At 35.7% G+C, this 144,179-nt stretch overlaps 3 protein-coding genes across 3 annotated transcripts; 1 reads left to right on the forward strand and 2 right to left on the reverse strand.

Annotated features, from left to right (window-relative positions):
* Positions 1–250: 250 nt before the first annotated feature.
* On the reverse strand, positions 251–17,221 carry CYP19A1 (cytochrome P450 family 19 subfamily A member 1; the record flags this gene model as incomplete). The annotated part of the gene is made up of 9 exons (XM_084293154.1): positions 251–502; positions 3,465–3,706; positions 6,451–6,613; positions 7,187–7,301; positions 9,102–9,216; positions 9,923–10,099; positions 11,912–12,066; positions 15,407–15,557; positions 17,080–17,221. 9 exons carry the CDS (start codon positions 17,219–17,221, stop codon positions 251–253), a joined length of 1,512 nt encoding a protein of 503 aa, XP_084149280.1.
* Positions 17,222–43,810: 26,589 nt separating this feature from the next.
* Positions 43,811–61,707, forward strand: GLDN (gliomedin; the record flags this gene model as incomplete). The annotated part of the gene is made up of 10 exons (XM_084293227.1): positions 43,811–44,140; positions 46,008–46,059; positions 48,144–48,161; positions 49,164–49,271; positions 51,322–51,468; positions 52,199–52,318; positions 56,803–56,883; positions 56,974–57,099; positions 57,780–57,930; positions 61,248–61,707. The coding sequence occupies 10 exons, from the start codon at positions 43,811–43,813 to the stop codon at positions 61,705–61,707; spliced, it is 1,593 nt and encodes a 530-aa protein (XP_084149353.1).
* A 2,355-nt stretch (positions 61,708–64,062) lies between these two features.
* Positions 64,063–121,207, reverse strand: DMXL2 (Dmx like 2; the record flags this gene model as incomplete). The annotated part of the gene is given in 44 exon segments (XM_084293366.1): positions 64,063–65,410; positions 66,535–66,752; positions 67,840–67,892; positions 68,485–68,576; positions 69,185–69,262; positions 71,166–71,293; positions 71,376–71,436; positions 71,968–72,106; positions 72,945–73,066; positions 73,144–73,230; positions 73,628–73,690; positions 74,487–74,604; positions 75,408–75,609; positions 75,862–75,947; positions 76,957–77,087; positions 77,841–78,022; positions 80,890–81,138; positions 81,863–81,993; positions 82,558–82,634; positions 84,203–84,394; positions 85,446–86,545; positions 87,270–87,534; positions 88,484–88,649; positions 88,803–88,900; positions 90,246–90,415; positions 91,180–91,285; positions 91,576–93,257; positions 94,022–94,255; positions 94,657–94,776; positions 95,509–95,626; positions 97,670–97,759; positions 98,815–98,936; positions 100,160–100,853; positions 101,037–101,314; positions 102,536–102,772; positions 103,616–103,790; positions 104,400–104,583; positions 105,268–105,443; positions 107,251–107,317; positions 108,347–108,500; positions 109,132–109,210; positions 109,879–109,950; positions 111,732–111,857; positions 121,121–121,207. Coding segments are annotated over 44 exon segments (9,219 nt in total). The 3' UTR covers positions 64,063–65,200.
* Positions 121,208–144,179: the final 22,972 nt, after the last annotated feature.

Consider the following 144,179-nt stretch of genomic DNA (forward strand, 5'->3'; position numbering starts at 1 on the left):
AGTCAGGAGTCCTGTGTATAGTGCGGTGTCACCCAACAACAGGACTATTTTGCAAATTTGATCTTATTTTATTACATTGAAGTTATGGCCAGAACTTTAGTTCTATTATATGGGCTGAACAGGTGGTCACTTGGAGCTGTAGTGATTTAGGAGCAACAAAACATTTTATGTTATATCTTTACCTAGGAATGAGGAACATTTCTTAAAGTGACTGGCTGAGAACGCCCTCTAACTTTAATGCTGATCCATTTTAGTCACTCTGCTTCTTATTTGTATTTCTTCTTGGTGTAAAAACCATTTCCAGCAGAGGCTGCCTTTCTATTGGGTGCATGGATAAGTCATTGTTTTTCTGGATGTTGTTAAGTCCTCTTCCTTTCATTGTCTGTACTCTGCACCGTCTCAGAAGAGTCACCAGAATTGCTTTCATCATTACCATGGCAATAAACTTTCCTACACAGCCCCGAGGGCCAAATCCAAACGGTTGAAAATAGCGTGAAGGAACCTGCACAGAATAACACGAGGAATAAACTTTAAGGCATTTTTTTCTTCACAAAAGTAGCTAAAAAGATTATGGAAATCTATAGGAAATATATTCTTTGGGAAAAAAAAAAAAAGTGTGAATCTCTTAGGAAAATTTACTTATTTCCTTGTACCCAAGCTATGTCTTTACCTCATGTATTCTTTCTTTTTCTGTTACTCTTTACGCTGAACAGTCCTCCTGCTCAAGTCAGACCAAAATACAGAAATGACTACAGAAATACAGGAGGTATGCCAATTCAAATACTAAAGTAGTAGCAAATGTAAAATTTAAGCATTTGAATTCTGCCATTTATTTCAGTCTGTTCATCCTGTGAACTATAGGGATTTTACCATAGGCTGTGAAGTAGTGAAGGTTTCACTCTAATGTACGTTAAAGTTCATTAAAAACTTTTTCAGAAAAAGTTAATTATAATGTTCATAAATGTCTAAGCTAAATACTGATGCCTTAACTAACATTAATCACAGCACTATACACCTACTACAATTATGATAAAGCTAGTGTTTCTGAAAATCAATGTTTCATAAAATGTACTGTCATTTTTATTTGGCATTTAACATAGAACATTTTATAAATGATTGTCTCCTGTCCTATCAAATAAAATGTAAAATGTGGGATTCCCACAACTGTTGAAGAATTCACAGCCAGTTTCTGTTGTCTTTATCAACGTTGAATAGATCAATTATCCAAAAAGACCCCCTAAAACATGAAGATTACTGATTATGACATACCAAGACACCAAGGAAATAAATAAATTATTTTTCATCATTTGTGCAGTTTAAAAAAAGAACACACTAGCTGTGTTCTGATTTCCTATTTAATCCAAGAATAGAAAAGGCTGCTTTATATTGAATTTTCTAGAAAAGTGTCTTTTTTCCTCATTTCCAGACTAAAAAATGTTTACTATTTAAATTATTTCAAAGAAACAACCGTACTTTTTGAAGAATGATAGGTAAATAGAAATGTTTATAATACAAAGCAAATGCAGCAGCTGGCAGCATAGCACAATGGCAAATGCACAGCTGAGGAAAATGGAAAAATATTTAGATTCTAACAATGTCATCCTATAAATAATGGTGTTGGTTGCTATTCACTTAGAGAACTGTGTGAAAATTGTACTTGCTAGAATAATTATGTGGCAAATATAATGCATCAAGTCAGTTAGAAAATGTATGGTTAAATATTTGGTCAAGGGGAAATATTTTTAGAAGCAAAGTGTGCTTGTTAAATAAGCAAGAAATGCATTTTGATAGAAATATCTAGAATGAAGACAATGGGTGGCAACATGAAATCTATTCACAGTGAATAGTTATTTCAATAAACTTAATCACTTATCATTTTCTTGAATTTTCTAGTGCCTTTTTCCCTGATCTGTTGTTTTTAGTACTGTGTGCAGAGTTTGCTGTGAGTAATCAGCTAGCAGTTTAGAAATGTTATCCTGCATGGTTAGTTCTTGTTGTGTATATGGCATAAGTAGTACTCCTGGATTTTTGATAGGGAGAATGTAAAGCTTGGAGACATATTTCTAGCTTGAACATACATATCTTTTGTGTCTTTATTTTCTTAATTATTTATTTGTATGCCCATTTTGGAAGAACTGAAGTGGATCTTCTACTTATTCCTTTAAAACTGAAATCATTCTCTATAGATGCTCATGGGTGTAGCTTCTAATATCTTAGGAAAAAAAGTTTTGCCAGGTAATAAAACTTACTTCCATTTGTTTTTCGGTTAGTCAAAATGAGAGTTATGACAGCTGCAGTGATCATTAACCCTTTAGCTTTAGCCCTATGCAACCTTAGTATTTGACAGGCCACTAGACAATATAGTTTGTATACAATGAAAGCCTGTGCACCTGTGATAATAGGCTAATGTTCTGTAGTTGAGATTCCCTTCACAGGGCTAAGTTGACTATGCCTTTCACTCTTACATGGCTATTTGTTCCAGAGATCTAGCTAATTGCTCCACAGGAGTGCTAACCAAGCATCAATATTTAATATTTTGTGCCATTTCTTGGACAGCAATATCTTTTATTTCCATCTGCACTGGTTAACAGTCAAAAACAAGGAATCAGTCTTGCCATAGAATTGGTCTATCTTCTTTCACTGTGTTTTTAATTTCTCCATGTGATTATTGCTGAACGAATAAGTTTTTGGGAAATGATTTATTTCATCAGTAATCAGAAGAGCAAAGTTCTGAATGAAAACAAATAATCTGAAGGATGTTTCCCAATAGTAGGAGTCTACATGTAGAAAACAAAAAAAACCAAAAGTTCAAATAACACTGTTGATACAGGACTTAATGTACGCTGAAGAAAATTCTAATTCTTTTGGGAGTAAGACTAAAACCTAAATGCTGTGCTGAACTTGAAGAGAATTACCTAGCATTTTCAGTACTGAGCTGGTTAAAGCTTAGGATTGCCACTTCAGCCTAAAAAAGATGTTTATTTTTACTTAGATTTTTTTTTTTTTTTTTTAATGAATAAAATGGGAGCTAGATTCTCTGTCTCAGAAATTGCCATACTGCTCCACCTCTCCAGAGATTTCTTGATTCCTTACGCTGTCTCAGCTCTGCGTACTTGTGGCATGGCTCTAGCTCCCCAAAGCCTCTTTATTTTGTCCAGTATCAGGGGAGATAACTGTGTGTGCGCCTTGGACATACTTCAGAATTTTTAAATTGAGATTAAGATGTCTGAGAAACTTTTTGTTTTCAATAACATCATTATTTCTGAATTAAAAGGAACTTTTGATAGGGAAATGCCCACCGAGCTCTAATAATAACAGGAATAAGCAGGATGTATCACTAGCTTATGCACTTAGACAAAGAGAAAATGGACTTAAGGTCACAAAGGTCTTGATTGAAATAAGAGGAATATACATTGTCAATAAAAATACCCAATCTCCTGTGAGAAATAAGATGGCAAACTTACATTCTTCTCAAAATTTTCAAGAGAAAACTCATTTGGTTTTGGGAAGAATTCAAGCTTATGCATACGTCCAATGTTGAGAATAATGTTTGTTCCCTTTTTCACAGGATAGCCATCAATCACATCATCTTGTAAAGCTTTTCTCATGATCAAGTCCACAACAGGCTGGTATCTCATGCTCTCATAAATAAAATTCTCCACAATTTTCAGGTTTGGTATGTCATCACTCTGTACATCTCTGTCACCTTCAGGAATAAAACAAATGGTGCAAAAGTTGGTTATGAATTTAATAAGTTCACCATACAAATGCCAAAATATTTTGAAAGATTCTCAACTCCTGAAAAGGTGGGAAGGATCCAACATCATCTAAGTAGTTTTATGCATTCTTACATATTTGGGAAACATGGTATATCAGCATAAGCCCCGATTGTTTTTTTTTTTTTTTTTTTTTTTTTCCCCTGAAAACTGACAGCAAGTAGAATCTGGGAATAGTTTATGGATGGGAGATGATAATTTTGTAGAGACCTTACATTTTCATTGTGTTGTTGGGTTTGGATAGATGTACAGGTAGGTCCTAGAGTGAAATTAATAATTTCAATTACCATGAATAACATCTTCCTAGTTGTTTTTTAGCAGCAGTTTCAGTACCACAATGTAGTCCCAGTGGGAGCCTTGAACTTTCAAGCCACAAGCAGCTGAAGACCTAAAGCTTGACCACTGCAATGGTAGGTTTCCCACATAAAAAGGACCTTTGCTACTCCAGTTAGTCATTTGCTTGAGGAAAAGTCAGCAACATACTACTGCCTTCCTAAAATCAAGGCTTTCAGAAAGAAATTGTGAGGGTGAATATTGGAGTACACAAGTCTTCCAAACACAGTAAAATATGATTTATTGCTCTGAAGGGAAGTAGCAATAATGTTCTGCTATGCCAGCTCTTCAGAATCACCCACTTATAGATCACTCTTAAGCCTACACATTGATGTGCTTCACATCAATATGCATTACATAAATCTGGCCATTAATATGCTTTACATGCATGTCTCCCTGTAAGATTTGTAATCCTTCCAGAAATTTTTAGTCTCTTTCCTAGTGAAGGCTGAAAAACAATCAGCCAAACACCTTGCTGCTAAGTTTGCTTCTGAAAATTTCTCAATGCCTGCCTTGTCCACATTTGCATTTCTAGTGGTTCTATCTTATGTTTTTATGGGTTCTGATTTCCAAATACCAAACAGTAATTCCTTTGTATTGGTTACTGAAAATACCTTTTGTTCTGAATCAGAATTAAATTAAAACTTGAAGCATCTAATTAATTCTTTAAAGTCCCACAAATGTAGATAATGCTCTCCAGACATCGCTGCTGTTTTAAATTCAAGGAACTGCAATCTTAGCTATTTTATAGACAAAATATATAGAATTGTGGATGTTTTGTAGCTAGTTGATGAATTTGTGACATCTTGTACTTTTCCACTGCTGTGTTACCTTTCATCGGGTTGTGAAGTAATAATTTTCAAATACAAAGAAAGAGTAGAATGTATCTTGGTATTTTATGGAATGTTTTGAAATCTCAACTTGAAAAAAACAACCAGAAAAAACCTTCTGTCTGTTACACAGTGATAGAAGCATTACTTGGTAAAAATAATTTAATGTAATCTGGAATCAATTGTATGTTCTCTCAAATAATATTTGTAAAATCAGAAATATTTTTTCATCAAAGCAACAGTACACTAAAGGCCAGATATTACTGTGGGAAGTTAAATGTTGAAGACTTGTAACTTAGTAAGTTAGTGCTTGTCTCTTCAAACTACACAATACTTGATGAAGAAAACACTCATTTGTAAGGGTAAATGGCTGTTTATTTTAGCAGACTTCAAGATTGATAAACTCTGGCACGTAATGATTTTATGGAGGTTTTCTTTAGTGACAGATCAGAGGCTAACCTCTTGCATTATATTCTATCTAGGTGCCACTGAGAAGCCAAGTATAGTTGTGGGAAAAAACCCTTTGAGTTATATATTAGTGGAAGATTTTGCTATTTTTATGGCTTATAGGATTCAAATTTTTTGTTAGTCAGTAAACTGATACCAAAGCTCACTGTTTGCTCAATTTATTTAAGTTGCAGTGTTTCAGACAGTCAAAAAAATGGCCATGAAGAAGACAAAGAGAAATGCTGTCTCCTAGCTTGAGGCGGAAAGATGCCAAAACATTTTTTAAAAAGTTTTGAAGCATTTTTTAAAAAGTTTTGAGATAACATCACAGCTCTTGCATTGTATTTAAAACTTGAATTAAAAGTACCTTAGAAAAAGAGCAAAGGATTTGTTATATGCTTGCCAGTGTTTAACTGTTCAAAGTAAATGTTGAATAGGAGTGGTTGAAATTAGTTTCTATATAGTTTAGTAGGATTGAGACTTTGAAAGCTAGAGAAAGGGATGAATATAGATTTGGAATATTTTGATTGTTTTTGAGTGGCTCATCATTAATACTAAAATATTATACTTAATATAGTTTGAAATCAAAATGGATGACAGCAGAATAATAAAACAATTTTAATTTTCTTTAATATTTTCTTTCTGCAGTCGTAGTCAAACTTAGTTAAGTTCTATACACGTGTAGAGAACTGTCGATGATTAGAAGTATTTGAAATGAGTGTCCCCACTTGCTACTGAAAGGGAAATAGAAAATAATTTCACTGGAGCTTATGAGGTGAGTGATGATTTGCACGGCTCTTGTTGAGGGGTGAATAAGTGCTTTTTTTTTTCCTAATAGCTTGTACATTCTTATAAATCCTGTTTGAATTTGTCTTAAAAATATTTAATCTTTCACTTGACCTTGAATAAAATTGCTTACATACAGTAATAGTTCATATACTTTACAACAAATACTTGTGTTGGAAAATAATCCTTAGAATTTTTAGACTTTGAGTAATGGAAATTAGATCACTGCCCAAGCAAAATTATATTCCTACATTAGTGACTTTGCAGGTCCTGCTTACCCATAACAGTTTCAATTTCCCTCATCATCTTCTCTTCCACTGTGGGGTGCTCCGCAATCAGTATTAGCATAAAGAAGAGAGTCACAGACAGAGTATCAGGAGCAGCAATCATCATCTCCAGCACACACTGGTTCACATTCTCAGCAGTCAGGTCTCCTCTGTTCTGGAAAAATTTGAAATGTTGGGGAAAATGTTGATTGCTGAACTGTGATGCCAACAGAATACTGCTTAAACAGAATTCAAGATCCTGACAGTCCCATATGCATTTATTTTTTTTTTTCAGAGAAAAACCAGGAAATCCGTGTTTTAGGGGATGTGTATGATCTTCCAGAAAAGCATGGGTTTTTTCTTATCTCAGATTCTTGTTGACTTATTACCTTTCCCCACGGAGTCTGTGAGCTGTCAGAGATTATGCAAGATACAATTTACACAGCTTTTGAAGCTTTTGCATACAAAAGGTAATATATACAGATAAAATTTAAGAGTTAGGGAAAGACTGAAGAATGTTCAGGGGTAGAGTCAAGAGTTTTGAGGATGTTGTTTAAGCCATGAAAAACAAAATCATACAAGCACCTGGGGGATTCTCCCAAGCCAAATAATTTGTTTCTGTTCATAAGACTTTGATAGTTACGTGAAGTCTGAGTTGTAAAGTCTGTATTGTTAGTGAATGGAGACATGCAGAAAAAAAAAAAAAAAAAAAAAAAAACTTAGCAATAATTTGGTACATTGTCAATACCTGTGCAAAAATCAGCTGGGATGCAAAATCCATGTGCTCATCTAACTTTTCAACGGTGGAAAGCTGTTGTCGCTTCTGTTCTATTAAGATTTCCATTGCGCCTTTCAAATCCTTGCTGAAAGTGGATAAAATCCAATATATTGATAAATATCTGCAGCCTTTTAGTATATGACTAGATATAGGTAGATAGGATATGTTTAGAAACATGAAGATTATACTAATGAAAAAGCCTAACAAAGGCAGAAATTTAGTCTTCGTATAAATGGCTATATGGTTCTATACAAAAGCAGCAATACTTTTCTTATAAAAATATTTTCTTCTTTGTTTGGCCTGAAATCTTATTCTCTTCTTGTAGAACTGAAAGGAATGAAACCCGTCTATCTTACAGTGAATAGAGTTTTTAAAGATTTATTAATATTTCCAAAGATTTCTGTTCCCTTGCATATTTACACTGCAAATGAACTTAGCAAGAGGAATAATTGTTTAAAAAAATGCAAGAAAAATTGTACTTTCTTGATGGTATAGTTGATCTCACTGTTTTGTAAAGCTGTAATCAGACATACTGTGTCAACAGTATGTATTTCTGTTGGAAAAATAGTGAAGTTCAGTGGTGTTTAATACTTTATTTGGCATTTTAAATTAGCTACAGATTTGAAGGTAATGTTCTTTTTAAAAGGCTGGTTTTATAGGGGGAATAAACCTAAAATTAAAACTTGGTAAGGTTTTCATATATAACATTTTTATGTATTAGAAAGAGCAACCCAACTTTATCAGAAGTGGTGATAACCTGTGGTTTTCCTCCTCGTTGCTTTAAATTCAGAGATCTTTATCTTTTTTTTTTTTTTTTTCTTTTTTCTTTTTTTCCCAGTATAGATTTATTAATATGGTTATTTTAATGAGATTGTTTATGTCCACTAATATTTGCCCACAAGGACTTTCTGGTAATAATTGGGCCACTGCATTTAGCTATTATTAGAATCACAGAATAAAGCACTAAGCACTGCCATAATAACACTGGTATGTATCTAGTTTGTAAGAGAGCTGTTGGTTATGAACCTCCATCTTTCCCTTAAAGTCTTTATACTACATATAGTATAAAGCATTATCAGTATAGTATTTAGTATACTATATACATTATATAGTATATAGCATTATCAAAACTAATTATTACATATGCTTGATAAAAAGTATTTTTCTCTCCTTAAATGGACTCCAAATCCAAAATGAACAAACTCATTGCCAGTTCTTTTTATAGCTGGTCTTCCTTTGACAGAAGACAGAAAATGAGAGCATCAAAATAGAAGAGGGATCATGTGCTTTTACAAATAGGAAGACAGCAAAAAACATTTATTCTTGTATAAAGGAAGAAATAATCTTGAAATAGATTATCACGCAAAACACAATTTTTAGCTCAAAAAAAAAAAAAAAAAAAAGGTTGTTGACACAAAAATGCGCATTATGGACACCAATAAGTAGAATTATACTGAGGGGTTAACTCTCTTTTGGGATAGTTCTACGGATGTAGATGTGATTTCTTATGTCCAGGAACTGACAGTCTGTGGCCTAATATTTGACTGTCCTTAAACAGATAAAGTAATTTCTCCCCATAAGACGGCTTTTTCTTTCCTCTTTGAACTGAACCAATGATTTCAACTCAGTGTCATATCTGAGATGGCATTAACTAATAATTTGGCGAGTGAATATGGGCCTTAAATATTCCCCTGAGTTTAGCCACTTGTAGCATCACTGACAGATCTCATTCTGCTATCTTGGGTCTGCAGATAGTGGACTTCAACCAGTCACCTTTGAAATTCTCACATTTTATTCTCTAAAAGGAAGAGAAAAATGAAAGGAACGTTCTTCCTAGAAAGAAATAATCTTATGCAAAAGATTTGTAAAAACTATGGATACTTACACTGCCTCTTCGTATTTCTTGCACAGCCAAGAAATCTTAAAAAAGATGTCAGGCTTTAATAAAAGTGCTTGCCAAGCATCAAAGTAGTTCTGAATCTTAAGTACAATGGCACTTTCTGAAAATAGATGTTAACAAACAGCTGTATAAAAACTAATCTTCAATAGTCAAATAACACAAACGTTTCAGGAAAATTAATAATGAGGCCCCACTCCCTACTCCCACTGAGTTGACAGGAATTTGATTACCATTTTTTTTCTAATGTGTAGTAGATAACATTAGGAAACAGTTGTGGCACACTGCAGACAAGATACATTTCTTTGTAAAAACTCTTGATAGCTAGCTAAAAGGAGATCATGTGTCAACCAGAGCCAGTTTCCCACAGGAGAGAAGGAGCAGAACTCTATTGCACTGTATTGATATGGGATAATTTGTACATCAGGATGTTATTTCTGTCAAATGGTTTTGAAGGTGAAGAAGTCATCAAAGTTCACCTGAAAAGTTGTCAGGTGAACTTTTCAATGCAATCATTTAGTTTGGTGGAAAGATTTCTGTTTCTTACATGTATGTAATGTTGAGGCTGTAGCAGCCTAGTACATAAAAATGTTTTTACGTATTATTTGCTTGATTGTGACAAGTTAAACATATGTATTTGATCTTATAAAATTCTCATAACTAGACTCAATTTCAGTTAATTATTTAGTAATATAACAATATGTTCTTGTTCCATTTTCTGAAACAATATTTCTGAGTGATATAACTAAGTTTTTCTTGTTTATGCACTTAAGGTTCATCATAAGTTATAAAAATAAGGCTGTTAGTACCATCCAAAGGGATCCCTAGAAAGAGTTTGTTAGATGTGTCAAGCATGATCCGTCTCATAAGATTCAACACATTGATGTTTCCTACTTCAGTGGTCACTTCTTCTAGTTTATCCAGGTGATCAATTGTTGATTCAACACAAATGGCTATCATACGCACAAGACCAGGACCAGACAGGGCTGTAAATAGGTATATGCAAAATGATAAAAAGATTAGCTTTCATGCCTTATTAATAACTTATTGGCAATAATAGCATCAATAAAAATCTGTATAACTTAAGTGACTGGAACAAAATTGTTTTGAGAGAAAAACGTAAGCATTTTGACTTAGAATGGCAATGAACCCAAGACCCAAACTTCCCTTGCACTCAGTCACTCTGTATTTCAGGCACACATTTCATGATAGGTTCACACAGTGTTAGCACAGATGAAGCCAAATACATTTCACTATCTTTCAGTGTTGGAGGTGTATATCCTCCATATCTTCATCTGCAATATAGGCACTGTGGATGTCCTGCCTTGCTTGCAAGGATGGTGAGCAGGGAAGTTAGACTGGGGATTCACAGGAAGGAGGATAGGAATTTTTGGAATCATAATCCCTGGGTGTTCTTAAACAGCATGACAGCTTTCCAATAAGCTCCCCACAGCCTATAGTGTCACTGCGGACATCCTGAGGCTTAATCTAGTAGTAGTCTAGATGTGTTAGCCAATCTTAGTCTGTCCGCCTGTGGACATTGGGAAATAGTGTCATTATGCATTTTTAACATTATAAGAAATTGAAAGCAAGCAAAAGCAGTGGTCAGTTCTGTTGCTGCATAATTTTTATGATAGGATCTGTCTGGAACGAATTCAGATAATTTTGAGTGACTTTGGAAATCTTGCCTTCTATTTAAATTTATTCTATGTAAATTACTTTTCCATATAAGAATTCCTCTAATTGCCTAAAGGACAATATTTTATCAAATATATGTTGAGAGTAATTGTACATTTATAAATGAGAAGAGAGGTTGTCTGTGTTGTAAATACAGAGAACTAGTAGTTCTAGGAATAAATAGAAAAAAATTATTTATTTCCTGTTATTTTTAACCAGTACAAAGTTGCTGGTACTTTTCAATGGCAAGATCAATTAGGAAAGTCCTAAGTGTCATACAGAAGTACAGATATCAACAAAATGGTAAGGAAGACTTAACAGATGATTTCTTAACTGTAATGCTTGCAGAACAACAAGGCAACAAAGTGTGGTAGTTTTGTTAGGAAGGCTGTAAGATCATAACTAGTTATAATGATATACAAACAGTGAAAATTTCGTATTTGGAAGGAAGGTGAGTCCAAAATTTACAGACTCTTAAAACAGTAAAATTTGAATTTTCTTATTTTTATTGTATTTTATTATTATTGTATTTATTATATAACTTATTTTATTGTATTTATTTTATTTTATTGTATTTTCTTATTTGATTTCAAGCTAATGATACTAATTACAACAACCTTTTTCTCATTACTACAAGAGGAAAAGATTTTTCTCTTTCTACATTGATTCCTAGCATATTAAATGGATTAATATATAGTCCTGCTTTGCAGATCTTCTAAATTAATTTTGAAACTATACACACATTATTTTCTTTTAATTAGAATGAGAAAAGTTTGAACCCAATTAAAGCTGAGGTTGGAACTTCCAAATACATTAATAGAAATGCCAGTTGAGCTAGCGTGATTGTTGGTCTTGAAATTTAAAAATAATTTTAAGTATGGTTTGTGGGTATTTTTTTTTTTAAGCAGAAGAGATTAAGCATCTGTAAAAAGATGTGAAGACTGTTTCAAATACCATACCAAGCAGAATAAGTGTGAAGGAGCATGTGTAAGAAAATATATTGAGACATAAAGAGAGAACTGATTTTTCTAATTTAATTATACAAAGGACAAACAACATTTCAGAAAAAAATACTGTGTGATAGAGTGAGGCAGTGTGTTAATGCACACTGATTTATTTACCTTTGGTGAAAAAGGGTCGAATTTCTTTCCAATGTGCTGGGTTGTTATTAAATATGATCCCATTTTCATACATGCCAATGCACTGTAATCCAAGCTTGCTCCCAAATCGAGAAACATAGTTCCAATGTTTCATTACATGGAATACACTTGAAGATCTGGGAAGGAAATGGGGGGAGAAAAAAATCTAACTAAAATACAGTTTCAAAGATTATACACAAAACTTTTTTTTCTGACATTCTCTGAAGTGCTGCCTTTCATTCTCAGATTAGCAAAAGGTACTGTGCTTGACACTAAATGTTGCACCTATTACATAATTAAAAACAAGATGATAAAATGGCTTCAGAATTTGTACTAGAGCAATAATTCTGTCTGGATTTAAACCTATTTTTCAATTAAAATGCAAATGGTGACCAAAAGTCTTTAATCTGAATAGTGTATATATATATATAGGGACACACACATATACTCTCAGGCAATGACCAATGTCAGATGTTTCAGAAGATGGGGTAAAATAATGAGTTACATACATTCTTGTATAATATTTTTTTTTCTAACTTTAGATCAATTATATAAATTGATTTATTATTTTGATATTTGATTTTTGTTTCCTTTAAAAATTTCTGACATACCATGTAATACAATCCTACTGAGAGTCGGTGTGTGCTTTTTAAAATCACTACAGGAGTATTCCTCAGACTCTCAAGTTCATACCAGATGCAGGAAAACACTGCCCTACAAAAATTTCAGATTGTATTTTGAGCAAAACTATGAGGGCTAAGGTACATATCGTAAAGAATGAAGTGGTAAAACTGAAGACAATGTGTTTAACATCCATGTACATTTCTAATCTGTCTATGATAGCACTCATTGACTATTTTTGCCTATTTTTTCAGAAGTATTAATCATTGTATCCTACCAATTTCCACAATCCTTGGCAAATATTTTGGGAAGAGATGTATATCTCTGTCTGCTTGTCTATCCCTCCCTCCCTCCCTTCCTCCAATCATCATTCCATATAATTCATACACTTGGATTTTCTGTAAACAGTTCAACACATCCACCCCAAATATGATACCTCTTACTTCATTATGTAAGAAAAAATATTTTTCTTAACTTGAAGAAGTTAACTTTTTAACTTAACTTGGCAGATTTTAGGAAATATAATTAATTCAAGTATGTTAAGGAGGGAAGACAAATTCTGCTTATTTCAATGTATTTAATATTTTTTTATGGAAGACTTCAGTTTTCCTTTGACGCCTTAAAAATAACCAGACAGTTGACAACTTCATTATGATGTGTGTTAAATTTCACCTATACTTTGGTCGTTCCTAAACACACCTGCAAAGTATTAATATACTAAGTACTTTTGGTTATGCAGCATCATAATTTTATCAAGGATAATTACTGATAGATTAATCTATTAAACTGAAAAAGAAATTTTATAAAATCAGATGTGTGGGATGAGTATTCCTAAATCGAAATATAATGAAATCCAGCATATACATACTTATCTTTTACAGTTTACAAGATTTATTTACACACATTCTGGTGAACAGGTTGTGATCAGCTTTATTGCTTTAAGATATTTCCTTTAGAGGGAGCTAGCATTTTAGAAATGGTAGTGTGATGAAAACCTGATTAAATATAAGCTAACAAAAAAGAAGGAAAATCAGAGCACAGACTGAAATGAAACAATAAGCTATTTTCTATACAGTCGTACATTCTTTGTGGACCAAATTGCAGATTTCTTACATGGGCTAATTATTATTATTTTTTTTTTCAGTTGAGTAAAATAAATGGGAATTATTTCTTCACAACTTCATCAGTGCTAGATTTTCACCAGCATTTTGCATGAGCAGTGGTAAATATAAGATGTTATCTTGTGCAAGCAAACAAGCATGGATTATGCAGCGTGCATGCAGCTCCAGCCCCTCCAAAGAACTGAGCATACCCTTTCCTATGTCCCCCCCCAGTTGCTCTCTTTGCTAGTTTCCCTAAATGTTTTTCATGCATCAAGGAACATCATCTATGTTTCATGAACATGAAAAGATGGTGTCGAATTAAGATAGTTGTGCCCAGAAATAGAAAGGTGCAGGAAGCTCCTTTTGCTCGTTCCATTTCATGCATCTACTCAAGAGACATAGAATAATATTTTAAGGATAGGTTTTGACATATGACCTTGTATAAGCAGATTTTCTTTATAAAACTATTTACTCCAAAAAACAAAATCTCTTGTAACCAAGATTGCAACATCTCAATATAATTAGATTTGACAGTAAAAATTCAGATGACAACAGTGGAAACACTATACTTTTTCAGTACTTGGGATACATCTAGTTTTGGAGTGAATTTATGAAGCACTCTGAAAAAAAAAAAGTATATATATATATATTAAAAAAGTTAAATTCTAGTTTTCCATACGATATCTATGATTTTAAGTAAATATCTTCAGCAAAACTGAAGAAAAGTGATTTATAGACTGTAAAGTGTAAAGTCTGATGCTATGGTATGCTAAAGTCTATCGCTTTGCTTCTTACCAGCACTACTGATTTGTTTGTGAAGAACTGGTAATACATACAGTGAAAGACAGCAGTAAGAGTTCACAGCATGTTATGTGATCAAAACATTATATACAATGTTACGTGAATTAATATTTACAATATCTACATAGGGTAGGAATGTAAATAGTTTTCCTGTAATGATTACCTCTTTTTACATACATAGAGATGAAGCTGACTTGCTCAAATGGAAAATCCTGTAATAGTCCTCCTTACTGCATTATCTTTCATAAACTTTTACATAATGAGAGGTGAATATTCATTGATTGATATTGCTAATAATATTGTCATTTATTATCCATTTTGCATGGTAATTTTTTTTTTTCTTATTTTCTCATGATCATCCAGAAGATCGAATGTAAGCAATTGGCTACTGGAACTAATAAAATGATAGACTGCATTTTAGTATTATGCTTAGTACTGTGTGTAATTGAACTCTCTGAGTAACCCCAGTAACTGGAGTGGAATTACTCATGATCCTGTAATGCTGCATTTGCTTAATTACCCTGCTGAACTGGAGCCATAATCTTCAAGCATTACTCTCATTTTAAGGAAAATCTTAATAAGAACACAGGAACTAAAATTTGATTTAATCCTGCACTGCAGTCAGGGTACTATGTAATACTAGTGTTAAATGGAATAAGAAGAAACTGTAAACTTTTTTTTAGGATTGAGCCATAATTCTTGATCTTTCTTTCAACTAAGAAAATGAGATATTCTATTCAGTAGTTGTCTCTAGTAGATACCTCAATAGTAGAGTCCTTAAAGAAACAAAAGATTAAAAAAGGATTTGTGAACATTAGGAATTAATACTGTTATGTTAGGATAAATTTGTAAAATAATAACTTAAATTCTACTTTTGAAAAAAATAGCAAAAAAGGTTGTAAAAATATGAAAAAGCTCTTCATATTATTAAAGATAGAAAATAAAGATTTACTTGCTGATTATAAATGTTTCTTCACCGCTGATCCAAACTCTCACAAATTCTCCATATGTCTTATTGTAGTAGTTGCAGGCATTACCGACTCCCATCCAGAGAAATCTCCCATGTGAAATGAGGGGGCCAATTCCCATACAGTATCCTGGCCCTAAGGAAAAAAAAGACGAGTTTTGTCATCAGTGCTCTCTGACAAGAATATATCACTCTTTTGGAAAGGACATTTTTTTACATTACATCAACATCTGCAATGGGCACCACATAAAATCCCATTATGAAATTCTGTCTTACAGAAACTTGCATCTACATCATTGAAACCTCATTTATTATCCATGAAAGCCTGCGATTCGTTCAATATGGGTACAATAAATGAAATTCATTACTTTATACAGCTTCAAACTACTGCTTTGAGATTGTTTATATTTGAAAGAACGGTGGCTAAATAATAGAAGGAAGAAGCAATCTAGAAAAAATGCATGTGGTTTATTCATGCATGCTTTTAATAAAACCTTTGAGTGATCTTGGCTAAATTTGTGCCAGAGTGTCATAGTAACACCTACAAAAGTCAACACCTTTTTGATATAATTAAATATAATTAATCTCTCGTAATGTAATCTAGTTACATTTCTCTTAGTCATTAACACCAGAGTAAGAAAATAGATATTTAAAGGAAAAATTATTTTTTAGTGCTGTGAATTTACAGAAACAGCATGCTGCAGTAGGAACTAAGACTGGATTAATAAGCATTTAATCAAAGCTCTCAACTAAAACCTTTTGCTATAACTCATCATCAAATGTCCCTCTTACAAGAAAAAGGAGAAAGTGGAGAGAACAGGAGAGAATTTGCATAGTCACTGCATTATTTTTAAAAGGAGGTTTTCCTTCTTCACTGAAACCTTAACTTGCCCTTACAAAGTCTGTAAAAACATAAATCGGATTCCATTAAATGAAACAAGTTAAGTGTTTATAAAATCTTTTGTATTTTATACTGTTTAAAAGATTTACAAGTTGCTTATGACTCCACTGTTTACTAATAGAAATCACAAGAACACAGATTATTTAAATACCTGTAATCTTAAAGCAAATTAATTTGTATCTTTTTGTCAATCTCATCAAGAATTCAAATAGAAAGCACTACCTTTTGTGTATACTTTTGCCTGTTCTCTAACTTTTGGAGAGATTTAGCACACGGAAGGAAATTTGGCAAATATTTTTTCTCTGATGTTGCTCTGTTTTGGAGGGTCTCCAGTGGCAAACATGGTGAGGAAAATTAATAATTTACTAAAATGTAAATAATTTCTGAATTGATACTGTTTGCCTCTACTAAAGACAATTCAGGAAGCTTTAAACTTACAACATATAAAATGTAGAAGTTTATAATGCACATGAATATATGAACATCTAGACTTCATAAAATAGTATTATATCTTTCTAGCATATACACAATAAAAGGAAAACTGAATATCATATATTTATATAGCTAAGCCAGGTTTATTATGGAAGTACTGAGGTTAAATAGAGCCTGATTTATTTTATCAATTATTTTAAAAACTTGTATTATTAATAATAATACAGTATTCATTTAGTATTACCCTCTCATTTAAATCTGAGAAACACACACACACACAAATATACTTTGACAGCTTTTATGTGATACTGCAGAGTTAGTTTACCTGGTATTGATGATGTTTCTTCATGATTCCATATTAGAAATAGAAAGCACATAAGAATGACTATGGGCACTGTGGCCATTGGCATCACATCTGGTACTAGGCTGGTGATGTAGTGCATTGGATTGAGAGTTTCCAATATCATCTTTTCCAAGAGATTCTGCTTTGCTTTAGATAAAGAGAGAATGGGGAAAGAGGCAGAGGTTTACAAAGCTTAAAAATATATACTTTAGTTGGTACCTCTCAACCCTCTAGAGGTCCTGTAAATGAGCAAATTACTTCTTGAGGTAGCTTTATTTTATAATGAGACTGACTGCTGGGACTGCTTGCCAGGACAAGCTACATCAGAAGTTGAAACAGACGTGCAGCAGACACTCTTTTGGCTTGGAAATAAGTAAGCTTTTCTGACCTTGATATTGAAGCATAGTTTTAGATGCTTTGGCTGACAGACCTCTTATCTTTGATATTGTCTTGGCTGGCCAATGCTGAGGTTTACTCCTTGCAAATTTCTAACCAAAACACAAGAAATTAAACTCTCAGCACATGTAGAAGCATTGAATGAATTCACTTGTAAGCTTTTATCTCTGTTACTTAGCCTTTTTCCTTCCTGCATGCCTTTAGTGTTAGTCCTCGAATTTCCAGAATACCTGCATTAGTTTTGCAGATACTGTGTACCTTGGGATTTTGTTTGACGCAATGTACATTTTTATAGTCAACCTTTGAGTCTAAATTCAAAGGTTGACTATAAAAATAGTGGTGCTTCTGCTGATGAACACTTTGAAAAAATTAGTGTCTGCTATAACAAACATGATCATGAATTGTCTGGTACTTCAGGTAGTAACCAGGGCTTGAAACAGGACAGAAAAAACAAACAAAGAGAAAGGTCTCTTGTGCATAGGGGGATCAGAAGGATTCCTCTGAAGTTGTTTTGCATGCTTTTGTAAATTCAAAAATTAAAAATCTGTAAAATATGGGAAGTGATTGTACCTGAGAAGGAAGATGTTATGTGAGTGAGAAAACCCACTTAACCACAGAAAGATACTGCCTGCATCTGCTCAGCAGTAAAGTAATAAAACATGGTCTTAATTCTGCTCTGACATTAAGCAGAAATAGATTTTCTTTTTTCCTTCCCGCAGCATTTTTTCAAAACTGAATGAAGTAGTTACTTAATGGTACACTTTTTATTGCAGCTTACTTTCAGCAAATGTTTTCTCTTTTATCTTGTGATTTGGTCTCGCAGAAGAAAGTACAGTTTAATTTGTAGTAACTCTCGGTGCTGTAACTGTATTAAACTATGTTAAGAATGTAACAGATGCTTTCTAGATAGTGAGAAATTGGTGTTTTCAGTCACAATAGAAAACGTATAGGCTACAGACAAAACCACAGGGAAGGGAGCAAGCAGTGGCTCAAAATCCTGTAAGTGTTTGTAATGCTCCAGTGTTTTGGACCATTGCTGTGAAAGCACTCTGGTATTTTTGTGATCCAAAATGACTGAAACACAATATGCTAGGTTATGTACATGGATACTCTTGTACATGTTCAGCTGTTGTACCATTTAGCATGTTTTGAAAAATGATTTTGTAATCATCAACTTTTTTATCAATAACAGTGTTTATTAGTGAAATTAACATACTGTTAAACACTAATGGTAATGTTTCTGTAAAGATAAATATGAAAGTGCTAGCTTTAAATTGCCTTGAGTCATTGCCACAATGTGCCTGTATGTATATGTAAATATTTTTATTAGATTCAATCCCTTGCACTGTACGAGCTTACAGTATACAGAAATGACTACACTTAGGGAATGTTATTTTAACTTCTTATACTCTGAAGCAGTCGCTTTTTTAGTAAATGTGGTTCCTATAGCTCTTAAAACAAAACAGACATTTCTTGTTTTGAAAAGTTCTTTTTCCTATGTTAATAAATACGATCCAAGCAGACAGGTTTGGCTTTTCTAATACACTGTTGCTGTTGGAAAAGCCACCTTGAAAATATAAGTTCAGTTCAGCTGAACTACTCATCCTGCTTGTACCCATTTTATTTTTTAAAGAATTTTCACTCAATAATAAAATAAAAAAATGGCATGTAAACATTGATAATAAGTAGTTACTGAATAGACTGAAGATGTTTAGAAATGGAACAAAGCTGTGTTGCATGGAAGAAACATTCCCTATTCTTGCTTATTTCATCTTGAAATCTTCTACAAGTTGTTTTCCTTGCAGCTGGTTGAAGTGTGTGATGAGTGATCTGTTGGTTCTGATTGTTACTTATATGGTGGGGTGCGGGTGGGGAAGGTTTTTAAATTAAAATAGGAGGAGGAAAGAGGCTTATAAGGAAGCGTTTTTTTAGCATAAATTAAATGGATACACACAGGCCTCTTGATCACGGATAATTGTAGTAGATCTTAACAGCTGGGAAAGCATCTGCCAGCAGAGGGCACTGTAGGTCACAGATCTTTGAGACCTGACCGAAGTGTGAGAAAGTTCTAGGTTCTGTTAAATGCTTTATTGCAGAAGATGTTATGATGAATGATGACAGGGTCCCACAATAAAGAAGAAGTCCATATATCCAAGTGACAACTGTGTTGAACCCAGTCCTTTCAGCTAGAGCTTTGTACTTAATGGCTGTGTCACCAGAAGTGCCAACTACATATATAGTTTACAGAATATAGAATGTTATATATCCAAATAGCTGAAATTTACTGATAATTTTGAGCAGGAGCTAATAAGACAGCATGAAAACTCTCAAAAAAACTCCCATTCCTGATTCCTGTTTTTTTTTTTTTCTCAGCAGCATTTCATTTGTCAGGAAGGGCATGGGGAAAAATCTGCTGCTTCCTATAAATCTCTAAATATTACTGCCCAAATAATAGCATCTGAATCAGCTGACCTAGGTTAAACTAAGCAGTTTGGAAAAATGAAATTTTAAATAGACTGATTTCACACAAAAATAGCTATTAGATTATACAGTTCGAGGAAGTACTCATTTTTCCATATAAAACATTGTAGCCTTCCTCTCTTTTACTAGACGCTGATTCTAGTTGGTTTTCACTCAGTTAAGATTGACAATTTCATACAGACTGTAAACCTTCAGCCTTCTACATATAAGTACATACTTAGCTTTTGTAGTGCATTTCACAACTAGAAGGCTAATGTCTAGCTAGCTGAGTAGTGTTTGTCTTTTTTTCTGTGGATGCTCCCGGACTGTGCGATAGTCAGGAGGATGATGGCTCAAGGTATGTCTCCATTGGCGTTTCAGCACTTTCAGGGGTTTGCTTTGATAACGAAACTGCAGATCATTCCCATTTTCCATACTTGTGTTTGTATCTCAGAGCATGCAAACTTTTTGGATGCCATTTGGGATGAAAATAAATCAGAGCATCCCTAAGAGCATATCAGACTTCTTTACTAGAGCACATGATGAAGGAGTTCATGTAACTATTTTAACACTGCCTTTAAATTGTGGGTTTTATTGCAAAATAGTAAATTACTAGCTGTTGAATAAAAAGTCATTTGTGGAACTATTGTAAAATGAGCTGCATTTGCAGGGAAACTATTGTAAGAACCACTAAAAATAATCCCCCTTTTTGTTGCATGGCTGTGTTACTTCTGAAGAATTAGTCTGAAGTAGGTAATTATCATCAGATGTGTAACATATATAACATACATAAACCTTGGTACAGGGATTGTCTTGTTCTCTTGAAAGGCCATGGAGTTTAAAGTTGAGAACACATTAAAAGATGTTTTTAAACTTGATAGTGCTTACTCTTCCTTGTAAGCTGAGTTGTAAAATTATTCTGTAAGCTTCTGACTGCATATGTTTATTTAGTGCCACACTAGAAATTTTTCCCCGATATTCTGCACTTTCCTAATTCTGTAATTCTCTCCAGATGCAGTGGGGATGTCACTGACAGATTTTCATCACAATTCATTGGATGTCTGATGCTGTTACTCTTGTCCTGACATTCTTTATCTTCGATTATAATATTTTTCCTTATTCATTTTCACTTGCTTTGAATCTGTGCTTCAGTAATCCTCTGCATAAGAGATACTCCAGATGTCATCTGTCCTATTACAGTTGACTTTATTTCTGATTAGAATGCGTAAAGCAGATCTTTTAAAGTTAGATGTGCTTTTGAAAGCACTCTGGCTCATTTAGGTATGTCTCCTACTTTTTATTCAATCCTTTTGAACTACAAGAGAAAGATAATTATAGTAAAATGTGCATATCAAGAAATGAATACATAGCCTACAGTTACCTTTTTCAGCCATTTCTAGAGTTTGAATCAGCAGGCTAGAATTTGTGCAGTCATAGGGGTCTGTCACATCTAATTGCTATGGAAATGTATTCTAGCAATGTTGAATGATTATTGCAGTCTTATAGACTAATCCTGTGCCACTTGATTACTACATAACCTAATCTAAATGGCACTACTGAACTAATCTGTTGTTAAGGTTAGAGAAGGAGGAAGAGGTTACACTTTCAGCAGAAGCTTGGAAGTGGAAATTTAATAACAGTCATCCTAGCTATCTAAAGCGGCTCTTGACTACTAAGGGAGCCTAATGTTGTTGTGTCTGAGGATGAGAGAAACAGGAATGCAGAATGTGTCCATGATCTAGTGGTGTTGAAAGAAAATACCTGTGTACCAAGGGGGGAGAAAGATCATTATATTTGATGCCTCTGCTATTATTTGGAATTGTGGTTTTCTTAATCTCAGTAAAACTTTTTATGACAATGTTACCTTGTTTCACAGCTGAATAGAACTAGATTCCTAGAGCATATTTCTCTGATATTTTAAGGTTCTGTCAGCTGCCTTCAATATCCTTTCTAAAATGTTACTGTATGTTGGTTATGTTAGTGGATGCCACCAAAGACTTGTATATGACCATAAATGATACTTGGCTTTTCTTACCTACCTTAGTGAGCACAGAACTCCTTTCTTGTCACCCCTCCTACTCAGTGTACTGTAAGTTTGTGAAGTGCAGAGAAGGTATTAATTGAAGTACTATTGTAAATACCGACATTCCTGTTATTTTAGGTCTGTTTGATCAATTACTTTTCTGAACACTGGGACTGGGTCTTAATTGGTAAATGCAGATTGGGCAAACATTGATAGGGAAAGAAGTAAGTTAGAAATAACATGTAGCATTTTTATTTTAATATTACTATGTGTTTGGATAACTATGTGAAAGACAACGCTTCTTTTATGAGCCTTGATATTGTAATTGTATGCCTTCATTTTGTGAGCTTACTATCTTTGTGTTAAATCAGAATTTGTCTTGTATCAAATGGTGTCACTGATGTTTAGGTATCATGGAGGAGATGTTTGAAGCCACTGTATTGAGCTTGGTATTGTGATTTCTGCAAAGTGATTGTCAAATAGTATCCTATAGGCTGCTCTTCTCTTTGTGATTTATGTAAATGACACTTCTGGTACAACAGAGCTGTAAGTCCTGCCTTTAAACATCCCAAAGAATCCTTTTAGTAGTTTTAAATGCTGGACATCTGATGTTGCTGTTATATCACTAAGTACTGACCAAGTTGATAAGTTATTGATGAAGTAGCTATCTGAGCTCTTTGAATTGCTATTGATCACAGAGCTTAGTGAACTTTCCAAATAAAGTCTTTATGATATACTGTCAAATTAGTTTGGATATTACCTTTGGGGCAAGCCAGGGAATGTCCTAATAATCTGAAAATCTTGAATCAAATGCATCCTTCTAGAAACAGCTAGTTACTTTGGATGTCTGAATTGATCTCCAGAGGATGAATGCTCACGTCCTGAAAAATCACTTTCCACTAGTGCATAAAGAATTCAAAATAACTAGCCAGTTCTAAAGCTGTGATTGCTTTGTGGTGGGCAATACTTGAAGTGATAACCTGTCCTGTGTAACTTAAAGGTCAGGAGTTATCTTTCTCCCTCTTTCTGGCAGTATGCATACTATTTTCTTGTAGCTATTTATACAACATGAATATGTGAAGCAAGGTACACTCTGTGCTGCCCAAATGACTGTACAATGAGGGTTTCTGCTTTCCGAACAATCTGTAATTATTTGAATTGTGATTTTTCTTTTAGAAGAATAATGATCTGAAATTAGATTTTGGACCATGTCCTCCTCTGAGGTTTTAATTGCAGTCTGACATATGATTTGGAAAAATAACTTGCCAGTTTTAGTACCTCTCATAAAGGGTCTCATTGTTGCTTAGGAACCAACATAATGTCCATGAAATGTACTATCCACAGTAGACAGTAAAAGGGTTTCATCTGAAATATACATCTCCTGAGGGAGAATAAGTATGGCAGTGCACCTATGCCATCAAGAAGAACTATGGAGATAAACAAACTTCTGCAGTATTGGTAAGGCTCTATTTTACTGCCTCTACCTCAAAAGTTTTCTAAGAACACTATAAGCTCTAATTACACTCAAAACTAACCAGAAAATGAGTTGTAGGCAGACAACTTTTTTCTCTAACATGCTTTACATGTTACAAGTTTTCTCTAATGTGCTAACACATCAGATGTGTTATAACTATGGGAAAGCAGACCTACATGAAGACTTTTTTTTTGTATATAACTATTATCAGGTTGCTATTACTGCCATGTGGGAGGTATTGGCTGTGATTTGGCAGATGGAAGACAGCTCTCTCTGCTATAATTACGTTTTTGCTGTGGTACCTCTATTCCTAGCAAACACTTTGACCAACATAAGCAAAAAGTTGGCATAGAAGGGACCACTCTGTAAGAAAAGTAACTATAATTTTTGACTTTTTCAGGCTATAAATACCAAGCATTCTATTAAAGTATGTCAATTAATCCTGAGGAAAATTTAGGCTTTTGAAAAAACAAGAATGCATGAATATTCTCAACCCATTTTGCTTTCAAATAACTTCCTTTGCAAGAAATAGTTAACTAAGATATACCAGTTTAAAGAATATTGCACTTCCCCATAGCAAGCACTAACTGAGATACATCAAGTCATGATAGAACAAACCAATTTTCTGCATCATTTCCTGACTTGTTCCACTTGATGACCTTTATATAACCTCACTAATAATTCTGTCTTTCCCCTGCTGTGACAACAATGCTTGATTTGTCCAACATTTGTTATGTTGGACATAACATATGTTGGTTTGTATTGTATCTTAAGTTTCTTAACTTGGTCATGACACTTCAGAGTAGACTGAAATCAGAGACCACAGAAACAATGGAAAGTTTTTTCATTCTTTCTTTCTTTTCATTTTCATTTTTTCTTTCTTTTCTTTTTTTTTTTTTTTTTTTTTTAAATCAGTGATGCTTGTATCTAAATAACCTAAAAAGTTTTAGTGTTTCTTGACATAACATAAACACTTTGAAAGATTGAATGAAGTGAACCTTTTATAGTTATTCTGCAAGAACATTGTGCCATTTTTTAAAGAAACTTTTTAAAATAATCACAAAATATATAACAGTTTGTTGTTAACTTTATGTCAGGAATTTGGCTTAAGACTTACAGATCTTCTAATCAAAAATATCTATTTAGACACCGACAACATATCATTTACACAAAGTTAATTACAGTCATTCAAATCAAATCAGCTCCAGAAAACATAATTCCTCCACAAAAACAAAATAAAAGAACATTTCTGTTATGTCCCAGTAATACTATCTGTAGAAAAAATGTAGCATATGAATTTAAAAATTACCTGTGTTCTCCTCTTGATTTTACTGGAGAAGAGTGTTATCTTTCTTACGGATGTGCGTCTTTTAAAGATCTGGATAGGTTTTCTGGTGATCACTCTCTGTGGCATCTTTTATGCAGGTGCTTCTTGTTGCTAAGAGATCAGTTGCTTAGAGATGGAAGTTTGTTTTTTGTAATAGATCAGGGGCCATTGCAATTGAAAAGAGAATTTTGCAATTTTACCTCTCATCTCAGTATATCAGCTGCCAGTGATAGAGATGCACATGCCTAATGGTGATTAGAATTGTAATGGGATAGCAAAACAGAAAAGTAAACAAAGTTTAATCATGTTTGAAGTCTTTAAATATCAAGAAAATAGATTTGGCATTTAAATGGAAGTGCAGCTATCAGAAACGATACTAATTCTTTACCTATCATGTTTAAATCTATTATTGATTTCCAACAGAAAGGAAGAAGAAGAAAAGTCCAAGCATTTTATTCTGACATTGCAATTGCCAAAGTTGTAGATGACCTTTTGTAAGATACAGCCCTGCACAGACATTACAATGGTCTTAATGGCTGTCCTGTATATTTTTGCTTATACTGTTTCCTTTATATTCCCAGGTGGTCTAGCAACTCTTCATAATTAATGTACATACCAAAGGGTGGCTTCTCTGCTTTGTGATCCTTCTATTTCTTACTGTAGCTTTGAGCAACTTAAACAAACTTAATTTATGAAGATCCAAATGTTTTTAAGTACATTAAGCAATTATAGGAAACAGAAATAATGACCAAAGTCCTATAGAAAAAGGTGCTGATGTTATCAAAAGATGAGACTAACTCAGAAGTATGAATAAAGTATATGTGCCTGTTACTGCTTTAAAATACCAAATTATAAATTGTCTCAGTTTCTGCTATGGCAAATCCTGACTCAGCTGACTTTTCTGTAAATTTACCTCTGTGATTTGCAGTGTAGCATTTTGTGGAATAAATCAGAATCATCTTTTTGCTCAATGCTGTCAAGTTTAGAAAATCCAGTCACAAATGTCTGTTTTCAGCAAGGCTGTGTTATGTCCTATGGTGGTAAGATGTTATGCATCCTTGTCTCTTGCTGTCAGGCCACAAAAGTGAAATCTTCTCACAAAATGTTTTCATTCTTTTTATGAATTCACTCAATGCATTAGCATTTTAAAGAAGTAAGCAAGCACTTTTACTAAGAAAACCCATCAACTGGGTGGAAGGGACTTATATATAAAGGACTATGATCTCACTTGGAACAAAGGTATTAAAGACTTATGTACAATAGTTCTAGTGATAGAATATTTTTAACTCAGGGGAAGGCTGGAAGAGGCCTAGAATTTTATTGAATGCGAAATCTCTTTTGAGAAGCCTTTCTTAAATAAATAAATAAATAAATAATGAATGTAGACATTTTGGGGAAAATAAGGACTGAATTCATAGGGAAATGCTTCCGGAATGACTGTGACCTCATTGAAGGTACACAGCTTACACAACCAGAAGCCAAAATAATTGCAATCTGAAAACTGAACTCTTGTTCTTTTTCCATATGCATACACCCTTCCATATCTATTTATTATGCAGAGACTTGTTTACAGAATGATTTCACTGTATAATTTTCCTGGAATCAAAAGTACAAGCAGAATGGGCAGAACTTTAGTGTTTCTATTGTGTCCTGTATTTAGAGTTGGTCACAATAATGATTAAATTCTGGTGCATGGTATCTTATGTTCTGAATATGTTTCTTAAAATTATTTTATTTTAAAAAGAGACGACATCTGTTTTCAATTTTTAAGCCTAATTAAAAATTCACAGGGAAATCATGAATTAATATATTTTTTTTTGTTTTGTTTTAACAAGCTGATTCTATGTTCTTACCATTTGTAAACTAAGTATATTTACATTCTGGAGGAGATAGGTTTTGAGTCTGATTTTGATCCATTTTATGGTATATTTCCTGCACATTGTTAATGTGGGTGAACTAATATGAATGGTCAGTTTTGAAGATGATGGATTATTCCATGGGTACCAGGTGAAAAGAGCTTTATATACCAATACAAGGAAGTTACCATAGAAAGTTTCCAGCTCTTTCCCATGATTTTAATCTGTTTTACCAACTTCAGTGTTGTTTTGTTTTAGTAGCCAAGAAGAAGAACAACTTGTGTTGAACTTGCTAATTTTATTACTGTGTTTTTCCTTGAGTTCCCCATGTATTTTAGCAAAAGTCAAACTCACTATTTGTTGCTAGTGCAAACACTTTTTTTCCATGAAGGTAAGCTTTAATACCTCACCCCTCTTGTATGGTTACAGCTGTTGCTCACTGACTTTGAAGATAGCATGTGGTTATGTAGGTCACTTTGAAGCATTGGAAAATAACATGGCAATTAGAGAAAGTGCTCAGGGAGGCATTACAATCATTATTGCTAAATCACAATTAAAACAAAGATTAACTCAATTTAGAAGCACATATATCCTTAGATATTCTTTATTATATGTGCAAATGATAAGAATAAACCACTTTAGTATTAATATATTTTTAAAAGCCTCAGAATTAAGAGTTTGGTGCAACAAGAAGTGAATGCAAGGAAGGTGAAACCAATACAATTTATTTTTGTTATCATGAGTTGCTTGAGTTTTAGGGGAGTCAAAAATGATTTAGCCAGGTTCCAACCAATAGATGTTTTGATTCCTTGTACCACGATCCCTTTGTTTAATCAAAAGGACTGCTTTCTAAAAATTGAAAATCTGGTAATTTGTTGGGGCTTCTTCTTCTGACAGAAGTGTGGATCTACTTAGTAATAAAAAGAATTAGTATGTAAATCATAATTCAGGAGCAAGAAGCCTGTTGAATTGGTCATCAAGAGGGCACAAGAAGGGTTGAATTTTATGTAAATACTTGTTTATATTTAAATTAGGTTTTGTCAAGTCCGACTGTGGGATATATCTTTAAATCAAGTATTACTTCCATATACCAGAGAAAATATATTTCAGTTATTTCATGCCAAAGAATTCCCAGAACTCCGTATAATGCAACCAGAATGATTGGACTTGTTGTTCACTACAAAGATCTATAGTTGAATACTACAAATTCTTCAGTGCCTGAGTAGGCATTCAGTGAATTAACAAAGTTCTTTTTTATACAATTAAAAATAAGGCAAGGGCTTTTTCTAAATATTTTACAATAGCCTTTTGTGAAGAGGATGCAAAATGATCTTCATAGTTGAGCAGAAGGGTCCACAATCTTGTAGGGTCCCTGTGGTTCATATGATAACATTTATTAGAATTTTGTTTCACTGGGGACTTGGATCTGATATAGCAACTTTATACATAAAAAGAAAATAACTTCGATTAAATCAGTGGAAACAAAAATACTGATATATATATCAGTACTGTGAAACGAGTAGGATGGGATCAGGCTCAGATCTTAATTCTTCTTATGGCCTGATGGTTTCAGTGCACTTGTTAGGGTATGAGGTAAATGCTCTCCCTATACCAACAGTGCATAGCCACTGGTAAATCTGTCCCTAATCTACTACATGTTGTTTTATGATAGAAGGAAACAGAGATATCTGTATGAATGTATACTGTCAGGGCATGGCTAAAGAACTACCTAGCTCAGCGCTCCACCTCACAGAGTGGCCCAAACCAGCTGCTAAGTGCAGAGTATAAGCATTGGACAAATGTATGTAGTACTTTCCTCTCCTTTTATTTAAGGATAAAAGAATTTTAAATGGCAGTCCTTTCCATCCCTGTGTTTGCAGTAATGGCTACCTGTCTTTTCTAGACACTTCAAGAAAGAACTTGAATTTAGAAAGACCTAAATTCTTTTATTGAGGTGTTTTACTGCCACCTTCTCTCTTAACTTCTTATATGTACTGTTATCTTAAACAAGTTAGTTGTCAAGTAGTGCTAAGAGAGCTAAGACTACTGCAAGTATCTGTGTGCTCAAGTGCTTCCTTTGTTGCTTTCTAATTTAAAAGTATGTATCGGCCACGAGAATATCTTATATTAAAACTGTGAAGTTCTCTCTGGCGAGGAAATGTTTTTTCAACAAAACATACTTTGGATACAACAAAGTTTATAATTCCCTAAAATTGTATTGAGTGAATCGATTGAATTTTTAGTTTCTTTTGATTTTCTTTCAGGACACTGTTGAAGTACGTGGTACTAGTAAAGAGTTTTTCTTTTGAGACTATCTTCAGAAGACCTGTATTGTTGTCTGTTCTAACACCATGGTTAATTTGGCAATTCTGCTTCTCAGTTCTTCACAACTCAGGTATCTTCCAAAAGCCTCAAGTTTCAGAGTAATTTTAAGGTCTAAATTTAATTGCTATCCCCAGCTTCATGTTGTTAGAACCCTGCTGGCTTGAGGGAGAGAGATGAGGTGCTTTGGCACTGGGAACAGTGTTCAACATCCAGAGTGTCATGGTTGTGTTTCTTTTTCAGCAAAGTACTTTAGCTGTTATTCTGGATGGCGGGTACTGGGAAATGAATTTTATCAGTTTGTTTGTTTGTTTGTTTATTTTTAGAATAAAATAAATTTTATTTTATTTTATTTTATTATTAATGTATTTATTTATTATATTTTAAAATTCTGCTGGGTGAACAGAATAATACAGGCATGTATTTTAAAGCATAACGTAGCTGTAGGGAATTCCATCTCTCAGTAAACTCCAAAATCCCCAGCTGGGGCTCTGCTGAAAAGAATTAGGGTCTCTGAATTGAGGCCAGTTCGTGTGGTAGCTTACTCTAGATTAAGGAATGTATTGCTTTGCAATATTGCCCACAAGGTCAATTCCTGTCAAATCCTGAAGGAGAGCAGGTGATCTGGTAGAAAGCCAGCAGAGTTCTTGTTCTGTCAAACATGATCAAAATCAAGCCACCTGCTTTAATGCTACTGAGAAATTCTGATGGAAAGCATTCTTGGTGGAATTTCTCTGCCTCCCTTACTAAATTAACTGTGAGTGAGTGACATGTAACCACCTCCTGTCAGGCCTTCTGGGCAAATATGCTTTATTTTGGGAATTCAGAAGATGAGCTTTTATAGAAGTCAGTTAAGAAAATAGTCACAGGTGTGTAACATTGATTTGTCATTTGTTCCATCTCTTTTAGACACAATGTGCATGATTCCAGGATGTTGTCCTGGAAATTTAGGATGTTAAATCCAATTTTTCTGTCAGCCATTATCCAGGACTCAACTTAGTCAAGAAATTTGACTTCCATGTCATAATCCTACCTTTTAACTGAGAAAGAGAAAGTCTGTGCGTAAGCTTGTATGCTAAATGCTCCTATGCAAGGTGGCTAAGTAAATGGGGTGGCTGCTACTCCGCTAATATGTTACGTGTGAAAATCAAACATCTGTGTCTTCAGTGCATTTGTTCTGAAAGAGGTCTTCCACATGCTTCCACCAGCTACGGGGTACTTCCTCAGAATATCTGCTTGCTGCAACTTCTTCAGAAATGTTGGAGATATTTTTTTATCTACCTAAAGATAGAAGAGCTTTGGGAGAAGCTCATTATACCTTCAGGTACAGTCAAAAAGTGCCTCTGTTTGTACTGCTATCTTGAGATAGATACGAATCTTCAGAGATTATGACCTTTGGAAGTCTTTTTGGTTTGGTTTATGTGTTTCATTTATTTATTTATTTATTATTTTATTTATGGAAAGATCTTTATGAAAGTAGTTCTATGTGGGCTTGAATACCAAAAAAGATCTCTTCAGTAATTTTTATTGTCTGTCTGGAACAAATGTAAGAAAAGCTCACTAGTGAATGCTATGGCTGACTGCAGCTTCTTCAGGAACCATTTTCATTTGGTCTCCGTTGATGTTTGCATGCTCTGTGCTTCGTTAAAACCACTCCTTCCCTGAAGAATATATATGTCTACAGCTGCATGGGAGAGGGTGGACTAGCTCAGCTTTTCTTTTAGGGTTGTCATCACCCCAAACCTTTATCACTAAGCCTAGAGGAGGAGCTGCACACACCAGTTTGTGGTTTTGGCACAAAGATATTTTAGTTGCTGATAAAAATATGTACTTTACAGTTGCACTCTGTAAATATCATAATGTTAGCTGTTACATGACAATCGTCTACCTCAGTAGTTACTGTATGAACTAGGGCTAAATGGATGTATTGACCTTTGAGATCCTTGAAGCAAAATAATAATAATAATAAATGCAGGGTTATGTTGCTATTGTTGTTCACAACAGGCATTAGATAGCTGTTATTAAGTACTACTTTTGCCTGTTAAGAGGATTTAAACCTTGTAAAAAAAAAAAAAAAAATAAAAGAGCTGTAGTTTCTTGGTGACTTCCCACCAAACCACTCTTATTCTGTCCACATAAGACTGATAAAATAGCATTAAAAAACAGCCAGTGAAAGTCAAAATGGAAAGAGTTAACAGTATGGGTATTTTTCTTCTATTAGTCTCTCTTCATAAGTTCAGATCTTCAGACTATGGTAGGCTACACTTGTTAATTCAAGAAGTGCTACTAATTTTGAAGATGGGGACAGTGTGTTCTTGTCACACGCAGAAGCAGCTGAAATGAAATATAACAGGAACAGGTCATGGATGTGCCATCTAAAACTAAGTCTGTATTAACTATCTGGGGATCTACAGTTCCTTTAGCTTGTTATCTATTCAACTTATGTACTCTTTTTTTTTTTTTTTTTTTTTCTTCCCCTCTCTTGAATGGGTATTGAAGCTGGCGAGAAAAAAAATAGAGGTATGTGAAGACTTCTTTGCCCCTTCTGGGTGTGCAGGAACTAGGGAGGACTATCTCAGATTTTCTCTGTTTGCCCATGGATATAATGATGTAATTTGAGAGCAGCTTTTCAGGATGGGGTAAAAGCACCTCAAGAGAGCATCTGTTTCCTTGTACCTGAAAAATGGGCAGGCTACCTAGAGTAGTTTAGCATGAGTCTTCAAATTTCTATAGACTTATCTGACAGCTAAATACTTTTTATACTTTTTTTCTGGAGTTGTCTATTGCACCTTAACTTTTGAAAAGCTTAAATTGTTAAGCACTGTTTCTGTTGTTCAAATTATTCCTACTTGAAGGATATTTGAAGAAACCTCCTCTCTTCCCTAACTCCTACCATTTTTTCCCCTCTCCCTGCCACCACAGCAACTCCTGTAACTATTGTCACAACTATCCTCAAACAGTTATAGGACAATGATAAGAAGAAGGATTTTCAGAAAGTGAGTTTTAGAGTTATATAAACTCTCCTGTGTATCTGTCCAAGTTACGGAGTGTTTTCTGATCCATTTCTCTTATAATGTCATGGTGTTTTTTTCTTTTTTTTTTTTCCTTTTCTTTTGTTTTTCTCCTTTTTTTTTTTTTTTCCAAATACAAGAAACAAATGTTTTGAAGTGATACATGGAGAAATAATACCGTAAGTCTTAGCTTAAACTATCTTAGAGCTAAGTAGAATTTCAGGTTGGAAATGCTGCTTTAAAATATTTCCCTGTGTTGAAATATATTGTTCTAAGCTTCTGCATTTCCTCCATCTTGTAAGGCCCACAAGCCAGTTGTGTAAAAATGTAGAAACCATGCTATTTGTTTAAGCCCTCTCATGTAAGTGTTTGATGGAATATTACAACTTCATGCTACTTGACACCAGGCAGTAATTGTAGTTGTCTGCAGAAGAAGCTGCTGGCAAAAGCAACATAGTTGTGTGTGATTATGGACTAAAGCAACTGAAATTCCTCTTTGGCTGAGAGCTCAGAATTCAGGAGTTCTGTGGGAATCCAGCATGTGACTCAGAATTTTTCCCTAAAGCTGTGATCGTTAATATTATTTTTGACTTTTAAAGTTATGAGAAGTAAATATGCTTAATCTAGGTACTTCCTAATAAGCTGTGAAATGCAGACAAAGCAGAATTTGTCATAGCCTACAAAGGTAAGACTTCTGAATCATCTGTAATTATGTTTTGGGTAGACCTGTGCGGTGTCAAGAGTTGGACTTGATGATCCTTAAGGGTCCCTTCCAACTCAGGATATTCTATGATTCTATGATTCTATGTTTAGCAGCTGGCCCTAGAATGAAACGTTAGCTTGTCCGTTATGTAGCTGCTCACAATTAGTGTTGTGTCTATACAAGTAAAATGCAATGTATTTTTAAGAGCAAGTTACAACAAGCTAAACCCAAATTTAAGCAGTACTGAAATTTATTCCCCTGAAGAGACATGCTTGCTGAAGATTGTTTCAGAAAACAGCATAATGGAAACACTTTTTTGCAGAATCCTCTCAGATTCAGTGTTTGGGATTACGTCAATTTTAATATCTGAAACACTGAGGATTATTGGTAGTTCTTGATGAAGTTTTTGTAGATTGTCTCACATCACTGCAAAGTCCAGTGCCATACTCCTCAGTAATACCTAAGTTATCTGAAGGAAATATCTTGGCAACTGCTAGCAGAATGACCATGGTAGTTTGGTACTCTGCCTGGGGTATTTTACTTTGTTGTTTAGATCTTGGAAGGAAATTTCTCTGCTGCAGTTGTATGATGGAAACCATTGGCTCTGCTGTTAAAAATCATATGGCTGGTATATGTATTCAAGAGGAAATCTGATCCTTATTTTCCTTCATGACGTTGTTTATATTTTTAGGCTCGGGAGATGTCAAGTTCAGGAGATCTTCTACTAAAAAAAAAAAATAATCGATTAATAAGCTTGAGTAATAAGTAGGGAAATCAGGTTATGAGTGTTGTAAATGATGAATGTTCTTTTATAATGAATAAGCAAACCAGCTCTATTTCATATAAAAATTGTTGAGTAATCCTCATCTCTCCACGACATCTGGTTCTTTACTGACCTTTAACAGACTCTGATTTAATTCTACAAGACAAAAATGATAAAATCACTCATGCATAAGATCATTAATTAAAAAAAATATTAAATAAATAGACAGCTTTTCTTAGCATTCAAATGCACTCGTCAACTTCCAAATTTTGTCAATAAAAAAATGATGAAAATAATCTCAGAATTAGCCCAAAATCATGCTGCATCTGCTCTATGCTGGAAGAGTAATGTATTGTGGTGAATTACTTTAGAACTGTCAAAATACATAAATAAACCAATCAAAAAAAAAAATCCAACCTAACAAAAAAACTACCTCAACAGCTATTTTGCCTGAGGGAATGCTACAGTTCTTTCTCACTGCTAAACCTCCTTTTTCCAAATAATTTAAGTACTGATACCTGGCTTTCCCACCTGAAAGAAACTGTATAATCACATTGAATTGCATTGCCATTAAACATATGCTAATGTTAGTCACAAAATCTGAATCTGAAATACATTAAATTCCGTGCTTATTTCTGTTATGGAGGAAATGCTACAACTCATTTAAGGAAGTGCAGTGATTTTCTTCTTCTTTTTTTATTTGATTTTAGCCAGTGTGTAACAAGAGGAATATAATCCAAAACTTTCATGGAAATAAAAATCAATACTGTTACAAGTTAAACTCCCATTTTGCTTATTTTTGTAATATTCATGTGGTTATGATATGTGGAGACAAGGATGTGAAGTTTTTTTGCCCTATGGGCAGTTGAGTCAATTTTGAATCAAAATGTCCCCTGACATTATTTGAAGTTGAAACATAACAAAGAGTGCAAATGAATGGCAATGCATTAAGAAAGATGTCTCCTTGTTCTGCTAAATCCTTAGTTATATATACTTGGTCTGGTTTCCTAGCACTCCTTTTAATTGTCACGGAGGAATTCTTAAACTCTCCTTAAGGTATAGCTGACATATAAATGCAGGGTTCTAAAAAAAACTTAGTCTGAATAGGCAGTTCAAGTTGCTTTCTTTATAAAGTGCAGGATACAAATACAAGGCCATGGGTCAGTCAGTACTGTTTATTTCTGCATTCTTAGTAATGCTGCTTTGGTATGACAAAAAGTCAATACCACATCCTGTAGAGTTCTCTTTATTTTTTATTATTTTTTTAGGGTGGGGTGGGGGTGAGAATACATGAGGAGAAGCTTGTATAAAATAGAATTTTTTCGAAATAGGTCAGAGGTTGGACTCGATGATCTTGAGGTCTCTTCCAACCTAGAAATTCTGTGATTCTGTGATTTTGTGAAATATGTGACTAAACTAGTTAATGCAGGAACAATACAAAATTTTCAAAGGGACAATGCAAAAATAACCACAGAGTAATAAAGATGGGAAAAAAAAGGAAACAAATAGAAGGGATGAATGTCCTGGGCACTTCTTGTTTGTGATGCAGTTTCTTTTTATGCACCTTCAAGGAAAAAAAAAAATCAATAAAAGACAAGCAATAAAAAAGAGCCTTGGGAATTCACAAAGTGTTTTTGAGAGCAAAATACTTTTTTTTTTTTTTTAGGTCTACCTGTCATTGTGGACACAAAGATCCAGATCTTGATTTAGAAGGAAGAATGAAAGTGGACTGAACATGAAATTTCATGTGACAAAAAACAGTCTAAGAAGAAAAGGCAAGTTACCAATATGTTTCTAAACTTACCTTGCAGTGAGCTCTACTCTAAAGGGTTTCCTGAATGTCCTACTAATTGGCTAACATATTAGAAAATACATAGGTAGAAATCAACATAAACTGTATTGCTGTGCCAGCTGCACTTATTTATCTGAGATTAAATCCTTAGTTTATAGCTGTTGTTAAACAGTAAACACATTCATTTTAGGTATTGGTTGTTGAGATGCTGAACTACAACCGGCAATTATACTTAACTCTATGGTTCATCTTTTTTGGAAACTCTGATATTAACATAATATAGATGACAACAAAAGTTGTTAGACTAAGGCTGGGGAAAAAAAAAAAAAAAGTAAAAAGCTGTATAGTAGAAAAGTTAGAGCTCAGCTGCCCAAATATACCGCCTGCAATATAAAATGTACCTGCCAGTAGAACATCTAACATCTATGAAGAATATTAGATCTGATTATTGCAAGACCTCTGCACCTGCAGAAGGTATAGTCAGCACCTTAGAGACTGCAGTCCTATAGCATCCAGTCTGTCATGCACACTCAGAAGTCTGATAAAATTACTCTTTTTTATCTATTTTTAAATATTTCTTCTTTCTGACTTAATCTACTTGTTTAGGAAAGTATTATTTCTCAGGTCATGATTTGTGGCATTTCTTGGCCCTTTGTTGTACCTTCAGATCCTTTTCTATGGAGACCAGGAATAAAAATTCAGACTGCAATCTGAGAGGGTTCTTCCCAGATGTGGAATGTGCCAAATTGCTTGCTGTTGATGTGGGCAGTAGCTATAATGCCTGTAAAGGAACTAAGTATTCTGCCAGAGTGCCCCCTCCATCCTGTATTCCCAGAACAATTTGAATGTTGTGTCATAGCCATGTGCCATTTTGAGACCTGCACAGGCTTGCAAATTTTTTATCCTGAAAATGAAGAGGTATACAGCTCTGAAAGTAGGGGGTGGGGGTGCCCTGTTGCCAGTAAAACCTCAGTGCCTTCTGCGCTTTCTCCCAAAATAAGGCAAAATATTCAAAATAGTTTTATGAGCGTACATTCTGTAACTAAGTTACATGAGTAGCTTTACTGAAAATTGTAGGACTAGATAATTTATTTTAAAAATCCTTAAAATCTAGTAATAAAGCCCTAATAAAAAAGCATTCCATCTCTATCTTCATTTGCTTCCTATTCCTGTTGTGTGCTGACTAGAGATGAGATTATGAAATCTTTGAAATAGCGACGATCTTTTATGAAGTCTGTCTGAATAAGGACTACTGTAATATCCCCCCCTCCCTGAGTGGCAATATTACTGTGTGCATGGTGTTTTGTCCTTAACCTCAGGCAGGTATGTCTGGACTATCTATATCTACTCCATTAGCAGTAGAGGAAAGGCAATCATTTCTAGAATGTAATTCATCTTGTGTAGAAGTCTGTGTTGTGACTTAGTTTCTACATCCCTCTGTAAGAGGCACTCAGGTGCCACAGATAAGTTAGTTTAAAATTCCTATTTAGTTGGTCCAGTGTACATGATTTTGTCCGGTTTATAGGTAGAAATGTAGTTGGTAATTATTTGGTTACTAATAGAAACTACACTTCTGACTAAAGAAAATCATATTCTAGGATACTGGTAGATTTTGAAGATGAAAACAGCACATTATATTAAGACAGTTGTTTTTTAGTGTCATTCTAATGTATGATTTTACAGCCATGTTTAATATAACCTTTCAGTTATCCCTCTTAATCTTTAAAAGTGCAGTGTATTTTACTATAAAGACTTCAAAGGATATGTTCTGTGGTTTGAACTTAAGCTAATATATAGTGCATATAATAATCTACTGATACACCTAGCAGTTCTTTACTTGCAAATGTTCTGAAATCACATTGCCATCTCCTCCACTTATAAAATCTTCCAGTGCAGTTGGTGCATTTCTCTTGCAGCTGTCTTTGTGACTATTACTGCGATCGTATTTCTGAAAGTAGTAGATACATGCAGTAAATACTTGATTTGAGATTTCTTCTGTGATTTGTTAAACAGACTATTGAGTGCTCTCTTGGCTTTATAAATAGTCTTAAGATACATGTTTAAAACGTGTATAAAGCTATAACAAATGAATAAGTAGAAGTGTTCAAATAGGAAAATGTGGTTTTAATTTCCAGTGAATCACAATGGTAAATAAAATTAATGATGAAATACTGAGAAGAAACAATCCGGAATTCTGTTGGTTTTCAGTCCTTTCTGACTGAAAATTACCAAGAGATACAGCTAGCTATAAATGGCTTTTTGTAAGATTGCACTGTGCTCAATGTTTAGCAGTAAGAGGAATGGATGCAATGTATACCCAATCTTGTGTGGACAGAAAGAGAAACGTCTGAAGTAGCGAGGAAACCTTAAGGCTGCTCTATTTCATATCCAGCTATTTTTCTTCTTCCATTCTGGTACCTTTGGGCCACAATGACATTCACTTTGGATCCCCCAACAGATCCGTGGGAAGTGGATGGAGTGAGTGTCTATAGCATACAAATCAGAATTGGGTTAAAGTTCTGGGAGTCATGTTGTTGGAATACCTTTACCAGAAGATGTTCTTTGGTGGTGTTTTGTGTGTCACTCTCAACCTAGACACAATCTGATAAAATTTGTTTGGTAATAAATATTCAGTACATAATTCTTGGCAGGGTTTTGGAGTGGCTGGGGAGTTCCTCTTCTTCCTTTGATAGCTTGCTGAACTGCAGGATCCTTTGCAAAAAGACAGGACTATTTTTCAATGGTAGCTATCTTGTGGATATTTTCAGCTGTATTTATTGTTTTCAGATCCTGGTGGTATTACAAGAATGTGATAGATCTGTTGAGTCACTTACCATTTGTCATGCGTTTTGTGATCAGTTGCTTTTTATTCCTGTAGTTAAAATTGTGAATAAGTAATTGTAGCCATGGTGTTTGAATTGTTCTGTTTGACTTGCTCCTTAAGTCATCTTTGTCTATTCAGCTTTGATTTTTCTAAATGTGTGTCAGAGGAATTTTGAGCACTTTTCTGGGAAAGTCCTCTTTAGCTGACAGTGCTCTAATGATGCATCTCTAAGGCATCTTCTGCCAAGGTTATTGTAAGACAATGAAACATTCTGCTGGTGCCATTGAATAGTACTCTTTGTGTTGCACTACTTGCAGATATTTGTGGATTTTATTTTGTGCTTTAAACACCAGCTTGGCTGACCTAGTAATAAATTGATTTTGTTGGTTCTAAATTTACTTTTATAATTGACTGAATATTCCGAAGTAGTGGCTGGTATATCCTTTGCATAAATTTATTTATTTTTACCACTCTGTAATAAGTTCCCTAAAATCACGGGAACTTCCTAAGGTATCTGTTGCTGATGCTTTAACGAGTTTTATATTGGTTTGCCACTAAAATATTCAGTGGAAGCTGGAATGGGTTGGGGTATAGATCCAGCTTTTATAGATGGTAATTTGTTGAGAATTAACTATCAATCCCAAATATTTCCTTGCAGAATTTGTATATTTAAAAAAATGTAAAATACTGCTTAAAATAATGTTACCCTAATCCAACTAAATACCATTTGTCCTTCGTGTGATTAATTTCACATAGAATCATTGAATGGCTTGCGTTGGAAGGGACCTTAAAGATCATCTAGTTCCAACCCCCTGCCATGGGCAGGGATACCTTTAGACCAGGTTGCCCAGGTCCCATCCAGCCCGTCCCTGAACACTGCCAAGGATGGGGTATCCACAGCTTCTCTCAGCAGCCTGGTCCAGTGCCTCACCACCCTCATAGTAAGGAATTTCTTCCTAATTTCTAATCTAAACCTGCCTTCTTTTAGCTGTTATCGCTTGTTGTGTCACTACACTCCCTGTTAAAGAATCCCTCCACAACAGTACTTATTCCAGTAGTGTTCAATCTGTGATATTTTTTAACTGGTTGCCATTTTGGTAATAACATACATTTGTTGAGGGTTCATCCATTTGCTGGAACTGAATGCATGAAGTCATGATGAATCCTGCCAAAGTCTAGCAGTGAAAAAAAAAATTACACACATTTCTTTCTACTACTAATAAAACTGCATAAAACATTAACCAAAAAAAAAAAAAAAAAAAAAAAGAGGGGACTTATTTTGATACAAAATGAACACAATTCTACTATTTACTGTATATATTTTGTTTGTTTGTTTGTTTGTTTCTCCATGAAAGGAAGCTTGTGTATCCAATATGCTACATGCATGTAGAATGTATGTACAGAACTGCAGTGGGCTGCGTTCTAGTGTCTGTCACTGATGCAAGTCTGGAGTAATTCTGTGGGGTAAGGTTAATCATGAAGCTTAGTGCAAAGTCTAAATTACTCAAGTCTGCCATTGTAGTTGACCCTACAGTTATTGCACAAACATTTCAAACCTACATATTCAATTTTTTTCCAAACATGAATAGAATAGAACCTAATATGAATTACAAAATCAAGCCTTTCTTTTTGCATGTGGTCAGAAGCCTTGTAACATTCTAACGCTAGGCTTTGGCTATAGTGAAATAACATTGGTTTCAGTGCCAGTGTTGAATTGCAGTTGTGATTTGGATGGAGGAACTCTACAGCTGTTTGGCTGCTAATGTGTCATGTGATTTGAGCAGTGATAAGAGACAAAGAGAAAGGGCATTCATGGCTTACAGTGTTGCTAGCCTTCCTGACTATATCCATGCTGAGCATACAGTTGCAGTGGTTGTCAATATCAAACGTCTCAAAGGAAAGCACAGCACAAAGAACTCACTGAAAAGCATAACTCTCCATGGGTTTGAGTTCAAAAATCCTCTTCCCCTCCTATTTTGTAAGTTTGTAAAGTAGGTTTGGAATCCTAAAACATTTAGCATATACCATATTTCTTGATAAGAAGAGGATTCAATATATGTCAGATATATGACAGTTATCATAGGAGGCTATGAAAGCTTTTAAAAAAACTTTCTTTCTTTCTTTCTTTTTTTTTTTTTCTCCCCTCACTTTAACTAGTTCAGGGAAAGAGGCTACTTTCTTTCTAATAGTGCTTATAAATATTTCAGTCTTTTTTAGTATCTTCATTGCAATAGCATCATTGGAGGATGTTTGGTTATCTGTCTTTTAAGAGCATCATCCTCAGCAACCTAGTCAATCTTTCAGCATTAGTTATCCAAGTGCCAATCTGCAAAGACGTCTTTGGCATGCAAAGACATGCCAATCTCCAGTGTGCTTCATCACTGTGAGAGCTGCCTAAATAGTTGGGATTTCAGTTATGAGAATTTTTTGCAAAGTTAAAAATCAGTGGTAGCATTACTTAAGTGTGACACCATCCGAATACATTCTCTGCCTTGGAATAATCAAGTGATATTCTTTATTACACACATGGTCTGTAATTTGGATACAAAAATACCTGTTTTGGTAAGGCTTTGTTTTATCTCCTAGCAATTTATTTCAACTCTGTGACTAAGCTGGAATTGTGAACAGAATAAATGTGATGTTTTATCTGAAGTTTGTGTATATGTTTACGGAACAATAGTTTTCTTATGTTAGTCTAGATCGCTTCTGAGCACACTTTTTCTGTCCTTTTGATAAGCAAATTGCAGTAATGTCTCTAGAACTTATCAGCAGGATTCCCCAAACTTCAGTCTGCTTCACTGTTCATCAGTCTACCACAGGGATCTTTGATTTTCATCATGAAGAAGGAACAGAGTCATCAAACATGAGGATGCATTGCAGTTGGTGATGAGTGCTGTACGGCTGGACCAAAACTTCAGGTGTGTTATCCTGGGAGATCTAGATTAAGACACAGAATGAGCCCTGAACTGGGGGTAGTAGAGCATAAGCAGATTTGGAGACCTTTAGATGAAGTGCTGATTATATGGTATGGGTACAGATACAGTAGAAAGCTAGGAAAGGCATGGCCACAGCCCAGTAAGATGGCTTGGTCTGCTAATAGGACTTTCCAAGCAGCCTATGCTTGGGAACCCTCTTTAACCGCAAAGCTGTGCTTTCAGCTGATTCCAGACTTTCAAAAATAGGGCATTTTCTCGACAGAGGTGATATTCCCTGTGTCCTAGCAAGATAAGCACTATAGCAGCACAGACTACTGAACAGCCCGTGCTATGGATAGCAGCTCTGAGCAGCTAACAGCATGGGGAAGAGTCCTGCAGCTCTGCCAGCTAAGCAGCTTTCATACCACGGCCTTGGATAGGGTGTTCACACTGATTCAATGGCCCACTATTTTTAATCAACAATGTTCAGCTTCTTTTTGTTCATAATACAGAGAAAATCCTACAAGATTAGACAGATGGAGAAACAGAGTGCTGTATTACCCCTGTTATTCTCCAAATGGTAGCTCATTATATTCTTTTTGCTTGATCATTATACTCTGGAATGGACAATAAAGAGGAAGGATAACTGTTATGCTCTGTGGTCTCTGGAGTGCTGTTCTATTTATTTTCTAAGACAGAAAAATGCTTTAGTTTGCTCTTATGATAGATTATTACTGGTTTTATTATAGGTATGAAATTATAAACTAAGCTTGCTTAAGATATAGCGTCTTCTGAGAATTTCTGTGCAAAGTCATATTTCTCTCTTTCTCTCTCTCTCTCTTTTTTTTTTTTTTTCCTTCCCAAATTTAATAGTATAAGAAAAACTTAAGAAAGTACTTCTATAATAAGCTAGGATATCAACTGCAGAGTGAACGAAATCCATTGGCATCAGAAACACTTTATGTATGTTTAATTCTCTGATAGCTTTAGAATAGTCTGCCAAGGGCCAAGGCCTCTGAAGTGATTTGCAGCGGGGTTATGAATGTTTGTTTGTGCTTTTATTCCTTAGAATGTCACTGTTTTACTGATGGAGCACATTCTAAGACTCTTCATCCTGCATAAAGCTACATGTATGCACATCTGTATGATGCTAATTGTCTTTTCTACAATGGACTATCTGCAAAACTAAGGCAGAGCTCAAGCAGTAATTTAAACTTCAGTAAGATTCTTTTTTTGCTGAAAGCTCCATTCAATTCCAATGTTAGTAGTAGGAATATAAATAGAATCAGATAGTGAAGCTGCAGTTCCATCATAGTATTTTTTTTTTTTAATGGATTAATTAAGTTTTAAATAGTGTACTGGTTTCTGAAAATACCTGTTCATTAAGGGGACCAAATTCCTTGTTCTGATTTGTCAAACAGAGAAAGCTGTAAAACTTGTAATGTGGAAGAAGTTGAGCACAATGGATGTGAGGTGGTCTAACCTGTTCCTAAATCACAAGGTAGGAAATATTTACACAATACAGTAAGCCCAAATTTCCAAATCTGCTGACCTACAGGGATAAAAAGGCATTATATTTATTTATTTATTTTTGCAATATGTATGAGCTACCAGAGAGACCCCTATTATCCTGTACTATGGCACAGTAGACTTCTATGATTGTGCAGTGATAGCCCAGGAGAACTGCTCAAAAAATTGAGAGATTAGTGTGCTGGTGGGCCTTGCTCCTTTGGCTATATGGTAATTTTTTTTATGTCTCATCTGTCATTGTGGAATGAGGTGGAATGATGTTTTTGTCCCCTCTACATTTACCCTTCTCTACCTAAATCCATCAGTATAGTTTCAGACGAAAACTGTCTCCAATGTGATGCTTGAGGATACCAATGCTTTCTGTAGTATTTCTTTTATTTCAGAGAGATGAGGACTTTAATATATTAGAGGTGTTTTCCTCTCAGTATTGCTTCTGTGTTTAACTGGATGGAACAGAACTGCATACATTAAATTCAAATTTGATTTGACCTAATAGTTTATTCTTTAGTGCACTATGAGATTAACTTGAATTGCATGTCAAGGGCATAGTTAGAATAGTGTCAAACTATGGTACCCGACCAGTTACAGAAGTATGCAGAGAACTGTTGTTGAGAATCAAGAACCCTTCCCTGTAGGGAACTTGGCGTTTAAAGTGTCTGAATTTCTCAAGATTGATTTGACATAGCAACAACACAAGAAAGCACAAGGACTTTGTCTTTGAACATCAGATTTCAGCATTTTAAACAACTTTTCTACAAATGTTCTTCTGACTTGTGTAATTTTCATGGTCTTTATGAACTCTTTGTATTCGGGCAAATTCTGCTGTTCCTCACAGCGGTTCAACTCTTTATAATTCTTTTCTTATCTTTACTGTCAATTAATGAGGGGTGAAATTGGTTGTACGAGAGAGATAACATGATACTCCGTGTCACACAAGGAATAATCTGAAAAATTCCAGCCACACTTGGACATCTAAAGCTGCAGGTAGTGCTCTTGGTGAATTCTGTACACTGTTCTTACGAATGCAAAGAGCCTGCTGGGGCTGCAGCCTGGCAGGACACCGGGAGGGATTTTCCTGCTCTGCGATCCCTGACGGCTGACATCTCGGCCTCGGGGAAGGAAACCAATGAGGATATCGCCCAAGGGCCGCTCCCGGGGACCGCAGGGGTAGTCCTCAAGGCCGGGACCAGTGCCCCCCGGGGATGGAGCGGGGAGGGGGGCGCGGATCGGCCGCGCTGCCCCGTGCCGGCCCCTCCATAACGCCCACCGCGGCGGGGCCATAAAGCCCTCCCCGCCGGCAGCCGCTGCCCGGCGGCGATGGAGGCTGCGGGCGGCCGGGCGCTGCGGGCGCTGCTGGCCGCCGTGGGGCTGCTGTCGGCGCTCAGCGCCGCCGGGACGCTTTTCTTGCTGGCGCAGTGGAGGGAGCTGGGCGCGGCGCTGCGGGAGCTGGAGCTGGGGCTGGAGGCGGCGCGGCAACCCCCGGCCCCCGGCTCCGGCCGGGACCTGCTGGGCGGCACCGCCGGGCCTTCCCGGGCGCCTCCCGGCGCCCCCCGCAGCAAGCGGAGCCGCCGCGGCGAGCGCGCCCGCGGGCACGTGCGCGCCGAGACGGACGAGCTGCTGATGATGCTCACCTACTCCCTGGTGCCGGTAGGGCAGAGGAGCGCTCTCAGACTTTGAAACGCTAGGAGGTTCAGTGGAGCTACAGCAAAAAGGGGTGGAATAAAAGGTCAGCCCGCCAGGTTTGGAGGTGGCAGGTTTTCAAACCTCTGCTCCGCTGGTGGAGTCGCCCGTGTTCTTTCTGTCCTGCGTCTCACCAGGACGCTACCAGGCGGTATTTTGACATCGTGCTTTTCTGAAATAGGTCGTGCCCTTTTAGCGAGCTTTAAATTCAAGGTGTTAAATGAAGGGTCGAAAGAGAAGAACTGTAGCTGCAAGAGCATTCCCTTTATCTGGCAAAACTGCATAGCTTTTTGCACTTCAGTGCAAAATTATCCTTGCTATGTAGGAGCAGTTAAGTAGCTGAAAAGTTTTGATTAATTTAGAAGCTTTTGAGTTCTGAGTCTGAAGAAATGCAAGAAAAATATTACTGTTGAAGGAACCTGAATGGGAAGTCTGTCCCAATAAAGATTGCAGGTTTAAGCCCGCAAAGAAAGGAGAAAAGGCTCCTACTGATGTGGCTATTGATTTTGGTTCCAAAAACTTCTCACAGGAAATACCTTTTCAATAACATCCCATGGATGTTTTTGTCAGTAAGTCATTGCAGTGATAACATCTGCATTAATATTAGAACTAATGAGATGGTATGGCATAGGTTTTCACAGCTATGATATTCCAGGTCTCTGTTGAATATAGGCCTTGAGTGGAGGTCTTTTCTGAGCAGAATCTGTCTTGCAGCAGAGGCACAGATTTTTGTGGTTGGGTGTTATGGGTACTGATATCCTATTGCTCTGCAAAACAGCTGGTTGGGGGGAATCTATTCTGTTTTGTGGATGGCCACTGTTCAAGAATCTTTGAAATAACTTTAGGCATCAAAAATCTTATTTTAGCATTAATAGCATGAGTATATTTTAGGTTCTGGCATTTTGTTTGTTTATTTTTATGTATTTATAAATATATGTATTTTTTGGGGGGGGGGGATTAAAATAGGAAATTAGGACATATACACTAGTAGAAAGACTAATGAGAGAGTAACAGTCCAATAATCTTGTAAGCACCAAGACTGAAAGTGAGATTTAAAACTGTGCAAAAGGTGATGGCTTACATCTCTCTGTCTAATTTTCTGAGAAGTTACTTCATGCTTTATTTTGTCTTTCCCCTGCTCCCCTTTCTCCCTCTGAAGAAAGTGAAGCCTTTAGAATTTAAACAAAGTACTTTTATCTGTAGCTTTTCTACTTGGCAAAGGTCAGGCTGGATGATTGGAAGGCTGTATTGCTAATCTTTTTGTTCTGATGTAGGCTGCTTGCTATAACACACTCCTTGAATGCCATATTTTTATTTTTTCTAACTGTCAACGGGATCACACTGGTTGGCAAATACAATGCAGAGATAATTGGAGGGCTCCAAAGCAAGTTGTAATCCTTTCAGCAGTCTCATCAAAACCATTTAGATTAAAATGCAGTTTGAATTAGAGAACACTCAGGCAAGGTGCATTTTACAAATTACAGTGTAGAAGCCAAGTTTTTTTGAGAGATGAAGGAATAGAGAAAAATGAAATTCTGATATTCAAAACCAGTTAGCTCCTCTCAGCTACATAAAATTGATCTAAAACTTCTTAGAATGTCTGAGACTCGGGAAGTCATTTGGTCCAAGACCCCATTCAGATCAGGGCTGATGTTGACGTTAGATCAGGCTGCTCAGGGGACAAAACGTTTGAAACTTCAACATGAAAACAAAACTGACAGAAAGACTTATGACAGAAGAAAAATGATTTCTGTAGTCAAAGTTAGACCAGATAAATTTATTTGAATCATTATAGCATGCATTGTTTCAAACTTTACTTTCTTTGCAATATTAGGTCCGGGTGATGGTGGATTTATGTAACAGCACAAAAGGGGTGTGCTTAACAGGTATGTTTGTTACTATAAACATTACACTTATACCTTCAAGAATACAGATTTACCATGTTTTCAAAGAACTTGAGGTAGATAGAGTTTAAAATGTCCAAGAATTAAGGTATTTATCAGAGTTTATAAATCAGTTGGGTTATTTATTAAAAAAAAAAAAAAAAAAAGTAACAGGAGCTATTTTGGGGCTTACCTATACCTACTTATAGTAAATGCTGGAGGTCAAGGAATTCAGTTTATATTACTTGGAGCTATTTCTTTCCTATGTAATTTTTGTAATCGTATCTTATAGATTTGGGTGTATTTAAAATACTAGTTGATGTTTAGCCTTGGTATTTTTTGTATGTATCCCCACACTTCCAGGCTACCGTGGGATAAATGTGTTTACTCTCCTTGTTGTAACTTCTGTGGAGTAGTGGGACTTGGAAGGGCAGTATGCTAACCTACCCTGCCTCTACCCTGCCTTAGGAACATGTTGACAGTGTGCTGGGTTTCACTTGTTGGCAGTCTGGAGTTAGAACAGCTGGGACACAAAATGATGTGAGCAATTTCTGTGTCTTGATGAAGAGAACATCAGGCAGTAGCCAACTGAAGGGGTATGGTGCAGTTTGAAGACTGTAGCAGACTGAATTGTGTTCACTTTGGAAATGAGAAAATTAGAAATAAGCCACTTTTTAGGAGTTTATAAAACACTTCACTTGCTGTCTTTTTTATATTTTTAAGTGGCTTATATGATTTCAGCATACAAGAGATTTACCATAATGTACACAGATGTACCCTCTGTGATACTTATTACTTCTCAAGCACCTTTCTTAGTTATCTTATGCTTATACAAGTATACTCAAGATCCTTAGTTTCAGATGACAAAGTAATTGTAGGTACTAATGTACCATTGTAGTGTGGAAAAAATGTTCATTTACGGGAAAATTGGGAGTGAGTTGTTAAGTGATGTTACTGCCAGTACTGACTAAAAGGAATAATCACTGTAATGGTATTATAAAATGATTTTCCCTTTACTTGTAATGCTTTCTAATTAATGCTGAACACTGTCGTTTTTAGGAAAATCCAGCAACTTCTGTTATTTTCTGTTTTAGAGATTTTTTGTTGAAACAAGACACTACTTAACTGAATAAAGTGTTGACAGCACTAATTTAGTTCTTTAATTACAACAACCCCACTTTCCTTTGTATTCTCCTAACCTGCTTTTTTTTTTTATTATTATTATTATTTTATTTATTTTTTTTTTAAATATGTATTGGACATAAGATGTAGCTTGTTACAGAAACACTTTCAAGTAATGCTTTACTCCTGCCTGCTATGCTTTTCTTCTCATAGAAGGCCTTAAGCTGGAATTAAGTCAGAGAGTATAAGCGAATAAGACAGATTTTGTTGTATTACATGTTGCAGAATAACTGAAGCAAGTCCAATTTCTAGTGCACCAACCAATTCACTAACCAGGTTCTGTGGGAAGCTTGGTCCAGTTTGGAGACCAATCACATGCAAAAAATAGTGTTTGTGGTTTAGATGTAGTTCACAGGAATGACAAGACCTTTTTGCCTATCCAAATAGTCTGAATACTGAACAGTAATGGAAAATCTGAGAAATACAAGGAAGCATGGTGTGTAACAGGATCATGCCATTCACCAGTGTTATTAAGCTATTTTTCTAGTGTAAGAAGATTTTGGAAAAAACTTATATAAAAGAAAAGTAATAATTGTTGGATGGCTTGGGTCTGTGGCGTTGGAAAGGCACCTAAACGGAGTGAGGTTATATTGTAGAGGTGGCTGTTTGTCAAGTCTTTATCAACTGAAATTTGCAAAAGGCCGACCATGTATGTATATGTAACTGCTTTTAAGGATACTCTTTCAGTAAGTCTAGGTGAGTTTGTGCTCATGTTCAAATGGCTGTTTTTAATACAAAACAGCTAAAAGCATAGGTGCTCATTTTGAAATCTGATGGACTTTTCCCCCTTTTTATTGTCCTGATCTAATGCCAATCATTTCTATTTGTAATTGTTTTTTGTTTCCTTGCTGGGAGCAACTCACCATTTTCTCTTTCTTGTGTTCTTTTGCATGTCCGTGATGTAGGCCCCCCAGGTCCACCAGGTAAGGTACTTTGATAATTGCCGTAATGTATTTAGGTAACTGAAACAGAAGCTGGTATAAATGTTGAAATATAGAAATGTATCTTTATAGAACAGCTGTCTTTCTTTGCCTATTAGAATAAAGGAAAGTTGCATGACTGCCTTTATAACTTTTATGATTGTGTCAACCTATGCCCCTTTAAGTGGTGGGAGGGAGGCTTTTGTATCAGAGGGAAGAGAATAGTTTCACATCTATTGAAATGTATGTGGTCAAAAACAAACGTTAACTAGCATTTAGGTGAAGAACATATATAAAAGGGCAAACATATTTTAATATAACACTATAAATATCTCTTAAAAATTGTTGGTTACTGGTTTCTGACCCCGCCCCCCCCCTCCAATTCCATAATAACTTTTCCTTCTTTCTATTATCATAATGGTTGCTAGCCTATATGAATGGTTACTTGCTTGCTTTCCAGGTTTCTTTTGCTGTGGGTCTGCTTAGAGTAATTCTATCAGAAAAGTACTGGGTACTTTTTGTTTGTGGGGATTCAATAGTGACAAAGGGAATGATACCTTCTGTATCAAGTCAAAGTTTGGTACTACAGTATTCTGGATGAGTAGGTAAATGCTCTTCTTGTGTTAGATTAGTCTAGCCTGTATCATAAGCAATGTCAAAGCCTGTGGAAGATGTATTTCTGATGTTGACAGTGACTGTAACAATGGGTTCCACTGTGTTGATCATTCAAGTGGCCTGATCTGTGCTGGTCTTCGTGCGAAATATGTGCAGCATTCAGTTCAGTCAGTTTTCTTATGCTAAGGCCAGGGCAAATGCTCACTTTTTGTGTTTGTGGGTGTTTTTTAGGAGGATACTGTATTGGCATGGAGAGCATAATGGCCAATTAAAGGATCTTGTATTTCTAAAGAATATATACACATAAATATAATATATATAGATTTAGTGATTTTAAGGCTAAATTGCATTTAACAGTGAAAATTCAATTATGCTGTTTGGCTTGTTCAGGGCCTGCTGGACTTGATGGGCTCCCTGGCTACAATGGATCAGATGGAGTCCCAGGTATACCAGGTCAAAAGGGAGAACCCGGAGTAAATGGAAAAAGAGGAAAAATAGGTATTTTTTTTTTCTTTGCTGTTAAAAAAAAACTTTCTTGCTGTTATATTCAAATGCAATTACTTTTAGACCTTTGTTACAAGGAGAAGGGTTTTAATGTTTACAAAGAATTTGTACATTGCAGAACTCTGTAAAATTCTTTGTCTTACACTAAGTTTTTGTAGATTACTTCAGATTTATTCCATAGTATATATATGCTATTGAATAATGCAAATTAAAGCTATTGAATGAGATTAATTGCATCTCAGTATTCTGAGTTTGCTGTTAAATACTGTCTTTACAAGAATATTTCCATTCCCTCAACCTTTCAACATAAGGATGCTTTGACTTCAGATGGTTTAAAAAAAAACAACCAACAGAGCAAGAGTTTGGGAGTGGGAGTTTCATGTTTTGCTTTCAGATACATAATAATCATGGCGGGGAAACTGTATTTCCATATTTTTCTTTTTTTCTAAACTGTCTGTTTAATCTGGAAACTCTTGGAGCAGCTTTTTTTTTTTTTTTTTTTTTTTTTTTCTTTTTTTTGGGTTGCAGATAGACTTTGTAATGCAGCAGAGTCTCTAGGTACTATTTTAATATAATCTACACAAATAGAGTAACTCTGCTAAATAGCCCATAGGCTGCATGCAGTCCACAAGCAATTTTCTATGCTGGTCAAGGAAACTGTTTGTCCTAATTTACTGATTTCACCCTGACATATATCTGCTAATAACACAGAGAAGTGCTGTTGTCTCTCAGATCCTTGATTCTACAAATCACTGTGCAGTGGGTGACAGTTACTGTGCTCTGAGGCTGTAAATTACTGTAAAGGTGTAAAGCAGTAATTGCTTTACAGACATATCTGATGTGTCATAGTTAATTGAAAACACTGATGGATAATTGGTTCTTCAAGGCAGAGTGACAAAACAGTGGTTTGCACATGGTAGGAAAGTAAGGAGACAGAAGGGCATCGGGATAATGCTGGGGTGAGGGGAAGATAGAGAAGTGTATGTTAATAAGTAGGTTGGCTGATGCTAGCATTTATATTTATAGCGGCCCACCTATTAGTCTGTTTTTTTCACCCTATTGCATGGCAATTTGGCAATTGTGCCAAAGATGCATTTCAGATTTCACCCCAAAAGAGTAATTGTTTCTGGTTTCACAGAGTCAATTTAAACAGTGAAACTTTAAGTAGATGAACAAGCAATTTCCTCTCAAGTGCTTACAAATGTAATGTATTTGAAACCTATGCCTGCAAGAACACATATTTCCAGTCTTATGACGGTTAATGCTTCTCTCCTAAAGCATGAAAATACTAGCTGACACAAAGATAGAGGGTGAAAAGTTTTGATATGTCAGTTTTATAAACACAGCATTGTTTTCCTTGTTGCAAAATATTCTAGCTGAGATTACACAGGACAAACGAATGTCCTGTTAAAAATGCTACTTTGCTAAATCAAAGCTACTTTTGCTTTGATAAAGCACAAAAAATATTTGGACTGATCATGCTTGTAACAAGTGTAGGGGCAGGGAATAGTAGCCACGTGAAAAGGTTGCTGGGTGGCTGAGTCTATGCTCTGCTGGGACATAGAAAATGTTGAAAGTACAATGTGTTGTAATGTTAGTACATGAAGTTAGTACATAAAGACATTGCTTTAAGAAAAGAGGTGCTATGAAAGTGCACTTCTTCTTTAATGCCCTACAAATGTAAAACAACTGACTTCATATTTTTTCCTTAGTGTTCCTAGTCCAGAAATACTCTAGCCAGCATTGGCAAGGCCCAGGTCTCCATGTTTCATGTTCTAAACTCAGAGATTACTAGGTAAAGAAAACATTCTTCACACCTAATGAATTATACACCATTCCCCTGCTTATTTGGTTATAAAGTTCCTTTGAAATCAAAGCAAATTACAACAATACAGAAAAATACAAGTGAAAAAAACAAACAAACACAAAAGAAAACCACCAACAAGGGTAAATATGTTTTGTATTTCAACAAAATGCACTGATTTTAGGAACTGTGTGATTAATGCAACAATGTTCTTGGTACTGAAACGCTTTTTATTTCTAGGCATGCCAGGACAAAAAGGTGATCAAGGACAGAAAGGAGAACCTGGAGAAATGGGTTTACCTGGCAAAGATGGTATGCCAGGTGGAAAAGGCGCAAGAGGAGCAAAGGGTGAAAAGGGGGATGCAAACAATGATGTAGTGTTAGAAGGTAAGAAGAAGAAGAGGTCTCTTGCAGTAGCGTACATGACAGAAAAAGATACACTCTGCTTCTGCAAGAGTAGGACCAACTAACATAACCACATTATCCACAGTGAAGTTTTTGGGTATTGCTACAGTTTAGATATTAGTATTGGTCAGTAATAGTCTCAAGGGTGTGTGGAGCTCCAAAAATTAAAAGGACTTCCTAGGGGAGTGTGTTTCATTTATAATGCAATTCTTCACAAATACTCTTCTATTTGGTCTTTGTGTTGAGGTGTACATGAATTCCACCCTTTCTACTACACTTCAAGACAGTTGATCTTCTGCTCTTTCTTGCAGTGTAGTTTTATTTATGTATTAGAAAATGAGAGCAGATTTCCACTCGAATACATGAAGGAAACATCATGGCAGCTACATTATAAGTTGCTAAAACTGTAGCCTCTTAAGTTGAAGTCCTAAAAATCACAATATAAAAGGCAATAGTGGTTTATAACTCTCTAATGCACTTGTAATCCAGACAGATTAAATTGCATTCATGTCTTAGAACTTGTGAAGTTCTGGATGGCTCACATTCTAAGAAAGAGCATTTCAGGGAGTTTATTGATCACACAAAAACCTCTTAAGAATTCAGAGGCTCTTTCAGAGATCTCCAAAAGTCCATCATGTGGACATATACGGTTTTCTGCAGATTGTCTGCTTGCATGCAGGGGCTGCAACATTGTACTTCATTTTTTACATAGGTGCAAAAGGTGAACCTGGACCCCCTGGGCCTCCTGGACCACCTGGACTCCCAGGACCTCCAAGAAAACGTAAAGGTAAAACACAGCTTCAGGAGAACATATACAGCAACAAATGCACAGGTTAGTTCTTTCCGTTGTTCTTTTTGATATTATTAGCTGGTTCAAAACCCATTGCTCCAAGGCTCATGGAACAATAAGCAGGTATTTAATTCTCCTGGCATAAGTAAAACTGAAAAAACTTAAAGCTGAGTATGTACTTATATGTTTTGTTGAAATGCACTCCTGGTAAGGCAGCAAGCTATCTATAATATTTGTCTTTTACTCATACTATTCCAATGCTAAAACAGTGTTTACAAATGGGTTTTTCTGCTAGATAGAATGTATTTGGAAAGCAAGAGAAGTGCTGTTGATATTTTTAGCTTTTAAAGGCAGAATTTTAATTTTATGTATAAATACAATGCCTGTTAACCAGGTTGCATTTCACTGTATTCTGCAAAATTAAATTGCCTGGTTATTGACAGAACCAATGCAAGGTAGACTAGCTGGAGGAAGGCAAAAAGCTCCATGTCTAATTGATTATGGAAGTTTTTGGAGCAAGGTGATCTTGACTTGTTTTCATTTTTTTTGCTTCTTATCATTATTACATCCCAATTCATGAACTAGACTCTCTTATTTGCTCTACTGTATCTGTGTTGGTGAGCTACAGAAAGTAAAAATTAAAAACAGAGCAGACTTCCTTCAAACTGCTGCAGTGACTGGCTGCAAATTACACAGCAAATACTCTTAGAACCCGTGCAGCTGGTTAGAATGCCAGTTCATAGACTGTCTGCTAAAATTTAGGAGCTGCCATCAGGTTCTCTCCCCTCCTCTCCTCTCTTCTCCTCCCTTCTTTTTATATTTGGGAGGAGGTGAAGGGGACACCCTGGTGCTTGCAAATCAAGGATGTTCTCACTCATTTTATTGTAAAACTCAGCAGCCATGTTTTATAAGTATTTCAAAATGGATGTGTGAAGTCACTGAACTTTAGAAAATGTTGACCAGAAATGTTATCTGAGAGCATTTCTTATTGGACAGTGAAACAAGGGGAGGTGAGATGAGCTGCTGGCCTTGGATGCTCTGGAACATGGGCTCTACAAAAACTGTTGTATTGTGATAACTGGAAAATTTGGCTCAAGCTATTAACTGATAATAAAATGCAAAGAGAAGCTTGTGCTAGAACAGCATTTGTATTTCTAGCTTACTCCAGCTTGAGAATGGAAGTAAACCTTTGGGCTTGGATCTACATACTGGATCTGGTCCCTGTTGTCCTTATCCTTTACCCCTCAATGGAATTAAATTTGATGTCAAAAATGATTGTAGCTTTCAGTGACTGTTACTATCCCTACAGTTCTGAATTTTTCCCCTAGCTGAGAAATCTGTTTTCAGGGAGGTCAGAATGATCCAACAAAAGAATAACAAAGAATGTCTCAGTTCCTAATTTTTCTTTCATATTTCTATAAAAGAAGGTAGCTCTCTGTGACAGTGTTTGGTTGAGTGGCATTCCTTTTATAATTGGGAATGTAGCTTCTTGAGAGGCATATCAAAAGGGAATAGACCAAGAAATTCATGTAGTTATTAAGTATAAAACATGCACCTTGATTTTTATGTCTCACCGTTAATAGGGTGATATTGATCTTATGTTGCAATAGTAAAGTTGCAGAGGGAGCCCACAGTTCTCAAGTGTTGAGAAAAAAGGTTTCAGTTGTAATGGATTTGAAATAGTTCTCCCTTCTGCCAGTTTGACACTAGTAGCCCTTCATCTTGCAAGCAAAACATGTCTAAAGATGTCTAGCACCTACAATGTGTACTGCAAGGAGAAAACTAGTGATTAGCTGTTGGTGATGTCTGTTTTAGCTAAGAGTAGTTTCAAGTGAGCTAACACTAGTACCTGCATTAGCATCATCTTTTCCCCTTAGCCATCACTCTCCAGTTTGGTAAAAAGATTTTTTTTTTTTTTTTAATAAGTGCTATTAACTAGAGAATATTTAATACTGGATGGAACATACAGCAATGATTTCTGCCTCTTATTCTTAATGTAGAACATAACTGTAATTGTAGTAGCATGTGAGAATCTCAATTGGGAGATGCTGGGTATTGAATTATCAGAAAGGAGCCCAAAGAGTCTCTTTACAGTGGAAAGTGGATAGCTGAACAGAAATCTGATCCTATTTGAAATTCAGAAACACATGTACAAGATAAAATTGGACCATTTACTCAGGTAGCCTCTTTCCAAGTGTTGAAACAGACTGAAGTGCTTTGGAGAGATAACCTTTATTGCATGGATTTCTGATGGTTTTGAAATCCCAGTGTGCAAATAGGAGTTATATTCAAATAACTTTGCAGAGAAGAGGTGTTCCTCTGTGAGCATTTACATTTTATGAGCCTGTAGACTGTGTCACCATAACGCAAAAATAAATCACCTTTTGTAACTAAATCTTCATATCCCTTTGAAGAAAAGAGAATGCACATGCTGATTTATAACTGTAATTAACTTATTGCTTAAGAATATAAGAATGATTTCTCTAAATCAAGTTTTACTTTTTTTTTTTTTTCCAAAATTTAATTTCCTTAAGAGAATACAATAATTAGTTGCAAGCTCAGGTGTGTTTGATCTCAGTGGTACTGTTAGCTAATTCTAAAAAAACAAAACAAAACATCCCTTCACACCCTCCCCCAGATAAACCAAATCAATAGTTTTCATATCTTGTAAACTCCATTAACTGTCATCCAGAATATTTTAGGATGAGAATCAGGATATTTATCTTTTTTTTTTTTTCTTTTTTTTTTTTTGGTGGAAAGAAAGCAATGAAAATTTCACATAGTAGTCTCTGATTAAAAACAAAACAAAACTGTCTTTTCAATCTTAGTTGTTTTCTGTTTCCTGCAGCTGAAAATTCTCAGAGAGTATTGCAAACATTCTCAAATCTGAATAGTGCATTCAGCTTCACCAGAAACACAGGCTTGGACCTTGATTATTCCGTATTGTTAGATAAATTACTGTATAGGGAACTGCTCACACAGCTAACTTTATCAGTTTTCTTGGGCTGAGACTAATACATTGTGCATTTCAATTTATAATTTCTGTGGAATGGATTCCTTCTCTGAGATATTTTGAGAATATTTTGAGATCAGAAGCTGGAAAGTGACCTAGAGGGATTGCTAGATTCCAGTTATAGGCATACATCTTCCTACAGCTGGATTGACTGTTTGTGCCTTTTTTGAGAGATAAGTTGTGATCAATTACCACGTTTAATGCCATATCAGTGAATGTCCTAGAAAAATGGATGGGAGAAATATGTGATCTTTTTGCTCTATCTTGGAGTATTTTCTTTCTCTGTGAACAAAGACAGGATATAACTTTAAGGAGAAAACAGCAATGCAGTGCAATCTGCCCTTACTTTCCTCAATGTCACACTACCCTTTCAGCATTACTTTATAGTTATTTCATATTTTTGCTATTTTACTCATTTAAACTTCATCACAGCCCCATGAAGCCCAGAAATCTATTGGAAAGCAACAATGAAAGTGCATGTCTAAAAGAATTTGCAGGCTGCATGTTAGGCAGTGAAAATGTGTAAGGAGATGAATGTTAGAAATGAGATTAGAAAACAAGCCTACAGTGAAATCACGATATCTTCAGCACAGAACTGAGAACTCTTCTCTGTGATTATTAATTCTAAGTAAAATGAAACATTGCACTGATTTAAAGCAGAAAAGAGGTCTTTTAAAGAAGGCTTTACAGAAGAAGTTCTATAAATAACTTAATTAAGGCATTGATTAAACAGTAAATGTTAGAGAAAACCCAATCAGTTACCCAATCAGTTAACCTTTAAAAAATTGTTGAGGGCTGGGGGAAAATGTTTGCAGTTGTTTATTTGTTGCTTCTGTGAACCATTTTTCTATATGGAATGTGGCGTATAACTTCCCTCTGCTACTTTAATGTCATGGATGAATGACCTGCATTCTTATGCATAAAGTGCTCAGTGTATGTGTTAGTACATTACTGTTTTGGAAATTAATGACAAGTGCAAAACTTCCACAGTTGCCTACAGAGCACACCCCCTCTGATGGTGTATCTAGATTTGGGCATGAAACTTGAGTTTAGTCATCGCTCATTCTCAAGGAAGCATTTGTTGTATTACTGATAAGTCAGCCAGATGCCAGCTGTTTCAGTTATCTATTGTTATCTAAGGAAAGGGACAACACAGTCTTTCTAAGCACTTGCTCAGGAATTCACAGCTAGAGAATTAAATCTGTTGGCAGAATTATTTATTCCTCAAAGTTGTCTGTCAGCTCAACAATTTCAAGGGAACAGACAAGCACAAACACTTCATTTCCTTGGCAGAAGTGAGAGCAAATGCCTTTTTTAAAAATCTTCCCTTTCTCTCTGTTTCTCTCTCTCTCTCTTTTTTTTTTTTTTTTTTTTTTTAATTACCAGAACTACTTTTTTCCAGGTGAAATAAAATCCCAGTTGTTATTACTTTAGTTTGATGAAGTCATTGACTATGTATCTGTCATGTTGCATATAGAAAGATATCATGTTTTCCCTTTTCTCTCAACTCTAGGTGAGACATGTGCTGTACCAAATGATGACACTCTGGCTGGAAAATCTGAAGACAGAGCCCTTGATCATTCAAAAAAAGCTGGTAACCTATTACAGAGGGGGTGAGACTAACTGCTCCTTACTGTTTTTGTACTCTAACATAGATAATGCATGTGTGCTCTTTCTCTACTAGAATGTGTCATAACATCTGTAGGAAGTCCTGTTCACTTTGTCAGTGTACAGCAAACGTTTGGAACTTGGATGCGAGAACCTGCAAATATAAGTGATGAAAGGATTTGGCTTACCATGCATTTTTCAGGTATAGTAGTAGTACTTACTCATCAAAAGTCAGTTTTATATTAACATTGCTTTTAAATTCTTTCAATCCAAATTAATATTTCTCATAAAGTCTGTTTTTACTCACATATTTTTCAGAATATTTTCCATGTTGCCAATATAATACTTAACTATACATATGGCTATAGATATCTGAAGTATTTTCTGACATTTTCAGGATCTGGTGTTGACTGAAAATAGTTTGAGGATTATTTTTTTTTAATCAATGCAAATTTAAATGTCTGCTGTTCACGTCTTTGTATTCTTTTCTTTCAGTGGTTCCCTTATAGTTTTAATAGCTTAAATTGTAGCTAGTACTTTTGCCTTTTTATTTAGGAAAACACGAAAATTAATCAGATGCTGCATGAGCTACATTTACTGCAGGATAATTTCCAAGAACTAAGTGGAAAAAGGAAATATTTTGACAATTTACCAACTATGTTCAGAATTAGGGCTCAGCACATTCAGTGGCAAGCAGGCCCTTGAACACCTCTGTAGGTTCTTGGTGTTTGTTTCTGGGTTATTTTAGCATATTCCAGAACATTAAATCACTGTTGAAAACACAAATAAGATTGTTGTCTGTCACAAACTTGATTCTGATTGAATTGTAGTAGAGATTTCAGAAACTAGATAAACTAGATAGCTGTTTTTCTCTTCATTTAGGAAACTCTATCAAAGAATATGAGAATTCCAATGCCTTGCTGAATGATAGCTACAGAATCATTAACATCACAGGGTTCTTCTATGGATGTGGTCATGCAGTACAAAACAATCATCTGTACTATCAAAAGGGAGGAACCAATGTCATTCTGAAGTAAGTCAAATATAGTTAGATTAAGACAACCTTTTTTCTGTACCATTTTATGTTTCTTTTTGGTCCTACCTAAAATAGGGAGAATAGAGGAAATGGTTCAGAGTTCTTTCCAGGACAGAACAACTAACTTTTTTTTCTGTCTGCAACTGGAATGTTGGCCATTGGCCTTCCATAGAGTCTGTGTGTGCAGAATCCGTGGGAGCAGAGGAACTGGGAGGGTAGTCTTCAACCGTTTCTCTGATGTGAAGGTCAGTTCTTTAAACATTGTTCAGCTCTAACTATGTCGTTTGCTACATGATACATGATATATATAGGACAACTGGGCCTGCAGATTGAAAAGATGCTGCATGCAGAGATGACAATGGATTTTTTCTGTTGTCTGTCCTGGGGTCCATGAGTTTTGTATTATACATTACACTGCTCTGGGTGTTCTTGCACTTGAATTCTTTGCTGTGTTCATAATTGCCAGAAAGAAGTGGGAACTGACTAATGAATTTGGGGCTCAGAAAAAAAGAGCACAATTGAAGAAAATAACCTGTGCATGTGTACCTGCATCAGGGTGGAAATCGGTTCAGTTGCAGTCTGGGGGACACAGATACGGGATTCCATGACTGAAGCCCACTTATGGAATATTTTGGCTTTCCAGAGCTTCTTGCTGGGTTGACACACATGCCTTATTCTCAAATAGCACTGTTCTTTGCTGGTAGGAGTTGTTAATGCTGCTAGTGCAGAGGAATGCACTAAGGCATCAGCTGAGGACGTAGTGACCTGGTGTAAATTCCACTGTGGAGGAGTGGTTCTGCTGTTTGATTTCTTCATATTAAGTTTCTGTAACTCTCACAATGTGTCTTTCTGAATTTGAACCGGGAATTACATCTTTATTTCCTCACTTTCTACTGACGACAATACAAATCAAAACCAAAATCTCATCTTGTGTGGAGTGCCAAAGAAAGGCAGTCCAAGGGCAAGTGAAAGATTGCAACTGCTTTCAAGCTCCACTACATGACTCTGATGTTTAAGCCAAGAACATTTCTATACTTTGATGTCTCTACCCAAGCAGGTGTGAGTGCCTTCTTCCTATATTCATTTGGATGCCAAGGAATGTGAGCAAGCTGCTTGGATTCTATAATATTTGTTCTGCCAAAGACAAGCTCAATTTTTGGTAACCTCCTTTAAATATCTGTAGGACTTTTTGTTTAAACCTTTTTAATGACCATCTCTGTCTAAGCAATGCACAGTGATGAGAGAGAAGTTCCTTGCCCTTGCTTGGGCACTGCTAATTTGGAACTGCCTTCATATACAGACAAACACAAGCTGTTTGTGGAAATTTCAAAAACTCTCTAATTTGCTGAGAGATGGTCTTTGTTTTCAGTTATTCACTTTATTTACCTTCAGCATAGACAGGATTAGGCACTGTGAATTTTGTTATAGTAAAGTCCTTGTTTCTGGGCTGCAATAAAGCTTCTGGGACTTTTGTATTGATGTGAATTTGATTCATTAATGTGAATAACAGATGAGGACCTATCTAGTTGATTTTGCAAATGTTGTAAGGAGTTTACTGTCATATTTAAAAGCTGACTAAAATCTATTTTGACTAAAAACTATAAAAACACATTTAAAAACTAGCTTTGTTCGACACATTTTGTAATGTTTCACCCCTTTCTCCTTTGTCTAATGTTTTCCCACCTGTATTCCTTTTTGGTTGACTTACTCATCTCAGATGATCAGAAAACTTTGTAGCTTGATCTTCCCCATGGTTGATGAAACGTTTACCTGAATCTCACCGTTTACCCCAAGCTGGCAGAAGATTAAGGACTTTTTGAACCACTTGGAGTTCTAGGCTGGACTGTGCTTGATTGGGTGAGAGAAAGAGAACCTCAGGAATGAAACATCACTTTGCTGCTCCCTTCAGAATTTTCACATGAAAGAGGAAAAGACATGGTGTTCTATGTTGCAGATCCTGCACATTTCTAATGAATCTTGATATACTTTTTGTCTTGTTGGCTATTTATAGAATAACCTCCTGAAGAAAAGCTGTATTTCTATATAACTGTTCCTGCTAAGGTCTGTTCTTGTAGCTTTTGCATGAAGCTATTTACCAACATGAAGTGATTAATAAGATTGACTGAGTTGATATGCATTTTTCAGAAATCTTCTCCAGCCTTGAAGCATTTTTTAGTGCACACATATGCTGCTGGAATATAGAGTTGCTGCATACTTCAATTTTACAGAAGCTGACAAAAATCATTTTGATAGTCTAGTCATTCTTTTCTTAGGATGATTTTCCTGCATATGCTATCAACAACTCTTCACAGAAAAATGAGTGTTCCAGTATTTTTCTCTTATGTTGAAAGTTCGTGGATGTGAAGTGCTCATGTCAAGTCTGTCCGTTCAGAAGACTTTTGGAACTGTAGCAGATTCTTGTACTGAGTAATGTTTTTCCTTTATTTGAGGAAATGAGCTATATAGTTACACAGAAGTCACAGTGAAATGTGCTGTAATTCTGCACTACAGAATACATTAATTAAAAAGATAAAGTACACTCTGCCTTTACTAAAGAACGACATTGTTCTGTGACTAACTGCATATATGTCTTGATAGTAGCTGATTACTCTTCTGAACTAGTTAGTAGAGGAACTCAATTTTAACTGCTAAATGCCACTGTCCTCAGGTTATCATCCTATTAAGGAATTTCAAGGAATAAAAACAATTTTATACATCAGAGATAAGACATTTAGGCTGTCCTGTTGGAGGCCGGTTCAAGGTCAGAATTTTGGCTCAGCAAAAGTAGAATTTCTATTCCTTTGATGTTTATTTGAGCAAATCACAGCATTATCTGAACCTCTTTCAAAAGGCAAGCTCTAAGACTAGGTGATCCTGCCCAGAATTCATGCCAGTTTGGTCATTTTCTTCCTTTGTTCCCATCCAGTAGAAAGCAAATTTCAGTACTGATTTCAGTTATAAGTTTGGAGCTTCACCTGATATCTAATTCTTTTTCATACCCGTTCTTTCTTTTAGTTGGCTTCTTTCACCCTAGAGATAATAAAGTTCATAAACTAAATAAAGTGAAACCTACCAAAGTGAGTTCATGTCATTGCACACCTTTTAAATTGTTATTACACTAGAATTTTCTCCTAGTGTTTTGGAAGATGCTTTGAGTGGAGTACAACGTAAAAAATACCAGAATGGTCTTTAAACTCAACTATTTTTAGCTACGTTTCTATCATTATGTACACTGAATCAATACAACCAACCTTTGTATATAAAAACAAAATTCTAACACAAAATACTAAATACTTATTTTATTTTCATTTCAGATTTGGGCTTGATAAAGCATCCTTGGGCACACTGCCAATTGAAAATGCCTTATATCATGGTCGTAACTACCTCTTTGCTAACTCGAAGACATATTTCAACGTGGCAGTGGATGAAAAGGGTCTTTGGATTATATATGCCTCAAGCACTGATGAAAATATAATAGTGGCACACGTTGATGAAGAAACATTTTCAGTCATTCGGCATATCAATACCACATATCCTAAGTCCAAGGCTGGTAATGCATTCATAGCATGTGGAGTTATGTATGTTACTGATACTAAGGATATTACAGTAAGTTTTGCTTTTGATTTATTGAAAGAAAAGCAGATTGATATAAGTTTTGAGTTACGATCTTCACAGTCTGTTCTTGCTATGCTTTCATACAGTCTTAGAGACAAGAATTTGTACACGTGGGAGAATGGGAGCCTAATGGTATACCCTGTACATTTTGGCAGATGAATATATCTTAAAATAGCATGTTAGGGAGTTGTGCTTGGCTAAACGAATTATTATTTAAAGCTATATTACATACATAGCGAAGTCTCTTCATTTGGTATACATTTTCTGTTCACTGATGGTGGTATGCATGTGTGCTTAAAAGGGAGATCAGACCCCTTTGTATAAACACTCAAATTATACAGGCCATTTTTAATTATTTTTTGTTCAAACCATAGCTGTTCAATATTGCAGCTGGCACATAGCACAGACTTGCTTTTGTTTTTTGCCTATTCTTGAGCAGATAATTAGATATAATGTATGTTGATTATTCCATGATTATGTGTTTGACAGTGACTATTTATAACTATCAGTTACAACCATATCTGCAATCATTTTCTAGTCAGTAATTATGGTCTTAGTATAAGCGTCTAAATAATGACCTCTTGTGTACAAATACATTTCTGTTATTTTCACTTAATACTTTCCAGTGATCCTCTCTGAACATGTTTTGGACAAAGATATACAGCTGTTAAATATAATGGGGATGGAAATAGTTACTTAAATATAGATGCATATAAAAAAAATAATCAAATTTGAAAAGTTCAGCTAACTGTTACATAACTAAGAGCAAAATCCAGCCCAGGTACAAGGAAAATGGGAATAATGGCATTATTAAATATTGAAGCATATGAAACTGTGTTTAGTAATGAGAATGTTGGAAGGAAAGTAACTAGGTACAAAACTGAAGAAAACATGTATAATTTTTGATTAAAATTTCTGTTTTAACAGTGTTCAAGTTACTTGTGTTGCTGCAGTCTCTTCTTTACCCCTCACTGCCATCTAAGCTCTACCACTCCATGGAAGTATAACTTCCTTATAACTACACTTAGTTGTAGTAAGTTATATTTTACTAAATTTGCCTCACATTCCTCCATACAAATGAAATGACAAAATGAAGGGTATATATTTTTTTTTTTTGCCGGTAGTCATAGAAAAATAAAATACCTGGGGCAGGATTGCATGTATTTATTATAGTGCTTTGTCACTGTTTGTCACTGTTTTGTCACAAATTTGTCACTGTTAGTTTGGAAATTAGAATCACAGAATCATCTAGATTGGAAGAGACCTCCAAGATCACATAGTCCAGCCTCTGGCCTAACACTAACAAGTCCTTCACTAAACCATATCACTAAGTTCTACATCTAAATGTCTTTTAAAGACCTCCAGGGATGGTGGCTCCACCACTTCCCTGGGCAGCCCATTCCACTGTCCAACAACCCTCTCAGTAAAGAAGTTCTTTGTAATATCCAACCTAAACCTCCCCTGGTCTAACTTTAGCCCATTCCCCCTCCTCCTGTCACCAGGCACGTGGGAGAACAGACCAACCCCCACCTTGCTACAGCCTCATTTAATGTACCTGTAGAGTGCGATAAGGTCACCGCTGAGCCTCCTCTTTTCCCACTCACATTCACATTTTTAAGAGGTGAAAAATGATAGGAAATTTTGATTTTAATTTTACTCAGTACTTCGTATTTCTAAAATTAACGTTGCAAGGTAAATCCTGTCTGTTGCTTTGTGTGTTTCAATGGAAAATCATTACCTCAGAAATTTAGGTTGGCGTTTTTTGAGCCGCCCGTGTTTATTGGTAAAGCCCATGCAGTTTTCATCTAAATATTTAGAAACAAAGCATCACTTAAACCCCTGACTGCACTGAGCTAATTAATACCTGTGACATCAAGGCACCACTGAAGGACTATCTATGCAGGCAGAACCTTGGTCTAGCAGATGTGCTGGAAAAAGACCTCGCTAAACTCCTTTCTTCTCAGCATACTTGGTAATTGCACTAAGACCATGATTCAGGCCTTGCATGGTAAGGATGGTGCAAATATAGTTCAAGCCAGAAAATGTTTTTATAATGTGCAGATGTTAAATCCATGTTAAATTTCTGACTGTCATTGTTGACCCACTCAGCTCAACCTGGAGGAGGGACAGCAAACTCGGCCTCTTTCCTTGGTGACAGAAGCTGGCTTGTGTAAGTGCAAGTGTTTCTTGCAGCTACCTTTGTTGGAGATGAACTATATTCTGTTAGCTTTAAAATTTTCTAGGACAGCTGAAAGCAAAATGCAAACAGCTAATCCTTTTTACCTCAGTACATTCTGAGGCCAAGTCAAAGCTAGCTCATGCAGTCTCCAGTTAATCTATCAGAGGTTCAGTTAAGTCTATTTAAATGTAAGAAAGTTCTGGAATGAATTGTTCCATGAAATAAATGAAATTTATTTAACTTAAAAAGCGAAAACTAAACAATGACATTTACTTTTCTTCTTTTTCCTCCTTCACAGCCTGCAATTTAAAATTGCCTTTGGAGAAAGGTGCTTTTTATTATAGTATATTTTACAGTACAGCACAGACATCAAAATGTTCATTGGAGGAATAAGACAGTTTGTTAACACTTAAATATGCAGACATCTTTTCCAGTGTCTTAAGAACATGGTTTTTGTTTACAACAGAAAAATACAACTGACAACAGTAGCTAGTTATATTACAAGCAAACAATATTGAACTCTGCATAGTTTATACAATATGCTGTGGTAATAATTTAATTATTAGTTTTATCCACTATTTACTATCTGGCCACATAAAGCCTGACATTCATCTGAAATGTGGTATTGTATGGTCTATTGGTATACTCTTAATAGCTTCATTTAATGAAGTATTTTCTGGACTAATGATTTTCCAAACTAAAAGCTGACCAGAATCATGGATGTCCTCACTACAAACATTTAATGCATACAGTACATTCCTAAAGTAAAGGCTGGTGACTATGAGGGAACATAACTGTCAGAAAGAAATGGAAATAGTGCACAAATTAAAAAAGAAATTGCATTTAAAAATGAGTTAATGTGCAAGTTATCAACTATGTATTAATACTAACAGGGAAAAAAATCTCAGCATAAAATGATATGTTTCACAGTACGTTCTTGATTGCACATTGTTTCACAGCATTTGCATCCATTACATGTTCTTGAGAAAATCAAATGCACTGAGTACACTTAGTTAAAAGTAAACTATTTTACAATGAGAAGTTGTAGACATGCTTCAATTAATGTGAAAAAAAAATAAAAATAATCAGAATCACATCAGAAATGCTTACTGACTTGCAGAGCCACAGTGCTTGTTAAGTGAATAACAGCTGTCAGGATCTTTACAATACACTTATTAAATGCAGTTTGCGGGTTACTGAACAATAACCCCACCTATGACTGTACTGGATTTTATTCTTTGCTTTTGCAATACAGTATGTGCATTTCCACCCCAGTGATCCTTATAGGCATACTCAAAATATACCTATTATAAAAGTTTTTTTTTAATCTTTTTTTTTTTTCCTCCCATAATACTTAATGCCGATGTAATTACTTTGAAAGGCAACAAAATAGTTCCTTTCCACAGTGCATATCACTGCATTTTTAGATACTTAAAGGGACGTTATATAAAAACAAGATCAGCTCACATAAAGCTACAGAATGTCAAAAATGCCTGAAGGTACGTTGAAAGCATTAGGAAGAACCCTCATCTTCAGTGTGCCATCTGCTCCACAGGAGAACATACGATTCCCTTGCACGGTTTCAATCTGGGTGACACCAGCACCAATGTTTCTGAAAATGGACTGCTTAGCATGTTCATTTTTAAATGAATGAATTAAGTTATACCCAGTCAGTCTCCACACCTGTATCAAAAGAATGACAAATGAGACAGAAGGAGATTAAAATTAGGATTTCTATTTTTTCCCTAGTGTTTCAGATTCTTAGCTGTTCTAAACCCAAAGCAAAGATAAAGGGTATTTTTGTTGTCTATAAGCAACAATTATAACAAGTCCAAGAGTCTTAAGGCATTTGGTGAAGCATAATGTAAAATAGCATAAAGCTACCATACTGTAGACCAGCTGGTTACTCTGCAGGGCAAAGCTGCTGTTTTACCTCATCAGCAGTGCCTGCCAGCTTCCTTCCCATGAAAGGTACAGAAATGAACAGGCTGCATTTTTATCCAAGATGAAGATGAGTGTGTCAGCTTTGCAGCAGCTGGAAATGCTTTTCTGCTAAGGAATGCTGCAGGAAGTCTGCTGCGTAATTACTGAGTGTGCAGAGTGGCAGTGCAACTGAGCTGTCCTATGTCCCAGGCTGAAGGAGCTCTCAACAAGAGCAGGCCACAAGCACACACAGGCACAGAAGGCACCTATTAACACTGCACAGTCTGGCTAAAAGGAAAGAAACTGTGCTCTCGATCTCTTTACCATGTTTTTGTATTTCCTTCCTTTACTGCTCAGAAAATAAGCCCTTTAAAACAGGGACTTTGTTCTGTTATTTTTGTGTGTGTCTGACTACTATGAGACCTCAGTAGCTGCCTGGGACATCGAAGTGAACAGAAGTTGGTGTTACAACAACTTTATGAGATGTTAAGGTTATTGAGCGCCTGCTGAGTAGTACAAACATCCAAAGGCCAAAACCAACACATCTTTAAGACGGAAAAATAAATCTAAGATTTCAGAATCATGCATTTTGCTTTATCCATTTAAAATTCAGTCATACAACTTTTAAAAGACTATTCTATTTTCTTTAGTGGAGAACAAAAGCTAATTCCTTTAGAAGCACATTAGTATATTTAAGCTTCCATTATAAATACAAAGCAAGTATCCTGTGTAACAAGTGTAGAAGTTTTGTGGATTTTTTTTTTTTTTTTACTGTTTTGTTACCACATTCACCTGGCAATTTACAGCATGCTGATCAAAATATATCTATACAGGACCTAAGGTAAATACTCTCTTATTACGACTCAGCTACTCTTAAGGCTTACCTTCATGTTACCTTCTGCTGAGCCTGTAACAAAATAATCCTCAGAAGGGTCCAGTGCAAGGGCCTTTACAGCTGATTCATGTGCTTGGAAGGTATAAAGGATTTGCCTCTGTCTGATGTCAAAGATGCAGATATATCCCTTCCTACCACCAGAGATTAGCAGTTGATGTTTAGGTGCATACTGAAGTACCGTGGCGCCATGATCATGACAGGCGAAGGCTGAAGAAGGACGCCACAGTTGAATTGATTTGAAACTGTAAGTAACTTTCTATCTTAAAATGCGTTTCTGCTATGAATTGTTATCTGAACATTTTCTAACCCGACAGATGCATTCCTTCATATTGGTAATGTCATATCAGTTAACAGCTCTTTGCTATTATTAGGGCAACACAGGTCTAATGCACAAGGAAGCGTGATATGCAATCTAATTAAAGTTAGAACACAGGTACATACATGAATTAAAAATAAATAAATAAAATTCACCATATATATTAAACTAAATTAAAATCCCAAGTTTAAAATGTATATATTCTAATTGCCTGAATTCTAATTTGCATAGGAGCCCTAACTCGATTTCTTCAAAATGAGACTGAACTTCTGTGCAATCTGCTACTTTTAAAATATGAAAGTAAGAATGCTCCTGCTGTTTACACAGGTAATTGCTATGTTTATTCACGTATTAGAAGTGTTTATGGCTGTATATGATGGTTGAATTTGCTCTTTTATGAACCCTAGATATCAAATTTGTATTTTTTTCCATAGTGCAAGATGATAGAATTTTGCTTTAGTTCTTTATGTAAAGATGAAATTATTGAACCTGAACAAATAGAACATCTTGTTAAGAATCTAGTCCAAGTGCTGAAAAACATGGACAATGTTTTCTGAGTTGCTTCTACTATTACCTATAATTGTCTTTTCTCCTGTACTTCAGTAGAGTAGTGGATCTATTAATTAAGTGCTAGTTTAAGTGAAAGCCTGCATACACTCAAACTTTAATAATGGAGATGCTTAGTTTTTCAGGAGATGCTTAGTTTTTCAGGACTGTATTCAAATAGTTCAGGCTTTATTAATATTGTCACGAAAATAGCTTTATGTATGATCACCCTTCTTCATACTTTTCTATAGAGCAGATTATCATCATGCTGGAGACTACATAGTATCAGTCCTGGTGCATGCACTCATGTGGCACACAAATTCCTAGACTAGTACCCCGGCATAAATTTCTCCCCTTGGCCCAAATGCATACACAAACTATATTTCCTGAGTCAGTGAAAAGAAGACATCTGAGTTTCTCTGCAGCACTTACCATGTATAAGACTGTTACCAGATGAAACCAACGTGTCCCATAGGCACACATTTCTGAAGGGGAAAAAAAGTCATTATGGCTTGTTGAGAAGTGATTTATGGTGTGACATGACTCAGAGGGTGCTTGTGTTCTGTGTCAAAGCCTACAAGGTAGAACTGAACAAGGAGCCCTTGACTCTTTGCAGTCATTGGAGAGCACACGTAAAGACTTAAGAGCTTAATGCTTTCTGTGCTCTTTTGTCCTTCACAATGGAGACTATACTTTCTGCCTTTAAGACGTGTACTAATCCTAGGTCATACCATGAAATTATACAAGTTGTTCTTTTCTGAGAAAAATTATTACCTTGACTTTACTGAACATATTTCTCCCCTAGCAACAACAGCACCTCAGAACTAGTTGTATTTGGAATACACCTTGAAAAAAATGGTCAGCTGTTGACCATACCTTATACAAACTATAAGTTGGGAAACAAACGACTGAAGGAATGATGTTCAAAGAAACAACCTGTCAAGTCCAAGCTGTAACAAAGCTTATAATGCTGATCCTTGCAATGTCAGCCACACATTAATGCATGAAAGGCAGTGGGTTAATGGACATCAATTGGTAGCTTTGGTGAAATTTTTGATTGGTGATCTTTAAACACACCTGTTATCATTGGACTGTCCCGATGTGGCAACTAGACTTGAAGAGGTTATAAATGCAAAGTCACTTGTGGTTTTACTGTGACACTGCCAACTCTATTATAAACAAAACAAAAACACAGATGCAATCTTATTAGTTGTCATCTGCAACAAAAGTTACTATTAGTGTCATGTTACTGATAGCATACTGCAAGCAGTTTTTTAAAGTTTTAAAAGCTAGAAAACGGATATAAAACACAGCTTGAAGTCCAAAGGATGAAGTAATGAATTAAAAAAAACAGTATAAGAATATAATACAACAATTGAATTATATACATTAAAAAAACACATAGCATAGCATTAGCCTGAATTTCAAATTAAGCATGGTCTTTGTGTACAGTTAATTAGCAGTGAAAAAAAAAAAAAAGAGTGTACTTTTACTACGTCTTGGGGCTGTAAAGTCATTACTGTGAGTTCTGATTTTTAATTTTATCAAGGGTAATGCTGGTAGTATTTGTAATTACATTGTAGCTTATGGCTCTTCTACAATTACTTTTCCAAAAACATATTATTGAAACCATACATACTGGTAAAGTATGCTAATTAAAAAGCAGCAAAATCAAAAATGCCTCAGTGAAACTCTTACACTCTTGGCTTGCCTGAAATCTTGAAGACTCAAGTTTTGTCTATAAAAAGAATTAAAAAAAAGTTGTCTACGTACTTACCAGATAGGGCTTAGGATTTGAGGTGGTTTGGTTTACTTGCCAAATACTTAGAAATCCTTCACCATCAGCAACACCACACTGCAAGGAGTGAAATGCATTTATTTGCATAACTTATTGGTTACTGGATGTTTGCTTCATGACAGCAAACAGCTGAATTCAGGGAAAAAAAAAAACAACATACCAAACCCACGAAACCACTGCCTACACATCAAATATCAACAACAATGGTTTTCAGATAGAACAAGCAAATTAGAAGGCAATTCAGTTCAGCACTGATTGTTTAATGATTAATGATGGATGCTTTCCTACATGCCTAAACCTTTTCTGGAACTGAAAGCATTTTAAGTGTGGAAGCTTATCATTTGAATCCTGTTTTTAAACACTAAAGTCTACAGAGGAATCCTTACTCCCCGACTGTTTGAAAATGCTTAGTAAAGTAAGATGCATGACAGCATCTCATAAAAGCATGATTTTGAACACAATTGTGGGAAGACCATATTGTATCATGTATCATTAGTATACCATTAACAACTGAGCCAATTAACCCAAATGCATGGCAATTATACTGTATATTCCATACAGTTATAAATGTTTTACAAAATGTTTTTAGAAACATTTAGAATTATTTTTCATATTTTCTCTGTCTGCTCATGAGTCCTTCTTGAGTGACCTCCATGTGAACCAGCAGCGATAATTCATTCTTTTTAAAATTGATTCCCGTATGATGTTAGATTATAATATTTCAAACATAATCAAAACACTGATTAAAAAAAAAGAGGTTTTATGCTACCTGAAAAAAGATGTGATGGGAGAGATAAATGGGATAGATGCTGTTAAATGGGACAGATGCTGTTTCTAAATGTTGTTTCTTACAGTCATGCCAACTCCTTTAATTCACTTTTTATGCCCCTTAACTATAATGAAATTAAAAAGCTACATTTTATGTCAGTAAAATGCAGAGGACAAGACTTCTTGAAATAACAGAACGTACTATATGAAAAACTGAGGAGGTGGGTATTTCTCCCAATTCCCTTCTCTTTGTCCACCTTTTTCTGCAGTTTACCTCATGCTCATTTCTGGCCAAAGTATGTGGCTGTTTTGTAGTTTTTTTATTTCTCTCCACTGTAGATTTACTCTCTTTAACTAATGGATTGAAATTATCTTCTAGGTAACACATTCTGTCAAAACTTTATCATAGCCAGAAAGCAAGTACAAAGCACTTCTTGAACACCTAAACCTAGTCTGATACAAGTTTGCTTCTGCAAAATAGGTAAGTTCAATTTTTTTTAATGTTTAATTTAAAAACCCTCCAAGTAGAAACACAGATTTCAGAAAAGGGAGACAAGAAGACTGAAAATAGGGAAAAAAGGGGTATGTAATACTGAGAGTTGCTTAAAATGTAGTTAATAATAAAGACTAGCCAGAAATTAACAGACAGATAAGATGGCTTGACAGTCCCTGGAAGTTCCCTTTTGAGTGAATCACGTTAGACTTCCTTTATGGGGACAGCAGGAAGGAGGCTTCAGATACGTCTTGTAAACGATATCAGTTAAATTTTAGAGGGATTAAATGTGTGTGTGTGAGAGAGAGAGAGAGTTTTGAGACTGCTTAGACTATGAAGGGAATACATAGTTCTTTTAGGAAGGGACAGGTAAGAGAAGACAGTCAAGCTGATATAAATCAGTGCATTTCTCCTGCAATAGATTTTACTCTTGAGGTGTAAAGACAGTGGAGATTACTGAAAATCTTGCTTTGTATTAATATAACCCCACATGTATCAGCATGAAGCTGATAGAAAAGAAGGGAGTATAAAGGTCATTGTTTATTATAAAGCTTCCGTATGCAGCGAAAATGAAATCATACTGGTTATGCCATCTTACGAGTTTTGTGTGTTATCAATTAGAACTGTTTTAGAGGTCACAGCACTATCAAATGTGTTCTTTTATGAATAGTGAAATTTAAAATCCTAAATTGTACCTACCTTATTGCCCTGTGAATTGAAATACATTCTTGTAACCCTGGCATTCCCAGCCTGTCGGAAGCATACCAATTGCTGTGGCCTTGTCCACTCAAACATTCGAACACTACCATCTTGTGCTCCTGTAAGATCTGAGATCAAAAACAGATGTTCATTAATACAGAATAATATTAAAAAATATTTACTTCATACTGGCAATTCTGATTTACTTACAATACTGATGGACTGGATGTGAAGCCATTCTCTTGACATTATTCAGATTTCTTTTAATAAGCTTCATAAAAAAAATGAAATAAAAATAATTTTAAAGTAAAAATCAAGATAAGACACAAACACATTATTCAACTATTCTACTATATGTAAATGCCCCCCCCAGTTAAAAAGCTTGTAAACTAACATTATTTGTAGCTAATTATGTCTAGTTGTCTTTAGATTTTAGATTTTCGGTCATGAAATTTCAGATCATGTTATCTTCTATTGTACAGAGATCTGATGCAATAATTCTGATATTAGTCCCAAAGCAAGGTCTTTTTTTTTTTTTTTTTTTTTTTGAAAAACTACTAGTCCTAGCTCCTCAAAGGTCCCGTAAGAAAAACTTGACTGTCCCATTTTTTTTCTAAATTCCAATAATTCTATGCCACAATCTACACGAAAATACTTAGTTTTGTCAGGTCTTGGTCACTGCAGGCTTTTATGTCAACACTGAATTAACAGTAACATGATTTATATACTCCAGGACTTTACTAAATAATACAGCAAAAAAATAGTAATAGTGTCCAGAGCTGCATGAAACAAAAGTACTTACCACGCCAGCTCCAGTGCTAGTTTGACCACTGCCTAACCATGGCATAGATGAAGATGGTTGTATCTGATTCACTCCAAGAGATGGCGCAGTTGACTGTGTTAGTGTTGTGGTAGAACCACGAAAGTCAATATCATCAGAACTGTAAAAAACAAAACAAAACAAAACACGGCAGGTTTTGCTTTAAAAAAATGCTTCTTTGCTATCAATGTTGTTTGCTCATCTCATGGTTTAGAGCCCAATGGCAGTGGGTAGAGGAAGTAATTATAATGAGACAATAATTGCACAATTCCTACACTTACATTATACAAACATTTTCCAAATGCTCCAAATATATCAATTTATATTTATATCAATTTATATTTAATTTATATCAATTATTATCAATATATCAATTTTAAACCTCCACAGATGATTCCAACCATGGTAGATGCTGAGAATACAAGCTCCCTTGAGGAGAACGTTGCTGGTAAGAGTATGGACAAAAGGAAAATACAGCATCCAAAGTTGATGACCTGTGCATCTATTCTGTGCAATAAGGTGTAGCGCAAGTAAGTGCTTGCTGCAGCTGACACATTCATGCTTCTCACCATGATAATGGTAGTAGCTTACTGTAGTTCAGGCTGTTGCACTAGACAGCTATCACCAGCTACCACAAGTAGCCTCAACACTGCAACGATGCAACTGCAAGTGTTTCTGAGGTAGTGCTTCCTTTAGTAGCTTATGCATCACAGGAGTTTACTTCACTGAACAGCGCAGACAAGCCCAATATAGTTAAACCCCTCAAAATCTTATTTTTATCATGTGTAGAACATAGCAATATTCTTTTCCCTTCCCTCATCACTACTCCTTTGGAATGTAATCTAAAACCTACTGAAGATTATCCAATTAACATTATTTGTGTACAGTCAACATTTACTATAACTATATACCCAGCCTCACGGTAAACTCTTACTATAACCACAAAGAAATAATCCTACCTTTTAGACTCTCTGTCATATTCTTCCCCAATCCATATAAATGACTGAGCAGCAAGTAGAGCTGAAATATCAAGTTCTTGAACATCGTGTGTAGATGCCAAAACAATTTCATTGCTGTTTGCCTATGCAGAACAAATTAAAAACTTATACTAACTTTAATTAGGATTTATTGCACATCCTAGTAATATTTAAGGCTTACCTTATTAACTGCAAATGCCATTATCATATCTGATTCTTTGTGAATGATTTTTGCTTTTCCTCCAGGGTAGCCAAGATCTGCTTCAACCTACAAAACATTTATGAGAAATTTTACTTAGAGTGAAAATCCATTTTGTAGTGGTACATTCAGACTGCAAAAGTCGATACAAAATTCATGCAAGAAAAGTTCAGTGGCCTCAGCATTGTTTAGGAAGCAAACTTTAGAATTATCATACGCTTTGGTGATCTAAAAGTCAGAAGTTATGTCTGAGTGTAAGAAACACAAAGTTGTGTGTGCAACACTGTTTACAAGGAGTTCACTCATCCCAATTATAGGACATCCAAAGTTAATTCATTCACTGATTAAAAGCCTGCCACACAGACTACACAGAACACATAGCTTCTGTTAGTCACATTAGAGAAAGAAAAGCCAGTTCCACAGAACTTTTAAGAATGTGCTGGAGGTTTGGGAGAAGGGATACTACCTTGTTTTTGTGATCTTCTGCTACGCAGTTTTGTTTGACCTGCTCCACACGATCTTCTACAGACTACATAACATCACACAGTCACAAACACAAAACACATGCACAAACAAATATAAAAAAGAATGAAACATTCCAAACTAGATTTTAAAGGCCACTCTGTCAGCAAATGATGACAAATGTATTATTAACTTCTTATAAAAGGCACAGGAACTATGACAGCAATCTAAACAAACTCACTTAAAATGTAATGCCTCCTAGATGAACACAAAATGTATGATATAGCAAATAAATGGAGGAGTAATACACACACAAACTCCATACTTACAAGAAACCTTAAAGATATTAAATAGTATAGTTATTCTGTATGGTACTGGTGTTGGTTAAAATTTACAATTACAACTCATTACAGTTGTAACTGGTACAATTCATAAAACCCCATATTATATATTATTATATAATATTACTTTTATATGTATATATTACTCATGCATATATACATATACACAAAGTAATAGCTCAACGAAATTTACTTTTCAATATGACAACAAAAAATATATGAATACTCAAGTTTATTTACTTGTTACCTTTATTGTAAATGTTATTTTTCTTTACTAGGACAGTATTCAAATACATAAAGGTAAGGTGAAATATGTCTTGTCTAAAAATATTTGGTTCGGTTAGTATTTCAATAAACAACATGATAGTCATGTTGACTAAATGAAAAACACTGTAAAATGAAAGAAATTGAAATGCCAACAAAAATTGAAAGAAAATTTAAAAGATACTGAAGAGACTGAAGAACAGTTATAACTGAACTTTCTTAAAAAAAAAATAAAATAAAGTTATATGCTTTGTTTACCTCACTTTGCTTTCTTTTCTTTGTGAATATGTATCTTACGAAGGTCTCCTGAAGAAGTTCTTGCTTCACAAGAAAATGCCATAGCCTTTTTGCTGGAAGAGCTGAATAATCCTTTGATCTGGATGATGCAGGAAAAAGAAAAAGACTTCTGTTTATTTAAAGGTAGATAACATCCCCCCATCCATCCCTAAATTTGGAGAATGACTCCAAATTACTATAAATGAAATTCCAAATTTAAATTCTAATTTGTACATGGCAAATATCAAGGGATGTATTTTTTTCTTTTTACATTTGTTAGAATATCTTAAAATCCTACAGTACCAACCATGCAAATTATATATCTCATATTTAGTCACATATAGTTAACAAAACAAATTTTTTTTTTTTTTTAGTATATGGAAAAAAGCAAAACTATTTTTGAGTTGGAAATATCCTTCAACATCTGCATTTAAAGATACCTGCAAGCATGACACTGGTCCAACATAGGAGGATTGACTTTATAAGGACTGTACTGCAACTCTTTTTCTCTTCTCCTATTGACATCTGCATATACTATATAACTTTTGTTGCTGAGGTAGGGTGGGAGATAGCTACTACTGGAGGAGTAGCAAAAGAGGTTGAATAGGGTCTTCCTAGCAGGAGCTAATGCCCTCGATTTGTAGTCCTCCAAGAACTGCTCTTTCCTTCTTATTTTCCTTTCTTAATGCAGCTGAGAAAAGTGCAGCAGAATAAGAAAAGCAGCTGCAGGAGATGGCTGCATAAGAAGTCACATAGGGACATAGGAAAATGGTTTCTGTAAAGCATTGTCTGGAACTAAAATCTAGCTAAGCTTCATTTGGCTGTTTAGCTTTAGGGGGAAGTAATCTTTAATATGTCTATGGTCAAGGAATGTGTTTTTTCTTCTAGGGAAAAAATATTTACTTGAATGGTGTATTTTCAGGTTCAATCATTGCTTTATTGCGGAGAATAGCCGGTCCTGCACCTACTCCAAGGTCACTAGGATAAGTGTTAATGTAGTTTGGCGGTGGGCCTTCAAACTGGTCCATTCTGTCTTGAAGAATCTGTTCCCAGTGTTCCAAATTTTTTATTACAGCAATGCCTAACGGTGATGTTACAGGTAGATCTAAACAGAAATATTAAAAAAGTAAGACTTAGAGAAAAAATAATATAACTTACAGCACATATTAAAAAAAAGTAGAATAATAGTAATTAAAAAAAATCTTCATAGAAAATGTATTTGTTTGCAACTGTCACAAATAGTGTTTTAAATTATATACATTTTAAAATAAAAAGTAAAATAAATGTATTTAAAAGTAAAGTCTGACAGAAAGACACTTGTTAAGAAAACTAAAATGTTAAGCTGAATTTCACGTACCAATGAATTCCAGACCAGCAATAGGAAAGAAGTTCTTAACATTGTGCAGAACTAGTTTTACCATTGTCAGATGCAGAAGAGCCCAGCTGTATAAAAAGAATAGTTTTAGTTGTGCTAAAACAACACTAACATATCTGTCTGCAGAACAGATTTTTTTTTCCTTCTATCTAATACACAGGTGAGAAAAACAGCAGAGATGGTTCACCAAGGTTTTTAAATTTAACAGACACGTAAAGAAAGACATATCTATCAACTACTCAATTTAAGGCTGTCTCCCCCCCCATAACAGTCAGCATCACTTTCTCTTTATAAATTTAAGATTATTGAATTATTTTCCATAAAAAACATATCATATAAAAGAGTGTGCACATGTGAGCCTCTGCAAGAATGTGAATTAAGTACAAGCCTCCTGAAATACTTCCTGAAATTCTCCAGTTAAATCAAAATGAAACAGACAAGCAATTGCTTGAATTTGGTATTCATGCTAGAAGTTTTCCCAAGTAAAAGAGTCTCACAGGTACTAAAATTACAAAGCCTGTAGAGTGTAAGGACTAAAGAGAGAATTGAAAAGTAGAACAGATTTTAAAAAGACATATTTTTTTCTCCACTTTTATAATGCTAAGTTCATCTGTTTTATTCCATTTTATCTTGCAACATTTTCTCTTTAAGTGTTCTACTTAATCTGTCTGTAATTCAAGAACTAAGGATCAATCACACTTGAATCAGTTTTCTGAAACATCAGTCTAGAGCTGGCATTGTAGTAGCTCATGTTCCTTGTGTCTTAAAGATGACAGGTATTACTTGTCTTCTTCTTCGGGTATTTCTTGTTTATTTCCCTTCCCACCAAGAAAATCCAAAACACATCTCTGACTTGCTAATTCCAATTTCTTCGGGAAAGCAAACGGGGAAATGTTTGTTACTGTGATCAAAATTTGTTGCTCCTGTAATCCCAGTGACAGCGGTATATCTAACCATGGCACTAAAAATACTCAACTGAACCTGTGGAGTGTGTAGAAGACCTGTATGTTCTTTAATTTGGAAGAGAAGGTAAGCACGTGACATTATTATTCTAAAACAGTAGCAATCTCTTCTAACCTGTAAGAATTGGCATCTTTGTGTTCCTGGATCTGTATGTCAGAGAGGAAAGCATCATCCTCTTCCTCATCACTATGAATGCTTTCATCAGAATCATATATTACACCGCTGTCTGACAAAGGAAGAAATGGCTGCAATACAAAATAGAAGTCTGCTTTAAAAGTAGTTTTCTGATCTCTTTAAACTCTTCTAGTTTAGGTATCATTTAAACTCTTTGACAATGACAACAACTTAACATATAAATAAGGTTCCCTAAAAAAAAAACAACAAACAAGTAGCAGCAGGAACAGTGTTTATCTCTATTATAAGCAAGAGCCCTGTTTTGAAAGTTAAGTAACAGATCTGAGGCAAGTAACAGACTTGAGACTCTATCTTTTATTAAGATAAAGCTTTTTAAGATGATGCAGCTTACTATGAAGAGCACTGAAAAATTTCACATTATTTTTGTCCTATAGAACTTAAGGGAGTAGAAATACTCTTTTGTGAACTGTAACTTCATAAAAGTAACTGTAACTGTAACTGTCTACAACCTCCTCACGAGGGGGAGTGGAGAGGAAGGCCCTGACCTATTCTCCATAATCACCAGTGACAGGACCCGAGGGAATGGTGTCAATCTGAGGCAGGGGAGGTTTAGGCTGGACAGCAGGAAGAGGTTCTTCGCCGAGAGGGTGGTTGCACACTGCAACAGGCTCCCCAGTGAAGTAGCCACTGCACCAAGCCTGTCTGAATTTAAGAAGCATTTGGACTGTGCACTTAGACACCTGGCCTAAAATTTTGGGCAGACCTGTGCGGTGCCAGGAGCTGGACTTGATGATCCTTATGGGTCCCTTCCAACTCGGGATATTCTATGATTCTATGAACTTATATTTTCCATTTTAAATTACCTTTGCCATAAAGTAGTCCCACATGCTGAGTTCTGGAGGGATGAATTTTTCTTTGTAAGAGGGTCTTTCTGCAGGCACAGGTGGTGGTACAGTGCTGTCTTTTACTGGTCTTCCTGGCACGAGCATTCTCATATTAAAACGACGACGATGTTTATCCATTTCTTCTGAAGGAAGAGGCGGTGCTAAACTCAGATAATTTGAAAAGCTGATGTTAACATCGCATCTTGCAAAGTAGTTGTATTTTATAATTGAAGAATATTAAAATATTATTATTGGTACTAACTTCTACCAATTCAGGAATCAAAGCCAGCCTAAATAAATTAAGTGTAATCATACAAAAAGTTCCGTTATGATAAATTCAATAACCGTAGCATTGGGTGTATCATAAGAAATACGTTTTGTTATCTGGATGAAGTTTTCAGTAGATGTAGCATTTAGCTTCTCAAGAAAGAAAAATTAAGATATTCTGTTCAGAAATAGAAGCAATATATAAAATTTCACTAAACAGTAAACTGCACAATCAGCATTAGTGGTTCAAAATATAAGTCAAGGAACTCTTAAGATAGCAAAAAGAATTTGAGTAGTCTTTGTGACAACTGAAGTCTATTGCAAAATGTTATGATTTAGACCATCTTAATAGTTATCAAAATATAAATGTGGAATTAGTCTTTTAAAGTGTCATTAAGCAGGTAACATTGAAGATTACACTTACTTTATTATAAAGGAGGTAGATATTAAAAAACTTTTTTTTAGAAGCCATCACTAGCATTCATCTACACTGCAAGTTTTTACAAACCTTTATTAACATCCTCTGAAACATCAGAAACTGTAGCAGCTTGTAGGTTAAAGGAAAACAAAATACATCTTAAAGAAAATATGACTTCTTATAAAAAGTTGTTTATATTAACACATTGTCAAAATAAATGATCATTCCTAAAATGATTATTCTCAAATAAACTTAATTTACTCCATAAAAGAGAAATAAGTTATGAATACTTACAATGATGCAATTCAGAATGTTAATTGACCAATGGTGACTGTATGATAATGTCATCAATGACAGCAATTATTGAGATTAGAAGTAACTTGTTTCCAAGTTACTGCAATAGTTATACATGTACAGTAGGGCTTACCTCTCACATACAGAAAACCTAGGTATTAGCACTGATTTATACCATCTATTCTTCACTAAAAATAATGACTGAAAGCACTGAAAAGTGTTATAAGCAAGCACCTAATAGTAGTTTCATAAAGAAATATGATTAGTACGTTTGTTTGAATCAAAACATCTGAGTTAAAATTACTCATCACTAATTATTTTTTTGGTAGTTTAATATCAAATGCAAGTTTGAGACACAAAAGTACTGGCAATTCCATTCTAAGTGCCATCAGTTCTTACATTAAGAAAAATAATGGTGTATACTAATAATTCTGAAACTTTTATACTGGGAAATACACAGAGCAATCCACGTGCAGGTTGCTTACCATGCTTCTGGGATACATTCCCTGTGTCACAACACTGATTTCTTCACTACTTGTCAAAACTACTTGGTGTGATGGCTGACTGTTAACAATATTGTTGTTATCTTGCTGTTTAAGCACTTTGCTTTACCTTGAACTGAAATTTTTCATCGTTGTTTTAGTAAAACTGAAGGAAAAATCCCAAGAAAACTATGTTGTGTGTAAAAGTAATTAAATGCAGAAGTCTATATCCAAGACTTTCTATATTCATTCTAAGTAGAGTTAAAAAAAAAATAAAAATAAAAACTCTACGCCATTGACATTCTTGTTTTTTGTGACAACAGTCAGTCACAAAGATGAAGTCTGGATTTTTTTTTTTAACCTAACAAGTGCTCAGTCTTCAAGTCCTGATTAAAATTAATACCGCTACTACAGTTAAATTTTCAGGCCAAATTAAAAAGTTGCCTTCTGAGTAAATGCATGGTCTGTTCTGAAAGTAGAAGGACTAATTTAAAAAAAAAAAAAATATTAATGAGAATAGAACAAACAATTAGAATTTTTCACAGTAGCACCCTTCCGCATCTACACACTGCTGCCAATGAGTTTTCCAGTTTTCGTACGCCTCCAGGAACGCCTGGACCGGAATGCTGTTTAGCTCCCTCGTCACGGTCTCTTGAAGCGCCTCTGCCGATGCGTGATGCTTCCCCTTGAGCGTCGATTTTATTCTCGGGAATAGAAAAAGTCTGGTGGGGTCAAGTCGGGGCAGTGGGGGGACTGAGGCAGCGTTGCCACCTTGTGGGCAAGATACTCCACTACGCAGAACGCTGTGTGGCTCGGCACGTTGTCATGGTGCAGCCGCCAATTGTTGACGATGGCTGGGCGGACACGAGCAATGCGTTTTCGCAGTCTTGTGAGGACTTCCACGTAAATTTTTCACTCGTGACACATTTTCATTGGTCTTGCTGGTCAAAGGGCGTCTGGAGCAGTCGTCGTCTTCCACTCTTTCCCTACCTTCTCGGAACAGCTTGTGCCACTCAAAAACACCCGATCTACCCATGGCAGCATCACCGTAGGCCTCCTTAATCATGTCGTGAGTCTCTTTGCCCGTTTTACCAAGCTTTACACAAAATTTTATTGCGTATCGCTGCTTCAGTAAACACTCCATGATTCTCCGTGACGAGGCGTTTCGACAGGTGTTCACAGTACGAGTGACCTGCTCTCTTCAACAGCCGACAGCTGACTGCTGATTTTTCCCAGCATTCCCAATATCCCCCTCCACCGATCCTGTGCGCGCAGACCGTCTCTTGTCTGCCCATTTGCCCAGGAAAAAGCAAGTCCTACTACTCTCAGAACAGACTATGTACCTCTATTGTTTTAATGGTAAATTCAAAATAAGCTGGGTGCCATTACAAAGGACAACTGTGAGAAAGACTAACATTGTTTTGGATTTTTTACTAACATAACAGATTTCTTGCCCATAAATACTTAAAATAATGCTTACTTGTTTTTTTGTGTTTAAAAATCTTCTCTAATAAGTTACTAAAAGTTACAAAATACAAATCATTAGTATGACCTTTAAACAGAGTACCTGGAATATTTTCTGATTGTCTTCGAGGTTTTACAAGCAGTTTCACTCCGCCACCAAAAACGGCAGCCCACATTCGGCTGTTCAGTGGATGGGCTGCTAGTCGAAATAATTCGTTACATGAATTGGTTGCCATGGCATGTATAAGCAGACTCAGGTAGACAGCTACAACAGCTTCACAAAGAAGAATGTTTAACTTTGGTTGATCTTCATCCTGAGCTGAACTTAAAAGATTTATAAGTGAACTCACACCTGCAAAGAGAAGAGGAAAAGTTCTGCATTAAATGAGTAGGTTTACAAACAGGGAAAAAGTCAATGTGACATCTCTACTTTTTATGGTAAACAGATTAATAGCCACTTGATACTTTTATTTGGATGAAACATACTATTATTATTTTTCTTAAAATCATAAAGATTGAAAGAAAAAACCCTTCTTTAGTCTGGGACTTCTGACTTGTGTCTCAGTTCAGTTTGCCTGTGAAACTGATGCCTCCTGCACTATTGCCAGAGTTGACTTCAAAATACTAAATCTATGTCAGTACATCAAAAGTAGCTGTTTTGACAGCTACAGCAAGTAAAGCATGTATGTAAGACAGTACTGTTTAAACAGCTAATGGAAAAGCTTTGCTTGGGGGTGAGAAAGACTGGAAGAAAACATTTTAGGACAACAAAGTAACAGCTTACAGACTTTATCATGAGGATCATCATCTCTTCTTTGAATAAGGTTTTGCAATAAAGTTTTTTTTTTTTTTGTTTTGATATGTGAAGAAGCTAAAGGCTGTTACTAATTTGAGAACTAAATACAAAACACTTATCCATCATTGATCATCCATCATTTCATCCAGATTTGGTTGAAAGATTAGCATCAAGTTGTACTGTAAGTTATTATACAAGTATTACAGAACAGTGAGAAAATATTGAAATGTGGAGCTTGTCCAGTGGGTGGTGTTTAAAATAACCATTATTTTTGCCTCACCAGGCCACTGAGCAGGAGACGAATTTGGAGTTGCATGCTCTTCAATACTTTCTGTCCTCAGTCGGCGTCGATCACTCAAAAGCAGTCCTTGATAAACCATCCCTGTAAACTGATTTGCTTCTGTTTGACTGCTAAATACAAATCAATTTGTTTTTTTTTCTGATGAGAAAGGATTTTAGAATATTTTTTCAATCAAGTATAGTACATTTCTCATGTTAGTTAGAAAATGCAACATTTAAAATTCTACAAGATTAAGTAAAGAGTTATATAATTTCATGGAATGCAAAATGTTTTTTTTAAATTAAAACTTTGTATGCTTTACAGCTTTCTCTTCCAGTTTTAGTTTTAAATATACATTTTCTGAAACCTGACTTAAGTTAGGCTCAAATATTTCCTGCACACCCCTATACAGCAATGATGTGCTGTGAAAACCAGCACTCAAATGTTCTCTCAGAAGTATCCTAAGAGTGACAGCAGATTGTCCTGTTATTTGTTGGAAAAAAACAACTGCTGTTATTTTATCTGTATAAAACTGATTTGGAGTATCAAAGCTAACAAAATGTAAGCTGTATAATTATCTACAGCCATACACAGTAATTTAATCACTTTTCTTAGACACAAGCATGAAGAATTTCCATTTTGGATGCACAAAGTATACTCCAAATGTAGGACTCTAAGAAAACTTCTATTTGTACCTGTAACTGTGGCTGTCACACAGTGCTTGATAAATGGATGCAGAAAGTGAAGCTGCTAAAGAATGAAGCGTGTGCACCTAAAATAAAAACAGCTGGTAAATTATATATAAATTATACATAAATGGTGTGTAAAGCATATTTCTTTCTAAACAGCATTTAAAAATGTGTTATGCAGAAATCTCCCAGTTTTAAACCAAGTGCAGGAAATGGTAATTAAAAATAGCCCTAGGTTTACAATACAGTATTTTAAAAATTCAACTGGTTGATGGAGATTAGTCAATAACAGTCAAAATCTAAACATACATATTCTAATATTATGCCTTCTAATATTATGTCAAGATAATTGATTATATAGAACTCTCACAATATTATAATAATGATTTCTATAGTAGGAATGGTTCTTGGAAGCCATATTATATGACATCATAGCTCAATATAGTATTAGTTGCTTCATATGGGTAATACAAAAGTTTGTGTAATAATTGTATGATTATTTTATTTTATATATAATCTGGTTTTCACCTCAGTCATATGCTTAATTTTTTTTAAAAGTCTCTCAGTAACAAGAATAGTACTCTGTTATTGCCTTGCAATGCAGCAGAAATGCTCCAGTTCTTAAATAGAAGAAGAAATGCAAAAATTTCTTGGAAAGTCTGATGGAATCCAAAGTGTGATGAAAATGGAAATGTGAAACTGCTAAAAATGTAAGCCTGTAAGCTTTTTTTAAAATCAATTCTTTGTTTCCATCTTTTCCTACCATCTATTTAATAAGATGTTAGATCTCAGATTAAAGATATAGATTATCTAAAGAGTTTTGCAGTTAGTAAGTGTCAGTTTTCTCTGAATTCTCTTTTAAATAAAAATGCATGTGAAATTAGAGTTTTTAGAGTTAAAAAGGTGCTTATTATTGCATAATGAGTAAATGAGAAATAAATTACATTGGGTTACAGTTTTAGAAATCTTTGACTTGCAATGGGACAACCCACTTAGTTTCCTATTTCTTCTCTACTTTCATCTAGTCAATAGAAAATCAAATTCATTTAATGACTATGAGTACTGATCTAAATGCACAACCTAATGATTTAGCATCTTACTAATTAACAATGCAATAGTCTTGGGCTCTTTGGCTTTTTTCTCCGTCTACTTAATGAATCTGAACAGACTTTATTCACTGTAGGGTATGGAGCCAGATAAAGTAATTCATCACAATTCCAGGAAAATCAGTACAACTGGAGAAATTTGTGCTGGAGTAAGATTTATAGTTACTATACTAAGAGAAAGCTATATCTTACAGCCTCCCATTTCTACTTTCATAATCTCCCTACCAGATTTACCTTGGATGATGACAGTTATAGGATCATGATTAAGAGCAAGAATTCAGTACTTTAGTGAACATCCAAACTTGGAATATTTTCCTGAGAATGACTGACCAGAATTTGGATGAAAGAGAACTAACTAGATTCCAATATATGTCAGAAAACACGTGGTTATCTACCATTTTCAGTTCATTAGGCTTAAGTGAGAAGGCCATTATTGTGAAAGGGGTAAGTGCTGAAAAGTTAACTCATATACTATTTTTGTGGGCGTATTTTAATGCCACTTTATAAATAATAATTTAGCCTTTTCTGAGAACTGTTTTCGTTACCTTAACGTCTTCAATATTAGGATGTGGTGGCGATTTCATCTGCACAATAGTGTAAAGAATATCATGGATGTGGTTGTTTAAATACAGCACAGGATTAGCTATCACAGTTTTCGTGGATGCTATGCTTGCAGAAAGCAATGGTAGCGTTGTGGGTAATGGAAGTGGAGACTGAAGTTGTTTTACGGTAGTTTCCTGTTTAAAATAAAAGATTGCATTTAAAATGGTTACTATGAGAATAAACAAACAACAACAACAAAAAACAGTAATTTTATTTATACTTTTTCCAGGGTTATTTATTCTCTTTCACTGACATCTACTCAGTTAATTCTTATTTACTGCAAGAACACAAATGACCTTATAGCCAAGTTTGCTAGAACACTTTTTGATTTAGTGCAGGAGAAGTATTTTTATGTAGTTCATTAAGGAGTGTTGGGATTGTCTACTTAGAAACAGTAACTAGATGTGCATTTGCAGTAAGTAGCATGGGTTGACATAGTAGTGACTGATCTGAGTTTAATAATAAAAGCCAAATTCGCACTAATCTGCATTTCTCAAGTGGAAAAGAACAGGGTTTTTGTCATCCCTTCTCCCCCCCCCCTTTTAAAATGACAGACTAAGTCCACCACCACCAAAACAGTCAACTATTGCTCCTGTTTTAAACGTGAAGAACCTGGGACTGGAGCCAGTTAAGTGATTTGCCCATTATCAGAGTATTTGCTCAGACTAGTCACTAACATTTGCTGGAAAATATCTATTCTGTATGAAATAAATGTAGAAAATGCCATAATATAGTAAAAGGGTGCACTACACCGTCTGACTTGGTATTATTTGTTGAGCCTTGACACTAAGATCTCACCCCTTATAGCCCCCTTGCATTGATTTGCAGTGGTGTAGAGAATGAGATTTTATCATACTTCATCAACTGTGAATTTAACTTACAGTTTTGATCACAATATTCTAAGGGCCTATATAATAATTTCATTGCAACATAAATATAATGCTGCAGCTACTATATATACAGCAAAATTTATGTACCATAATTACAGGTAACGTAATCCCCTAACAGATTCTGAAGAACCAGGATGCGGATACACAAAACTCTAATATACCAAGTTCTCACCCCAAACACATTAGACTTGCAGAACATGAGGTATCTATCTAGGCACAAACATAAGCATTTGACAAAACTGTCAGTCCAGAACTGTTCAGACTTGTTAAAGGAAATTAGTTTAATTTGCTTTACCTGCTGTGACTCTTGCAGCAAAAATTTCAGCTCCATTCTTACAGATGCTAAACCACCACCTTGTGCCCCATGAAGACTACAATAACTTAGAAAAACTCTTAGAAGAGCTTGGTTCTTCTGCAGCCACCACTTCCGTCTTTCAGCATGTTCTCGTTTTGCTTGTAACCTACGTCGTTCTATCTGGTGCCGTTCATAGGAACCAATGTCTGGCTTATCCATAATATCCTCATGATCGAGTAGATCCCCATTTACTTTGGTATATGTTTTACAGTAGTCTTTGCCACCTGCTTCATGGTTGCATATTTCATGCATAGCAGCAATCTCTTTTTCAAGCCAGTTGTACAGCTGAAATCGGAGTTTTCCTCCATCTACCTCATAACCTGTAGCCAAAGTCCTCAGTTCAGTCATTAGGATCTTCAAACAGGCTCTGAACTTGAGTTGTTCAGCAATAACATCAACCTCAGTGTCTCCAATATCAGAAATCTCTCCATGTGGTGTTTGTGAGACGTTAATGTCTGAGGTTTTCTTATCTTGTTCTTCATTCTCAGAACTGGATTTTGAATTTTTCATCATTATGCCAACATCCTTATCCTCATCGTCTGACTCACTTTTGTCTTCATCCCAGTCAAGGGTAAGAGGCTCATCATCAAATTTTACTGCTGGCTGACTCCAGTCAAATTGTGCTGAAGATTCAACAGTACCCTCCAGCTCAAAGGAAGTTGAAATTGGCTTTGACCAGTCTATAGCACCACTTCCAGCACCACCCCATAGGGCTTTGGAATCTTGAATACCAGCCTGTATTGGAGGACTAGATACATCTTTTTCTGTAGGTATAGTAGACTTTTTTCTTATTTTGGGAATTTTGGAAAGAACTTCAAGGGCTAGTACAGGACAACCCACTTTAAAGTGAGCATTTGCAGTAGTGAAGAATAATTTTCTTTCTATAAGATTAATTTTATCAACAAAGCTTTTTTCAGTTTTTAGACCTAAGGTGGCCAAAGTCCCCTCTGGTGAGCTGAAGTATCTTCGGATGAGCAAAGGGTGGGTCCGAAGATAATTGTAAAAACTGAATACCACAGGATTGCATGACTTGACAATAACTAAGGAATTAAACAGATATGACATCTATTGACAATGGCTTTCAAATGGTATTATTTTGCTTTGCAGTATTTCCTGCATTACAAAGATGTATCAAAACACAAAACCAAAGACAGTTTGGGGTCTAGTTGCCAAAACAAAGCAAAAGTATTACTTACTCCCCACAAAAAAAGATTAAAGATATGAGTTGGATGAGTAGAAAGATAAGAAATACTCACATTTGCTTCGCTGCTATATTCCACTCATCTAAGCCTACAAGAAGCTGATAAGGCCAGATGGATATTTTCCTAGGGTAGGGAATATACTATAGAAATGTATGGAGCCACCTCTCTGTCACTTAACATTAATCTCAAAAGAGACGGGATAGGAAGCCCTGCTTGACAATGGTGATTCCTAGAAGCAAGAATGAGAACTTGAAGTCTGCTGGAAAAGACTAGCCAGCACTAAGTAGTAGAGAGGTATTGTAGGGAAGTACCAAACAAGGAAGGCCCTCCAGAGTTTATCTGACAGCAAAACTAAGTTCAATACAGGGGGATTGGAGAGAAGCCCCTGGAAGAAATTGGGGAAAAAAAATGAAGAAGAAATTGAGTGGGCTAGTATATAATCCAATTAATGATTTCAGCATAATCGCATTTCAAGAAAAGGGAGTATGTGCATACACAGAAAGTATTACCCCTTCTCTACTCTGTCTTAGAGAATTCCATCACACTAATGTTTTCTCCTTACCTGGGTTTTCATCGTCATCTTTAGGTGTTTGTTCCAATAAAGTGTCCAGTGCTCTAGTGTAATCTTTCATTATCCAGTATGCAATGCTTCTCAGAAATGGATCGGAATGCAACTTAGTACAGCTGAACCCAGTTCCATCTTTATGGCAACCCAAAATTTTTTCATGAAGAATGGAGGTGTATGTGGCAGAGGTTTCAAACTCTGATTCGTATAAACGAGCAATAACCATAGCCAACTGGATGTCTTCCATTTTCTCAAGGCACACCTATGATAAGAAAGGTGGGAAAAGGTCTCTTTATAATGAAAAGGTTGTTTTTTAAAACAACAATGAAGTGAATAGCAATATATTTTTACAGAACAGATTTTTTATCTCATATCTGATCTTTTGTGTATATATTGATTTTTGAGTCAAAAATGTGGTGAGATATATCCAAATGACATTTTCTTCCATGTTTGGGAAGAGGTGATCTGACTTCTATTTCAGCAATTCTAGTATGCATGGCAGTGCATCAGCATGACAAAAAAAATAATATACCAGTAGTAAAGGTAAAGACGTTATAGCTAGTTGAATAAACTTAGCTTTCAACTTTAATGTTAGCACATCACTGGAAAGATTTTCTTCCACTGACTCATCTGCAGAAATGTACTTTCACAGGTAAAGACTCACTGACTGCATACAATAGGAAGGATAAATAAAAGTTCTCTAATTTCTTTTATCTCCTGAGATATGTTGCCTAAGTTATGACCCTGCTGACAACTCTCACCTCCCTTTTGGCAGGAAATATCACTGCTCCACTAAAAAGGGATTATCAGGATGCTTCAAAAGAGCTCTCTGATTTCCTTTTTATTTTTTATTTTTTTAACTTGATGTTCTAACATTAGGAAATGCAGAATAGTTGGAAACTGAACAGAGCATTGCAACAACTTAATTACAACAAACCAAAGTTTTGCCAGTGGGTTTATGACTGCTCTTCCCAGGAGCCATTCTACTGAGAACTGATGTATTTGAATACTTCTGGCCTTCAGATTATCTTCTAAGCTGTTTTTAACAGTAGTGTGAAAGTAAATGGCATGTCTACAGGGCACAAGGGGGTCATGTATAGACATCCCCTTTCTGCTGCCACACTGTGAAGAAGATCAGCAGAACAGCTTTTAAGGATGCAGTTACGAAGTTCAAAGTAGAAACTGAAACATAATTTCTCAAAAGCTAATACCTCTATAGCATCTTTCAGTGAACCTGCTAACAAGAAAAATGCAGCTGATTGTTCAAAGCGTTGTTTCCCCAACAAAGCAAAAGCATTTTTTAAAGCAGCTTTTCGCCATCTGTCTTCACTGAAGTTGTGGCTGAAAAAGGCAGTCATCTTTTCATCATGCTGGGACCTGCATAAAGAAATGTAATATATACAACTTATTATATAACCTTAGGATACAATCAATTGAACAACACCAATTAAACTCTAATCCTGAATGAGTTCTGTTTCGCATTCCTGGTTCAATTATGATTTAATCAAACTTACAGCTAGTAGAACTCACCTAAACAGACCCCACACCACTGCCTTTTTCTTCATAGCAAGATAAAAAAGTGCAGCATCTAAGGCATCATTGTTCCTCTGGAATGAAGCTTTTGCAACCTATAAGTAAAAGTAAGCAAAACCTATAAGTAAGCAAAATCTAGTATTATTACTGCAAATATAAAACTTGCTTTTAACCTAAGGACGTATGTTCTCTGTCAGAGAGGATGGTCTGGGTAACTATTTACATAAAGCAACAGTAATTTCTTTCAGAATGTTTTGCAGAAACTGATTTTTTGATAGGTGACAGCTCATTACACAGTTAATGTTCTTAAGGTTCAGAAAAACAGCACTACTGCAGATATTAACACCTCCCCCCCACCACTACAGTGGGACGTTACAACCATGAAAATAAAAATCTTTTCATCAAAAGTGTTACAGTAGCTCATACTATTAGGAGAAGTTCCTCTTGCAATTCATTATTTACATATTTGTAAGCTAATACAAGTATTTCTTTAATGACCTTTTTTTTTTTTTTTTTTTTTCCCCTGTATAGGACTAGGCAATGTAACTGCATTAGCTTTAGAGGACTAGAATAATTAAGTTTTGCTCCTGGATTCAACAAATATTCTGTAACACTAAAATAAATTATTTTTACAACCTCTGAAATTTAGTAAACTATGAAGTTCCACAAACAACTCAAAGAGTACATTAATTGTTGTAATTCAGAGCAAAGACAAATAATCAAATAAATCAAATCCATCAAACTTGATAAGAAAGCTGAAAATCTTATTAAATTAAGAATTTAAATCTCTTGGATACCTACAGGAAACATTTTAAAATAATATCTAAAAAATATACTGCATTTTATCTATTATTAGAACTCCCACAAAAAAGCTCTGCATGAAAATAGGATTTGATGTTATTTTGGTTTTATATAATACAGGTGTATATTTCTATAAAACACTATTTTTGTGACTCTCCAGAAAGGAGTAAAAGCTGCACTTATTTTCTGCTCAGGCCTTTTATGTTCTGTACTATTTTATTATCAAACCCAACAGAATTTACAAGAGGATTTTTTATGCATTTTGAAAATGAAATGGTTATTTCTTAAATAAGACTCATTATTGAATAATTTCCTGTTTCATCAATAGATACATGCTGTCACATATATCTGAAGAAGGATTGTTCTTAAAATAGAGTAATATAATCTTAAACATACTGTGAAATGTGGGGGAAATGATTAGGTCTTCCAGAAATGGCTTTCCTAACTCAAATGTGGTAAATCAGAACTGCCAACATTATCTAACACTACTAATGTTTTGGTGCTGGATATGGAAAAAAACAAACAACTGTTAAAATAGTAGCTGGGCTGCAGTACAAAGGGATCTGCTCTACACAAGTCATCCTAAGTATCTGTTAGAGCATAACAGCACATAACTATATTTGTAAGCAATAAAAATACCTTCTCAATACACCTTCGGAGTGTGTTGATATTCCTGACCCACCAACCTATACCCATAGCTCTTAATTCAGACCACTGTGGGTCTCCCTTCTGGATAGCTGGAATCATGTTGATCAACTCCTCCTCCGCCTCAGAATGAAAAGCCCATGCAAAATGACAGGTAGATAGGCCTAAACAATAACATAATAAAATTCAGAAAATTAAAACTTGTTAATAAACAAATGGAATATGTTAGAGGCAAATTTTTTTTTGCAAAGGGAGTTTTGCAAAGAGTGTTGGTAGATGTCAGAGCGACTGTTTGTCACAACTGTTCAAGAAAGAGTGGAAGCATCTTTTTTCTTTCTCTGTGAAATACATGCTTCCCTTCGGTGCTTCCTCCATTCCTTTCCAGCAACCTGTTTATATACGTTCTTGAGTTTCGTATGGTGCTAGATAGAAGCAAAAATATGTAATCTCAGAGACAGATCCATCCTGGCCCAGAAATCTTTCTGTATGCTGTTGAGGGAGTAATTGCTTTTCTTTCTGTATGTCAGAACAGCATTTATTCAGAGCAAGAAAAAAACCTGCTGTGATGAAAATAATAAAATTATCTTAGAGGGAAGATAAAATTGTACTTCTGTAAAGCAAACCCTTCAGTCCTCCAGCAGAAACAATGTAAAATATGATACAATTTGTATGTTATCTGGTGGGGGAAATTATTCATGCTCAAACTGAATGGCACAGAATCTCTCTTCTGTTCTAGAGCTTTACATTTTTGTCTGTTCACAGTGCATGCAGGGAAGCATATACTTTGCAAAACAAGGGCCTTAATGGAATAGGTGTCATCTAAAATTAATATGGAGATAATAAAAGTATCACAATATAAATCAAATATTATCAGGTCCTGTCAGCTCAACTGGATAAAATGAAAGTAATGCCACATTCCAAGAATTACCTTGGTGAAGTAGCTGTACTCGATACAGAGGTGGTAGTGATGTCAGAAGGCAGGTGTGCAAGCGCATAGCCAACAAATATCGTAGGCCACATTCATCCAAGGTATCTCTTCCTGTAAAATACAAAATACTGACTTTAGAATATGCAGATGACTACAGGGGCATATATATGACTTACTGTATGCAGCATGTAAGGAATGTATGTTTCTAAATTTGTTGTTTGTGATAAAGTATTATGCTTGAAATACAGTAATTTATAAAATGTTTTTTGCTCTACTGTATCTAATCTGAATAACTGATACTTGCTTTCAGCTTTTTTAATCCCAAAATACTCAAGGAGTAAGCTTGCCTTAGCTGGGAAGAGCAAGAATGTTAATTTAATAATATGCTCATTACTAACCTGAGTAATTCTTATCTCTGTTCTCATCTAGTTCAGTGCTTGTTGTTGCCACGGTGTCTGCCAAAGCTACGAGGAACATCTGCTCTAGTCGAGTGAGGCCTGGCAGACTTGAGTGCATCAGGTGACTTGAAAGGACACTGGCATGTTCTCGGCCAAAGTAAGTCGGACCATATTGTGAGAGATTAATAACTTTGGATTTACTTTCCCTCTTTTCAGGCTCGAAATCAATAAAGTCATCAGTTGTGACAGGCTGAATCTGGAATAGATCTGAGTACTGATCCTCTGTTTTTCTTTTAGCACGATCTTCAGATCCCTGAGGTATTTTAGAAGTTTCTTCAGAAATGTAAGTGGCATCTTGATCTGCAGCAAGCAGAGCATAAAGTGGCAGTGGGGGAATGGAGTCTATCTCTGTGTAGTCTCGAGTACCATCTTTTCCAGCTGTGATGGTATCCTTTGCAGTACTACCACTTACACTAATGGTGCGAGAAAGATGGCGTTTAGGACCAGTTCCTTCTCCAGCTTCTGTGTCTTTAACTATCGCAACTTCTCCTGCAATACATTTAACTAAATGTGACAGAATGGCTTTGGCTCGGCGAACTTTACCCAGATCCATAAGTTCTAATAGCTGGGTTGGATGATACTGAGGGAGAGTAGGTGAAAGAACGTGAGCAGCTTCAAAAAGGCCTCCGTCTTGAATTACAGTTGGAGTGCCAAAAACATCATCCACAATACCTGCCCCATCAATTACACTGGTCTTCTTTGCTATCAAGCTTGCTTTGAGTGGATCTTTAGTTGCTGTGTCTTCAGTAGTGAAAATATCACTTTCACCATCACCAAACTTGACAGCGTGTTTCCACTGTGCATAAACATGCATTTCACAGTCCATTCCCACCACCAGTATACCATCTCTCACCCAGGAGAGAGAAACAGGTAGTGAAGGAGTGCCATCTACAGATGATACCAAATCAATTGATCTAAGCAACACCCACTTTGACTTTATACCTTGTTTTATGCTTCCACCTAGTGGTAAAGTAATAACAGCTACACCTTCTTTGCTGCTTGTTTGATCTGTTACAATTCCTGAAAGTCTTCCGTACATGAAGATGTTGGCACCAACTCCAACTGTCAATATATGTGAACCATCTTCTTTTGATACCCAATCCAAATGCACCAAATGCTTGATACTGGGCACCAGGCATTTGTCTTTATTCAAAAATGCATCTGATTTACTGTAAACAAATAAATTACTATCTACACTGACCCTTGAATCAAGGACACTTCCAACCCTAACTAAATCATCCAGTTGAATTGTCTGTTCCAAAACCCATTCTGATCCTCCTGTAGACTCACACTCAAGTATACAAACATGCATGGAAAATTCTTTTGAAACAAAACCGTTATGCTGTATGGGTTGTTTGTATGCTACTGCAAGACGTCCCGTGTAAGAACAGCTAACGGCAACTGGCCTTCCTACTATGGTGACTGTACTGCTGTTGTCTTCTCCTTCATCATTCATTAAAGGCCATTTTCTCCAATGATATTTTTCCCTTTCTTCATTTTTGCTGTTCAGGTCTTTTTCTACAGTACATCTCCAGAATCGCACTCTGTTGTCTGAACATGATGTTACTATCAAGTAAGGTGCAAGGCAGACTGGATATATTGATGAAGAACTCAAATGACCTGAAGTCAGAACAAACATTTAGTATCAGTAATAAAAAGTCAAATACCTATATGAGACAGACACAACATTGTAACTACTAATAGAGAACTTTTCAATTTGGTGGTTTTTTTTTTTTTTTTTAAACTTTGACCTGGGTATGGGCAAATGTTTTAAGACGGATAACAGTCTTAACAGTTTAGATGTTAATCACCTGCAGTTCTGGTCACTATTCAAGGAAAATAAACTTGAACTAAACTAATTCAGAAAAGGACTGTTAGAATAATAAAGAAATACAAAGCTTCAATCAGATACAATAAGGGAAATTAAGATTAGGCTGGTGTAGCCTACCAAAATGAAACTTAAGAGGGGCACTATGGTACTTAAGAGTATTATGAGAGACACAGAGACAAACAGGCAGAAGTAGACAGGGTAAGTACATCAAGTCAAAAGAAAAAAAAAGCATCATATACTCATCAGATTAATGTTGGCCGGTGAACAAGGGGGTATAAATTGATCATAAATAAATTAAGACTAGAAGTTAAGTTTCCAGTCATTAAAGCAGTAAGTTTCAGAAAAAGCTTTTCTACGAGGAATTGCTACAATGAAGAAAGGAGTGATTTGCAAAATGCACTTTTTGTGATTTGGGAGACATGGACATGGATTTGAGAGTGCCCGTTTATTCCCATGTTGCCTGTATCAATCAAGAGAGTGATAGGCTGAGAACATACTAGCTTATGAACTAGCAGATAAATTAGTGGATTAATTAGAAAAAAGTTAAATTTACCTGCTGAGGGAGTTGCTCTTATTACTTCTACACCAACAGGAAGATCCAGTGGTTGGCTGTATACAAGTCTGGAGCTCAGAATGAGCTTACTAGCAGTCTGAAGATTAGCGATTGATGAAGATCGTGGAATGGGACTTACACCAGGTGATATATCTGGAGAAGAATCTACTGTCTTCTGTTCAGGTACACTAAGCTTATTCTCTGATAAAGTAGGTTTTTTTTCAGTAGTTTTTGCTACACGAAAGAAAAATCATTGCAAACAATGTTAAAAATGTATGTGAGGAGAAAGCATAAACATGCTATAATCAGATGTTTTTCATAGCATTGTTTTGGTTATGCAGAAAATAATTATATCGTGTATTGGCTGCTTAGTTGTACTGCATATAATTTTATGCTATGATTACTCATTTTAAGATATCCATAGTATTCTGAAATACTGAGAGTTTAAAGAATCCAGCGCTTAAGTATATTACTCACTCTTTTAACAAATTTTCATATTGTCATAGCTATGGAATGCAATTCATGTTTGCAAGAAACCTTACTCTTCTACTGCTTCTAGAACACCAAGCCTCAAATTTTCTGTTATGTTACTTAAATGTTCATCTCTAAGAAAATACAATTACTCACTCACTCACCTAAACAGGCTTGCACAGATTTGAGATGAAGATGCCACATCTGAAGAACAGAACAGCCATTACTATCTTTCTCAATTACGACTAGGTAGAACTTTTCTGAAAAAGGTGGTGGACGATAACCTGTAATTTAAAGACATTACCATAATCATGAAGTTTACATTCAACAATTGATAAAAACTGATACTAAAAAAGTATTTTTTCCTCTTTGAAATTGTTTGATTACAAAACAAAATACTCAAATGGTACTATTAATAACATTTTAATCAACATTTAGTTTGTTCAGAGTTATAGAAGACTTAGTAAAATAGAGACTGACTTAGAGCAAACCTGAGTATTAATGACAAATCTAACTTATTAGATGTATTTGCCTTCCTAATCAATTTGAACTGCTCTGCTAGATTATAAAACAGTTTTCAGTTTTCTCAGAGTGCTTGCTTTCTTCCTTTTTTTTTTTTTTTTTTTTTTTTTAAGCTTTTGAGTCTAGTACCAAATTCCCCAGTTACTTTCTATAGGATAAAAGGGAAAGTCAGACATATGCACCTTATCACCTGGAACAACATATTAATTCAGGAAATACACTTCTAGTCTACTTTGTACACATCTTTAAAATATAACACAAAACATTTTGAAAAACAGACCTTGTCATACAAGTTAAAATAATTCACTGTAGGCAAATTAGAATAGTTTTATTTAATACCATTACCATGTAGACGATTTATATGAGCAACGTGAATCAGCCATTTCAGTGAATTCAATATATTCTCATTAAAAATGAATCTAGTAAATGTCTGCTAGATTTCAGTATTCTTTAAGACCAGTTTTGGTACCTACTTCACAGTAGTTATACTATACCTTGTGATGGCTGGAAAAATATCTCAGTTTCCTTCCCTTCTACATCTTCCTTTTGTGGTTTGTATCCCAAAATGAAGTCTTCTTGAAAGACATGAAGTAATTGTGTGTTTGAGCCACACTGTAAAATCAAGCAGTAGTTACGCTTTCAGAATGGTATAACAACATTTTTTACTAACATAATTATGTTTTTTGTACAATCCAACTATCGATTGAGGATCAATTACTTTCTTTTATAATTTTGAAAACTATCTTAATACATCAGAAAAACAGAACATTTTCATCTCTTACATTAAGAACAGCATGTTCTAGAACTTATTGTGTATATATTCCAACAGTTTCAATGAAATCTACCATACTAGACTAATTCTGTAATATTTTTGCTGAAGCTAATGACAGATTATTATTATTATTATTATTATTATTATTATTATTATTATTATTATTATTATTATTATTTTAGGTATAGAATAAAGGACTGTGGCAACAACTCTTAGACTTCTATCAATCTTCAGTGGAAAGATGACTGCAATGGATTGAGAAATCTGCTAACAAAATAAAAGGAAGAAACTGCACATATTCCTTCTCTTATAACTCAACAGCTGTTCCTCCTGACAGCAACAGACCTCTTTTCAGTACATCCACCCCTCTACAAAGGAGGCTGCTGGCAGTGAAATTCATTTCTGCAGACAAGGAAAATGTGTCCCCCAAAGACAGTGACAGCAAAGTTTTCATGTTGAACACATTTTTTTCCAGAGAAGCATGGAGAGGCATCTTTCTTCACACAGGTATTTTTGAAATCCTACCAGGATGAAATTGGCAAAAGCTGACTGACTCAATATAGAAGGTGGGTTTTTTTAGAGCTTCAGCAGGTGCTATGGAGATAAAGGAGGTAGTGAGAGGATGCGTGAATGACATTTGTATTATGGGAAAGTCTTCGGTCACCATCATGATTGGGATGTCCTCTAAGGAAACTGGATTCAGTGTTTACTTGTAGAAGAGAGAGGGCTTCTTCCTGACTCCAGAGCTTGCCGTCCTTTTGAATCTTTGCAGGCTGTTTTTTACATGTAAAGCTCTTCCTAGTCTCAGCCTCCCGAATTGATACATTGATTTCTACATTCATTTAAGAAAGATTTAGATACTGAAAAATAATGACCCAACTAACTTATTTACCATTTCTGTAGAAGTTGGTAAGGTCCACAAATATTAATTAAGGTTTATACTAGGACATTAGAGGCTTGAAAGTATGACTAAGGAGCTAAAAGAAATAGAAAACATAAAAGACACCCAGGATGTCATGCTATTGTCTTTCCCACAACATAGGTCTTATGTAGAAGACTGTTTCTTACCTCTTAAGCTATTCCCTGTACTCCTCATGTCAAGTCATAAAATAATCTATAAAAATTCTAAAAAATATTTGATAAATCTGAACCAAAAATTGAAGGTCCTATGTGATTAATACTTACAAGACAAAAAAAAACAAACAACAACAACAAACAAAATGTTGTCAAATAGAGAAGTACTTCTTTGTATGTATCAAAAATGTCTATATGTCTAAGTAAAAAATGGTAAAGTAGATTACTTTCCCAGGCTGCTACCTAACAGAAAACAGCACTGGAATTTGCAAGATCAAAATAATAATACGAATTAAATTTCATAGCACTACCATTCAATCATTTCATTGATTGAAACACATGGCTATATTAGTTAACAGGTAAAAGCGTGTCTTATGAGAAAGACAAAAAATTGTAAGTCATACAAGGCTATTATTACCACATTTTGGAAGACTTAAGTAGTTTTTGTTTTTTGTTGGTGGTGGTGGTCTTCTTGTTTGTTTGGGTTTCTGGAGGCAGTTGTGATTTTTTTCTTCTTTCTTTAAATTATGATGGGTGTAAAGCAGTATTCAGTCAAGTTTATTTTAAACAAGATTTATGCCTAGAAAATATTGTTACACTCTATAACAACAGGCTTTGAGCTCCTCACAACTGTAAGTTGTCTCATAAAAACATTCAAGGTATCTCAACATTCACAAAAATTCAAGGCAGTCCTTATCACCATAGAGAAATGTCCTCTTTTTTCTGTATTTTCAACAGATTAGGTTAATCAGCAACAAAGCTATTAAACATTTTTATGTGATACCCTAAAGAATTAACCATTTATTTACTTTGTTAGTTATTGCATCGAGTTCAATAATGCATCCTGGTCGAGCAGTAGATTGTTGGCTCACAATGTTAAACACTTCCCCAATAAGTTTCTGAAACAGAGGAAAATGAGATGAGTTAGCATATTTTTTCTTTAGACAGAAGGAAATTGCAATCATTTACAATAAACTGATGCTATAATTTTCCTTGTTGCTGTAAATAGTAATAGGCTTCTTCCTGTTGTCATTTTGGCAGTTATGAATAATGCATTTATCAGGACATTTGCACTGTTTTCAGTCTGCAGCTATTCATGGGGATAGCATACCAATTTACATAGAAAGTAAATGTTTATTTAAAGACTTATCTTTTCATAATAACATAACAATATAAGTACTATGAGAAACTCAAATACACCGCTTCACTTTTTTAAACCTTCAGTTTTGTCACAACAAACAAACAAACAAATAAATAAATAAATACAGCTTATATATAAATGGAATGTACTATTGATTTTTGCTGGAGCATTCACAGTCACTGCTCCTGTAATAGGTTCCTCAGACTGATCTGAATACTGACAAGCTATAGCTTGCAGGATAGCTTAAAAAATAACAGAAGAATGGAAAAATGAAAAATGTACTTATTTATACGGTAATAGTTACAAGGCCAGATTTTACTTTGCTCAGTCATAGAAACAAAATGTAATGAAAGAACAGAAAGAACAGACTACAACAGCAAAAATAAGAGCCAGTATTACCCTTAGCAATAACCTGCCCTGACTCCCTTCTATCCCATCATCTCTGTCCCCCCTCATATACACACCCTAGTGTATAAGTGTATACACCCTAGTCTTCACCTATCTTCACCTGCCCACTTGCTCCTGACTCCCCTCTTCTGAGAAGACAAAGAAAAAAAATCTGTTTTTTCTTTCACCACATACTACAAGTTGGGGAAACTCATCAGGGGTATTTTGTTTCAGTTCAGCCACTGTTAGTAGTAATATCCACATTACTGTCTGCTAATGTTTACAGACATCTGCAAAACATGTAATTATATAAGCTAATATACAGACATGAGGAAATAAGAAAAATCACTGGAGAGGGAAAAAAAGTTTAAAAGTTACCTTAATTTTTATTTTAAAACTTTCAAGCCATTGCTACATAAAACTTACAGATGATTCAGGGTCAGATAGTTCATCTAGAAGTTTTCTTGCATCTACAACAGCTTGATAGAGTCTCAAGTTTTTGCCATCAGATGCAACAAAACAAGCACTAGCGGAGTTGCAGTATGTACCTACAGAAAACACAAAAAAACCATTATAGTTAAAGAAAAAAATAGCATGAAATAGTATCACGTAGTCAATTATAATCCACTTCACAGTATCTGAATGTTTCTAAAAATGACTGTCATAAAATACTGAAGCAAAAACACCCCAAGAAATTACGTACATTAAAACATTATTTAGACTTCAAAATAACTTTCTGCTCATTTATGTAACTAAAACTCCTCATAAATATTGAATAACCTGAGCAGAACTCATTATTGCTTATAACTATTGTTCACACATGCAAAAACCAATAGACAGTACACCTAAAAGAATGCTGCCTTTAAAATGATTACATTCTCTTCACTGTCACCTCCAAGGGAGGTGTTTGGAACTTGAGCTTAGGGACTCTAGCTTCTCGGGGTTCTTGGAGATGATTTAGAGTAGAAATCCAAGGTAAACAAGGTTTAGAATAGCTCCTTCGTGGGATTGAGACAGGATAGAACATTAGTATGTGAGCAAAGGGATTTTTTTTATTTTTAAATCAAAGAAATGCTATGCCTTTTAAAACACATTTAAGATTTTTGAGGTTGCACAATATCTTCGACACCCATTTAAAAATTGCAAAGGTCAGATTGGCCTTAGTATAATAAAATATCCTGGCACTATTAGTATGAAACTTACTAATGTGATATTCACAACACAATTTACATTTTAGTATTGTACACAACTACTACAACATCTTTACAAATAAAAAATAAGTATCTGACTGGCTTAATAGATTAACATGTCTAGAACTTTTTCAATCAAGTGGTCCAATCACTAGTTCTGTTCAATCCACTGCCTCCTGCAACTGTATGAGGCCAACAACCCAGATACCTCTGCCATCATCACACTTGCGGAGTGTGATCATCACACTTAACTACCATGTCAATGCAGACAGCACTCTGCAAAGTTGCCTAAAGCACTGAGGAATGGGATCATGTTTTTCTGTTGTGAGACTGATTGCTAACTAACACAAAGAAGTTACTCCATGCCAGGTGATCCATGGTAACTACAAACTCTTAGCCCACATGAACTATGTTGTTTTGAAGTAGCATAGTCTCAAATGAAGGAAGACTGTTCACTGGCACTATATAAAGAAATTGCTGAAAAGTTAATATACTCCAAATACAACATGAATTTATTTTGAAAAAATAGTTTTATAGCCCCCAGTGTTAACTCTATATGGGATCTTGCTAAGAATACTCACCAAGGCAATAGCTTGGAATAAGTGTTGGAAGCCAGGCCACATTAGAGAAAGCGGAGGTATGAAGAGAGTTAATTCGAGCCAACTCAGATACTCCTCCAGTGTATGACAAAGGTCCTATAGGGTCTACACGCCACAGAATCAGCTCGCTATAGATTGCATTTGGGTCATAGAATGTACGGGTTGCTGCATTTTTAAGTTGCTGCCTAGAAGAACCTTTTACATGTTTTATAGGATCCATTATTCTGTTTATGCTGTCAGAATCCTGAGAACTGTCTGACTCAGGAGTTAGTAGAGCATTATGATGAGAAGATGTTAACAGTAATGGTAAAACAGAATGGCAAGCTAGGTCATTAAGATGAAAACGGTGACCGCAGTACCTAAATTTATGTGAGACTGTTAGCACAGTAGTGAAAGCTGATTTATCAGCAAAAGTAACTGCCCACTGATTTAGAGAGCCATCTATATGTTTGGAAATCATCATCACTATAGGAGAAATTATATTCACATTTGTGCTGTTCTGAGCAAAGCCTGGTCCTTTACTTGCTAGGGTTTTATCTGGAAAGTCCACTGTCTTCTGATGTACAGCATTACTATCTTTTAATAAGACAGGGCAAGCATACATCATAATATTTTTGCTAAGGGAACTAGCATCTCCTGAAGGAAATGCAACAGGAATCCTAGAAGAAAATGAAACCTGGAGGGGAAAAAAAAAAAATAATTAGAATATAACAACCCAGTGTAAGTCCAAATGAATATCAACTGTTTCATAGGAATTAGTTTAATTTCAAGTAATTCTGATGACCAGATTTAAATAGCAAGAACATAATGACTGTTCATTAAGATCATAAATAATAAAACAATTTCAAATATACAACACCTGAACTTGTCGAAAGATGCCTGGAGTGTGTTCATCTAAATACTTCACATGCCACACCAAAAATGTACCATCAATAGGATGGATAGTAAAAAGCATATCTGGGTTTCTGTTCCATTCGGTTAGGAGCAACTCAATTTTCCGATCTAACAAAACTGTTGGAAGAGGCATGCATAGGCCTGCTGGTAGAGATGTTCTGGGGCTTCCCTCTCTTTCTCCATCTTCATGTTCTGAAGAACCTGTTCCAGTCCCTGTCTCTGATTCTCTATCTACAGACAAGTCTGCAACAGAAAATATTATTTATTTATTTTCAAATTCTAGGTATTATCCTACTACAGTTTCCACTCCAAACAACAATATTTAGAATCTGTTAATAGTGCTATCTTATAAGAACATTCATGCAAACTGAAGGTAGAAACATCTTTCATCTGTTTGTACAACAGTGAGAGGCCCTGGCATTTGATTATTGATCCTAACTATGGAATACAAGTAATAACAAATACAACCATAAAAATTCAGACACTTAACATCAATGCTCTAAGATCATTTTGCTCAACTATACAAAAACAGGTATTTTATATGGATGCTGGCTCCAAATTAATGTCTTTTTTTTAATTTATTTGATTATTATGAAACATGGTATGTGACAAGTAATGAAGTAGTATGTATTGCATGTGCAGTAAGAATGATGACACGAGCAAGTCTTAGTCATAAATTGCATTGTTAACCTAGATTTTAAAAACCTAAGCTTTATAAATGACAATAAATGTACATCAGTTTATTGTCTTTAATAGCTCTTACTGGTTTAAGTAGAAAGGCTTTTATTTTTACAAATTCTTAAGATAGTTCTTCATTCTTAACTTTACGAATACAAGGGAAGACATAAGTTTTTCAAATTTTAAACAAATGGGATTTGTAATCTTTAATAACATGGAAGGAATACAAATACTGGCTAAGGTGATGCTCCTGAAGCAATCTTAAGTCCTTCTGGTAGGGCATGTTTTTCATCATTAATTTCAAAATATGTCTTTCTCTTCCTTTTCCTTTGTGAACAGCTACGATTGGGATCATTGTGTGCTGTAAGGTTTAAGATGTAAAGCTTACCTCTACTGGAAAGAGTGCAGTTTCATTAAAATGGAGCTATGTCCAACCCTCCTTAAAGCTTGCCATCAATTCATGCCTCATTACTGTCCTGAGATTGTAAGGTGAATCAAGAGCAAGTCTTAGTTATAATTTCATAACTTTATGGAATAGCTCCAAAATGGAAATAAAGAACCAGAGCTACCTTTCTATTTCACTGTGTTTATTATTACTGTGTTCCAACAGAGAGTACATCCGTAAGTTTTTCATGCCACCAAATTATTATAGGAGCCAAAATTGCATCTATATCTATTTATTTTAGATTAGTAATACATTACTATGTGTTAAATAATTGCATTAATTATTGCACTAAATAAATGTGTTTCAGAATAATTCTTGTGCTATAGATCAAGATTACTAACCATGATCTAATTTCATATGCAAACTTCTCTCTTTTTCTTCCATTTCTTCTTCCTCTTCAACCTCAACATCAACAAAATCTTGTTCTAGTTGTTGTTCAGAAAGTTTTCTTAGATGCTGCATAAATACTTCAATAGATGATGTAAAATTAAATTCTTTATTATTCAACCAGTGAACAACAAAGCCTCCATTGCCTTCATCTATATTAAAAGCTGTTCCAGCCAAAACTGATGGGATATCTGTGGACAATTGTAAACAAATCAAAAACTTTTATCTTAAACCTTTTATCTAATAAACCCACACACATATCTTGGTTAAGACAATTTCTTGGTTAAGACAATTAACTCACTTTTGGCAGAACAGACCTTGTGCCTGTACGTTTAGAAAAGGTAAGATACAGATCAAGTTTCTACATATGTTTTGAGTAAAAAAATGAAAAAGAAAAAAAAAAGGAAAGACATTTTAGCATCAAGAAATAAAGTAAAACAATTGATTCAAATGAGACTGGTAGATGAGATTCAACGGGTCTAATTGCTCAGTTTCAGTGTTGTCATATCATTTACTGATTTTACACACAGGATTGTTGTTCAGTCTCTTCTTTAAAATATTCTAAATTATTCTACAAAAAGCAGCTGTTTTCCTGCTAATAAAATCTTGTACAGCTTTTTTCCCATTAAGTAATCCATTCATCATATACTGTTTTCTCCCCAAATCAAGTACAAAGCAGACTTGAAATTTAGGTAGCTAAATTTCTTTTGCTTTCTGATGTGCAAAAACAATATTATGGCTTTTAAAAATGCTGAAGGTCTTGGGCAACTGGGTATAGGTGACCCTGCTTAAGCAATACAACCATTCTGGCAGTCTGTGAATTTTGGAAAAAAAAAAAAATAAATAAAAAAACCAGCTTCATTTGGCTTACAAAACTCAAAGCCAAATGACAGAATTGTGAAATAACACTCTTCCTACAAATCCCTTCTATTCAATTAGGCAAAGCAAAGAACATGCACCTCAGCCCCCTTTATTTATTTTTTCCTTTTTGTGAAAATATATTATTAACAGTTTAATAAGCAGTTCTATTTCACCTGTATTAGGGTTGATGGTTGCTGCTATATGGAAATGACCAAGTGCATTTGCATGGTGTGAAATGTGACGCTGAACTTCATGAGTACCCTGTTGGTCTGGTAATACATCTGTGTGGGTAACAAGAACTGAAGATCTCCTTTGTCCTTTTCTCATATTTTTCAAATGGTGAATTGTCTGGTATAATAAGAAAACATAATTTAAGAAATACTAAAAAAAAGAAAAGATATAAATGCATAGTTATGTAATTACTGTTTGTACAGTTTTGTTTTTACATTGATATGTTTTCTTTTCCTGTAAATTTAATATACTTCACATGACCACCACTGAAACTCATAGCCCTGTAGTATCATCTTTTGGAAATGTAATTATCAAATCAGATAATTAAAGAACTAGAAGAGTTTATTTACTGCTTCTACTGTTATTTTCATACCCATTCAGAATGAAACCATCTTAATATTCCATATTAAACATCATCTCTTCCCAACACTATCAGTTAGCTATATAAAATTTAGTCTCTTCCCAATGCTATTAATTAGCTACAGAAAAAGTAGTAGTTTTAAAAACATGAAGCTTATTAGATGTCTCTGACTTCTTCAGTGATTAATAAGAAACTTAACTCATATAAAATAATTCAGACTATTCTGTTATGCTTGTAAGAACTAGATATTAGATATAGTTCTAATATGTAACATATAGATATTATATTTCTACATACTTTAATTTTTCTAGTAAACATTTACAAGTTTTAACAATCCTGAAATTAAAAATTGACAAGCATTGTACCTCTAGTGCATGCTGTATTTTGTCTTTTTGCTTTCCAGATTGAGAAATGGTGCTGCTAATGCTGGAAGTGCTAGTTTCACAGATCTGCTCACCCAGAAGAGTATCTTCTGGTAACAGTGTCTCTGCCCACAGCCGACAGATGCCATCAAGACATGACGTGAGTAACACATTACAGACTAAACCCCTAAAGATAGACATATCAAGGAATTATCCAATATAATTAAATTAGGCATATGGACACAGCAAAAATCAGGGGAATGTACAGGTATTTAGCAGTTATAATTACTTCATCCAAATTTCTATGCTAACTAAACATTTTATATGAGTAGTGACTTTTAGTATGTTGATAGATAAACTCATAAATTATTAGCAAAAATGCATGTGAACATAGAATGGTTATTATTTGTTAAATCCAGCAGTTACCATAAAACTGTGGACATGAAACTCCCTAAATTATCTGGCTTGCTGGATTATGTGAAGAATACAATTTTACTCAATCCTGAAAAGTGAAATCAGCTAATTAAACATGAGTATATAAAACAAAGCTTCTAAGTGCTAATTGTTTAAGCAAATATTCTATTTCCAATGCCACAATACTATTTGATAAAGACCAAGCCTTATGCTTTCTGGCATAACCTGAGAAGGCACTAAAGTTAAGACCATATTTTAAAATAAGTCTCTCCTATTAATGTGCCTATGACTGTTGTACTAGGTAATCCAGAAGCATACGTGAAGATACTCATATGTTTTATTTCTTGAAAGTACAAGCAGAGAAATTGAACCATGTTCTTGTAGCCAAATTTTAAACAGTGTGTTAAAAAAAAGTTCAAACATTTATTTATTTATTTTTAAATAAAATCTTTCAAACCTGGGCATGTATTTGCTAATGTTACGCCATGAAAATCCCGTCACTGCTCGAGGATGAGCTAAATAGACAAATGAGAAGTGGACAACCCCTGAGCATTTCTTCTCTTCATTCTGTTGGGGCAGAAGAGATGACTTCCAACCAGTCACAGGATACCAAACCTTTAAGAGGCAGTCATCCTAGTTAAATCAGCAAAATGACACAGGATTAGATATCTGTAAGTGAAAATGTCACAAAAATAAAATGCTAAATGATGAGGAAACTGCTGTTCCAGTATCTTTAATAAATACTCAATCTATTGCACAGAACTATTTACAGTTTTCCATACAACTTATTCCTGAGGCCATGTATTTTAATGATGGTCATCCTGGAGTGAGTTGGAGGACCAAATAAATAGTCTGCTGGCAACACATCAGTCCCAGAAGTAATTTTTCTTGCAGTCTGTTTGGCTCCCTACTTTCCTCTTGGTTGTCTATGCATTTTCTGCATACCACATATGCATGCTTAAATCCCACATCCTTTACCCTGCAAAGACAGAACCCAGAAACGGGCTGCCACTCACAGGACAGTATTAAACTCATTAGCAATCAGTTTCTCCCTTAGGAAAATTTGTGCTGTAAGTCACTGTTGGTTCCCATGGACAGGAAACGTTACTTTCACAGAAAGCACTGTATCTACTGAGCATAGGCACATAATTGAGCAGTAACCATATGATACAACCTTCCTCTCCACTAGCACAATCTATGCTACCTTTCTGGTTTGAATTGTTGGGCACCACTGATGTAGTTAACTGAAAGACAACTGAAATATTGATACGGCAATACAACAAATGCTGATAAATGAGACAGGAATACATCTACACTGATGTGGGCTAAGGGCAACATTACTAGTACGACCAAAATACATTGTATACAGCTGCAGGACACATCCCTGGATTTCAGGACTGGCTGCTGGAGTACAGATACAGAATAAAGTAAATAAATGAATTAATTATCTCTGAGAGATCTTTTATTTGTATTTCCTGACAAGCACCTAAAAATACAGTATCTAATCACAGATTCTGCAAGAAAGAAGTTTGATAGACAGCCCTGTTAAGAATTATGATTAAAGATTATATAGGAATTAAGATAGAGCTGTCCTACAAATAGGAAATAACTACTGGAACCAACAGCCTCACACACTTAGTCAAATTCTTATGTATATATGGGAATATACATATATATATGTGTATACATATATACATATATACACATGAATATATGTATATTCATGGGAAGCAGAAATATGAAACAAAGCAAATGTTTTGTTAATTTTATAATCACATTGATTCCAAATGTAATGTTTTTAAGGTGGTGTTACTATGTTTATAGTCATAAAACAACAGAGCTCATGATTCAGTTGTCCTCTTTAGTAAGTGTAAGAAAATAATGCTTACTAAAATTCATCTCATCATTTGACCAACATTAAGCACAAGCAATAAATGCTTAACTATCCTGCCTCAAAAAACAAAGGAAATCACTCAAATGAGAGAGTAAAATTAAAGAGAATTATTAATTGAAATCTTAGCTTGACTAGCAATTTGACAAAAAATATGAAAAATTGAAATAGAAGTTAGGAACTGATAACTGATCCCAGACTTCACTGTAAATAGAAAATTCTCTTCTAATTTATGCAGTGATATGCATATTACACCAGTTTAAATGTTTATGTTTTATATCATAATGATATAATGATATGTCCGTATGAATGTCAATGTATTTCTAGGTCAATTCTGAAGTAGTCAGTAACAGTACATAGCTAAATCCAAATTCTTATTGCTGAAGTTCAAGGAATTATGTGAAATTTATGTATTATATAGGAGATGATAATTTAACTTAGCTCAGACTATAATGTATTTATATGGTATAGGACCATTTTAAATTACTTATTTAATTTTGACAAAGAAATGAACACATCTCAAGCACTTATTTATTTTGTTGTTTTTACCTTCCCAGCTGTTGCAAAGTATTCACCATCAGGAGACCATGCCATCAAATGTACCGATACTGCAGTCCTAAAGACACAAAAGTAAAGTTTTAAACTGTAAGTAAAGTCTTTTATTCCATGTTTTTATTCCATGTATATTCAGTTGATTCAGTATTACTGTGCATTATTTATACGAAATATATTCAAATTTATAGCTGTAACTTTAAACATACTTTAGAAACGGCAGAAGCATAGGAGTATTTGCTTGATTGAAACAATGTATTTACTATTCTCACACAGTTTTCTCTACAGAAAACCAGTATATTAAAATTAATTAAGTATGGCAAGCCCTGGCTAGATCTAATGAGATCACAGATGCGAATATTGTTCTACTTGCTTTTCTATTCCCAGTGAAACCAAGACTTAGGAATAAAGGAAAGTGAAGATCTTTTAGATAATTTGCAATGCTATTTCACAATGACTGAAATGTATGGGTCAGCTGAAAGAGGCAAGCAGCCTACACAGTGCTTTATAGGCATAAAATCTGAAATGTTTTCAAAAGTCAGACAAAACTTAGGTTTATGGGTGGCTGCTTTCCAAGTCTGTATATCTATAGAAATGACAGATCATGAAACACTTCTGTAACACGGATCTCAAATGTAACTGGGAAGAAAGAGCGTTTCAAGACTCTTAACTCTGAGGAACCTGCTTTGGCAGGGGGTTGGACCCGATGATCTTTCGAGGTCCAACCCCTACAGTTCTGTGATTCCGTGATTCCTAAGTTTCAGAAAACACCTCTCATCTTGATCAGCATAGCATGTCTGCCTGCTATTGCTCCTATGTTTGGTCTTATTCAATATCTCAGCACTACTTTCAAAGCTGAGAAGGGGGACAATTTATACATATTGCCAGTGATACAGTCAAGTCTTTGACAAGGTTACCCGATGACTTAGTCACATGAAAAATATTTTTACTTTGAGTAACTTATATTGTTTGAATTTTATGGTATTTTAAGCCTATTTAAAAGCAAATTTTACAATATGGTTTTCTAGAGAAAGATAGAGATGATATATGAGTTGGCATTGCAATCTGTCTTAAAATGAGTTATCTCACTCACTTGCATTGCCAGACACACTTCCAGTCATTTAGAACAGGGAGAACTTTATCATCTTTCATCTGATTGTCAGGATCATCTTCATCTTCTTCTAGAATGTCACTAGATGGTGGGGCCCACAATTGCAAACAGTTAGTTGCTGTCAGTAGCCTGTTACCTGAAAGTGAACAACATCAAAGCTGGGAAACCAAGATGATGCATTCATCATCTGTCATCACATTTTGATGAGAATTATTAAAAACAAGTTGAAAGCACAACTTTACGAAGTCATTTTAAATATGATAGGGTATTCAATCATATTATACAGCTATTTTTATCAAAACATTTTAAATTTCTAATGTCTTTTAAGAAAGAATATGTTTGTTTTGATGTTTTTAAATGACTTAAATTGATAGATCATATTTTACAATGACTGTTGAAGACGCTAAACAGCCATTAACATCTCAAATACTACATATTGTTAGGCATTTTATCATTTTCTCTCTCTTGGTACGCTGCTGACTTCAATTGTGCTAAAATCCTATTTAAATGATTTAAGTAGTGATTTAAGCCAGTTAGCAACTTAACACCATGATTCCCAAACTAAAATCTTGCACAAAATACTCAAATACTTGGTAGTGCATCTTCACAAATGCTAATTGCAGCACCGCATTTTATGTAACACTGCCTGAGAATGGACCATCTAAAATGTCTGTATTTGTTCTCCCATTTCATTTCAATAAAAATAATTTGTGTTTAAGTTCTTCAACGACAAATGTTGAACAAATGCATCAAAAGTTCCACATTACCTTGAGGATCCCATGCTAGGTTGTAAGTCATAGAACTGAGGAAAAATTGCCCTGTTTTAAGCCACTGACACCTTAGCTGCTGTAGTTTAAAAAAAATAAAGAATTAATTTTCACATCAACAGCAAAATACAAAGGCATTTGTATTTCTTTCTTTCTTTAGAAAATTACTATTTAGCCTATTACATACAAATTCAGGACCCAGCGCCAGATTGTGGAATCTAGTTTTAATAATTTCTTCAGTTGTTTTATAAAAAATTGTATGCATCACAGAGTGCTGTGTGAACCTGACCTGGATCTGTCACATACACAAATGTATTTGTAGATTACTGTAAACCAGGCATACATTTACAACAATATACGGAATGGCACTATAGATACAACAAAGATTGTGAAACACACTTGAGAGCACAGTTAAGACTTGAGCATTCAGTCATGACCACGTTGTTAAAACTAGCTTGGAAACACATATACACAAACAAGTCATGTATCTGTACTCCAGATCTGATAGACCAATTTAAAGAAATACCAGCTCACCACCATGTCACTCTAGCATGAGATGTTGGGAACTTGGGAAAGTGCAATGCCCAGTTCGGTTTATACAGTAGATGATCCTGACCATCCGATTTTATTACGGATGGTGGAAAAAGTTTATTGACTAGTCTTTTGTGTGCCAATTCAATAAGAACTGGCAGACATACTTTTTTCTAAGAACCTAAACTGAATTACAGCCATGAAATACATACTTACACTATTTCTTTTATGATTATTTATACCAAGTGGTTCAAAAATGCAAACAGCATTTCCATACGATGCTGCAATCTGGAAAAAAAATGAAGACTCAAGATGTAAGGTGTAGATAAGTCTAGCTGCTCTTTAGTATTTCAAAATAGCTAAAGAATTTCCAGTACAAATTCTATGTGTAATCAAACAAGAAAAGTAAAATTAATATAAATGCAATTCATTGTGTTATACAAATACCTTCTAAAGGAAGTTGAGAAATGCATACCTTTGAATGAGCCCATCTTTAAGATCTTAACTTAAGCAGAGAATACATCTTGTTCAGTAGGATACACACTGTCCATCAGATCTAATACATACTTCTAAAGCAACTACCATTGATGCATAAGAGAAAGCTGATATCTTCACTACTTCTACTCTTGTTCGCTCTACTTTACAACTAACTAATGAAATAATTATTAGTGTCTGGGTCTCAGCATGATCCTGTGTTCCATTTTGTACCTCTAAATAGTAATTACTAAAAAATGGGAGGAAATTTGATTCCATTTGAATAGCTAGATATATTGCCAGGTAAGACAAACAGTAAATGGGAAAACTGAAGTACTTGTACCACTCCTTAATTGCTTTCATCTACTTTTTTTCACAGAAACCTCTATTTACACAATGGCCTTTATTAGGAATTTAATCTGGTTGTGCTCCTAATATTCAAATGCTTGTAAGTACTTTTGACTATCTTGTAAATTCTGTCTTCTTGCTTAAAAGATTTTTAAAAGAACAACTGTTTAAGTTTCTCCCATTCAGGATTTGGTGTCTTCAATACAGAAATTATGCAAAAGTTTCACTACTGTTCTTATGAAATCTTACTTCCTCTTCATACGGGGTAAGGAAAAAAAAAGGTTGCAATAACACACTCGCCCCAGAAAAACTGACCATGAGTTCAGAGTCCTGTATGCAGAAGCACCCAGGGGTTCATGGTGATCTTGCAGCGGTCCCCCATGCAGATGGAATCTCTCTTCCAGTCCCACCGGGACTGCTTGGCTGTAGTGCAGGGGCCTTGCCAGCTAAACTTGCCTGAATTCTAACTGGGGCTTTCTAAATACTAAAACCAATTTGTTTACAAGCTAACAGTGGTAGGCAGGGAAAACTGATAAGCAAAATTTGCTCAGTGCTCTGCAATACCTCATAGAAAGTTGTTTTCTTTTTCTCAGCAATCTAGACTGTCTGTTTAGTATTGTTTGGGGATTAAAAATAAAGCTATGCATTGTTTGGGGATTAAAAGTAAAGCCGAGCAGCTAGTCAAGGGCCGCACAGTTGCAAAAGCTCACACTGTAGCACTTTGAAACACATTAAACATGCCTAGACTTTTCTGAAAAATAAAGAACTTTTAATTCATTACTTTGCAGGAAGCACAAATATACACAAACAAATGTGAGTGTGTATACATGAATATATTCTTGTTGTCATTAACTATATGCAAGCGTACAATAATGGCATTCACAAAACAAAAATTTTAATACCATTGCTATACAGTAACTAATACATATTCCTACATTTTGTGAGACTTGTCATTGTACATCCTGGAAAGGTATAAAATCCATTTTTAAAAGATGCTTCCTGCTTGTTCCCCGCACCCCAACCCAAAACTTACAAAAATAAATTACTATTATAATAAAACAATCTTCTGCTTAAGGAGGATTGCATAAGAAGCTTTCTTCAGAAAGTTAAAGATCAGTAAAAATATTTGTCATGAAATTAACTCAGTAATAGCATTAACATATTATGTTTAATTATGTCATTTAGAGTATTCATTTTTTCCTTCTTCAAGTTTATAAAACAAACAAACAAACAATTAAAATCCTTACCCTGCCTTGTCGTTGGGAGCACTCCACACAACTGACCTGGATGTTTCCATGTTTAGCACCAGGAATAATTTGTACACATTCGAAGTCATTTGCCAGAATAACAATGTCACAGCCAGAACCATATGCCTGAAATAATTTTTAAAAGAAATAAATTTATAAGAAATACAATTTAAAGTTTATTAAAAACAAACAAACAAAAAATCTACAAAAGCACTAACAAACAACTAAATTATTATTAGAATTATTATGTTTTTAAAAAAAATCTGTGAAAATCTCCATTTACACAAATAATGAACTTTATGTTATTACTATGTAGAGAGTTTATTCCTCATCATCTTGGTAACACCAGCAGGATAAGCAACAAGTAAAAAGCAACTTTTAAGGGTCACTCTTCAAAGTCTTTCAGATTAGGAAAGATTCTTTCAGGAGGGAAAAGAAATTCTGCCAGATGATGCTGACACGTTGAGAAACTTAAAGTGGTGAAAGGGTATGTCCAGCTATGCACAGATATGAACATACTGAGGTTTGATCAGTTTATGGACTAAGTGTACAATAAAATAATGAATACTATCACCTTGCCTTGGAAATGTATGTTTTTACATTTATCGGACAGTGGAGTATAACACCCATTGAAAAATAATGTCAACTTCCTCGTAAGGGGGTGTTGAGAGGCAGGAGACCTTTTCTCCATTAACACCAGTGACAGGACCTGCAGGAACGGGGTTAAGCTGAGGCAGGGGAAATTGAGGCTTGACGTCAGGAGGGGGTTCTTCACAGAGAGGGTGGTTGCACACTGGAACAGGCTCCCCAGGGAAGTGGTCACTGCACCGAGCCTGTCTGAATTTAAGAAGAGATTGGACTGTGCACTTAGTCACATGGTCTGAACTTTTGGGTAGACCTGTGCGGTGTCAAGAGTTGGACTTGATGATCCTTAAGGGTCCCTTCCAACTCAGGATATTCTATGATTCTATGATTCTAACTGTCAGATGTTGACAGTATTATATTAAAAATGTTTATTCTACTTTCAAGGGAAAAAAATCTCCATGGTTATAATTTTGTTTTCTCTTCAGCATCATAGGAAATGAAGAAAAATTCTATTTGTTTGCAGTTACACCATTGCTAATTTACACAACCATATTAGACTTTCTTTTTAAAAATGAAAGCAGAGCCTAAAGATATTTCTGCTATATAACGCTGCTGCTCCTTAGTATCAGTGAAAACATATTTAATACAGGAACAATTGTACTCTTCCTGCATAACAGATTTACAAGGGTTGGTTTCCATTTTTATGCAACCAATTTTTATGTTATCAAGTTCCAAGGGCATGAGCAATATGAACCCATTTCAAAACAAACTAGCAAAGGAGAGCTTAAATCTTCCACGGCAAAACGAAATAGTAAGAAATACTCATTACAGAATTTAAGCTCTGTGTGTACTTTCACTTTCTCTTTGTTGTTGTTTTTTTAAAGTTTTTCAAGTTTTGTTCCCTGCACTCATTATTGAATTTGCATAAAAATTCCTTAAATATGCCCCCCCCTTTAAAAAGAGTATCAAAGAGAAGTTTTTCCACAAGAATACAATTTCTGCACTTTTGAGCATTAAAAAAAAGGTGTTATAATAATAATTTGTCTTGGGTATATTGTATTTCATTGTACATTACAAACTACAGCCTAAATAATTTGTTTAAGAATAGGTTATAATACAATGATAGTTTGGAGCATTTTTTTTTTTTTGGCAGGATAAGTATGTATGTCTGCCAACCTTTTACCTGTCCTAATGCACTAGAGTATTCTAAACCCCTTAATCTCTCCAGATGTTCTGTTGCACCGAATTCCCACATTCAAGCATAGAAATCCCATTCTCTCATCAATATACTAACAATCTGTTTCAGAGTGAAAAGTTATAGTAAGATGTCTGTTTCCTGTTTTTTTTCCATAGATTCCAATACAGAAGGCAGAAATTTTACAACAGCTGAATAAAGCAGTGATCCTCCTGGAAAGGAGAATCAAATGAGAAAATCTGAAGAAAAATGCTGAATTTAGTGAAAGTTTAGCCACTGCTACAAACAAAAAGGAAACTGCAATATAAGCAGAAAAGCGGATACTCAGACTGAAGAAATTAACATGAGGTAGATTACCGACTTTTATCTAATATGCAGACCTGTAAGCTGTTTCTTGTGCTAACATTTCCCCAAACATTGTGTTGCCTGTCATATATAAAGCTTTAGCTTTTAATAATTTTTTCAGTCACAACTGTGAAAATAAATCTCATACAGCTTCCAAACAGTTGGGCCTGTTACAGAATCATAATGCGTGACTGTTAAAACTTCTAGAATTCTGGATCTTTGTTTCTAAGTGAAAGGGTTGTGGAATTTCAGCTGAGAATATTACATCTCCCAACTTGAGAACTGGCAAAAAATACACAAAGAAAAATATCAGGACTTCAGAAAGACTGTGACAAAATGTTTTGCTATTAGTTTCCTGAAACCCAGAAAATCATTGTGTTTCTATAAATGACCTTCTTGTTACCAAAATATTTAAAGTAACAGGTCTTGCATGTCCTTGCAAAGAAACTTTTAAAGAAAAACAATTATTCCTTTTTTTTTTTTTTTTTAAATGTATTGCAATTTGTTGCTCCAGAAGATGTCTGTTAGCACAGTTGTTAACTGAGAACACGTTTACACATTTTACAACCTGAAGAAAGTTAGTTTCAATAGCTATATACATTTTGTTTGTGAACACCTATTTTTGTGAGCATTATCATCACCGGCCAACATGCAAGTTTTGATGTGGTCCCGTATGACGTGGCCCAGTTGCTAAGTGCCTATCTGAACATGAAATGAAGATACTAATTTTACTAGTAGCTGCAGCAATGAAATATTCAAAGTAGCTATGCAATTGCACATAAAAATGAAAACAAGGTATGAAATGCAGACTGTCTGAAAGACTTCTGAGGCCATCTCATGAAAATAAAGTGACACAGTGTTGTCTTTATGTGTCTTCAAAGTCTACAATCACTCTGGAAAGCTCTAAGGAACTGACAGTAGAATCAGTATACTGCAAGCAGGAGAGAGGAAAAAAAAATAAATTGCTGAAAGGTGGTTAGAGGGACATTATCTGTGTAAGAGAATATCCTGGTTCCTTCATGACTAGGCTGTGTAATTGTTTGACCCAGTCTGGGAGGTAAAAAATAATTATTAATTATTTTATTATTTAATTATTTTAATAATTATTTAAATTGAATATGATTTCTTCCAGAAAGTGGGAGACAAAAAGACTTGAGACACTGAAATAATTTTTGGCACTGAACTGAAAATCTCTTTGCCTTATTGTTCTCCAACTTTATATATCGAATTTACTGCAAAACCAACTCCTCTGGTGGTGTGAAATGCTGGTCAGTCCAGCAAACATTCACAAGTAGTAAGGGAGATGGAGACCAGGATGGATACCAGGCAATGCTGCTAGAGACACCCGAGTCCCCATGGAGATCCAGGATACAAATGCCCACAGGTAGACAAAAAAATAGAACCAAGTCCTGCAGTTTCAATAATTTATTCAGAATTCAATATTCACAAGCAGTTTAATCTCCCACTACTTTTCTCAAAGGGCGAGCAATTAAAACAGTAAAGAATCGAAAGATTCAAATTCAGTTTTTATTTCAACAATCTGCCTCATAACTATTGATACAAACCTGCTAAAAAGATTTGATTTAAAATGTTGCTCAATACAGTCAAAAAAAGGCACTGATCCACTTAAAATAAGGTCTTAAACTTCTCAGATAATCCCTTGTTTCAATGTTGGTATTGATAACTTGCAAATTTCAATTTCAATTAAACATGATTTATCACTAGTTTCAGTCCTGTTAGAAGGAGTTAGGGACACGTGCCTCAAAATTGATATGGGGAAGGGTGCTTAATTTTCTTAAATATGCATTCATATATGTGTGTAGTTTGACAATGCATGAACCAGAAAAGATTTAATAACTGTGTACAGTTGTTTACTTTGTGAAGTAAGAGAACTCAGTATCCGGCTTATTCCAACGTTTCAGTTTCTCCTCCTCTGGCCCCTATGTGCCCCTTTATATTATAGCAGCAAATGAACATTTTTCTGGATAATTACACTATTTAGCATGTTTTTATGAAGTTAACTGAAAAGGTTAACTTCAAATTAACTATTTAAAGGTTAACTTTAAATAAAAGGGTGTTTTACAGTAGAAGTTTTATCTTTTTTTCCTTAAAGAATCATCAAAATGCAGAGATCTCTAAGTAAAATCTTACCACTGTCACTCTTATCTTTCCTTCTCTTTGCCTGTGCCTGGGACTACACAAGCAGCTGGCAGCATACCCCATGTCCTGTGCCAACAGAGGGGATTTAGTTCTTTAGAGACCTCAGTTGGAACACATTCTCAACAGGTAGCAGCCTGCAGCTCCAGGGTCCTTGAGTAAGTGATGTCTCTTGGCTTTGGGGTCATTTTCTTAGTGTAGATATTTATTCTGAGTATGGTTCTTGTTTCTTGAAACTACGTAAAGGTATATTTACTTTAAAACTTAAGTTTATTTATGAAGTACATCATATTGCCACTTTTGAGAAAAGGCACGCCCATATTTTAAAATAATCATTCACTTTTTCACTTTTATAGTCTCCAAGCTTTTCAAAACAGCAGGGGTCAATATACTTTCCAGTACCGAAAGGTATTTCCACATATGTGTTGGGTCTGTCTGGGATGGAATCACCTTTCCCTGCAGCAGCCCACAGTACCGTGTTCTGCACTCGTAGCTGGAACAGCACTGATATCACTCCAGTGTTGTGTCTATTACTGCATAGTGCTGGCACAGCATCACGACTCCCTCCAAGCCCTCAAGAGTCAGCAGGCTGGGGGTGGGCAAGTGATGGGGAGGGGACATCACCAGGGCAGCTGACCTAAACCAACCAAAAGGATATTCCATAACACCTGATGCCACACTCAGCAATAAAAAGGGGGGCTCTTGTGGGGGAGGGGGCTGTTCCTCCTGAACAACCACTACACATTTTGAGGCCCTGCTTCCCAGGATGTGGCCGAACATTGCTCATTAAGGGGAAGTAGAGATTTTTTTTTTTCCTTCTCTCTGTGCTTCTGCGCAGCCTTATTGTTGTTTTTGTTTCTTTTTCTCCCCATTCCCTTTCCCTTTAATAAAACCATTCTCATCTCAAACCTCGAGCTCTTTGTGTTGTATTTTCTCCCCCTTCCTCTTTGAGGAGAGGGCAGAGTGAGAGAGCGGTTGTGGTGGAGCTCGGCTGCCCACCCGAGTAAAACCACCACAACATACCACCTTATATGTCTTAATACAAGTTTCACATTTGATTACTTCTATTAAGCTTTTCTAGTATACTCAATGTATTAGCACATTTACATTAGAACAGAATGTGTTTCATATTCTTTTTAATTTGTCCTTTAATTTCTTGAGCTAGTAACACAGTAGAAGTACCCTACACTGACAAAGAATAGGGAAGTGCCATAATATTTAACATCAGTAGTTCTTTCTAAAGGATTCAGCTGACATCTTCAGAGAGATCATTCATGGCAGTACAGACCTCTCCTGCCAGAAGAAGAGTGGTTCCCATATTTGTGGCAACAGAGTGATGATCTGCACAGCCTGATAAATGGAATGGAAAACTAGTAAGCCATACAAAAAGTAAAGGTAGAGAATAAGATGCTAAGGTACTGTAATGTGTGAAAGCAGTGCAGAGGTCTCAGACAAACGGGAGTTATAAGCAGTCACTGAATAAAACAAGTGCATTAAAACCACCCACATGGAATTCTTGCCAACCTCCATTTCTAATGTCACTGATAACTTTAAACAGAAAATTAAATGGAATTGCAAAACTGCCAGAATGCAAGGATGACTTGCAAGATTCACAAGCAACTAATAAGCTACAGTTTGCCAATGTCTGCTCTAACTGTCAAGAGCTAGGACCACTGAAATGAACAATGACAAAGCTCTAATTGAATGCAGGAGCACCAGGCTTTGCCTCTGAAAAAGCAGGACATTGTGTATCCTACTGTGACAGTTCATGCTATATCCTTGATTTTCAGATACTAAGAAAGAGGCATGTGCATCTTCATCTTTCACATGTCTGTCTTTTCCTGTTTGGTTCTCCGATTGTAATGATGTTTTATAAATACGTAATATTTATTTTATATTTCTCTTTGTATATAAAACGATTCTCTTCTTTCTACAGCCTGGAAATACCTACAAATTTGATGTGAGTGAAATAGACCAGAAGTTCTCAAGCTCTAACGTTTACTATTACGGGTACAGAGGCATTTCAAGATGGCAAATGATGTCAAAGAAACAAAATCAGAATCAGCCAACAGTGGTATTAAAAAAAAAAAAAAAAAAAAAAAGTTCACCTTTATTAAAACCTAAATTAAAGCCTGTATTGGTATTGTGAGATAATCTAAAAGTTCAGGTATTCCTCCTGTATAACAACACTTTTTTAAAGTTGCGGCTATAGATAGTAAACAGGTAAGACTAAGAAATTCCTATTCCCTCCTATTAGCAATGAAGCCACCTGGATTCTGAAACCTTTTCAAACAGCTATCAACAGACAGAACATTTACAATCCCCCTTCTCTCTCCCAAACACCAGTAGAATTACAAATGGTCAATGCAAACTGGCAAAATAAGTCCAAAAAGCCCACCGCTAGCATGTGCTGGTAGAGTAGGCTTTCCTAAACTGACATTGAGACAGATTTGTGATTAAATGCTTTACAATATGTTTACACACAGAGTTTCACAGAAAAAAAATGTACTAAGGACTCAGAAGTAAAGAGTCTATTGTGCCATTCGTGTAAACACGACACAGTGGAGAACATACAGATTACATGCAATAAATAACAGTGGGATTTCAAATGAAACTTTTACTAAGTGATTTTTCAGGAAGGATGAAGTAGAGGAGAAATGCACAGCAGAGCAGAAAACCTATTCTCAGTTATTGTGGAAGAACATTTTGCTTTTTTAATTGCCAAAGATGACATATGTGTGGGAAACTCTACCTGCAACTGTTTCTGAAATTCATTGGAACATGCTGTCCAAAGAGGTTGTAGAGTCTCTTTCTTTGGAGATATTCAAAATTCACTTGGATGCGATCCTGTGTAACATGCTCTAGGTGATGCTGCTTCAGCGTGGGGTTGAACTAGATAATCTCTGGAGGTTCCTTCCAACCTCAGCCATTCTGTGATTACACACAGTTCCAGGCCAAGTGTCAGTGCTGGCATGGAAGATGCCAATAAGCTTTTTCAAAAACTAAAAACCTAAATTAAAAACTTTTCAACTCCATCAGAAAAGTGCTTATGTACAGGTACCTAGACTGACCTTAGAAACAGCTATCTTCTGTTCAAAGTTTCTGAAAAAAAAAACAGTCTTGAGTTTGGACAAAGGGCAGAAGTCATACAAACAGATTAAGCACAGCTCATCTTTGTAAGAAACCACCTTATTCCAGGTCACGGGAACTCAGACTGGTAACATACACAGCACCTAGGGTTAGGGTTGGTGACTGAAGTCGGGTTAGCTAAAAAAGGCTGCTTAATGACAAAAGCTATGTAAAATCAAATACTGCTTCAAAAATGTAGATAGTTTACAAGCTTTAACAATACATTAGTTGCCTATTAGACTACAAGGTTCAAATATTGTGTGCTTTTTCTCTTTAGCCAGGGTGTGTACTTTGTAAGGCCCATTTATATAAATATCAGCTGACTGCCTGTAACTTTTGTGAATTCCTTTGTGGAAACACAGTTAACAATATTTGCTGAAATGAGAATGGGAAGCCCAGCTCAACAGCAAGTCAAATAGTGCACTGAAGCATCACCAGAAATGACAAAAACAGAACTTCTGTCATTTAGTAATAAAAAAGAAAAGAAAAAAAGAAAAAACTGTCTGATCCTAGTTCTTGTTTCACTCCCTGGAGTCACTAATACTAGCATTTTAGCACATAAAAAATAACGAATGGCAAACATTCCTTTTCCCTTTGTCATTCTCAGAATAACTAAGATGCCATTCAGTAAAGCTTTAAAACAGTATATTTTTTAGGCAGAACATATCATCTGAGCTCTGGCTATACTGACCTGGAAGTTAAAAGCCTACCACAAATACAGAGAAAAGAGAAAAAGGAAAGAGGAAAGCTACAGCTGCAGAATTTCAGGAAATACATTTATAAAGTCATCCCCATCCTGTTAGCTACTTCTTAAATATATTATAAAAAAAATTGGTCACAGCAGACAGAGAAAACAGTGACTGAAGTCTTAGAAAAGTCCTACTTAAACTGTAATATATGTCAATATTAATTTTTGATGTTATCAAAACTGCCATGAGAAATAGCAAAAAGTTGTCTTTTATAGTAGCAGTTTACTGACTTTTCAAATTGTTACAGGAAAGACAACACATCAGAATGCGAATGTGAGTGTGTTACTTATAAATATCAGAAGTAAGAGGTCCCTTTAATGTCAGTATGGCTGCATAGCAGCAGAACAAGAAAAGAAAGAAAAAGATGGCACCTTTTACTTATGAATTTCAAGCATTCATTACTGAAATTAGACATCTGTGATCATCTAAAGTAAGCTTTAAACGTTTGACAAGTCTGATGGCGGTTGTCTGAGACCAAAAATGATGCCCTATATCATTTAATTTGGAATTTGCTTGTGTCTTGGATAATATCTTGTAGATGTTAACACAAAGTCTAACAAGACAATTTATTCACTAATAACAACATACTGATTAGATTTTCGTGTGCTAAGTGCTGCAGAAGGTGATCATTCGTTAAAATCAGACAGGCACCTCAGAAACTGAGGAACACAAAATCGACATGGGAATTGACAAGAAATTGCCCGTGGATGATAAGCAGATTTATTATGTAAATTCACAGACCCCTGAAATTTACCGAAGGTGTTTCTTCTCATCTACTTTTACAGGAGCACCTGCCAAAGAAATTAGAGGTTTTTTAACCCCAGTAACTGAAGCCAACTGCCCATGGGTAGCAGATAGGCCTCTTCAGATGCCTGGTGCAACACAGTATTTTCTCCGTGCAGAAAAACACCATCCGCGTTCAGAAAAAAACGAAGAAAAAAAAAACAAAGTGGCGAGGAAACGACCCCCAGGCTGGGGCCGCCCAGCTCGGGGCTTTCCCCCAGCCCAGGGCACAGGGCCCCTGGCCCTCGGAACGCCGCGGGGGCACCGCAGCCCGCCCGGCTCCCCCTCAACGGCCACGGCGGGGCTGGCCCTGCCTGCTGGGGGGCTGCGGAGCCGGGAGAGCTCCGGTGCCCCTCGGTAGCGCCCCCGCGGCCGCCTGTACTCCCACAATACCTCCGCTTTAGCACCCCCCTCTCAGCGATTCCCCTCACCCCCCCCGTCGTTACCGTGAAGGGGACGTCCTCGACGCTGCCCACCGAGTAGCAGTTGTCACCGGGGTTGACAGCGCCGGTGAGCACCTGGTGGAGGTGCATGGCGGCCCCCCCCCCACACACACACACCCCGGCTCGCCCGCAGACGGCAGCGCCTCAGCCACCGCCTCCTCCACCGAGCACCGCGCGAGCGAGACCCGGATGGCTCCGCGCTCCCGCCCGCCGCACGGGCACGGGCACGGGCACTGCCCGCCACGGGAGCGCGCGCGCGCGGGAGGGAGGAAGGCAAAGGGAAAGGTGGGGGGAGGCGGCGCACGCGCCGGGCAGCGCCCGAGTCAGGTGAGGCGCGAGCAGCAGCAAGAACCCCTATGCGCGCACCCGGCCGTTGCGCGGGTGATGGGTGGATGGGGGGAGCCCCGCGCGCGGGGCGCTTGAGGAGAGCTGAGGGGCTGAGGGGGAGCGGAGGGGCGCGGGCGGCCGCTGAGGAGCCTCGGGGTGCCGCGGGGTGCCGCGGGGTGCCGGGCGCTCGGCTTACGCCTTGAGGTGAGGCTGCGGCAGGGCGCCTCCTAGGAGCAGGAGGGAGGGAATTTTTTTTTTTTTTTTTTTTTTTTTTTTTTTTTTTTTTTTTCTGGGAGGGGGAAGGGGTTTTAATCAAGCCGGGAGGTGGGCTGGGGAGCGGGAGGCGTGAGGGAAGAAGCGCTTGGGGCAGAGGAGCCCGGGCAGCGCCTCGGTGACTGGAAGCCTGCGGCTGGACCGGCGATGCTCGGGTGCGCTGCGCTCTGCAGGTGCAGAGAGCAAGCTGCCCGTTTATTCACTTTGCTTTAGAGAGTATTTTTTTCCATTAAAGAGCGTCACTTTCTGTCACGTTTCAAAATTCTCACCAAGCTCTTGGGAATCAGTGAGTGTCCCTGCAGCTGCTGTTCACGTTTGAACAGAGCCCGCGGGATGGTACAGCCTGCAGTGGGTACCAGGAGCCCTGCAGGCCCCCTTGGATTAAGAGAGCTGCTTCGTGTCAATGAGAAACAAGTGTTTCAAACTTGTAAACGTCCATTTACAGCACCTTGATGAGAAAACTACTACCTTTTCCTCTCCTTGGACATTTATTCCTGGCAGGAGGCATCGGTCCCGCATCCCAAGGCCCAGCTGCACCCCAACGTTTCTATTTCCCCTTGCTTTTTTTTTTTTTCTTGGCTTATACTGCTTCTTGAAAGTACACATCTCTTACTGAACAAATGAGTTTACTCAGAATGCAGCGGTAAATTAAAATATAATGAAGTCACCTTTTAATGACAAAAAAAAACCAACAACACACACACCAAAAAACCAACAAAAATGTCAAAAAAGTAAGATTGACCCTATTCCCATGCTACTTAATGTCTGTTCCCTTTTAAAGGGGATGGTATCTCTATTTGAGATGAAATGGGAGATAACCATTTTGATCTTCAGTTGGCCAGGTTACATATCAAGCTACTATAGAATGTTCTCATGCTTCCACTGATACTTACTATTCCATAACTTTTCTGATTAACTTCCACATAAAATGTGTGCTAATTTACAACTGGTTTCTGTTTTGGTAAGATTTTTCAAATGCATGCAGGAGGACTTAAAGGTAAAACCAGTATATTTTTGGAAATCAGTGGAATAAAGTTTAACTAATGCCTGAAAAGATAAGGAGCTTTTGAATAGAAAATCAGTGCAGGCAGGCATAATATTAAGTAGGATGACAGGAGAACACTGTGATCTTAAGAAAAGCATTTTCCTCTCCTAGGTGTAGTGAAGCTGTCTGGTTTTCTTTGCAAAGAGTCTTTAGTGCAAGTAGAGTACTTGCAGGACCACTTTGATCTTACTGGGTGACAGACATGGCTGGTGAGAGTTCGGGCTTTTAGCTCAGACTTCTGTTACCTAATCAGACTAAGAGTGCCAGTAATTCTTAAGCGTGCCAGCTGTGAGAGAGACTTATTGTTTGAGCTGGTGAGGGATTTTTTAGTGTTTGACTTGTGTGGCGCTCTTATTCCACTGTGACTGTTATGGGACAGAGAATGAAGCAGGTAAGATTCCTCTTTAAAGTGAAAATAATGCCAAAATAGGGATTTCCTAGTAAAATACTGTGTTTGGGGCTGTGGAAGCAGACCTTTGTGCAAGAATTGCTCTCCAAGTACCTGCAGATAAGCCCTTCCCATTCCTCCTGAAAAAAAAATTTTCACCTGAGTTTTGCTGACAGATCAAGTTTCATTTATCTTGATTCATCCTTATTTGTGACTTAAATATCTCATGTTGAAATGGTTTTCAGTGCATATAACGGTGGTTTCTATGCACAAGAACATGTAGCAATCTCTCCCATTCTCCCCCCTCCTTCTCTCTCTGAGGGGAAAAAGAAACACGTAAGGGGCATTTTTTTCATTTTTGTTCCTGACTAGCTTGTTGCATTGCTCAATAACTTTGCTTAGGGTTACAAAGCAAGGAAAGTATTGGCACTACCTCTACTGTAAGCTGTTTGCCCAGGAATTCCCTCCTTTGGCTTGAAATTAATTGGAACTGGGGGAGAAGAGGTCCTATTACTGCAGGAAAGCAGCTGCTGGACAGAACCAAAATGACAGTTTAATTTATGCTAATAAACCACAGTTGGAGCAGCACCTTAGGTGGAGATTTAATAAGATATTAGGAACGCTTAGGGTACTTTGCTCCTGGCTTGGTCTGGTAGGATGGATTAGATGACCTCTCAAGACCTTGTTTGCATGGTATGTATGGATGACTCTTTGTTTGCCTTCTCCAAACAACAGGGAAAGAAAAAAAACAAGCCTGTAAGTATTCAAAGGTTGGGACTTTCACATTCTTTTCTGTGGCTTCCTAAATGAGTGAGAGAGAGGCAAATGAGAGAGATCCAAATTTAGAAAGCAGGCACTGAGCTACACAGATGCTATGGAGAAATAACTTTTTTTTTTTATTTTTTTCATTTGCTGTAGGAAGGAATATAGTTGCTTGGCAAAATAAGATATTATACAGAATAAGCAGAAGGAAATATATGTTGGTATAGAAATAATGATTATAAAACAAGCAAAACCAAAACAACAACAACAAAAGAACATATAGGCTTTTTTTTTTTCCTAGGTTTCCTTAGTGGTAGAAGGGTAAAAATCCAAGTGTCTTATGGGGAGGGGAAGAAATGGTTCAGAAGATTATACTGTGGAATTTGCACAAGAAGAAGTCCTAAAGCACATATGAAAGAAATGTTCTGCCCATAGCCTGGGGGAGGAGGGGAAGTCTGAAGAAACATTATGGAAGATAAATAGCCATATTAGACACATTTCATTTTATTTCAAAAGTGAAATGCTGCATTCTTGAGTTGGTATCTTGAAGAATGAGGAGCACACCTTGTTTGGACCACTGTGTCAGTTCCTATTCTGCTGAAGGCCTTTACCTGTTCACAAGAGACACAGAGCTTTTAAGCACAATGCTTTTATGATTCTGTGAATGTTTTCCTCATGATTCGTGATGTCTGCCTTGAATCTTCACTGAGTTCTTGAAAAAATTGTATTTTTATTTGAAGAAAAGTTGTCTGTTTCCCACCCCCGAACTCAAATTCAGCTGTTAGCTTGGAGAAAATCACATGCTTCAACTCATAATAAGTGGCACCTCTTCTCTGCTATTAATTTCTAAACTGGAATGTGTTTTTGTTGCTGTACTTTTGCTATTACTGACAGAATAGGATTGGCTTTTAACTGACAGAATAGGATTACTGACAGAATAGGATTGGCTTTTAACAGATTAACTTTGTAAACTGTTGCTCATTGTGTGCTGAAGAAGACATTCATCTGTGAAGGACGATCACTTCTATACTGCTGAAAAGACCTTGTTACAGCACCATTTTTGCTTGGATATTTTTAAAAGATCATGTTTCTAGAAACTGAAAGTTCTCCTTCCTCAAGGGTACATAAATGCTGAACACTTTCTGCAGTAGTTGGGTGTCCAAACATGTCCACCACTGTGGACCATTACTCTCCTGTAATCACCAATGCTTCAGTTTTAAAGAATGAAGCTGAGTGAAGTAAAAAACAATAACATTAAAAGCTGCTCCTAAATTGCATCTTTTCAAGAGTTCTTTTAAACCACAATCAGAAACCTCTGGAGGGAAAGAACCACTGTTTTAAAAGTGTAATCTAATTAAATTGTGGGGTAGAGAAAAGGACAGATAGTTAAAACAGCACAAAGGATTTGAGGCACTTGTTTAACAGTGCTGACTCCATGACTAAGGCAGGTGATTTCTGGAAGCCCTGTATCTTACTTTTCTTCAGAAGCTTCAAGGTTTTTCTTTCTTTCCTTCCCAGTCTGTTTAATCACGATGCCAGCTCCAGATGGCTAGAATTTTTGGAGAGAGTTGTATGGGATGGGTGTTTTTTTGAGCAATGATTGAGTTGTTTGTTTATTTTTCTGTTGTAAATACCCAAATGCTAAGAAAGCAGAGACAACGTAAACCCAAGTTACTCCAAGTAGCTAAATGCTAATGCTATAGACAATTTTAATGAGATGTTTAGTGATCAAATGTTTGGAATCACTTTCAGAGAGTTTAGATACTAACATACAGTAGGAGGTACTGTTGTTTTAATAAATATTTTTCATCAGATGGAAGAATGATGCTTTCTACTTTTGCAGTTCTGATCATGTGTATCTTCTCTATAAATCTCACAAGCATCAGGAAGAAAAGGATTAATACATGTGGCTATTTGTGAACTCAGTGGAGGGATTCTAAGTGCATATTCTTCAACTTTTACTCTAAATGATGATTCAGTAAAACAACAAATGATTTTATAGTCAATTACATACAAATAACTTTCCTGACCCATGATAAAGCATTCTATATGAGACTGTTTTGAAGGCAGTAGATGTATGTGAAGGATTTTCCAGGCATTTCTCCTGGTCATATTTTTAAACAAACAAACAAAACCTCAGACTCATATGTCCTTAAGAAGGGTGAAACAAAATTGAGTTGTATTATGCTACAGTAAGGTTTTAATTTTTGTGTCTCAGAGGCAGAGATTTCTGTCCTTAAGGCTGTAAAGGTGTAACGTGGTTATTTATAGTACAGGCTCTTATCTAGAAACTGGAGGACACCAGAACAAGATTCCGATTGTGAATTTCTGAAGCCTGTTTTCAGGTACAGACTGTTTCTTCAAGGAAGAATTAAGGAAGACTTGAATTAAAAGCCTTTTTGGGGAACATATGCCAAAAATCTCAGGACCCTCATTTGAAAAGTTTATTCTCAATTTATGTGCGTTTTGCTTTCTTGGTAGCTCTTGTACTGTGTATTTCTGCAAATTCATGGTACTTTGTCACTAATACATCCTTATTTTATAAGAAAGCTATTGTTACTCCAATAAGATCAAGAATCTGTAAGGGAGTAGCTTTTCTCTTGTCTTATTTTCATTTTGCTTTCCTATTGGTACTCTTCTTGAATTTTGCTGGCACTTACATAGTGTTTTTTTAAAGCAACATATAAATCTACATTTTACTTGCTGTGCCATTCTGCTGAACTTATTTCCCATGTGTATCTGAATGTATCCTGAAACAACAGATTCTTAAGACTCACTGGCTTTTGGTAAGACTACCTTGAGCCCACTGTAATATTATCTACACTTCAAATGATTGTAATATGGGCTTTTAAGTTGCAAGTGAAAACAACTGAGCTCTTAATGTTATAGCTGTCACTTTTGTGTCCTTTGAACTGCAGATGGAACTAAAATATGAAATCACTTATGTATTTAGCTGTTGAATGTCACTATGAACCAATTTTCTTCTACATTTGCAATATTAAAAACAATAAGCACTATTTTTCTAGATAAATGTATATTAGCATTGGTTGAGGAAAAGGAGTGGAAACAGTATCCAAGTAGTTTAATTTGTGTTCCTTATGTGCTCAACAGAGCAACCTGAGGAACAACTCATGTAGAGTACCTAACTGTAGGTTTTTCTAAGTGCTCTCTAGAAGAGTTTACCAGTTTCTTGACTCTGCAGGGAATGCAGCATGAAGAGAGATGTACTAAATGATACTGTGAACTAGTTCATTGTGCAACAGGTCACAGTTCAGTGTAATTGATCTGTGCGCAAGCTGCTGGGTTTTGATTTGGTTTGGTAATTTTTTGAGGGCTAATAATTAACTCTTCAGTATTCAAGTCAGTAGCATATGCTTCGTGACCTTGTTGATACTCAAGAGCCAAACCATTGCTAGTTACCCCGATGGTATTTTCTTGTTTTGTGAACAACAGTGTATATTGGGGTGTGGCTTAGGCAGTGCAAATGTGGTTACTATGGGTAACTTTGGGACCACAAGCTTTATGCATTTCCAGTGAGCGTGTCAAGACCATTTGAACCATTTGAAATGAAGTAAAATAGTTATCAATATTCTTCCTTACTGATATAACTGAGGCATCTCTCACCAACTCTGCTCACTGATGACATTTATTCTTAAACTCGAGTTTCTCTTGTCTAATTAACTCTTAAAACGCTGTGGATATAGAACTGAGCATGTACTTAGTAGTAACTGGGACTGTACAGGATTCTGATATTTTTTTTCTATATATCAGACTAAAAAGTTGAAAATACAAAATCTCCTGAGAAACAACAACTAAACATCTTTTTTTTTTTTTTTCTTTTTTCACCAAGTATCTCCAGTCTGACCACTTTGTGAACATAAGAAGCAAAGAACTTATATGCCTCTCTAGATGAAAACTAAATTCATGGGAATCAGTTGCAATGAATATTATTTAGCTGTTTTTATCCTTTCTAAAACAGTCTCAGTGAAGTAAACTTCAGGAGGTAGAAAGCAACAGTAATACTCATGAGCAGCCTTTCAGTGAGTTAGGTTTGAGTTACTGTCATTTTCTTAATAAAGTGTTAAATTACCATTTAATTATGTACTTATTTATTTTAGATTAAGGAAATAGTTTAGAGACAGAGTCCTGTGTTCAGAGGCAACTGCAAATTGATTTACTAGGAAAGGGACTGACAGGTATTTGCTTGGCATGACCAAATGACCTGGCTTTTTTTTTTTTTATCAATTATACCTTAAGTATTAATAATGTTCTTTGCATGTATATTATATATGCAAATGCCACTCAGGATGTGGCACATCTGGCACATGCATCGAGCAAAGTGCTGTCCCTGTATTCAGTTGCTAAAATAAATAGTGTTTCATGCAAGATTTCTCAGAGGTCAGTTCAAGGATGACATGTATGATCTATGAAGCTCTATGGCCTTCTTCGTTTTAAACTGGTGATTGGCATTCCTTTGTGGGATTTGTGTTACTAATAATAAATAATAAAAAACAAGTTACTGTTAACAGTAAGCTAAATATATTTCCCAGAAGATTATCAATGGAACAACTCATTTTTTTTGAACCTTCTCTCCTGTGAATTTGAGTGATCTGTAGAGGTTTATAACTGTGGAGATTCACCGTGCAGGGATAATTAAGGATGATTGATTGCCAATCAACATGTCTGTAAGGAGCATGTAGATTTTACTCTAGTCTTCAAACTGATCTGCACAATGCTTTAGTATGTGTTAAAGTGACATTTGCTTGAATCTTTATATTATGTAGTACTGAGAATCTCTAGGATTATTTTGGGACGTGAGCTGTGTGTTCTGATCTTGCAGACAATTCTGAGATAGTAATAAAGATGATGCCTATGGAAAACATCCTCTTGGTTTCCACAACCGCAAACAGGATATGAGAAATGAAATGAATGCTAGCCATTATTAATGATAGTGGGCAAAGAGTTCACTGAAAGGGCATTGTGCCTATCCTGTTACATACCTTAAATTAAGTTGAGACAAAAGGTAAAATTTGGACCTAATTAAATCCATAGTTTTTGCCAGTGACTTGGTGGGAAAAGTGTTTCAGGTTTTCTTTAATTTGTGTGTGTATGTCTTTGGGGTCTTGTGTTTTCTTACCTGTTAGCTTGTGATCCCCCCCACCCCTCCAATGCTTTCTGCTTTATTTTTATTTTTCCCACTCCATCTCCCTAAACTCTTGAATTCCTTAACTCAGGTTGATCACATGCAGAAGTCCCTTGTACATACTATGGAAATTCATGGTGGGGTAAAGAAGAGAACTTTAATTAGGCTTATGCTGGTGGATAGGCTGCAGTGAGCGCCTGTTGTGGATGTCCCGTCCCTGGAGGTATTCAAGACCAAGTTGGATGATGCCCTAAGGAAGCTGATCTATTGGGTGGCATTCCTGCCCAGGCCACGGGTTTGGAACTAGATCTTCCAACCCAAGCCATTCTTTGATTCCGTGATCATTCTGGCTCATTCGGCACAGGAGGAAACTAATGTCAATACCTTTGGTTAGAGGAAGCAAGTGGTAGTATTAAGGAGAGGACTTGTATGTGCCAAACACCTTTGACAGAGCAGCAATGCATGTGTGTTCTGAGGGTGTGCACGAGTAAACGAGTTAAATGTCACTGATATTTGCCAGCAGCGTGATATGGAAATGCTGCCCACTGCATCACACAGATCTGCTACCATCTGTTCACAAAGGTTTGCTGTGGTAAGAGGAGTAGAAAATTGTATAATTTTCCATATGTTAAAATTGTGGAAAAACTTGCTTTTTTTTTTTTTATATATATATATATATATATTTTTTTTTTTTTTTTTTCCCATGGATATTTGTTTTCTGAAAGTCATCTGAAAACAAGTCAAATCTCTTTGTTCATAATATTTGGAATTTCCATGGATGGTATAAGTGTAAAGGAGCCTTATCAATGTAAAAAATATTTTTCTCTGTATCTTATCAACATTATGTTTTGCTTTGCTTTGCTATTCCAGCAAATATATAAATCCAGAAATTAAGGTAGCAGGACAAGCAGTCTATTATTTGAATCTTATGGTATTTCTTATGTATTACTAATGAAGTACCCAAAAAGGTTCATTTCATTATGACCTTATAGTTATCAGAGAGTCTATGTTTTCCTTTTCAGAGTTAAGCAAATCAAATAAAAAATGACAATTGCTGCTGTGTTTCTTGGTGAAGGGTGTTTGCCATCATTCTTGGTCAAATAACCTATTTAAAGAAACTTTATTTTGTCGCTGCCTGTGCAGCCCCACCAGGGCTGTGTGGTGGTCCACCTGTATAGTGCCTCAGGCTACCAGCTTTTATCAGGGATAAATGTTAAGGTCTTAAATGTATGGTTTTACTAAGAGGACCAGCTGTATGAGTAGGGCCACAAACTCAACACCTTGGATAGCTGTTTTTCCATCTGTATGGACACCAGCTGTGCTGTGTTACTGAAGCATGCTAAAAAATGTGAAGTACAGCATATAGGATCTATAAGCAGTATATTCTGATGTTCAAATGGTCTCCAGTTCACTGTCCCAGCACATCATTGTGATACATCAACCTGATCTGGAGTCATCAGCTTTCATTTAGCTAAAGCATCTGTTACTGTTTTGCTGACATATTCTTGTGATGGGAGCAGTAGTTGCTACCTCTTATCTTCTGCCTCTCCTCATTGCTCTAGAGATCCCCTAGAATAGGAAACATCCAGGCTGAATTTCTTCTGTTTCCAGCTGCATTTTGTGGATGGCAGCACAGTACCCCTTGTCTGTTGCTGCAAGTGGTCGGTGAGGTCAGCCTTGCATTTGTTCTGCTTTGTATCACAGATATGAAGTAACCACAGCAAGCTTGAGAGAAGCCAAGTGCTCTCTGTTTGGTTCTTGAGCTGGGCTCAGGCTCAGCACAAAGATTAATTATTCCATTATGTCTTAGCCTGAAATGCAAAAAAAATAAAATCCAACTTTGAAAAGGAGAGATGCCTAGGAGAGATGGTGCAGCACTGCAAATGACTTAATTATTTAGTCCTGCCATGACTAAGAAAAGCAGTAGGTATAAATCAGCTACTTTGCAATCCAGCTATGTAATAATTTATTATGGTTTGAACAGCTTAATTTGATGCTTGGGTGCTTAGACCTCTAGCACCAGTGTAGTCTCCATCTGTGCAGTTCTCCTAACAAAGTAACAAACAGATTAATTTATAGAGCTGGCTGTTGACTGAAATCCCTGTTCTGCAGAAAACTTTGAAACTTTATTAAATTTAAACCAGAACAACTATGAAGCAGGAATTCCAAAACTTAAAAACAACAACAAAAAAACAGTTGATGTAATAATTCAGTTATTTGGGACTGTCAGACACTGAGCTGCCAAAAATGTGATTTTTATTTTTTTCTTTCCACCTAATGTGGGAAATCTGGGAACTGGTGCTACAAAAGCATCAGAAATTCTTTCCAATTCCAACTGCAGAGACTGAAAATAGCTCTATTTATTTATTTATTTATTTTATGGGGAAGAGAAGTGACAGGGTCTATGTATTTTGCTCTATAGAGCCCAGAGTCCTACAGAAATTTTGTTATCTGCACTTGTGTTCAGTCATTTTGTAGTCATGTTGACCTACCTGACTATACAATTTGTATTTATGATGGAAAAAAAATATATGCAATATTCATAAATTGTGCATTAAAAAATGTGTGTGTGTGTGTGTGTATATATATATATATATATATATAATATTGTTTTTGGTTAAATTTGGTCTCTTACCCTGTTCCCTGGAACATGGAGCAGTGATTTGAATGTTGCTGGCTTTTTCTCCTATTTCCAGCTGAGAGCAAATGAACAGATGGAAGTGGGAGATAAAATGACAAGCCAGCACAGCCAGTGTGATTTATTTATTTATTGAATCTGGGACGACAGCACACTTATGGCAGAAAAGGTAGTAAAAATATGTAAGTACCTTTTGAGCGGTGTTTGTGTGTCAAAATTTGCTTTAGTTTCTCCCTGGATGCAGTAGGAGGGGAAGTAGTCTGTGCTACTATACATAGAAGGGGTTGGATTCATAAGGTAAGAAACATTAGCATTTCAGAACTTCCAGCTGGTGGTAGCTGTGAGAAAGTTCTGTGATTCATTTGGTAAAATGTTCCTCATGGTAACTGAGGTGCTTCAGACTTGTTGGTTCTGCCAATGGTAGAAATCACCACTGGTCTCATTAGGTGTTACACTGGTCTTAAAGGAAGCTTCTCACAACATTGCTTTTCTTCATAGTTTGTCTGCCCATTAAGGTGCAATTGTAAATTATTTTTGCCTGTAAGTTCATCTCAGAGTTCAGCAGACCTTAAATTTGCTATTTTAAAAAAAATATGAAGCACCTACACGAAGTATTAAAATGATTCACTAAATTTTCTTTGTCCTAACCAATCAAGGGAGAAAATGAATGATCACTTCCATTAAATTCTCTCCTCCATGTTTTGGAGCATGCAGCAGGTAGAACAGCATTGGAATTGGATGTCTAGTAGAAGATCCAAAAAGAAGGAGTGGAAGGAGTAAGGAACTTTAACAGTTCTGGATTCTTATCTGCAGATAACATTTTGGGGAAAAGGTGTTGTCTGCAAGGTGGTGTCCAGATGATTTATGGTAGCCAAACAAATATGCATTTGTATAGCTTTGTTCTCAGCTATGCTATTCTTAAATATTTACTGTTTGGCCTCCAGTTTAGTGTCCCAAAGTGCAATTTTGTGCCTCTTTGCTAGTAATTAGTAAGTACCAATACTGTGAAATAGATCAGAACAATTGCCCAAGGAATACTCTTGTATGTGCCTTAGAAAAATGACTAAGCATCCTCCAGGGCAACATCACATAACACTTTATAGTCCAGGAAGAGCATATACTGACAGAATGGATGCTTAGAGAAATACAGCAGAAGGCTTTCAGTCTTTTTATTACAGTTTTATAAGTTAAAGAAAATATCTCCAGGAACATGGATAGTTGCAAACCAATTCCCCTCTCCCCTGAAAACCTGAAAGATTACAAAAAACATCGAATATCCAATTTACATACACAGAAAAAAAAATAAAAAACAACAACAACAACAACAAAAAAACAATGTAGGAATAGGGCCACCTGTTCAGAGAAGTGATTATAGAAAAATTCTGTCTTCCTTTGCCTGTAGAGCGAGAGACAAGATCTTTGTCTTATAGTGACTTTTAGCTTTGTTCTTTATTTCCAAAGTATGTGTGTGTGTTTGGTGTTGTGGGCTTGACAGACACCAGAGAACCTTCAGTTATTAATCTGTATTTCTGATCCCAGAATATCTCTCTTCATGCTGTACTCAAGGAAAATGTATTTAGAAATGGCCCTTACCAAAGAGATACTTGGGACCTTGGTTAATGCAATTCAGCCCTATTCTTCTGTCTTTATGCAGGCCTATGTGTGCTTACATCATTTCAGGGTCATTTTCCAGCTCATTAAAATGTTCAAATATATATCTCCGTTACGTATCTATCTCTTCCTTTTAATAAAAACATAAAATATATATTTTAGTATCTAATGAATAATGTAAGGATGGGGAAAAAATGCAAGATAAATTTGCTAGCTTTTCTGTGCTTTATTTTAACGAGTCTGCATCTGTTGATGTTATCTTGTCAGGCTTCTCTGAGTGATGCATACTGAATGTTAAAGTTACATAGCATTGGGGAAAAGGAGGCAGGAAGAAACATATATTATGTACATTACGTATGCATTATCTACATATGACCCTACAGACTTTCATGTCAGATGATATCTGATATTATAATTAGATCACAAAGTAGCAGAGGAAGGGAAGCAGTCATTTTGTCATCCATTAGGCAGCATAAAGTCATCACAAACAGAAACCTTCATTAAGTTGGACATGATTAGTTTGAAATGTGAACCATGGAACCAGTGGTGATGATATAAAACTTTATTCTGAGGTATACTGTTGTTAGCGTAATATTTTTGTATTCCTTACACTCAGTGTATTATAGCAAGATCGTGTAGAAGTAAAAAGCTTACTCTTTTTGAATAACGATCAATATTCAAGAACCAAGGGAATGGGCAATGCTCTCCTTTTTACAAACTAAAATATCAAAGAAAAAATAGAATTGCTAATAAGAAAAGAAGATGCTTAAACTGCAAGAATAAACTTGATTTCAGTAGTTTTAGATTTAAAGTGTTATTCTTAGTGTTGATCTTTCAAACATAAAATCAAAATATCTGTTTAGATAACACACCTAGAAAACTGCCTTTCTGTATACATAAATGTTGATCTGCTCTGGCAGAAACTGCATACTTTAAAAGGGTGGATTTTTGTCTTGAACTATTTATTGTTTGTACATATTTTGTTAAGAATTAATTAGAAAGTCGACAACCTGACCCTTGTCAACCCCCTTCCCTAGATCTAATGAAAGAATATCCTTTTAATACGTTTCCTTTATCCAGGCTGAACCAGAGTATTGCTTGTGGAAAGGTAATTTACTGGTGGCAAAAAGAGAACAAATTTATAGAGTTTCACCTTCAAAGCTCACTTACAGATCAACCATGCAGTCATACAAAGCATGCTGAAAAATTCTTATCAGTGCTGGATTTGCTATCAATTGATAGCAATGATAACAAAGGATCTGTTGATTTTTACTGTAGGAACACATTGGCCTTTTTTGTTGTATTTGACACCAACTAATTAGGTTGGTCTGTTCTCAGAACAACAGCATAGAAACAGCTGCTTTCCTGTATTGTTATTCTGTGGCAGGATTTTGTTGATTGCTAAATTGAATACTATTCAGTTAGAATTGAGGCAGGAATAGTATTGATTCTTGGGAAAGCACACAGAACTCTTGAGATTCTGTACTCCCATTTATTCATCTGTTTAAATTTAGTGCTGGTCCTAAATATGTGGGTATTTTATGAAGACTCAGAGATTGGGGATGGCCAAAGCATGCTGAAATATTTCCACCTGAAAATACACATAAAAGCTAGTAAATTGCTGTCCTTTATTATTATTATTATTTTTAAAATAGAACATTAGTGACACCCAGTGGTTATATTTGATTATAGTCTGATACACTATAAAACTTATTGTAAGCCTTTTTTCCTTGTAACAAGTGGACCTCAAAGAACCTGCAGAAAAACTGTTTGAGGTCCACATGCCTTTCGAAAAGTGCTTTTTTTTTTTTTTTTTTTTTTTTTTTTTTTGCATGTGTGTGATACAAGGAATAATTTGCTTTTCCTTTTTCTCTATCTCTCCTTGCTCCGCTCTTTATTTCACACTTTAAAATAGTACACTGTATCGGTATACAATTCAGGATGGGAAAGGGCTAGACAATAGGAATTTCATACTCCAGCAGCACAAATGTGGTGTAGTCATATTAGTACCCTTCTGGCTTTTAGAAAGTTAGAGAAAGAAAGCAAAAGGTGAGTTGAGAGGGAGATGAGAAGGGGTAGGGGTGGGGGGAGAGAAAGAAAAAAAAAAAAGAGGTAATCTAATGAATATAGAAACATAGCTTCTGAACCTATCTCTGTACACCTAGGGTGTGATGTAACCTTTAAGCTTCATGGGAATGATTTGGGTCCAATTCCGTATTTTCACATGTGAGCAAGTTGTATAGTTCTATATATGTTTGTTTGTCATCTGTTAAAATGGTGATATCAGTGCTTTTGTATTTTTGAGATTAAATATACAAAAGCTTAGTGAAGGAGGGGTAGGATGGGACACATGCTGATGGCATATCCAGGTACTTGAATTGGTGGACTTAAACTTTGTCTTCTCTCATCTTCTCTCACAGAGAAAGGAAAATGTGTGTTTCACCAATAGGAAGGGAAAATATGGCTTTGTGGAAGAGGAAGCCTGTTGCAGTTGATCTTAATCAGTATGAAATCCTATTGCTGTTAAGAAAGACTGTGAGACTTCTATCAAAGGCAGGCATAGTTTACCAAGCACATTAAAACCATCAGTTTTTATATCAATTTTAGAAGGAATGCTTAGCTAATATGACTTATGACCTTTTCAGTGTCATTGACTTTGCATGAATTTGTTCCAAACTTTTGTTGCGTTCATTACTAAAAATGAAACATCTACATGCTTCTTTCCTGGTAGTATACTATTCTCTTTTCAACACATGCTAAGGTTATGTTAGCATCTGACAAAATATGGCTGTACTTTTTCAGTATCCGTTTCACAAGAGATGGTGTTGTTGTTAAGTGGCTGACTTCGAGTCCTGGGTTGAGCAGCAAAAATAACTGATCATAAACCTGAATATCACTCAGCACTCAGTTTGTCTTTTCAGCAAGTAACCCTTCCTGTCCATTTCTGGGTAATACTTATCATTTTAGGACAGATACTATTTCCAGTCAGATTGGCTAACACTCTGCTTCATGAATGGAGAGAATCCAGGAAATCAAAATGAGACCAGGGTGAGATTGATTTTCTTATATCTGCCTTTGACAAGACTTGAGCTGAAATATTCAAATATTGTTTTTTTTTTTTTTTTTTTTTTCTTCTTCTTCAGATGTATGTCTTTAACTACAGAATATATTTATCCTATCTCCCACAGAAATGAGTAATACCATGAAAAACTCTTTAATCATAAACATGGAGATTGTTCTGCAGATTGCTGTGCTCTGACATTTCCAGTCAAGATGGAATAAGAAAAATAATTCTTGGAAACAAAGCATCAGATTCATAGTTACTTACAAAGCCGTAAACATAGCCTGTACTTTCTAAACGGCACAAAGAGAATTATGTAGATAAGGAAGCAACTGCATCTGTTCTTATTAACTAAATTTAGCAATGCAAAATTAAAATGATAACTTACAGTTCTTTGTGATGTCTGATATGACTTGTTATCAATACTGGAAGGCAGCTTTGTAGAGACTGGAATTAAGAAAGAATATCCTAAAGCAGATGGAGTTTAGCCCTCTTTTACATTTAAAGTACAGAGCATATATTAAGTTAGGCTATGAAACTTGACAGACGGTCATAGGTAGTCAGCTCCAAACCTCTAAAAACTCATTATCTTAAGCCCATTCTGTGTTTTGGCAGTTCCTTTTACTATAGTTACATAATGTATTTTGTTGTGCTGCCAGATAAAGTCAAGCTGGTATAAGCTGAACTTGTGAAGTTACAGCATGTATGTGGTATGTATCTGTTCCAGTGTGACAACATTAGCATAACTGCCATGAGGCACATTTCTTTCATGTACACGTGGCCTTAGGCTACTAGCCTTTAGCTTATAAACGTGAGGACTCTTACACACACAAGGAATTTTAGTGGAAGAGATGGTGCTGTTTGAAAGCCTGCTTAAAGCCAAGGGAAAAGTGAAGGGAACAAGATCAAGTGAGAGAGCAAGTGTAACAATATGCCTGCACGCCTCAGCAAGATGAAGCAGCAACGCTTCACAGTGACAGCTATAGGACTTTTGTAGTGCAGCGTGACATTTCGCACTGTTACAAAGATAGTCTGTTCTGGCTGTCTACAAATCCCATTTAGTTTAGTGACAGGTCTTTTAAGGAAGGACTTTCTAAAAAGACTATCTGCCTGCTGTTGTTAACCTGACATCACCGAATGATCATAGGATAAGTGGAGGCCCACCAGGTTTGTGGGTTTAAATGTTTCTGTCTCACCCAGTGGCTGAGTACAGCATTATACCAAGAGAGTATAGATGCAGGGCAGAGTTGGACTGGAGCACATCTGTTGGTCCAGATAGCACAGAGTTCTAGTCATTAGTGAAATGCTGTGGTTTCTCTGGCTGATTGCACATGCACCTTGCAAGTTTCAGTCAGATTTTAATCTCTCTAAATAAGATACTTTTTTTTTTTTTTTTTTTTTGATACAAAAAATCTCTTCCAAAATCATAACTGATGAGAAAAATTGCAATGAACTGACAAGGGAATTTCTTCTTCTTTTGCATAAAAACCCTAAAACTTAGGAGATCTATTTAAAATTCCTGGCTGGGTTCAGCTATGTGGAAAAAAAACCAACAGTGTGGATATGGGAGACTTTAGGAGAATCTGTACCCAGTGATAACAATGGTATATTAGATGTACAGGATCATCAGTATTAAGAGGAGCTACTGCAAGAGGAGTAGGCATCTTCAACAGTACATTGGCAACAACCACTTTTTCTTTAAAATAGGCATGTTTTGAATAACTTTTCATAAGGAAGTGTTGGATTGTTTCAAGAGTCTGTTAGACTCTACCAAAATTTGAAGTTCTAACTAGTGAACACTCAGAACATAGTTTCTAACAGTCGTTGTTTTTCAGCTTCACAAATCAGACATAGGCATCAGAGAGGTATCATCAGAGATGATGAGTTTGGTACCAAGGATACAATTTTCAAACAGTTTTATCTTTCTGTTGAGAAGTGTTTGCAGTTTCTTGGCACTTGCAGGTGATTAAGTGAAATGGCTGAGGCAATGTGTTTTTATTTACCAAACTGTTCATTTTTTGATAGGGAGAATGTTTGAAAAAATTCAATCCCAGGGTAGATGTTTCCAAAAGTTATGCATATGAGGACATGTGGTGTGTAAATAGAGTGGGTGAAGTTATTCTGCTGGGTTTGAGTTAATATAGCATTGTCTTTTCAAGTTCACTTGAAATCTAAATGGCTGTTTGGTTAGGTCTTGAACAAGACATTTACATTTGCTCTTCCTACCTTTGCACACGGGAGTTTAAAGTAATTCAGGGAATGGCCATTTCATTCAAACACTGATGTAAGGAGAAACACATGTGAATGGAATGTGGGTTGGATACTATTGATTTAAAACTATTTTTCTTATTATTCTTCTGATTTCTGAATAATAAATCATACTAAAAAGAGACAAGTCAGAAAACAAGTACAATAGTAAAAGAGAGAATGAAAAGCACGCAATTCTCGATCAACCCATTGGCTCATGTATTCATGCAGATACATGTATATATTCACGGTTCACAATTCACAGTTGCTCAAATTAATAATATTCAATGTGGACAATTTAGGAAAAGAATGGGATAAATTTAGCAAAATATTAATTTATTATGAATAATAGTACCTCTAGTTTCAGATGCATAGAAACTGTTTCCAAACATAAACCACTGCCAGGGACTGCTGCTGTATTTCTTTAACTTAAATATATGTATCTCAAAATAAATCAGCATGATAACATTGCAAAATCAAAGGTTTTCCCATATATTGGGAAATATATGCATTTACACAGTACAGCAGGAAATTCAAAGTAAATATGCCAGTGACAAAATTAAAAATAAAAGTTAACCTTTAGGATTTAAAGGTTAGGATTTAAAGGATTTAAAGTCCTGTGGAAAGGGAAAATGGGGGAGGATAAAAATAAAATAAAAAATCCCAAAGCTGTTTATACATACATAATCTCCTACTGGAGTCAGTAAGTATACATTGAGCCCTGGTGATGGTTCTGAGCTTTTTCTGTGCATGATATGAAAAAAGTATAAAAGATTTAGACAGGTGTGTAGTCAAAGATTTACTTAGCATGGGTGTAGGAGCTGAGTGCACAAATACTTTTAAGGGAAAAAAAAATACCCAGTTTTGAAAGTTGAACATAGTCCAACTCCTGGCTCTACACAGTACTACCTAAAATTAAACCCTATGCTGAGAGCTGTTCAAACACTTCTTGAACTCTGGCAGGCTCAGTGCTGTGACCACTGCTCTGGGGAGCCTGTGCCAGTGCCTGGCCACCCTCTCAGTGAAGAACCTTTTCCTAGCTTGCAGTCTGAACTTCCTAAAGGTTCAATGAAAGTTCTTTTGTGTTTAGTTCTTGGTGTAGTGAGACAGCCCAGCAGCCAAAAGTATCTTAATGTTTATGACAATCTCAGAAGAAGCTGAGGATAGACCAAATATAAAAGGTGTTGGAGAGGAACGTCTGCTCCAAGGTAACACACAGTATCTGGATGGTACATAATCCCAGTCATTCTTGAAACTCATTTTTGATTCCTCTCTTCATAATGCCTACATTCTGTCTTCATAGATTTAGGTTATTATTTCCTATCAAGGGAGTGACGAAGGAATGAAAATCATCAGTGCTGTTGATTTGAAGAGGTTGATTATTTTTTTTTTCCTTGTGAAAATTGTTAGGCAAATGTTGCTGATAGACACAGTCTGTGTAGTGACTTACTTGGAAATGTAGGTGTTGATTAGATCAGTCCTGTTTCCCAAGAAATTGTTGTAAATACTCTTTTTTTATTCTTGGGTTTATTTACATCTTGGTCAAAGATGTATGTTAGTTTAATGCATGGTGCCAAGGTACTTAAAATTTTAATGAGTTTTGATTCCCAATCCAATACCTTACTTGAACAAAACTGCAGTAATTTTGTTTGAAAATTGAGACAGCCTGAAGGGCAACTATAGCAGCATCTTTTGTGATCACATTTTAAAGTGGCAGAAAATACCGGATTTTCTTAATGATTTGTAAATTAAAGTTATAAACTCCAAAGTGCTGCAGAGAAATCAGCCAGCTGGGATTCACTCTGAAACAGCTCTGCGGAAGTATCTCCTACTCAGAGGTTTCTGGTTTTATCACTGATTGCGCAGCTGTGTGTGAAACTTGCAGTGTAATTTGTTTCCTGTTCCTCTCTGGTTTGGTTTCCTTTACATGTTTCTATTGATGTTATCTCAACTTTCAGATCTTCTGCATTATTCATTATGGTCTGATACTTATTTTGTCCGAGTTGAATGAGTCTTTGAGTACCTTTTTATTTACTTTACTATTGTTTCTTCTTTTCAGTCTAATCGTATGTCCATATGTATGTCAATTTGAAACTCAGTCTTAGCTCTTCCCTGGATTAAAAAAGTAATAGCTTCAAAGATACTAGCACTTCAATGTTTGCAGGAACTTCTTATGTATTATGTACTTATGTATCTTATGTACTACCTGTTCAGGGTGGAGGGTAGTTTTCAGCAGTGCTTTATGTGCCATGTGCAGATCAGCTGCTTGAAAGGGAAAGCTGGTGATGCAGACGGGTTTTAAAGTGCAATTTTGTAGTGTTTGATCATTATTACTAAACTGCGAGCTTTTTCTTTTTAAGGTTTCTGCTGTCAGAGATGAGGTATTTTTGCTAGTTTCACTTGAGCAGGATTGCTATGCTAAATACTGACATTTAAATCAAATTCTTATTTCCCATTCTAATTCTGCTAATGGATGAGTTGGTTTTGATGTCATCAGACATTGGGCATGATATTTCAAGGTGTTTATGTCTCAGGCCAATATGAACAAAAGCTGTAGCAAGATTCCTCAGTCCTCTTAACCTTTATCTTATCTGGCTATGTAGCTAATACACGTGTGCATAACAAGGAATTTAAAATACTGTTGATCTAGGAAGATAGTACATACATTTTTTTTTTTCAGAAAAGGAGATAAAATGTAGGAGGTATCTGAGTCAGGCCTTGCTGACTGAAAGCTATGCACAGGATTTCATGGGGTGCTACTTTTCCATTTAATAAGATCTTACTTTTTTTGACTTTCAAGTAGGCTCCCGTTTTGCAAAACTCATTACAGTTTGTTCTCTCCAGAAATTGGGTTCAATCATGATGCTATTAAGATAACTAAGTTGAAGAGTATCATCAAAGAGTGTGTGATGTAGCTATTAAACAAAATAAATGCCACATTTAAGAAATTGCTTTTTGATGTGTTCATTCTTTCTGATTGTTCTTTGTGTAAACTGAACGCAGAGGTTGCTGCGCATACTGGAATCGAACTGCTGACTCGAGTGAAATTTTGCTAGTTGGTTCTTGGAAACATTGGAGTGGTTTGAGTCTGGATGGGTATCCAGCCCAAATTCATCACTGTCTGTTGCTTGTATGTCGGCAACAGACAGCAACATAAAAGAGTCTTTCTGTCTGCATATATATTTCTCTGTATGGAAGTTTACATACACTTACCCCAGAACCTCTGTACTCCAAAGTGCTAGTGAAACCTCTTTGCAATGTTAAACAATGGAAGGAGTTATGCTAGTTGTGAAATACTTGTACAGAGCATCTACATGTAATTCCATCAGGTGTTCATGTGAGTGGAAAAGTTTTCTACAGATTAGTGTGGTTACATGCTACACTCTGTTATTGATTTCACCCATCAGTTTACACCTAAGCACTGATTTCAGCATCTCTAGAAGATGAAGGTAGGAGTTTATCTTTTACATCACTGTGTGCAGAAGTTCTCTTAAAGTAATTGCACACTAACACATTTTCCCCCTTCTCTCAATTTTGAGAAACGATGGGTTTCTATAAATTTGTCCGTATACAGGATTCCTTTCCTCCTTTCTGGAAAAAAGTGGCTAGAAGGAGTAAATATGTTAATTAATAATGAACTTTTTAAAAGTCTCCACCAACTGAAACATTTAACTAGTAACAGTTATAATTTCTTGATTTCAGATTGCAAGTCACTCGCAAAAATGAATCTCCTATCTGAAGAGGAAATTGAATAAATTATTGAAGCTATGCAGCATTCATTATAAAAGCACTGAGCTGTGTTTAGGTTAAAGTCTCAGCAGGAGGAGTCAGAGAAATATGTTATAATCATACTTCATCTTTATGCATGTTTGGATTGTGTAACAGGATGGATTTTCCAGCAGAGGGAGAAGTATACTGAATTATCAGGAATCAAGCTGTAATTTTGTAAAGCTGAAAATTCCTTTGTATTACTTTGCTTAGAAGACAGACTTATTTGTTCCAATCAATGTTCTTTTGAAAATACCTTTCTTTAAAATTTGTTAGCAGTGATTTTTATGTAATCATTGTTTTGGTAGTTTTTAAACAATCAAATAGTTTTGTTTTATATATATAATAGATATTTTGTTTAATATATATATATATATATTTTTTTTCCATCCATAATAGTCTGATCTAATAAGCTATGCTTTTCACTGATTGCAGTGATAACTGTTCCCTGATTCTTAATTAAACTGTGTTAAAATATGCTTTAAGGTACTTGTCTGTGATAACATTATCTGTCTAGTTTACATTATCACAGTAATCTATGGATAACAGCTGTAAAAAAAAAGTTACTCTTCATTAGAAAAATGTGCTATTTGTTTGAATAGAGATATTGATGTGCCAAAGTTGGTGTATATGTTTTGGCATGTGTTCTTCATTTACTGCCCCTCTGCCTTCTCTCCCTTGTCCCTTGATCAGTGAAGCATGTTATCCACAAGCCAAGTGCTGTTGATAGTTGACGATTTGTAGGCAGTGCATTGTTTGATGTATTTTTAGTCTGTTGAGCCACTCTGGAGAGTCTTTTAGGTGCTGTTTTACAAAAAAGAGTCATCCCCCCCACACCAATTTTTCAGAACAATTTTGCAAAACATGATAAATTTTGATCATTGCTGTCTCAGCAGTTTCGGCTGTTTTAAGCCTCTGTCGGAGAGAGAGCGATGAGGTGGTGGAGGCTGTTTAAACTTTAGTGATGCCACTTCTAACTTTGCAAAAAAAAATAACCAATATGGAAATAATTATTCTGCAATAACTAAATCCTCTGTCCTTCTTGTGGAAGTGGCCATGTTCAGCAGTGAAACTAACGGGTGCTGGGAGTATTACTAGATAACTCTTCCTCAGAGACCAATTCACGTAACACTGTCAAATTACACAATGTCAGTGCAAGGTATTGAAGAACATATTATGATGACAAATTAGAAGTGCAAGGTCCTCTGAATAATGTAGTTCTGTTGAAGGTGGAAACACATTTCACAGTAGCTCTCGGGACTTCACAGGCTACCTGGGATTTATGAACATGGCAGGTATTTTGCTTTTAGGATCTAGGGAAGGGGAAACTGTAGCTGTACAGTTCAGCCCTTGTTTACATGAGATGAACTTGCTTGTTCATATGAGATACATTCTGCTGCCTCCCTTCTACAGGGCATTTGTACGTAACAATTGTTTAGGTAATTCTTTCACTTGTAGAACAGGAATTGAAGAATTGAAGATTTAATTTATTGCAAGAGTTACTGCAGCTCTGTTAATAGAATTGAGGGTGGATTTGTAGATATATTTTTTTTTTTAATACAAGTCTTTGCAGGGATGTCTGTTTTAGCAGACACTGAATGTGGTTGCACTGAAGTGGTATGGATCTACATGAAAGGACAGATTGAAAACTTTCATAGCAAAATGGTACTCGGGACCAGGACTGAGCAAAATAGGATTAAAAGCTGGATATATAACAGGATGTAAGAGCTCAGTCTAAAATCACAGTTCTTAAAGCTCACTGCTTCCCAAGCTTGGAGCAGCCTGCCAGAAGTCCAGAG

The sequence above is a fragment of the Netta rufina genome (assembly GCF_964035555.1).
Source record: "Netta rufina genome assembly, chromosome: 11".
Taxonomy (NCBI): Eukaryota; Metazoa; Chordata; class Aves; order Anseriformes; family Anatidae; genus Netta; species Netta rufina.